The 131,245-nt window shown below is 42.1% G+C and overlaps 8 protein-coding genes across 12 annotated transcripts in view; 3 read left to right on the top strand and 5 right to left on the bottom strand.

Annotated features, from left to right (window-relative positions):
- nrros (negative regulator of reactive oxygen species) overlaps positions 1-4,302 on the bottom strand; it is a 4,827-nt gene extending 525 nt beyond the window's left edge. Inside the window, exons 1-3 of the mRNA XM_085467741.1 lie at positions 4,063-4,302; positions 2,632-2,746; positions 1-1,508 (exon numbers count right to left, since the gene is read on the bottom strand). The exon at positions 1-1,508 is cut by the window's left edge and continues 525 nt beyond it. Coding sequence (XP_085323867.1) covers positions 1-1,508; positions 2,632-2,733 — 1,610 coding nt within the window. The 5' untranslated portion in view covers positions 2,734-2,746; positions 4,063-4,302. The remainder of the gene's footprint in view (positions 1,509-2,631; positions 2,747-4,062) is intronic.
- A 5,475-nt stretch (positions 4,303-9,777) lies between these two features.
- fbxo45 (F-box protein 45) lies at positions 9,778-12,702 on the bottom strand. The gene is made up of 3 exons (XM_085467737.1): positions 11,893-12,702; positions 10,896-11,252; positions 9,778-10,794 (listed from the first exon to the last, which is right to left on the bottom strand). Exons 1-3 carry the CDS (start codon positions 12,217-12,219, stop codon positions 10,609-10,611), a joined length of 870 nt encoding a protein of 289 aa, XP_085323863.1. The 5' UTR covers positions 12,220-12,702; the 3' UTR covers positions 9,778-10,608.
- A 17-nt stretch (positions 12,703-12,719) lies between these two features.
- Positions 12,720-17,879, top strand: fam168b (family with sequence similarity 168 member B). Of its 2 annotated transcripts, none has more exons than XM_085467738.1 (7): positions 12,720-13,094; positions 15,086-15,177; positions 15,282-15,365; positions 15,671-15,813; positions 15,912-16,110; positions 16,194-16,318; positions 16,402-17,879. In XM_085467738.1, the coding sequence occupies exons 2-6, from the start codon at positions 15,108-15,110 to the stop codon at positions 16,304-16,306; spliced, it is 609 nt and encodes a 202-aa protein (XP_085323864.1). In that variant the 5' UTR covers positions 12,720-13,094; positions 15,086-15,107; the 3' UTR covers positions 16,307-16,318; positions 16,402-17,879. The 2 variants fall into 2 exon arrangements, with proteins under 2 accessions (XP_085323864.1, XP_085323865.1); XM_085467739.1 differs by lacking the exon at positions 12,720-13,094 and adding an exon at positions 13,112-13,281.
- A 503-nt stretch (positions 17,880-18,382) lies between these two features.
- Positions 18,383-24,626, top strand: rbbp8 (retinoblastoma binding protein 8). 3 transcript variants are annotated; one of them, XM_085467734.1, is made up of 19 exons: positions 18,383-18,465; positions 18,923-19,049; positions 19,161-19,203; positions 19,300-19,395; positions 19,721-19,812; positions 20,028-20,100; positions 21,436-21,617; positions 21,705-21,788; positions 21,869-21,945; positions 22,064-22,131; positions 22,277-22,526; positions 22,641-22,806; positions 22,922-23,010; positions 23,325-23,442; positions 23,531-23,668; positions 23,779-23,818; positions 23,917-24,004; positions 24,087-24,228; positions 24,382-24,626. In XM_085467734.1, the coding sequence occupies exons 1-19, from the start codon at positions 18,463-18,465 to the stop codon at positions 24,477-24,479; spliced, it is 1,974 nt and encodes a 657-aa protein (XP_085323860.1). In that variant the 5' UTR covers positions 18,383-18,462; the 3' UTR covers positions 24,480-24,626. The 3 variants fall into 3 exon arrangements, with proteins under 3 accessions (XP_085323860.1, XP_085323859.1, XP_085323858.1); XM_085467733.1 differs by having other exon boundaries at positions 22,238-22,526; positions 23,782-23,818; XM_085467732.1 differs by having other exon boundaries at positions 22,238-22,526.
- An 80-nt stretch (positions 24,627-24,706) lies between these two features.
- On the bottom strand, positions 24,707-28,644 carry slc35d4 (solute carrier family 35 member D4). Of its 2 annotated transcripts, none has more exons than XM_085467735.1 (15): positions 28,415-28,644; positions 27,962-28,008; positions 27,697-27,774; positions 27,521-27,602; positions 27,342-27,419; positions 27,218-27,246; positions 27,087-27,138; positions 26,965-27,013; positions 26,714-26,759; positions 26,549-26,584; positions 26,202-26,236; positions 25,712-25,781; positions 25,343-25,436; positions 25,169-25,233; positions 24,707-24,912 (listed from the first exon to the last, which is right to left on the bottom strand). In XM_085467735.1, the coding sequence occupies exons 1-15, from the start codon at positions 28,484-28,486 to the stop codon at positions 24,849-24,851; spliced, it is 897 nt and encodes a 298-aa protein (XP_085323861.1). In that variant the 5' UTR covers positions 28,487-28,644; the 3' UTR covers positions 24,707-24,848. The 2 variants fall into 2 exon arrangements, with proteins under 2 accessions (XP_085323861.1, XP_085323862.1); XM_085467736.1 differs by having other exon boundaries at positions 27,218-27,243.
- Positions 28,645-29,218: 574 nt separating this feature from the next.
- On the top strand, positions 29,219-44,317 carry nsmaf (neutral sphingomyelinase (N-SMase) activation associated factor). The gene is made up of 31 exons (XM_085467729.1): positions 29,219-29,353; positions 31,906-31,992; positions 32,903-32,981; positions 33,268-33,329; positions 33,640-33,676; positions 34,549-34,599; positions 34,963-35,034; positions 35,137-35,184; positions 35,522-35,574; positions 35,748-35,877; positions 35,999-36,070; positions 36,170-36,278; positions 36,924-37,100; positions 37,222-37,301; positions 37,382-37,472; positions 37,874-37,937; positions 39,207-39,258; positions 39,349-39,469; positions 39,557-39,688; positions 39,775-39,817; positions 39,905-40,071; positions 40,494-40,605; positions 40,899-40,957; positions 41,135-41,202; positions 41,297-41,364; positions 41,451-41,574; positions 42,022-42,105; positions 42,316-42,466; positions 42,770-42,872; positions 42,958-43,067; positions 43,623-44,317. The coding sequence occupies exons 1-31, from the start codon at positions 29,316-29,318 to the stop codon at positions 43,715-43,717; spliced, it is 2,739 nt and encodes a 912-aa protein (XP_085323855.1). The 5' UTR covers positions 29,219-29,315; the 3' UTR covers positions 43,718-44,317.
- Positions 44,318-44,477: 160 nt separating this feature from the next.
- Positions 44,478-53,906, bottom strand: cngb3.1 (cyclic nucleotide gated channel subunit beta 3, tandem duplicate 1). The gene is made up of 18 exons (XM_085467731.1): positions 53,714-53,906; positions 53,282-53,426; positions 52,608-52,674; positions 51,035-51,186; positions 50,635-50,934; positions 50,344-50,552; positions 50,212-50,262; positions 49,004-49,090; positions 48,847-48,911; positions 48,651-48,773; positions 47,205-47,346; positions 46,958-47,117; positions 46,383-46,480; positions 46,109-46,192; positions 45,844-45,962; positions 45,456-45,608; positions 45,167-45,299; positions 44,478-45,057 (listed from the first exon to the last, which is right to left on the bottom strand). Exons 1-18 carry the CDS (start codon positions 53,807-53,809, stop codon positions 45,037-45,039), a joined length of 2,205 nt encoding a protein of 734 aa, XP_085323857.1. The 5' UTR covers positions 53,810-53,906; the 3' UTR covers positions 44,478-45,036.
- A 524-nt stretch (positions 53,907-54,430) lies between these two features.
- On the bottom strand, positions 54,431-72,923 carry LOC146701331 (cyclic nucleotide-gated channel beta-3-like). Its single transcript, XM_085467730.1, has 17 exons — positions 72,819-72,923; positions 72,351-72,405; positions 70,703-70,847; positions 63,585-63,745; positions 62,481-62,992; positions 62,352-62,402; positions 62,181-62,267; positions 62,013-62,077; positions 60,678-60,800; positions 58,562-58,703; positions 58,059-58,218; positions 57,801-57,898; positions 57,620-57,703; positions 55,770-55,888; positions 55,510-55,662; positions 54,906-55,056; positions 54,431-54,819 (listed from the first exon to the last, which is right to left on the bottom strand). Exons 1-17 carry the CDS (start codon positions 72,921-72,923, stop codon positions 54,802-54,804), a joined length of 2,229 nt encoding a protein of 742 aa, XP_085323856.1. The 3' UTR covers positions 54,431-54,801.
- Positions 72,924-131,245: the final 58,322 nt, after the last annotated feature.

Below are 131,245 nucleotides of genomic sequence, written 5' to 3'. Positions count from 1 at the left end.
ATGTTTAAAGACTTCAGACTCTGGAAATGGGAGAAGTCAATGTCTTGTATGTGAGTGTTCCCTAAACCTAGATGCTGTAATGTTGTGCTAAGACTTTGTATTGATTGATGGATGGTTACTCCGGGGTTATCGGATAGCTCCAAGTGCGTTAGCGACAACCCCGCAAATGCAGTGTTTGGAATTATTTTAAGGTTGCATCCCTTAAGGTAAAGCTGTCTCAGGGACATAACATTCTTCCAATTCATGCAAGTTGAATTAGTGTGCATACTGATCTCAGCTTCCTCAGAAAGGCAAATGTCAATGTTGTTGTAGCTGAGATCCACCGACCGGATGCTTTGCAGTGAGGAAAATAATCCCATGGGTACCCACTTAAGACCATTCAGGCTCAGGTTAAAGTATGTCAAATTGCCAAGAGTGGTCAGAGTAGCTTTATCCGCTGAGATCTGGCTTAGTTCATTGTTGCTAACATCCAGCTCATACAAGCTACGAGAGAACTGCTCAGATGTTAGATTTAAGGTTCTCAGGCAGTTTGTGTGCATTTGAAGTCTAGACAGGGTGGGCATTTTCTGGATGAATCCTTTAGGGAAATACTCCACAGAGTTCCCTATCAGATCTAAAGTCTCTAGAGAGGATATATCACCGTGAAGGTTTTCGTCCCACAACTGAGCGGTCACATTATTGATGTCCTTGTTAAAGTTGTAGAATTCCACAGTTTTTGTTGAGTTTGGGAACATATCGTTGTCTGCTAAGTGTTCGTAGAATTTAATGGCGTTGTGAGACAAGTAAAGGTACCTTAAATTACTCTGGCTGGGCAGGAAAGGAAAGAAAAGGAGTTTGTTGTCTGATAAATCGAGAGTCTCTAGCTGGAAAGTGTCGTTGAGGTCTTGCCTTGAGATGAACCACTCAATGAAGTTGTGGCTGACATTGAGGACTTCCAGCTGAATCATGTGGAAGTCAGTGAGACAGGGCAGATAGTTAAAGGCCAAGTTGAGTCGCTGTAGCTTTGGACTGCTGTCAAAAGCATTATCAATCTCAAAAATCAAATTCCTTTGTAGGTCAAGTTCTTTAAGCTGGTGCAGATCCCTGAATGAGGCCTCATCCACTCTCAACAAAAGATTCCCAGAAAGATTGAGGTACTCTAGTGACGTGAGATTTTGAAGAAGCAAGGCAGCCATTTCATCTGTAAGCTTATTCTCAGAAAGATCTAGCGCTATAAGACCTGATAGCTTTCTTAATGCAAGGCTGGTTTCTTCGTAGCTGTTATAAAGACTGTTGTTTGCTAGATTGAGGCTTTTTAAAAGTTTTGAGTCTTGAAAAGTGTTCAATTCTATTTTACTCAAATTGTTGCAAGCTAAGCTCAGGGCGGTTAGTGAAGGGTAACTGAGAAGAGAGGCATTCTGTAGTGTTTCAAAGAGGTTGTAGTTGAGCTGAAGCTCTTCGATGTTTTCTGGAAGTCCTTCAGGCACAGATGTGAGCTGACCATTATTGCAGCAAGCCGTTTGTTGTATCTACAGAGGAGGTAAAAAAGCACATGATTTAACACTTGCATACTGGTTGCCACTTTGCAGTGTTTCGGCTTTTTAAAATTCTGGCGGAAGCTGGATTTCTTTCTTGCACAGCAGATACATTTTAAGATCGTCATGAATAATATCCATGTGCACTTAAAAAATTTTATTGTGGGAAGATTACCCTCTTAAATTACTTCTCGTGTGGTTATTTGTAAACTATGCTAGCATGCTAAACTAAGCTAATGAGCATTGCCTGCAGTACATTAGCGTCTTACTGTTAGTGGAAGCATTTTAGCCTTCCTGTGTTTTGGGATTTAACTGAAAGTACTGTTACCCACTGTACAGGCTCACAGAAAAACATGGTGGGCTGTAGTTTCTTATTCTGGTAGGTCATACCACAGCTTACCAAAACTTCATTATTTCCTTGACAGATCACTTTTCCATTAGCATTCTGAGTCACTGGACCACTCTAAAAATACTTTCTGGCGATACGGCTTTAAAAAAAAAAATTGAAGTTTTCAGTTTAAATAACTTATCATTTTTCCCCTCTAGGAGTTTTATTGGTTTTATTGCTTTAGATGTTTCATTTCTAGAATCATTCATATTTATATTAATTTATATGACTGATAAACACTCAACAAGAGAGATTTAATTTCTTTCTCATAATCGACATCCGCTTCCAAAACCCTGCATCAGATATTAATATTCACAAGTTTAGACTTTTTGTGGCTTATTGAAAAGTCATTAAATCATTAATACAGTGTAGGAATGTGCCAATCTGGATGGATTTTGATCTAACTAAAGTTATAAACCACATATACAGCGTGCTTTTAGAAGGTGGGTCCTATTAGGGACTGGATCTTTGGTAATAATACAGAACTTTCCATATTTCAGTATCATTACTTGATGCTTTTCTTGTTTACACATTTATGTTTGAGTGCCTTAGGAATAACTTTTTTTTTTTAGAGATTTTAGCTTTGTAGTGTCTTACCAAAGTCACTTTTTAGTTTTAACTAAGCCAAACATGAAATCGTTTGGCCTTTTCCATGTGATACATTGTGAAATTTCCTCAATATTCCTGAAACTTGCTCGGGAAAAGCTAAATGAAAGAAGAGCGTCTTACCAACTGACATCGACGGTGCTGCGGATGACTCGAGACTGGCGTCAGCGTTCTCCACATGTGCAACAAGCAGAGAAGGATGGGTGTGAGCCTGTGGACTGGCATTTTCTCATCCTTACTGTTGAGAACACAGAAGAAGAAGAAACGCGTGAGCCTGTTTGTGTCACATACTTTTAGATTTTTTCCCCTTTGCTGAAGTGAGCAGGAGCTGGTTGTTCGATATAGGCCTGACAATGAGCTGTGATCTTCCTCTGTTTTAAACTATAGTTATTACTATTTGTATATGGTGAAAAACCTTGTATGAAAAAAATGTGTCTTTATAAACTTTGTCTTAAAATGAATATTTGTGTCTGAAAATGGACGAAAGCAGCTTGACATTAAAATGCTGAAGCAGACAGAAGGTCAGAGAGCAGACGGGGAGTTTACAAATTCAACTTTAATAGCCGAGATTCATTTTCACAATTATTTGAAAAGCTTTGATAGTGTAAAAGTCTATAAGACTATATTTGACTGTCTCAGGTGAGAGTGGAGCTCATCATTTTTTACAATCTACTCATATCTAAATGAAAATTTCTGTAAATAGTAAGTACAGTAATATAATCCTTACAGAGTTTACGTCAACGTCATGTACTCGGTTTCATTTTTATTATATGTGAATAACTCAATTTTTAATTTTTGACTTACAGTCTGTCTCCAGATGTTGGAAGTGATGGCGTATTTTATCCTGAAAACATCTGCTGTGTACATTTTGCAAAAATTTCCCAGATTTCAAATCAGACCACTGCGTGACTCACTGCATGATGAGGCCGTGCGTTTCTTTTTGGCTTGCATGTGTTGTTGGCCTATCCATTATAACGCAAGCATGGCTTCTAAAGAACACAAAGGTTTTCTTGAACATTTTTTATGTTTCTTTATTCGTCTAACCGATTTATTACCATTTTTATTTTGCATCTGCGTAGCTCACATTGAGTAACTGTGCCACCGCTTTCATTATGATTTCTAAACTATGTTCCTGGGGAAGAAGTTAAGCTCATGGAAGAACATATATTTGCAGAATCTTGCTTTCTCTATCTGATGCAGCCTATTTTTTTTTTATTAATAAGACCGTGCACTGTGTTAAAAAGACACGCACACTTACTTTGCGCTTGCATTTATGCGCACTATATGTTTACATTCATCAGGCAACATCTAAATGACTCAAACATGGTCTGAAAGCTGTTATGCTGCGCTCACATTCGTTTGTCAAAGCGGTGCGCTGGTGTATGCACACATAACACTCAGAAAATGGAGCGTATTCAGAAACAGATGATCGTTAAAGTATCTTGCTCAAATGCACCGACTGCAAAATGACCTTAAATTAGGAATTCCTCATTTAGGCGATGCGCTTTGCTTCATGCAGCAGAACACCGTGCAGTACAGAGTTCATTTACTTACACTGGTGGTTAGGTGTGGATTTGCCAAGCCACTGACGGTTGCTCCCCTGACCATATCGCTGGTTGATTCGCTGTTGCAGAGTGCGTTCACATGTGTGTCAAGTTCAGCTGCTCTCCCCTGCACTGACTGAAGCACAGATGCCCCTTCTTTACTATTCACGGAAGTAGGCAGGCAACGGAAACCGAGTCACATGGACAAGCTGCAATCAGGCAGGTTCTCAAGCTCGGGGCCACAGGAAGGCGAGTGCAGGCTCAACAGCTCTTAACCACCACTGCGCAAGTGTTTTCTTTCTCTTCTTTTTTTTTTCTTTTTCTGCTTCACAGCTTCACAGCAGAATAGCGTTATTATTCAGACAACTGATACTGGTAGCACAACTGCTACCACAAAAACCCAATGAGAACACACCCTTCACACCCTCTGCTCGTGCTGATCAGCCAAGCTCTCAAGAGGAAACCACTCAATGCACACACCCTTCCTGCCTTATTTTCGGCCTGTCACTGCAACAGACAAAACACACACACACACACACACACACATATATGTATATGTAAATATATGTGTATATATATATCTACACACACACATAAACGGACATTTAGCGCTCTTTATAAAAACATACCTTCAACAGTTACAGGGATTCTGAGTCAGATAAGGCACAAGGGCTCAGAGCATAACTGCAGAAACTAAGCAATCTACTCTGTTTGGCTTTACTGATTTTATTTTCATTCTCCAGCTAATAAATGTACTAAGGTCGCTTTCAACATTTGTGAAACTCCAGCTGTTAGCTTGTATCTTATTTGTAATGATGAGTGGGTGCAAGAATGGGGAATTAGGAATCAGGAAGTGATGGTGCCTTCTGTGGAGAGTTGATTGGTCAGGCATTCCTTCCTGTTTTCACACAGGACGTCTCACTTCTGACTCTGTTGCAAGGTTGGGTGGCAACAAGATTTTCTGATCCATATGAGTATGTGTGGGTGCTGACTTTGTTGTTTGTTTGACACTCGTAAAATCGAATAAGGTGGCTGCTTATGAACTACGAGAAGCTCCCACAGGGCACCTTTAAAAGTTACATGTGATACATAAAAAAAGAGATTTAAGACTTGTTGTTCTTACTACAGAAACGCCTTTGCAGTTGAGATGAAATCTATTATACATTCACTGGCCATTTCATTAGGTACAGCTTGCTAGTGCTGCGTTGGTGCCTGCAGTGCAGCGTTAATTCTTCATCACACTGTTGCTGCACATCCATGATGTGAATCCCAAAGGTGCTTGGTTGAACTGAGATCTGGTGACTGTGGAAGTCATTTGAGTACATTGTACTCACTGTTATGTTCAAGAAAGCAGTTTGAGATGATTTGACCTTTGTGACGTGGTCACAAAGGTCACATGGTCAGCAGCAATATTCAAAAAGGCTGTGACAGTCAAACCATGCTCAACTGACAGTAAGGGGCCCAAGTTGTCTGATTTTGGGGAACCCGTGTGAATTGTAGCCTCAGTTTTCTGTTCTTAGCTGTGAGGAGTGACACCCAGTGTGGTCTTCTGCTGCTGTAACCTATTTGCTTCAAGGTTAAAGGTGCTGTGCGTTCAGAGATGCTCTTCTGCATACCTTGGTTGTAACAACACCTTCCTATCGGCTTGAAGCAGTGTAGCATCTCTGCAAACTCTATAAACCCTAGAGATTGTTGTGTGGGAAAATCCCAGTTGATAATCAGCCACCAACAACCATACCAGCTTCAAAGTCACTAAAACAGCCTTTGTTCTCCATGGCGATGCTCAGTTGAACTGAGTTGAGCTCAGTGAACTTCGGCAGCTCGTCTTGACCGTGTCCGAATCCCTGCGTGCACCGAGTTGCTGCTGCAATTGACTAATAAGATATCTGCACAGGTGTACCTAATGAAATGGCATGTGTGTTCACCTGTTACCGACGTGACCTACAGTGGCTTTAGGTGCATCTTTACATGTGGCCTTGCTCACGTTCAGTTGTAGCAGCGTGCAGTGTGAGGCAGTGTGTGTCAGTCTAAGCACACTGGGTGAGAGCAGCTCCTGCACTACACTCACACAGTGTTGTGAACACGTGCAGTGCAGTGTGTGAGCACTGGTTTTTTGTCTGTTTCAGCAGCTGAAGCCATTTTAAGACATGGCACACTACTGATATTTGCATTCTATTTTTGAGAGCTGCGAAAGGGTTCTAGCAGCGGTGGTGTAAAAAAAAGTCCCACGAGTGTGTGTGTGGGTGTGAGTGTGTGTGTGTGTGTGTGGGGCAGGGTAGAGGGGGGATGTGGGCAGTTGCTATTTGACGAAACAAACGGGATGGAGACTTAAATGTAAACACTAGAACACTTTCTTAGTTTTTGAGAAAGTTTTTGTTTCTTTTGTTTCTTTGCTTAATTTCTTTAGATATTAAAAACAGCTTCTATAAATATTCACACAATTCCCGTCTTCCTGTTAATGCCTTCAGAGCATACGGCGCATACATCAGCGCACCTCAGTCTTCTGTTTAAGGCTGTAGGTTGTGAGAACAGATACAAGCAGCAACAACAGTTGACGTTACACTAATGTGGGAAACCTCTATCCTCTCGAGAGGCTTTGCTCCACATCATCAGGCTTTCTCTGTGGTGGGACGATATTTGCATTGCATGCAAAAAACCGTCACTGCCCTCTTGTGGAAACATCTCGAGGATCAGCGGCGTTTTCGTGGGCCCTTAAATCTCGGCTCTGTCGAGGTCTCCCACCAGTCAAACATTGCATCGGAGGGATTTAGAAACCTTTGAGAAGGTGTAGATGTTACTCATATTGCTAAGTCATACGTGTAAATGCAACTTTCCTTAAACCAAGGGAAACATGGATTTACATCAAAGTGAGGCACTGGCATCCACCAGGATTTAATTTCTATTGTTGAACTGATTTTAAAGGTTTTCATTCTCACAAAATCATTCCCACTTTAATTTAGTTCAGAAGTCCAACTTTTATTTTGACATTTAAGTTCATTCAAATGTTTATGTTTTTTCACATCTAGTTTCAGTTTGTAGTTTAGTTTTAGTTAACGATGATAACCTTGACTTTTAAGTTTTGGAGATGTTTTAAAGGAAATATTTGACAAATGGAAAGGTGCAGTACAGACACGTCTATGCATTCATTTTAGTGACTGAAATTCCAGTATTTCATTATTATGTTAATGGCTGTACAGTCAATAAGCAGCAACTAAATAAAGATTTAAAAATGAATTAAAAATAAATTATATATAGTCAGTATCCTTTTTCAGATTCCCTATTAGATCGTTATGTGTGGACAAAACCAAGGTTAAGCAGTTATACAGCAGGTTTGATGGTGAACGGGAGGATAGCAGCCCTGGATACAGACAGTGAGACATGCAAAGTAAAAGTATCAAGGATGGAGAAAGTGACTTTGATAGACAGTCCGGCAAACAGACATTCAAGGACAGAACAGAAAGTGGGGAGTATTAGCAGGTACTCTAACAGGCAAGCTGTAAACTGGAGCCACAAATTGGCAGACGCGAAGCAGCCAATCTCTTTGCCTTGGCATTACATAGACAGTCAGTCATTCAATGAATTCTCTCCTTCACTGCTGAGACGCTGTCCAGCACTGAGAGGCTTTTTTTGAAATTCCGATACATAATCTCCAAATCCCAACTTTCCCTTGGATATGTTGCTGTTTGTCTGAGGCCTTTTGCATGTTGAAATTTGAAATGTGCATGTTGTTCACTCACTAGCTAGACAGACAAGACCAAAGTGGTGCCTCAAAGTAAATCAACATGTTTAAGACATTACTCACACACTTCTCTTGAGATCCCACCACAGCATTTCAATCAAGTTGAGGTCTGGACTTTTTATTCTTTTGCTGCCATTCTGGAGTAGATTTGCTGCTGTGCTATAAAACATTGTGTTTTTGTCTCATCTTGTTTCATGTTTGACTCTAGAACACTTTGACCCCTCGAGGTGTTCATGGTTGACACAATGACAGCAATGTGCTCAGGTCCTGTGGGTGCAAAACAAACCCAAATCTTCACTCCTCCACCGCCGTGCTTGACAGTTGGTGTGAGGCGTTTGTGCAGATATGCTGCGTTTGGTTTTCTCCAAATGTGCTGCTGTGGATTAGAGGCAAACCATCTCCACGTTGGTCTTGTCTGTCCAAAGGACATTGTTCCACGGGTCTTGTGGTTTGTTCAGATGCAACGTTGGAAGCCATGCTGCTATGTTCTTTTCAGAGAAGAGACTATTTCCTGGCAAGCCTTCCAAAAAGCCATACATGTTCAGTCTTTTTCTAATTGTACTGTCATGAACTTTAACAGTTAACATGCGAGCTGAGTCCTGTAAAGTCTGAAATCTAACTCTTATGTTTTTTTGCAGTTTCACTGCACATTGCACGGTCTGCTCTTTAGGTGAACTGGCTGACAGGTCAACTCCTGGGAAGATTGGACTACACCTAAATAGTCCAGACATGCAAACCAAAAAAACTTGTTTTTATAGAGCTGCTCATACGTACTGATCACTGATGATCAGCTAAAAGAGTGCATTTGATTAGCGTCACCTAGCTAATACTTACCTCCCCGATTCCTGTAGAAGCAGTTAGGATAGTCCTAGTTTTTCACAGGAATGGATATAGCCATGTGGAGTTTTGTGTCCCCACATGATTTTATGTTTTGTTTTTCTTATTTTGCTAATAATTTATTGCATAACTAAGTCATTAATCCTGGTAAAATGTTTTGTATTTATAATGGTTGATCTTGTATACTGGATATTGTCTTTGCAGCTTGTACCACATACTAATCAATAATACAGTTGTTATGGTAATTACCTGGCTCTTGTTAAAAAAACAGAAGAAGAGCCAAGTTTTTAGATTTGCAACAACACTTTGTGAAATAGTCCAATGGTAATAAAGCAATCAAACTAAATAATTCAAATGTATTGTTGTTTATTGTTAGCAGCTGAGTCTTTCGTATAAAAATCCAAGAAATCTGACAAAAGGATTTCCAGAGCGAACCAGCAGATTTTATTTAAACAGTTACTTTAGCACATTTAATGAAGCCTTGGAAAATTTTACTTTCATCAAAGTATATAGCCCAGCATCACAGTATATTATCATTTCAGTAGCAAAACTGCTCAGGTTTAATGTCTGTGATGCAAAGTAACTGGAACAGGGCACGTGCCAAGTTACTGTGGATGATTGATCTATTTTGTTTTTTTGACGAGTCGCTAGATAGAAACTCAAGTTTGGGTTCATATCTCCATGTGTGGTTGGTTAAAAACAACTTAATAGTACATGAAAGGTTTCCCTTTTCCCATGTTTTGATACCAGGCTTATCTTCTAAACCATGAATGAAAATCCACTTTTTCTTCAAGCAATATTAGTATAGCTTCTTTAAATATATAAGTTATTGTTCTAAAAAGCTGATTCTAAGAGAAATGTTTGTTTTTTAATGGAATAGCCTAGATATGCTAGTCTGTGCATCATAATCATACAGTTCATGGCTGAGCTTGGCAGCATGAGCAAGATCCTCTTGTCCAAGTTCCCTTAAAAAAAAAAAAAGGCCAACAATTATACAGCGCTTTGAGTACTCCGGGAGAGTAGAAAAGCGCTATATAAGAATCAGTCCATTTACCATTACCAGTTGATCAATAGCTGACAGTGTGGTGATGGTCGATCTTTCAGACCACCTGCATTCTCTTCACTTATGCAAACAAACATCAAACCGTCTTTACTGTAGGAGTGGCACCATGTAGACTTTATTTTCAGGCTTTAAAATCACACAGTATCTATAGTACCATAGATAAAACCAGGAAATAAATAAATCGTAATACTACAGTAGCACATTAAAAAGACACATTTCATGTTACAGGTTTAGTTTCCACCGTTACTGAGTAAGTACTTGAAAGGGGGAGATGTTTCAGTGCATACGCAGCACAACAGTGCGCATGCATGGACTGCCACACACGTGCCATGGACGTGGCCCATGTGTCCTTGAGGTTTACCTACGCCAGAATGTTACAATACATCTCACATGTTTCATTTCACTGTAATGCAGTCATTCCACAATGCGTTTGTCCATTAACTCACATGTTAACGACTGTGTCACATGTTAAAAATGTTGCGTTAAAGCATTCGCCACTTGGTTTAGAGTAGCTTAGGCCTCCTTCAAGCAGACAAAATCTCAAGTAAATCTTCAGCACGAGTCCAAAATGCGTGACATTAAATTAAGTTTCCCCTGTAAGGTGAATAATAGAGTTCAGCAGCTAAACTGTAAAAGTGGACTTCTCCACGTAGATACACAAACAGTCCCTGCACATTCCTTTCCCCCTGTTGTTTGTCCAGTTTGGGAAAAAAAAAAACCTTCGCTTTTTTTTGGTGAGTCGAAGTAGATTGCAGATTGTTCTCTGTGTGCTTATGGAAATAAGGTTACTGTGTTTGGAAGAAATGTAACCACTTACCCTCCAAACCTTAAAACACTACAATAGGGAGGGAATCAGCAGTCTGTCTGCACTTGACAGGAACATGTATGATTTCAGGGTGGCACAGGCTGATCTGCATCTAGCCGTCCAGAGGTTTTCCCAGGTACACCATGGTGACTTCAGTGTTGCCGTATACTGCAGACACAGCAGGGAACAGGCAGGTTTTGGGCAGTCCACGGAAAGCCACTCCGAGAAACTCAAAACCTCTCTCAAAGGCTAACGTCTTGTCATCCATGTCTAGAATCACTCGTATTCTCTCCCCGATCTGTGGACAGGCACGGTCACATCAGGAGTTATAATCATGTTTTCACTTGTACTCTTTACACAATTTCCTTTTAAAACGTCATTTCAAATCTCGACTCCTACCTGATATTTAGGTGCATTGTTACACTGGGGGAAATTCCCGTTGACTTCTCCGTTGTGAAGCAGGTTATTGTCGACCAGGTTCCAGCCCCAGCTCTGGTCATCGCTGCCCAAGAGGGCTACGTAGCCCTGGCACTGCATCTGCGCCCGCTTCGTAGCGATACCTATCACTGCCACGGTGCCCAGGGGGCCCTCCCACCAGATTTCCCAGGCATGTCGCCCTTCCGAAAAGCCGATTTTGCCCCGCGCGCCGTCTGTGCTCTGGGCAATAGGGTTGCGGTGCAGAGTGAAGCCGTTCTTCTTCACGTAAACGTTGCGGGAGCAGTCGTGGGAGCTCAAAGCATGCTGAAAGGCCTTGAGCTGCACAGGAAGACAGTTACAGTTAACAAAATCACAGACACTTGCTGGGAAATCTAAATATTTGTAAGGGGAAAAAAGTTCTGTGAAGCATGCATACAGAAGAAGAGACATGCTACTCCACTTTCCATCTCGCAGGACGCTCATTGCACCATTCAGAGGTGCAGAGCTCAAATATTTTTCATAAGAATGTAGGTCGTGTTTCTAAAAACACTTTGGAACAAATGAATGAGCGTCCTTAGATTGACATTGGACACAGACAAGTTGTTCTCATTCAAACCTTACTTTCATGCCATCAACACTCCTATAAACAGTCTCCATACACAGACTGCTTAGAACAAGTTTTGTTCTATTATGCAACAATAGACTGGAGAGTCAATTCAATATGGACTCCAGTGATAAGCCCAATGGCAACAAAACATCTGCTCTACACCTGCTCAGTGTGATCACCAACTGAAAGACAATAATACAACAAGCAGGATTCAGTTTTATGCCCGTTTATGTCTTATATTTCATTGAATACGTTAAAAAGCACTAGATTACGCTGACATTCAGTAATGTTTATGGCTACATTGTCCCTTTGTGTAAAGGCATAATCAAACAGGTAACCCCAGGATAGAGGGATGTGTACTGGTAAACCTACTTTGCCCTTGTAGGTGGGCAGGTTACAAAGGATGTCAGACCGCAGAGCCTCGTCGCTCAGAGTCCGGCTGCAGAGGCTGCGCCACACCTCGCTGTTTTCATCCGCCAGGATATTGTTCCAGTGCCAGCAGACCAGCGAACACCGCATCAGGTCAGTCAGCTCCAGGTAGGAGAAAACATGCTCCAAAACCCTCGCTGGTAGCCTCCCCGCCACCCCTGCGCCTCCTCCGGCTGCAGCCGCATATGGAGAGCCGGTGGAGCTGCAACTGGCTGCCGCTGCTGCGCCCAAGCAGGAGGAGCCTCCTCCCCCACCCGCCGCTCCAGACATTATGCCCCTGCTCTTCACCGACGACGCCAGCTGAGCGAGTAGTTTCACCGTACACCGCAAGACGGTTCCTAATATGAGCTCGGCAGCAACATTTTTAACCTGTGAAAAACCCACACGTAGATCGCGCTAAAACCACAACAGTATACGGACCCGACTCTTCCCACTTCAATGGCTGAATGGAAACGATGCGTCAAGGTCCTCAAAGGGCACGAAGCACTAATTGTCCCGTTGTCACAGAAACGCGAAAATTATTTCGGAAGAAACAGTGGTCAGTTTAAGAAGTAAGCAAAGTCTCCCGAGTCCGGAGACGACGAGATATTAGATAAAGCAACAGTCACGCTCGAGTCAAATAAATTTTACCGCCTGCAAGGACCGCAGAGCCGACATAATGAGTTCAAGGAGGGTTGCTACACAGTACTGTTGCAGTGTTGCGATACTGGACGTTACACCGCTGAAACGTCAAAAGTGTTGTGATTGTGTCGCAAAAAATACGAACCGTATTAAAAGACGATGCAGTTGTTTACCAATAAAAGGCGTTATCTGACCTGTTACGTCATGTTGGTTGGATTTGATAATTATTTTCAGATCGTGTTTGACGGAAAACTAATGATAATAGTTTAAAAAGAACTACTGGTGTTTTCATTGTTTAACATGGGATTTACACGTTGTTGAAAGAAAACAAAACCGGCATCTTATATAAAGTAGACTATATTATTTTATTTTTTAATTTGTATACCACGTGACACCACGGAAGTGACGCGGGGTGCTCAAAAGAGTTAAGCAAAGCATCTGGGAGCAAAACAGCAGTTAGCTTTATTTCATTTTAACCCACAAGACCGGAGAAGGTGACTAACTGACGGTCAAAGCAGCTAACAGTAAGTTGTTGTGGGTTTTTGTTATCGGGACATAAAGATATGCGTGTTATCTGGTAACGGGACAGGCTGCACCGCTTGACACAGCTGTCTGGCTGCCTGCCTCCTGTGCTATGCGGCCTGCTTGACGAGCTGTCCCCCATCTGTCTGCTGTCCGGGGACACTCCGGCGGCTTCGCGCGGTCAGACAGGTGATTAGCGGGTCAGCGTGTAAAGCAACGCTCACCTACGGCGCCAAACAGGCTAGGCTAACTGCAGGTGGTGGAGATCGTGAAGCTTGTGAGCTAAGCTAGCTGATGGTAACAAAGCCCCGCTGCGTTCACCTTTCCAAATTCTTCTACTTCAGGTTGCCATCTTAATTTTTGCAGGCGACGTATCGAACGTCATGTTTTGAAAGGGCACATGTTACTGCCGAGGGTTTGTGCTTGGAAGGCGAAAGCAGCCTTTAAGACTTACCGATGAGCAGCACATATTTAGATTTTAGTCTAAGAAAACATCCAGGAAAAAAAAAAAAAAAACACCAAACAAACAGAAACGCATAGCTTCACACCTCTCTCGCCCCTGTCGTCCGCTGTGTTTGGGTGAAAGAGTATAGTTAAAGTAACACAAATAAAGCCGAATTGCTAAATTATGTTGTTCCTCTCTCTCTCTTTGAAAATTTGAAGTTTTGATTAATTTCAGTTTCCTATAGAGTCAGCCTATCAAATAAACTGGAGTTAAATCTGGATTCAATTGTAGCGTGACTGTGCTTATAGCAACCCGAGTAAGTGTAATTGTGAATTTATATTTACCAGAGTCCATTCACTTTGAATGAGCACCTTGTAACGAGGTGGAAAGGTTTTTTGTGTTTTTGTTTTTCATGCTTAAGTTTTTATTTTAGCTACCGCTAGGTGGAAGCACAGATGCATTAAAATCAACCCAGGGACCGTCATGGGAAGCAAAAGTCATGGTTTCTTCGGGAAATGCGCAAAGAAAGCTGTAAAATGTAATAACAATAGTGATGCATTTTGTTTCAGGCGCCTTTCAAAACACTCAAGGTCACCTTACACACGGTTTAAAGAGATGTTCTGATGCGAGAGGGAGTTAGTGATATGGATATTTGCTGGGAGGGAATTCTAGAGGCCGAGAGCAGAGCCAACTCATGATCCAGACCCCATGGTAGAAGGAAGAGGAGGCGATAGCATCGTGTTAACGTGGAGTAACATCTCTGAGGAATGTTTATAGCACCTTGTTAAATTTAAGGTTTGACCCGAACAACAGAATGGCATCAAAAAATGCAAAATGAAAGGTCTAGCTGAGTGTATTAATTTTCCAAAAATGTCTTTTACAAACTGCTCACGAACATTGTACAATGACTAGTTGCGCTCATGTCTTTCTGCTTTAGACAGTGCTGAGAGCATTAGGAACCATGTTGACACCATTTTTAAAAATAGCGCAAGCACCTTCTCTGCGTTATGTTTATTATCAAACAGAATATATAGTAATGCCAATACAACTGTAATAGGTGCACGTCAGCACACAATGTCAGGAAATGCTTATTAGTCTAGTCTTCGCTTTTTTGTTACCGTGACCTTGCAAGGTCATATCATGCAGACCGCTGTCAGTCAGCTGTGTCGTTGGGTAAAAGTAGTAGTTTGTGCACATGCCATGACATATAAACGTAATGAAATGTGACGAATGGGAAAGCTACAGTAACAGCAGTCTAATAAATGGAGAGTATGTCAAAGTCTAAGCTCTAAAGAAAGCACACCAAACCAGTCGACATGCTTAAGGTTTCTGAAAGCAGAACTGAAGGTTTTGTTTAAACATTCTGAGGAATCTTTTCACAATCACTGTGCTGTTTTTGGAACAACAGGGTCACAATCGACAGCAACAGAAAGCTTCATATTCTCATGTCCATCCTTTCCACAAGAGCTCTGCTGGCACACAGATCAGCAGTTGGTTTCCATGCATGATTGCATCATTCCAACCTGTCTGTGCTTCTCTTATTTACAGCATCTGCAAGTAGACAGCCACAATGAACCCAGTATACAGCCCTGCACCAACAGGGGTCCCCTTTACCAACACTAAGGGTATAGGTTATCCAGGTAACCTGAAGCATAGTGGTTTAAGAAACAAGCATAATTACAAGAAAATATCTCCCAGCATTGAGAATACTATTATATTCTTGTTTTGTTTCTGGTTTTGGCAGCTGGATTTCCTCTAGGATACGCAGCGGCTGCTCCAATGTACACTCCCAACATCTACGCAGGAGCAAACCCAGGCTTCCCTAACGGTGAGAAGAAAGTAACGATGAAATCTGCCCGAGTTTATCTGATAGATCTTGAAACACATCTTCCTGATGCACTTCAAAAGAGTCAAATTGTTCCATCTGACTTCTTGATTTGAATTAATTATAAACATAACGTAATAAAGAATAAAAGTTCCAAAGAGACTCTTAATAACCCTAAAAAGTGTGTGCGCTTCTCTTCTATGAGGGTCCTGTTTTACTGAGCTGCACAGCCAGTGTTTCTTCCAAGCTTCAGCTATTTTGTCCCAGAACAAACGGCCCTAATATGAGCCGTCTTCCTCCCTCTCCAGGCTATGCTCAAAGTGCTCCCTTCAAAGTGTCCTGCTCTCCCAGCACAGGGACCGTCCCACCGTACTCATCCTCCCCAAACCCCTACCCAACTGCTGTGTACCCTGTCAGGAGCACCTACCCCCAACAGAACCCCTATGCACAGGTCAGTCCTTGCTGTATGTGTATATTTTTAATAACACGCTGCCCCTCTTCATCCAGTCTCAGTGCTTGAGCTGTAACGTGTGGTTGTTTGTCCACCAGGCACTAATACCTTCACAACAACAAGGCCCTTACTACACACAGGCTCTGTATGCTCCACCGCCTCATGTCATCCATCACACGACAGTGGTCCAGCCCAATGGGATGCCTGCAGCGATGTATGCCCCGCCTATCCCTCCTCCCCGCAACAACGGTGTCGCCATGGGCATGGTAGCCGGCACCACTATGGCCATGTCAGCTGGTGAGCTGCAGCAGTTTATTGAATCTTATTCAGGATACAAATGTGTTCGATTTGTAGTTTTACCTGTGGCTTTCACTCCTCAGGAACTTTGTTGACAACTCCATCACCAGCGCCCGTCGCTCCCCACCCAGTCACGATGCCCACATATCGGCCTCCTGGCACACCCAGCTACAGCTACGTGCCCCCGCAGTGGTGAAGAGAGAGAAGTGTGAGTATGTTTTAAAAGCATCACAATTTTGGTCAAAGGTGCAGATTAAAGGTTTATGTTTACACCCGGTGTTCTCTCTGCAGGTCCGGAAGATGGTAGATATGCATTCACACTCCAGTGTTTTTCTCTCGTGGTGACGACCTGCCCCGCCCTGGCAGCGTCCGCTACCAATTCTTCTTCTTCCAGCATAATGTGAATCTAAAACCCAACTACATAGAGTCCCATTTGGATAAGCAGGGGGTGACAAATAGGCCCATCCCCACAACCCCTATTAATGGAATAAGGCTGCATTCCATACCCCCACACCCCCACCCCCTCAACGCCAGCACCTCTACAAACCTGCTGCATATCTCACATCAAACTGCAAAGCCTCCATGCAAACTCTATGTGGACTCTCATGCAGGTTTTTATAGCTTAAATTCGTATGTAGTGAAAAAGGAGTTTGGAATAGTTTTTTTCTCTTTAATTTGGGGGATTAAATATGATGTTGAATGCATGTGTATATATAGATTTACAAAGTAATGCTAGCTCAATTCTCCCTGCTGTGACAGATGCAAATTCAATAAAAGGCACAAATCCAAAGGAACTAAGAAGAAAAAAAAAAGAGTAATAATCTGCAATGCTGAATCACCAGTGACTATGTCTTAAATGTGAAAGAAAAAAAACAGACGAGAAACGTTTATTCATGCAAAAACATACCTGCGCCGTCCATCACGGGCCAAACTGTACTATTTTTCACCGCTTTGTGTTTAGGTAAGTGGTTTTTATCGTTTTCTTTCAGTGATGCAGTGTTTGCATAATGTCTTACCATTTTTGTATTGTAGGAACAAAAGATGGGACTTTGAGTTTGTGCCTCTGTGACTGGTGGCCATTCCAACACTTTTACTTTTTCTGGCCTGTTAAACTTTCTTCTTTTTCTTTTAAACAAATGGTGTTTCCGTTTCTTTTTTCCCCCCAAAAGTCTGAAGCTGCTCCTGCTTGGGTGATATATGATGTATTCACTTATTTTAGCCAGAAGTGTTCTTGGTGGGGAACAAGTATAGGAAGTTATTAGAAGTCAATTGCACCCATTTAATAAGAGTGGATGAGCAGGAAGTGTGTGTGTGTGTGTGTGTGTGCATGTGTGTGAAAGCGGGACTCGAACGGAAACCATTCTGAATGGTGCCATACAGTGCAACATGCTTAGAATTTTAGACTTACATGTCACTCTAATGAATTTACTCTTAGGCAGATTTGAAGCACTACATCATTAAATCACCGCTCAACGTGGACATGTTAGGGCACCGTAATGATATTAAACTCCATTTGTGAATAGCACTACTGAATGAAGGCACTAATTCCAAACGGTTTGTAAAAGATATTTGACTTTTTCCGACATCGCTCGCTGTCTTACCTCAAGTCTCCAGGCTAAAAATCCACCAATGTCACTGTTTCAGACATGCTTTTCTATGTTGCCTCGGTCACCTCAGTTAAACATGTTTTGTAAATGTTATTTTTGTGACTTTGGTTGCTGTTTTGTATTCTAAAGAAAGACCAAAAATAAAAACAAATATAAGAATAACCTGTGTTGTGCATGTCTTCTCACTGGGTGTGTTGGGGCAGCCAGAAATGATGACAAAATAAAGAAGAACATGAAACAAAATATATGCTGGACGATTCAAACTGGTTTGAAAGGCAATATTTGGTATGACAATTTTTTTTATGACCACATGACATGCCACATTTTCAGGTAATGGCTCTTTGGGAATTTGTATTTTAAACCTGGAACTCAAAATATAAAGAAACAAGGGCCGACTCAGGACTTTTACACAGTTCTGATTATGATATTGTACTGTAGTCCCCATGGCTCTGTTCTATATTATAGATTTTAGACATTTTATTCTTAAAGCTACTCATTGGTAATTGAGGTCAAGTCAAACAACTTTCTGTAACTTAATTTCATAAAACAATATTTTAAGTATTATCATTATTATTGTTGTTTGGAGAGAAGTAGTAGCATAAACCACTGGCTGCTGTTTAACAGAGGATGGCGTCAAAGCTTTCCTACGTCAATTGGAAAACGAAGAAGAAGATTTCCCAGCTTGCAGTTCGGCGCGCGAATTTGGATTTTGTTATGGTCAAGCCGTAGCCTGTATGGCTCAAACATGGTACTGTACTGTTAAACGTTACTCTAACCATTTTTCTCTTTGACAGAATATCCTAGTTTTTATTCTTTAGACGTGTCGGTGTAAGTCTGAGTCTGTTTGCGGCTGTTTTCTCGTGAGCTCGTGTCATTAAGTCTAAACTTTGCATTTATTTCTTAATTGTAGTCTAAGTGGTTATTGGGAGAACAAGCTAAAAGACAGAGGTGAAGTTTTATTAATGCTTGTTCTGAAAGCCAATAAACAATAAGTAGTAAACACGTGAGTGTTGAGGGGGTGAAAGTTATTATTATTATTATTTAGCTAATTAGCACTAAGTTTATGCGCTCGTCTGCGCGCGCCATGTAGCAATGCTAAAGTAGGCTTACATTGACAAGTGCGAATTAACATTAAGCAATACTAAAATGAGCTGAAAGAATTAATTTATTGTTGTGAGGCAAACACGGTTGATTTGCGTTGGCAGGAAGCGAGCAGAGATACGCTTGTAGATAGTTTTGGAAACGACAGGAGCAGCGGGACAGCCAAATCAGCTGATCGCTTTCAAGACTTGTGGAGGCAACTTGGAGAGTGTCACCAAAATGCACTTCAGGGTAACTGACAGTTTGATCTCACCACGTTCATGCTGGCTTTCATATCTATAATATGAAGTTCAGAAGCTAAATGAAAACACATGTCATCATTGCACTTGTTGCTGTTTCTAGAATTGGAAGCAAAAGTAAGCAAGCTGAAAAAGGAACGTTGCCTGTGAGTATGTTGTGTCATTTTGCGTTTAATGAGAAAGACACTTGAGTCTTAGTAAGTTATGTATGAAGGGTAAAGTGATGTGTTTGTCCTCTACAGAGATGCGCAGAGGCTTGAAGTGTTTTACAGTCGAAACCAGCAGCTCAAGGAGCAAAATAAAAACCTGCAGGATGCCATGGCTCTCCTGGAGGAAAGGTAATTTACCCAAAGATGAATGCACGTGCACTCCACTGTTATTCCCTTTGTAGCAAATGCTTGTTTGTTTGTTTGGAATATATGTGTCTCGTTGAACCTCTGTTAAATTCTAACTATAACTTAGGATGGGAGAGCTGCAGTTTGGCACTGATGTGGGATTTCTAATTAACTGGAGCAACATGATACCAAAGACAAGAATAACCTTTTCTGATTCATTGTATGGGTGCTTCAGATTCCCCCGCAGACTGAAAGTTAACAAGATTTAATGTGTTGCATTAAAACGGTGTGAAACATAAAGATTGCCAGCAGTGCTTTCCCTTTCCAGGCTTCGAGCAGCAGAGTGTGATCGATGCTCCATCTTAGAGGAGAACATGAAAAACGGTCAGCAGCAGAATCTGCGTCTTATCGAGAAACTAAGTGAGTGTTTTCATTTCAGTGTCCAACAGCCATTAATAGCCCTCTCTGATGTGCATACACATATGCAGATGCAATCTTTCACAACAGTAGTATGTTATATAATATGACGAGTAATATACTAGAATAAATGTGAAAAAACCCTAAAAATTCTTTAAGATTCTCAGTTTGTTTAAGAACAGAGAAAAACATGTTCTTTGCAAACCTTTGTTCCTCAGAAAATGAAAGAAACCTGCTGGAGGATGAAAACAATAAGCTGCGAGCTGAGCTGCAAAAACTGAAGAGTTCTCGGTAAGCTGTGTCGCATTAATGTTTTTGTTCACGAGAAAAATATGAGAAATGTTTTAAAAAGTTAAAGCAATAACTTGAAGTACTTTGAAGTTTATCAGTATCTCGCATCATGGAGGAAGTTTGACTCTTTACAGACTTGCTTCAGTTTATTGAGGTCTGGATTTTGACTGGGCCATTGCACAACACCCTGACTCTTCTGTTTTTCAGCCATTCTGTTGAATGTAGATTTGCTGCTTTGATTCAGATCATTGTCTTGTTGCATGAGCCTGTTATTGCCAAGCTTTAACCGTCAGACGGATGACTTGGAATACTTTGGTATATATGGGAGTTCTTGGATGACTCAGACACATCAAATCATCACCACTCCACCACCGTGCTTTGTGGTGATGTATTTGGGTTTTGCCAAACACACCCCTCTGCATTATACGTACACGTCTTCAGTTTGGTCTCGTCTGTTCCAGTAGTCTTGTGGTTTGTTTGTGAGCCTAAGCTTTGCCTTCATGTTCTTTTTAGAGAGAAGCAGCTTTCTCCTGAAAATAAGCCATCCCTGTTCATCGTTTTCTGACTGTGCTGTCATGAACTTTAACATTTACACACTGAGACCTGTAGAGTCTGAGATGTAACCCCTGCTTTCTTATTTTATTGTATCTTTTTACAGTTTCTGAGCATTGCGCAGTCTACTCATCAAGGTGTCTCTTGACATTGATACATCTGTCTCACAGAGACTGTTCTTCATTTGGTTAGATATTGTGAACGGGTTTTTCTTAGCCAATCATCCACTGCGCTCATGTACTTAAGATGTCTTCAGTTGTCTTTCATGTGTTTTGGTGTTGCTGAGCCTGGTTTGTGCATTTATTCTTTTTACAAATGCAAGTTTATTCTACTGCTCCGATAGGTTTATTTTGGTTTTATGGCTTCTTCCGTTTGCGCCCAGATTTTAATTAATTAATTTTTTAACCTCATATTAAAAGTTCCAGTGAAAAGATACTTAATAGATTTTAAATATTTAAAATGGGGGACTGTGTCATGATTCCTGCAAATAGCTGTAAACAGTGCAATACTTTTGTTAAACCTCTTGAATTAAAGCTTCTATAAAAATGTGTATCACCTACATTGGTCAGACATTTCAGGAGTGAACAATACATTATCCCAAGCTGCTACTCAGTATTCTTATTTTTATGTGTTTATAAGCTTTTTGGTGCTAACAGTCCCAGTTTCTTCTGTGGCCCCTTGGGAAAATAAATTTCCCCCCTCAGTAGGCTTGTAGGTTCAGGTTCGGTAAGTTTTAAAGTTTCAGTTTCCAGTGAAGCACTACACGTGTGCTTTTCTTTTCAGGTCTGAATCCAAGGAGGCCTCACCCGCAGAACAGGAAGAGGGCGTTATTCCAGACTCCCCGATCTTGCCCAGCTCACTGCCCGTGGTAAACAGATTGAAGAAACAGAAAAATAACGACCAAATGAAGCGTGTGCGCTATGCAGAGGTGCCTCTACCACAGTCTAACAATTCGCTCTTCAATGGTCAGTCCTCTTTAAAGTAGCTTCCTCTTCGTCACCTGTCTGAAGACACAAACCAGTTTTCTAATCTAAATTCTTTTTTATACAAAGATCCTGAGGGTGCCACAAAGAATCCTGGAAGAGCAGAAGTGCTCGTCCCTAACACCTGTGAAATGGACGCGTCGCAGATCTCAAGTATGACTTCATCCATTATTGGTCTTCCATAGATGCGATCATGAGCGTGTTGCTGTTAACATGTCTGTTTCCATTTTCAGACGATGTGACTGAAGGTGAAGAAGAGGCAGCAATTGCAGAAACTTGTGGCCTTGAACTTATTGAAAAGCAGCAGATGGTGTGTATAAGCAGGATTTGAAACAAATGATGATCTAATAAAAATGTAATGTGATCAGGCTTTAATAAAAACGAATCTTAGGTGTGATCAAACAGATTAGCTCTCTTTCTCACCTTAGAATCTCAGGAAAGCCCCAAGCCAGCAAAGAAGCTTCAGCACTCTCTGGAGGCAGGACGTTCGTTTAAAGTAAGCATTGAGACATCATCTTCTGCTGTGGCAGACACCTCCATGTGGAAAAGAGAAAAAAAAATAACAGTTCGGTGCTACAGTTATACTTGTTTCCCTCTTCAAGGCCTTGCTTCTTGTCCTCTTCATCCACACTGATGCACAGTCCAGACTCAACATCTAAAGGGTCCCCATCTCTTCTCCCACGCATCAAACGGTTTGCAGAAGGCGGCAGTGTTTGCAGGGCAAAACGGGTGAAGGAGGGAAGTCCAGAGGTACAGGAACGCAGTCAACGAGGACTCCAAGAAGACGCGGACAACCAGGAGGAAGGCGAACACCTACAGCGTGAACAGATCAGCCAGACTGCCATATCTGTGAGCAATCCAAGCATCAAGAAGGAGCAACTAGATAGGAAGGCAAGAGAAGGCAGTAACATCATTGTCAAATTTTAACCACGTTTAGTGTCCAGGCTGTTTAATTAAATGTAAGACAGAAATATAGAGTTTCAAGGTGCTTTTTATATCACACAGGTACAGTCAGGACATAATATGAGCACCAGCCAAAAGCCAAGCACTTCTTGTAGCAGTCCTGCTTTCAAGAAGCCAAAAATGAAGGTTAAACTGGATGCAGACGGGAAGAAAAGAACCCCTGTGCAGGATCTGAATGCTTCACAAGGCCAGCGTGAAGCTAAAGATGGTGATTTCTCTTCAGCAAAGTCACTTGAAGGACATGCGGATATTTCTGATTGTTGTACAGTTTGAAATGCTCCTCAATAATATTCAGTTAACTTGAATGTGGCTGTGTGTTCCAGCTGATAGGAAGCACACAGTGGAGCCTACATGGAGCGTCGATCCTGCGCTCGCTCTCTCCATGTACGACAGCGAGTGGAAAGGAGACGAGGTATAGTCACGTGATCTGCTCTGCTGAACAACCTTCACCCTCAGCATGCACTATACTGTAAGCTGGCTCGGGGCCTTTGGGCTTGGCCATATTAGGAATATCCTCTCTTATTAACATCATCCAGACCTGGGAGTAGAAATGCGAGTGCTGAGGTTGATCTGAAGCCTGAGTTTTACTTGTACATATACTGACCTCATTATTTTAAACTGTGTCCCTATTTAATGTGAGCGTTCATCATTTTAACATTATTTAAACTAAATCTATTCATTGCACACGTCGTTGTGAGAGTCTAACACAGGTTTTGTGCGTTCCAGGAAATTGATGAGCGGCAGCATCATGTGGAGATGGCAGATACAGACTGCACCTGGGTCAGTCACAGCTTACTTCAGCGTCAAAGAGAGAAGGACCGAGACAGAGGAGACAGTGTGTTCGGTGAATATACACGGCAACACTTTTTTTCTAAAATATTTAAAATATGCTGATTTAAACTGTTAGTAATCTCAACTGTCCCTACTTCAAGGACTCGGTGAAAAAGCAAATGACAGCTTGGATATGATGTTCGACACAACGGCTTACGGGGAGTACAAATCTTGCAACAGTTCACATCTAGGCCAGAGCCAGCCCTGTGACCGTGATGATGATGAAGAGGAGGCCATTGGTGAGCTTTCAGATTGAAAGAAAATGTGTGCAATCTAGATCAGTATTTTCAGATATCTATTCGTAAGGTAAACCCTGTGTTTTTTTCCCCCCCTAAATTCTCCAAATAAGGAGATCCTCCTGAAGACAGTGCATGCCAGTCTAAAGCACGGTAAGAAACTGATCAACCTTTTCAGGTGTTTATCTGAAGATGATCATGTTTGCTGGTCATTGTCAGTTTTCCATAACCTAGATCTGTCTCTGGATTAGACACCCAGCGTTTGCACATGTAGCAGTCGTTCGCAAAAAGGATGAGAGAAGAAAACTGAAGGGCACTACCTGCAAGGAATGTGAAATTGTAAGTATTCTGAGTACTTGAGTTTAATAAAACTGACACACTGCTTACACTGATCCTATTTTAAATAATTGTTTACCTGCAGTATTACGCCCATCTGCCAGAGGAGGAAAAACAGAAAAAGCTGTCTGCTTGCTCAAGGCATCGTTTCCTGTACGTTCCTCCATGCACACCTGAAAACTTCTGGGAAGTTGGATTCCCATCAACGCAAACATGCATTGAGAGAGGTAATTTAACAGTTATGCACTGTAGATTAAAGCAGTAAGGGCAAAACATTTGAACCCATTTCTCAGCAGGACCATTCTTCATCCTGTCATGCTTTTCAGTGCACGAGAGAGGATTGTACTGTCTTTAATACTAGGATGTGTCCTCTGTTGTAGGTTACATCAAAGAAGAGAAGAATCCTGAGGTGCGCTTACGGAGGAGGCAGCCATTAAATGCTCTATTCTCACCGAAGCGAAACAAGGAGGAGAAATAAAAATGTCCATCTGTAAAAGAACTGATGTTGTGAAGAAGGTTGCCGTTGTTTCCTTTCTCCCCTTCAGTCGTTCTGACTTGTGTTTTGTTTTTTTTTTAATGTTTTTTGTGCGGATAGTTTGGATGAATAAATAATTGTTTCTATGGAGTGTTGGGATTGTCACAGTTCATCTACAAATAAGTAAGTAATAATATGCAGACCTTTAAATTCTGACCCAGTGCAGTGAGGACAGTTTGTACCAAACTTTTATTTGGTCAGGAGATCAGATAATAGACAAAGTTATAAAATGAATGTAGAAAAATAGAATCTGCATCCCCAGTTAATAAAGAAAGTCATTTGAGGTGAACTCGTCTAAAGTGCTGAAATTCGTCACACGTGAGTATCCCTCTCAGAATAGATCAGCAGAGACTCTCCGACGTGACTGACGACCACACTGCAATCAAAAACAGATCAGGGCTTTCATCAAAAATCCAGCGTCACAAGATTAACGTGTATTAAACTGGAAAACAAAAAGCATTAAAAGTTGGACATAAACCTGCAACTTTTTAAAACCACAACTGACAAGAATTCACATACAAACGTTCACAAACATGTTAGAACAAATAAGACGGATGCAGAAATCTGAAGCATGGAAAATGAACATTTGTTTTTGTGCTGAAATGAGCTGGAAACAAAAGTTTGGTACCTACCACAAAAGAGACGAAGCATTAGAGTTCACAGAGAAAATAAATGGAGACAGGAGCATGGCAGTAACCTGACAGGACATAATCCAACAAGTAAATCGCATCAGTTTGACTTTGACGATCAACACGTGTGTGTGCGATGAACTGTGTGTTACATGAGTTTAACATATCTGAAGTCACCTTAGATAAAAAGATCCAGACCCCAAAGTGTTCAAAGGACAGTCCGCTTTTTAATTTGACTGTAGCCAACCGCAGCAAAAAGCCCAGCAGAGCGCTGTGAAGTGAGACACACAACCAGTAAGAAGGCCACAAACCTTCCTCTGTCCTATTAAACCTTTTACAGAACTGGAACAGGAGTCCTTGTACATAAACACACTAAATATGCCGTTATTTAAAACTTTCTAACAAAGATCTACTTATTTTATATCCAAGTATAATTAGAACGGACTCTGAAGGCTTCAGTTTGATATGAACTCAAAGGACGACAGCTTGTTTTCACGGCTAACCAACATCGATGCAATCAATATTAGAGAAAACTGACGTTTTCACCTGGCACAGCAGCCACAGTGAAATGTGTGCGACTGCAGGGACGGGAACTCCAAGGCACCTGTGAGGTCACCTGCACAGGGACAAGAGGCATAAATTTTATATACACACACACACACATATATATGTGAAAATGAGCTGGAGAGTGAGCTGGTAGTAACAGAAAGAGAGGAGGCAGAGCTGGAAGTGGAGGTTGAAGATGTTAAACTAGGACAGCAGAGTTACAGCTCAGGTTGAGCGGTTTGGAGAGAAGAGACAGTGGACAAATTGGACAAAGGAGTTTTTAAAGTGGAGATGCCAGGCAGGAGGAAAAGAGGAAGACCTCAGAGGAGATCCATGGATGTAGTGAAAGAGGACATGCAGGGGGGTGGTGTGACAGAGGTGGAGGGTCTGCTGTGCTGGCTCCTAAAGAAGTAGAAGAGGAGCTGCAAAATGAGCAATAACAGAAGTTTTTGTGAGAATATTTGCAGAATCTATGTGAGGTCAGTCGTACCTGTCGGGTGAGCAGCAACAGCCAGCAGCAGCACGCTGTTGTTCAAAGGGGGGAAGCTGTTATTAGGCACTGATAATATCTAAATCTGCTTAACGTGAAAGGTTAAAGTTTTGAAATGAATCCGACTGAATAACTTAGACATCACTATCCCGTATATTGACCCTTAATTTTAAGACTTATGAATGGCAGTCGAATAAGGAAACGAATAAGCTTTTTTGGATCATGTCTAACGCATCAACACTTGGGTTTATCACAATTGTTTACATGTAGTTTAAGTAAATTAATACTCTCACGTTAGAAGATTGAAGGTTCAGCCTCAGATCAAACAATTTAGACTTGAATCTTACCTGAACAGGTAGTTAATGCACTGCTGCTCAAGATCACTGCAATCAAATCACAAAAGCAGCGTCTTCAGCCTCTGATGTGCAGCAGAGCAAGCTGAAGCTGAGAAACTGCACCGCATGCTAGACTAGGAAGGCGCTCATGTGCGCCCACCAAAGGCTTTCACTCACCTCAGGTTGACGGACTTGTGGTGAACTTGAAAGACTCTATATGCACCTGCAAAGCAGTGTTGTTGTTTCAATTTCTGCTGCTGTTGCAGTCGCTTATTGCCATCAAAAGATTTAAGCCTTAGGGCAAAATCGATCAGCTCAAACACAACATCACCTCAAACCCTCGGCCTTATCAAGGCTCAGACATCTTCATCATCATTCTTCTCACAGTTAAAAGTGTTTTTAAAGTCATATTACGATATTAGACTTACCAACACAGGCGAGATGGCAGACGGCCCACAGGTAACCGCTGTGGTCCACCTGCACGGCAAGGACACATGCTAACTAACTTGATCTACGGCACCGGCAATAAGTGAGCCAGGATTGTTATTACCTGAGGGTCATAAAAGGGAAGGTTGATGGCTGAAAGCAGCATGAGGCATAGGCTGGAAGAGAAGGAGGGACGTTTAATGTGTGAAATGTGTGAATCTCTTTTTAAAAAAATAATAAAAAAAACATCCATACCTGATAAATTTCAGCCACTGTGTCTTCTGCTAAAAAACAAAAAGCAGAGAGAGCACATTAGGAGCAGGAGTGTGAAGCACATGACTGAACAGATCAGTTTACAGCAGGCGGTGAGCGCACTTACCTCTCTGCGCATGACCTTGAAGATCACGTAGCTAAAGGGATGAGAGCAGTTCTGAAGAGTGAAGAAGAAGGGAATGTCCTGCGTGGAGGAGACACACTCATAACAAGATTGTCACAGTAGCAAGAAAAATCAGCACATGAATGCACTGCGATGTTATTTTAAGTGAACTGTGCACTTACTAAACGTGATAATGCCCGGGAACCAGCGTAAATGTTCCCCACAAATAGGAGGGAGCCCGGAAGCCAGGACAGAGCCGCAGATCTGTAATGCAATATTAGAGCACGTGGATCGTGTGGAAATCTCCCACGCGGCAGTATAATATCAAACCCAGCAGAATGCAGTGCGGTGACAGTACCTGGTGATGCGGTTTATTTCCACCCATCCCAGCTTTCCAGACACTAGAAGCAGGATAGCTCCAATAAATGTCTGCCATCTGGAAATGTGCAGTTTGGTCGTGTTAGTGAGAACAAACACGAGGTTATTCAGGTATCACACAACAGGGTGCATAATTAAACTAATGAATAATTCCTTTTACTTCTTTAGATTTATTGAAATGTATTCTACTCAAAGAAGAGTCACTTCACTAGATACATATTCAATATTTATTTTCAGTTACTCACCCTTGAAATAAGGTTGGATAGGTGAAGTTTAACACTGACAGGACAAACTACAAAAAAAGAGAAGACAGTGAGCTCATTTCATATGCAGGCAGTGTGGTATTAATCATTTCCCTAGAGATGCTTCATTACTCCCGCCAAAACCCATTTAAAAGTCTGCCAATTAGGTTTGTACAGCTGTCTCTATAAATCTGTACGGGATACAACACGACTCTAACTATGTGATATAATCGAGTTTTCAATTCGGCATAACTGTGGATCCTATTCACACTTGGTCTTTGTACACTTCCTGCACTTATTTCTACTCCCTGATACCAAGCGCTAATATTACCCTTTACACAGCTGATGTCTGGATGGATTCACATGGGATTACTCAAAGCATCTCCGCGGAATCTCTAAATCAGTAACCTCCTTTTCAAACTAAAGTTTTTGACTCGTATCCTCGCTAGTACCTACCTTGTTCGTGAAATATGACACAACAAAAACAAGGCTAAAAGCGAGGCCGGTGACGTGTCTCCTCCACTGCATGATGGTCTGCAGACACGCTGCAGCTGGGACATGATGAGAAGTACCAACAAAAATAATAAAGCTTTTAATACAGCGGCTCGTTTTTGAAACTGAAGACCTCTCAGGATCGGAAACTTCCCTCACTGTCACCACACATGACGCGTCAAGACGCAGGCACACCGAGATCGTCTATGCGTGGGAAGATGGTTCACTGCGCTGTCTGTGTGTCCCACACACAGCAAGTGTACCACCACATGTACACTGATAAGATACTATTGTTTATTTAGTCTGTCCTTTTGGATTTGGGATAAATTCTATTTTGTGTGTGTCTTACTTTGTCCTTATTTTGCAATCGGTCTGATTGCGGCAGGAAAGACGGTGCATGCTGTATGTTGATTGTTTTGGTTTGAGGGTGTGACCTGGATGATGACAGTCTCTGGTGATGTGCTGTGCTCTTTTTTTTAGCGGTTTTGTGTAATCCACTAATTTAACTTTTAACCAATTTTCAAGTGCATTTGTTTCTTGGTTTTCTGATTAAAAAACAAACAAACATCAAAACTCCCACTATTATAGCAGTGAAAGTTAAATTACTCTGTTTGTGGTTAAAATGACAAAATATTTGTACCGACAAAACAAACATATTCATTTTTATTTATAGGGCACTGATGCAGACGCAGTGTTGGTCCTTGAACGTGCCAGCAGAGTGACGTCTCTCTCCGCTGCTCTGTGCAGACCGCTCACCGTCTGTCTTGGAGTGGGTCACGTGGTTTCCACCAAGTTTCCGTGTTTACAAAGCTCGGGCTGTTGTGGCTTGTCGGTATTCAGTTTCTGAAGAGGATGCTGTGCGGTCATGGCGTTTTTTCTGGCGCAGGAACGAACTAAAGAAAGGTTGGTGTTCTTCCACCTTCTGTTAGCGGGTGGTTATTTCCCTGCGTGGTTTTGTTGGGAGCTGAGCGGCAGCAGCGGGCTGTTTTTCCCCGACTGTGGCCGCGTGTCATTGCAGCGTGAGGCAGGGCTGCTTAGCTAATGAGGCAGAGCTCCACTGTCAGCTGGGGGATGCGGTCTAATTATTGAAGTGGGCTCTGGTCTGCGGTGCAGACCGGTTACTTTTACCCAGAAGGTCCCGTGTCTAGAGGGCAGTACAACAAAATGACGCTTAAGTGAGAGTGTGGAGGATATAAAAGACTGTGACAGAGCTTTAAACTAAAGCAGCTGCTTTTTCCAGCAATTCCAATTCTGAGCCTCCTAATGGAAGCGGCAGACCTTAGCACATGATCTATGCTTCAAACTGACCACCAGAGTGAGCTCTTAAAAGCTTTGGGACCACGCAGGAGATCGTTTCAGTCTAGAGCAGGGCATTGAATTTCCACAGTGCACTTTGATACTCAGCATGCTGGGCAGGAAAAGGATGAGGTCACCTCTGAACAATACAGGATGAACAGTTTCTTCAGCGAGTGTGAAGAAGTGCTTTGTACGCACTGGTGACTCGACTCATTAGAGCCGGTCTGATACTGGAGTTTTGGACCTCAAGCTACCACAGGCCTCTGCTTCTAATGTGTTATGTTCGGTCAGGGAGATGAATACAAACAATTACATCAGTCAGGATCCAATTTCATCAAAAATAAGCTTTCTTCTAACAGTCTGGTTAACATAGAAAGCATTCTTCTGTACTTAAAAGTCAGGTAGGATGTGGCAATTTAAATCATGTTCAGTGACACTAAGGAGACCAAAGTGTGCCAAGGAAATATCCCCCTAAACCAGGGGTGTCGAACTCCAGGCCTCGAGGGCCGGTGTCCTGCAGGTTTTGGATCTCACCCTGGGTCATCACACCTGAATCAAATGATTATTTCATTACCAGTCTCTGGAGAACTTCAAGACATGTTGAGGTCATTTAGGCATTTCAATCAGCTGTGTTGGTTCAAGGACACATCTAAAACCTGCAGGACACCGGCCCTCGAGGCCTGGAGTTCGACACCTGTGCCCTAAACCATTGCACCACCACCAGCAGACTAAACTATTCATACAAGCATTCATCCATGCATGGAGAGTTTGCAGCTCTTGTGTAAATTGTAGCCTCAGTTTCCTGTTCTTAGTTGACAGGAGTGGCACCCAGTGTGGTCTTCTGCTTCAAGGTGTGGCGTGCTGTGTGTTCAGAGATGCTCTTCTGCACACCTTGGTTGTAATGAGCAGTCATTTGCATTATTGTTGCCTTCAGAGCAGTCTGACCATTCTACCCTGACATCAACTAGGCATTATCAGCCAGACAACTGCTGCTCACTGGATAGTTTGTCGCTTTCAGACCATTATCTGCAAACCCTGCAGATGTTTCTAGATTGGGGCAGATGCCAGGAGAGTAAATGAGGTCATTTGGCACCAACAATCATGCAGCACTCAAAGTCACTCTTTTTCTCCCATTGCGATGCTCAGTTTGAACTTGAGCAGATAGTCGTGACCATGTCCTCGTCCACCAAATTGCTGAAATGGGATTTGTTAATTAGACATTTGTGTTAACGAGCAATAAACAGGTGTACCTAACAAAGTGGCCACTGAATTTAAGCAAATCACTTCCTTTTTTAGTGACACATCCTTCTGCCTAATCTGATAACTTTTGCTTTCAACAAGCAGCAGTTCCACATAAAACCTTTCAATACCCTTTGTCGGGTTTGTTAAAGCTGCGTATGTAGAAGACTGTGAGCTGCACCGGACTGTTTCTAGTTCCTGTAGGTCCAATTACCAAGCTGATGTTTTTGAAATGTCTTTATTGGTTTTGTTGTGAAATCTCAGTTGGAATATATATATATATATATATATATATGCGCGCTAAAACATTGCTCTGGCATGAAGTAGCTTCTTAAATATGTCAGCAGTTAACTCCTTTCAATACTTTTAAACATGTTAATGCAAGTTGAGCAAAGGAAGTGCATGCCACGGTTTCTAAATCCACATTACTGCTCACAGTGGTTTAATGTATTGATTGTCAGTGCAGCAGTAAGCAGAAATATTACACACTTAAGCTGCAACATTGCTCACAGCTGAATAATCAACTATGAGGCTCTCTCTCTTTTAGTGGTCACAATTCTAGCCTACAAAGTGACTTTATTTACATTTTCTTAGATTATTTAATGTGTGTAATCCTGACAGAACGCAATCATAACATGATGCATCAGCACTGACCAGAATCTGCAGAAACTTGCTGATTCTAAGATTCTAAATGTTTAAAAAGTGCACCAAAGAAAGTTTTCAGCAGGATGCATCATTGCCTGGAGTCACACTTATGTGTTAAAGAGCCACATTTTCCCCTTTATGTACATTAATAATGTGTTGTTTACTGTTAATTTATTAATACAGTACTTTTTTAAAAAATCTGGTGATTTGACCCCACCAGTCTAACCCCACCATTGCTCTGATGTTTTCTCAAGCAGCTGTTTGCTCCTTTCCAGGTTTTCCCTCTTGCTGCTGGATTTGGAGGAATATTATTTTGAACAGCACACCGCGTACCATGTGACAAGCACTTTAAAAAAGCAGAGGTAAGTTGGATAATTAAAGGCAACGCTTCATCAGCATCTAACACCTTAAATCGCTGCACCATGGAAGTACTTTATAAGCTTGCAGAACAAAAAGCTAAAGAAGTCTCACACTTTGAAATGCTTTTCTGTTTTTATTGGTGCTATCATGTACTCATGTTTGTTTAAAGCTTTTAGGGTTGATCATGGTAGTTGCTCTGCCTTCTGAGGAACAACTGTTCAAACACCATTTAGTTCTGTGATGAAGGCTTGTGTAAACCTTTTTTTTTTGATCAAACATTGTGAACTTTTCAGTGATAATCATGTCCTGTTACCTACCTACTGAAAAAGGAGTGAACAGTAAATACACAAAACACCACCTTTGCTTTCTTTGTCTCATTTTGAAGATTTCTGTCCTTCAGGCCATTTGGACAACATTTGTGCCATGTAGCTGTTTTCATTTGGTTTATATTTGGCAAATATGTGATCGAGCTGTGGGGCTAACGCTGGCTCTAGGCTGGATGTGAGTCAAATTCTGTTGTTTAGGCTAAATGTTTATTGCCATGTGGGACGACTTTACACTGTAGCTCTGCTCTGTAACATTAGCCTTGAGACCCATCAATTCAAAGAAAAAGTAATCTGTTGTTTGAATTCATTTCCAGTTTTGTCCCCCCCCCCCGAAACACGGCCGATTGGGGGGGGAAAACCTGGGAAGGAAAATTGATAGCGGTTGCTAGCCTGTAATTAACATATTTCTCCTAACATTTCAAGATTTTTTTTTTTTTAGTTTTATAAATGTCTATTGACTTTTTTGTGCAAAATATTTACTCTTGTTTGTTTTGCCAGGTTTTTGTGTGTTGTTTTGTTTGTTTGTTTTTTGGGGGGTGGGGCTAGCTATTACTTAACAAGCTAACATCAGCTTTTTTCTTTCCAGAAAAATCAGAGGTTCATTCAAGATTTGTTCCAAATCGATCATATTTGATCCAGAGGAGCTTGCAGAACCAATTATAAAGGTTTGTTTTTATAACATTCTTTAAAAAAACAAAAATAAAACTACAACCAATAAACATTGTGGTAATGCTGCTAGCTAAATTTAAAATTGTGAATTTTAACATTAAAAAATATACATTGGTGTCACAGGCCTGTCTTATCTTTGCTGGGAGATACAGTTACCATTATGTAGGCAGGCTGGATATAATGGAGACAGCCTTGTATTGTACATTGTTTGTTTTTTGTGTACAAAATCTATGAATCATGGATTTTGTAGTTTTTAATCATAACTGCTCACTCTGCTTTCAGATTCCTCTGCGAGATTGCAAGAAGATTGAGTTTGTGGAGGAAGAGAAGAACTCTTTTAACAAGTGAGCACAGTAATATCTTTGGCGTTGCATGTGCAAGTCACATGCTCATCTTTACTCAGTTTGACAAACCGGTTTGTTTACTTGGAGTGCAAATGTAGCCCAGCTGTACTTGAAAAGCAGTTTTGTAAGTAGCATCTGCAAATGATTGGGCTTCATGTGATTTTTTTGAAAAATAAAAACGTGTGCACTACTACTTTGGATGCGGCACATGCTAATGGTGATTATTCTGTTTTATTAATCTTAAAAGTAATTATAGTTTTGATGTCATAATTCTTATTATTTACTATCTGATTTGTGCATGTGCTCACAGACCCGGACCATCAGCCATATCTATTCTCTCCAAGCAGGTGAGTTATGGAGTTATTACTTTTGTAAACATATTGTTCTTCAGAGAGGCACCAGCCCTCGCAGCTTTTTCTCTGTAATATATGGTATTTGATTGTTCAGGTTGATCCTCTTTACTTTCATCCTGTCTTTTTTGTCTAAGGCTACGTTCACACTGCAGGCGAAAGCGCATCAAATCCGTTTTTGTTTGACCCTATGCGACCCATATCCGAACATGGTATGCCAGTGTGAACGGCACAAATCCGATCTGGGTCACTTTCCTATGTGGTTCTGAATCCGATATATATCCGATGTTTTAGAAGCAACTGCTGTTTGAATGGTCATGTCGCGTTAAATCCGTCTTTTACGTCACTGACACAAGACAGACGCCAATTATCAGTGCCGGCGAAGACATCGCGAACGCTTCCTGGCCATCCAGTGTAGATGTTAGTCAAACTGTTGGGAAGACAGCGTGAACATTTTATTTGTACTGTATAATCTGCAGTTTCTGACAGAAATCTGCAACTATCCTTTGAAGCACCGCTCCTCTCTAAAACAGCAATAAGGATAATTATTAGGTTATCTACATTATTATGTAAATATAAAATAACTTCAAGCAAAAATTGGGAAACGTAAAGTCCGAAGTCTTTATATTAAGGGCCGTCATTCAAACAATACTGTTTGCTCTGGGTCTAAACAGAGCCGTTGTGTGTGACGTCTTCTTTTGCGCATGCGGGCCGCTTTGAGCGTTCACACTAGAGCACGTTTGCTGTCATATTTTATTTGTAGTGTGAACAAGCAGACGACAAAAACGGATTTGATCAAAAAATCGGAATTGCGCTTCAAGACCTGCAGTGTGAACGTAGCCTAAGTAAATCCACTCTTTCGTTTTCAGGTGATATACATCAAAGAAAGCAACGTTATTGCGCCTTACAGAAATGAAAGGGTGGGTGAGTCAGCTCAGCATGAGTGTCTTCTGTTGTGTATTCAGAGACTTGTTTGTGCTTAAAATCTGGAATGTCACTGTCTCACAATAACTGCTGCTGGCTTTTTCTTTTATTATGAAAGGGTGAAAATGGAAGGTAAAACTTTCTTACGATGAGTCAGAGCCCAAAGATCACAGCCTCTGGACTCATGTGCATTTGTTGGATCCATTTGAACACTATGCTATATAATGACCAGTGTAAAATTCTGGAATGATTGTCTAAAAACACTGAAGTACATTTTTAGGACAAGATCATAAAACCAGTGTGTCATTTTATTCACAAGAAACTTTCTTTTGTTTTTGAATAAACTTGTCTGATCACAGGAAGAAAAGACGCTGACCTTTCAGTTAGAATTCTGCAGTAAAACAGAGGATGTTGTCCAGACGTTACTTCAGGTATGTCGCTGGTACAAAACAAAATACTGTGGGGGGGAGTTTTGTGTCACGTGCGCGGTGTGAGCTGCTTTCATTCCCTTTAAAATCTGTTAAATTTTGCAGCTCCACAGGGCCTCCTGTCTGGAAAAACTTGGAGACCAGACTGCAATGGTAAGTCGATCATTACTCTCAGTCCACAGTAAGCCTCGAAAGCAATGCCCCACTTCACACACTGACAAAAATCCACATCATAAAATCTAAATAAAGGTCCAATTTGTAGTGGCTTCATGCCACAACAGTGTGGTCCATCTCCCATTTGTAGACCATTCCTCAAAACCCTGAAGATGAGGAAACGATGAAAAACAAATGCAATGAAACAGTGAAAGTCTGTTGCACTTCCTGCATTTGTCCCCTCTTACTCCTTCCTCTTTATGACCTTTAATTAGTTTAAAATTGTAAGTAACCATTGCGTAACCAAAGACCAAACCCACATTTCCTTTATTTCTAGATTGCTGCCAATCTACAATCCCGAATGGCGAGGTCATCGTTTGACAAAAACTGGTATGTAGATGTCAATCAGATGAGTCTTTATATGCTTTTTCCTAACTTTATTTTTAAGCCTCATTGGGTTTGTGTTATGCGTGACTTAAACTTAATATAGTGATTATTAAATAAGGTTTAGATGTACTAGAGCGTGCAGCCAGACAGGACTGTGGTTTTAATGTGCTGTGAAGCTTTCAGAGTGTTGCTGAAAACCCTCACATGGAGTGTGCAGTGGAGATGGTCATGCCTCTGGTGTGCAATCCAGGCCATGTCTGCGTAACAGATAAAAACCTCTACTTCCAGCCTCTCAATGGCTATCCGGTGAGATGACAAAGCAGGCAGTGGGAATGGTGTTGGTGTGGCTGTTTGTTCAGATGCTGAACACCAGTAATGTTTCCCAAACAAATGAATTGTAATTGGTGTGCACGTCCTCTCCCTTCAGGAAAATGTGATTCAGATAAAGCTGCACAACGTCAGGAGAATCTACAAAAGACGGCTTGGTCTTAGACCCCTGGTGAGTCGCAAGTGCTACTAAAGGTAGCTTTAGTATCTTTCTTTACTGCAGTTTATTTGGATGATCTCATGGGTTCATGTGTTCGGTCTCCCTGCTCAGGGTCTGGAGGTATTCTGTTCTGAGAATGACTTCTGTTCAGACATATACCTGAAGTTTTACAGCACGACCGACAGAGATGAAGTCTACTACTACATTGCAACTTTCCTGGGTGAGACGATACAAGCCTATTAATAAATGTCTGATTTATTTTATCACTTCTTTAAAATATATTTTGCTCTAAAAGCCTGAATTTGTGGCCTCTGGGTGCTGTTTTCACACATGTGCTGTACTCCTGAGCTGTTTCTGTCAAGAATACACAACAAATTGCTTTAAAATCTCTTTAGGATCTTTTTCTTCTTTTGTTTTGTGTTCATACCTAAATCCTAAGAAAGATCGAATGTGTACCCATTAGGATACGGATTTGTTGGTGTGCGGGACTCATACATGCACAAAAATGTGACCACACAACATGCAATTAATTTGCACGAATGTCTTTGATACGCTGCACTGAGATGGGGGTGACTCTCAAAGCAGAGCCAATGAGAATGGATAAGGATTTAGAATTGTTAAACTCGTATTAATTCTCGTCCGTATTGTGAACCCAATAAATCTAAACCAAGTGGAGTTTTTCAGAAGTAACGTGTCTGTCTTGGACAATCTTCAATACAGAGCTGCAAGTAAACCTGGTTTCTGTGTGACGCAGAAGCAACATATGTAAAACTGCTGTTGTCTTTATAAAGCAGTGCCGCTGATGCTTCATTCTCGGTGATTAACGGAACCACGTACCTGTGCTGTTTTCGCCTTTCTCGCTTAGAAAACCACGCGATAGAGCACACAGCAGAGAGCTACATGTTGCAGTGGCAGCGTGGTCATCTCAGCAACTACCAGTATCTCCTCCACCTCAACAACCTGGCTGACCGCAGCTGCAACGACCTCTCGCAGTACCCAGTCTTCCCATGGGTCATCGCTGACTACACCAGCCCGCGGTTAGGTGGGTCCGCAGACCTTTGCCGCTTTCTCCTGTCAGAGTGATGGTGGCTGAGATTTTGGGTCTTGCATCTTTGTAAAGATGCTGTAGTTTCTCACTGTCGGTACTTCGCTTTGTTTCTCAGACATGACAAATGCTGCCACATTCAGAGACTTGAGCAAACCTGTGGGAGCCCTGAACAAAGAGCGACTGGACAGGCTCCTGGTGAGACGACTGCCTGATCGTACTGTTTGTTTTTGCTGACAAGTTCCTTATTAACCACAGAGCTCTCCTCTTGTTCACAGGCTCGATACAGAGGCATGCCCGAACCTAGCTTCATGTACGGCAGCCATTACTCATCTCCAGGCTACGTCCTTTTTTACCTGGTCAGAGTTGGTATGTCACACAGTTAACATTACTTATCATCTACAGGACGTGTGGAACCAACAGATGTTATTTTTGTATGTTTTATAACTCTGAGGTTTAGCCTGCTGGTCACCTAGGTGACACAACAGTCAAATATAACACTACAGTTAAAAGCACAGCACAACACTTTCAGTCTTCATCTTGATGATGCTTGTGCGAGTCAAGCAGAAGTTTAAAGATCAGTCAAATGCAAAATTGTCACAGTAACTGTGACTCACATTGTGACTCACGGCCTTCAGAAACTGCACACTGACATTTTGGTGACACATAATTCTGTTCTCCTGATTACATTTGCTAATGCTTTTTGAAGTAACAGTAATGATATAATGATTTCTGATCTTTTAAATTCATTTGCTGTCCTCTAACTGCAGCTCCAGAGCACATGCTGTGTCTCCAGAATGGCCGCTATGACCACGCTGACCGAATGTTCAATAGGTAAATTATTTCCCCCGTTGTTTTAAACGTTATAATGGTAAAGTACAGAAATTTGCCCACTGGCTGATTTCTTTGTCATACTTGCATGTTTTAGATCAGGGTGTCAAACTCCAGGCCTCGAGGGCCGGTGTCCTGCAGGTTTTAGATCTCACCCTGGGTCAACACACCTGAATCAAATGATTAGTTCATTACCAGGCCTTCTGGAGAACGTGTTGAGGAGGTCGTTTAGCCATTTAAATCAGCTGTGTTGGATCAAGGACACAGTTTTAGAGGGGTTTATTTTTGTTTCTTTGTTTGTTTTTTGAAAAATAACATTGTGATTATCTCCAAGACAAAAGCTTAACTCTTTTTGAAAGGTTTGAGTCTCATTACATCTGATCTAAAACTAACACAGCATTTCATAAAGACAACACCGTGGCAACAGTCAGACACGGTGGTGGTACAGTGATTTGCTGTAACCATGACTTCAGCTCTCTACCAGAAACTGAAGGAGAATGTCCAGTCATCAGTTTGTGCTCCGAAGCTCAAGAGCACTTGGGTTATGATCTGAAACACACCAACAAGTCCCCCTCTGAATGGCTCACATTGATCGAGATGCTCAGCGTGACCTTCATGCTCAAAAACCCTCAAATGTGGCTGAATTAAAACAATTCTGCAAAGAAGAGCAAACCGAAGTTCCTCCACAGTGAAAGACTCGTTGCCAGTTGTCACAAAAGCTTGATTGCTGTTCTTGTTGCCAAACGTGGTAACCAGTTATTAGATTTATGGGGCAATTACTTTTTCCTCATTAATAATTATTTATGCATTTCTAAGGGACGATGTACAAAACATTTATTTCATGTGAGAACAACACTGAGAATTACCAGCTGACATTGGTGCAGGTTTACCTACAAGCTACTTTATACTAGCAGGTAAATGTAAACAGAGCTGAGAAGTTAAGCTCATCCTAACTCTGACTAAAATAGTGCTAATCAAAGAAGTTTGACACATAGATGTACATTTATCTGTGCACACTGATCCAGTTTAATCATGTGGGAGGAATGGATCCTGGATAGGTGTCCAGCCTATCACAGGGCAAACAGAGAGAAACAGTCATTCATGCTCACATTTACATGCACTGTTGTACAGGAACAGCATGCAAGCAGAGTTTGCAGTTTGTGAATACTGTGGAAACAAGTTTGAACACGTACAGTGTTTTCTGGTGAAGATGTGAATGTTGTATTTCACACTTTGAAGACGTGTTTGGTGACGTGTTGTGGTTTCTTACAGCATAGGTGAGACGTGGAAAAACTGCTTGGAGGGAGCTACTGACTTCAAGGAGGTAAAGCTATTCGTCTATTATCTGGTGTTGATGCTGTTTCTGTCGAGGAATGTCTTTCTTGACATGTTGCTTTTCCTCGTATGTTTGCAGTTGATCCCAGAGTTTTATGGGACAGACCCCAGCTTCCTGGAAAACAGACTGAGTCTGGATTTGGGCAGACGGCAGAACGGAAGTTTAGTTGGTGATGTCGTTCTTCCGCCGTGGGCCACAGGTGAACTTCCTGTCGACCGGCTGTCTGTGTGTCTCTGTAATATTAGGAGTCACGTGAGGAAGTAAGGGTTGCTGTTTCTTCCTCCAGATTCCAGTGATTTTCTTCAAAAGCACAAAGCCGCCCTGGAGAGTCAGTATGTGTCCGAACACCTTCATGAGTGGATTGACTTGGTGTTTGGCTTCAAGCAGAGGGGCAGTGAAGCTGTGGCGGCTCACAACGGTAACATGACCAACAGCTACTCTCAGTACAAGAGGCGCGAAAACATGCCAACGATTAATATTCATCTCATCGTTTTCCTTTCTAAGTGTTTCACCCACTGACCTATGAGGGCGGGATCGACTGTGACAGGTACAGAAAAGAAAATCCAACGAGAATATTTCCAAATGCTCATCCCGCCTCGTTGGCCTAACGTTTCCCCTCTGTCTGTTTGGCAAGCATTGAGGACACCGATCAGAGAATCGCCATGCTGACACAGATCCTGGAGTTTGGCCAGACGCCCAAACAGCTGTTCACCAGCCCTCACCCTCAGAGGATCACCCCGAGGTTTCAGAACATTACGCGAAGCTCGAGCATTAACTCACCCGACGCTGAGCTATCTCCAGGTAACACCGCACAGCACGGGAAGTGTGTGAGAGCCCTGCAGCTGCAGAGCTTTCTCTTTCATTGTTCAGGCTTAAGTAGCTAATAACACGATGCAACGGCAGCTGTGAGAGCTGAGCAGTGTTTCTAAAGCCCACACAGTTATGTGCTTCACTACTCCTCTCTGGGAGGATGGTGCATGTCTCAGTGAGTGAAGCCAATCAACACAAACTCAAGATTAAAAAGAGTCACAAAACGATGAATTATTAATTTACTCCTGTTTTTTTTTTTTTTTTTTTTTTTTTCTGGTTTTACTGAAGAAAAAAAGTTTCATTTATGCACTTTCAGCTATATTAACTGCATTTTAATGTGTTTTGATATATAAAATGTTTTTCATAACCATAATAAGTTAACATGTAGGCCGGATCCCTGTGTTGTTTTGCAGCCTCTCAGGGCGAGGACTCGTCTTTCGAAGATCTCACCGAGGAGAGCAGGAGGTTGGCCTGGGCAAACATGGAAAGTCTGAAGCCCGTTTCCAGCCACAAGATCCATAAAGAGTGAGTCAGGAGCTGCTCGGTGGGCTGCAGTTACAGCAGAGTACAAATGTAACCACATACAGCAAAAGTGAAAGCCCTGCCTCAAAAATGAGGAAGTGAATTCAAAGAAAGCAGGTAGCAGGCAGCTGCAGGAGCTCCACACCCCTTCAGAAACTTAATACTAGTTTCAGGACTACTTCCTTCAATAACAGACTGCTGTGTTATTCTAAACAAATTCTTCATTTCATGTGTTTTTTTTAATATACGTGTATATTTATGTTTTTTAAGTAACTTTGTTTCTGCTGTATGTGCAGAGCTGTGACAGGCATTGCTGTGTCTCGAGGTGGATCGGCTGTTTTCTCCACATCTAAAGGTTTGGAAAATGTGTAGACTGAGAAGAAATGTAGACGACTCAGATCTACTTGGAAACTCATTTTGTTTTCTCTTTAATTAAAAAGCTGTTGAGCTAAAAGGATTAAGAGAAGGATGAATTACGGTTTGCTCCGTTCTGTCAGTGTTTCACGCTGACCCCTCTCGCTCTTTATTACAGACTCGACACTTAAAATGTTTTCCAAAGAGCTGAAGGAGTTCCAGAGAAGCATGTCGTTCTCTAACATGGTACGCTCGCCCGTTCAGCATCTCCTTCCTCGGATCTCTTCTAGCAATCTGTTCCATTTCTCTGTAAACAGTAAACCGCTCGACTGTTTTTCAGGCCTTGTCATCGTGTTTGATACTGGCGGACAGTAAAACGGTGGTGTGCTCTTCGTGGGACAACAATGTGTACGGACTGTTTATTCATTATATTTAACGTGGTTTTCAGAGAGTTTTGACGGCTTCTCGCTGACCTGCACGCTCCTCTCTCTCAGGTATTTCTACTCCGTCCCGTATGGCAGGCGGCAGGATACGCTGATGGGTCACGATGACGCTGTCAGTAAAATGTGCTGGTTCGAGGACAAACTCTACACAGCATCCTGGGATTCCACTGTTAAGGTAAAGTATTGTCTCTATAACCCTTTTCAGACATGGGACATGTTACAGTGCTGGACTAATGAATTTACTGAAGGGAGAGAGCTATGCAGTATTTGTCATATGGACCAGATTGGACAGTACATCACATGATGAATAACACACGAGGTCCCTTTACTAATAAATAAGGAGGCAACATCGTAGACACATCAGACTCACACAAACGGTAAAATGATATCCTGAAAGCTTTCCCTGGACAGGAATGAGAATACTGTTATTGCATCGTAGCTCGCACTCGTGCTGTGATGACAGCTGAGAGTCCGGCCTGGTCAGGCTGCATGAAGCTAAACCTGGGTGCTCGTTCTGAAAAGAAGCCGGCTTGTTTCAGTGCCAGCAGACTGAGGAAGACTAAGGACTCCATGTCAGAGAGAGGATGAACCTTTAGCGTTGTTTTCTGTGTGACCTTCACAGGTGTGGGAATGCAACTCTGACAGCTTTTCCACTCACAAGAGATCCCAGTTTAATTTGCTGGGTGAGTTGGAACATGATGCTGGGGTGAGTGACAAAACCGCAGCCACAGGTTTCATCAAGATCTTACAAACTTCATGTGGATTTAAATGCATCATAGTAACGCTGTGTGCATGTGTTATTGTTGGAAAGACTCTGACAAATAAAATGTTCATATTTGTCAAACACCGAGACATTTTAGCAGCGTTAAAAACGTACGTAATAAAAACATGTTTGCTCTCTAACATTCAAATTCAGGTGAACACAGTCAGTCTGAACCCAGCTGGGACTTTGCTGGTGTCTGGATGTAAAGATGGGGCCGTCACCATCTGGGACCACAGCAGCCAAAGGACTCTGCAGCAGATCCACTGCCACAGTGGGACCATCCACCAGACGGACTTCAGTCCTGGTTTGTGTGAACGTGGAACTTTGATCACCTAAAATATTAAACATAAAATTCAGATCTGCTCGTGGAAGCGTTGAGTAAATAATTCCCTTAAGCTTAATGTTTGTCTCAGTACAGTTAAAGTGCATGTGGAGAGCACTTCTTCAGCTTTCTTTGAAGCGGCTGTTGGCTGCTTGATTCTTCTGTGTGAATCAAACAACCCTTTACTGCTGAGCAGGAAGAATTTCTGTTGAGAAATTACAACTCCCAGACTCATATGTATTATCCAAAGACATGTGTGTGATTATACCACTTTTGCATTCTCAGATAGCCGACACGTTCTCAGCGTTGGAGCCGACTCCTGCATGAAGGTTATCGACGTCCAGACGGGAATGGTGATCTCCTCTGTGAAAGCTGAAGAGGAGCAGAGGTTTTCCTAGCAATCCAGAACTTTGTATTTCACTTGTTTCTTTGTGCTATGTTCAAAGCATTTAGCAGCATGTTTGTGTGTGCAGGTGTTTCTGCTGGGATGGAAACTGGGTGCTGTGTGGTGGCCAGTCTGGTGACCTCCTCCTGTGGGACCTTCTTACCAACACAGTTACCAAGAGGATCCCTGCACACTCAGGTAGAGCTCATCTTCAGTAATCATTGGGTGGAGTTTTTACCCCCGTTTTCAAACTTCTGCTGCTGCTTTGTTTATTGGCTGTAAAACCAGCAACAAGAAGGAAAGACAATCTGCTACATTTGTGATTTTATTTACTGCCAGTTGAACGAATTGGCAGGAATGAATAGACAAATTTACCAGGAACTTCTGCTAATTCATTGTCCTGAATGACCCTGAATCATAACATAAAGTTGTTAGTAAATAACAGAAAATGGTGGGCCGGATTGGAGCCTTTGCTGGTCGATTCTGGTCCCCGGGCCTTATGTTTGACACCCCTGTCTCTAAAGTATTGGTCAGATTTCTGTGAAACTTGCACAGAATAAAAAACACACAGTTCACTAATTTCCACTAAATCTGTAATATTTGATTCAGAAGATGTCACTGGATGCTAATTTGGCTAATATGTTTGTGCCACTAATGTAGTAAAACCTTAAAATGTACATGCGTTATAATAAATGTATCAATTAATAACAATATAAGCTAAGGAATATTATACATAAATCCATGTACACACAGGTGCTGTCACAGCCATGTGGATGAGTGAGCTGTGCACCACAGTGATCACAGGTGGAGAGGACCGACAGATGATCTTCTGGAAGCTCCAGAGTTAAAGTTCCGTCTCTGTTGGGGAGATAAAGACTCCCAGTGCAATATCCTGGACAACACAGGCCAAGTATCCTGCTGACTGCCTTTGAAAGAGACTCACAAAGGACTTGAGACATGCTGAAAACATACTCTAAATGTGCAGCATCTCAGAGGAGTTGGCTCTGAACTGTTTTTAATCCAAAACCAAGCAACAGGCCACACGCGGTCGTCTTAGTTTTCATTGATGTCTGCATCTTGGGAGAAAATGTCTACTTACAGTTTCGTGCATGAGAGACGGAAGCAGAAGTGTACGTGCCTGATTTTTCACTTCAGTTTTTAGCCTGTTATACATGCATACATACATACATACATACATACATGTGGACTTTGCCTAAATTTATTAACTGTTAAACATCACGTAGCTAATCTCTTCCTAACCTCCCTCCACAGCTCCCTAAAGGATAAAGCAGGTGTAGTTGGTGGATGGATTGTACCTTGTTTTTAAATAAGCAATCATGTTTCAGTAGCTTTATGTGAATTTTAATTTTGCAGTGGATTTACAGTGTCTGTCAGAGCTTTATGGTGCTCAGGTTTTATTAATAAATCATGGTTGCCTCTAAAACGTCTCCTACGGATCATCCTGTATTTTGCAATATTTCCACAACAAAAAAAAGTAAAAGTTTAGTAAATGCTCATGCTTTTGGATTTCATGTCAAGAGGAAAGACAACTTTAATCAATATATCAGAGGTATTTTGGTTATTTACAGTGTCAGTGATGTTTGGACATCCAACAAACACTGGGGCTAAACCCAGACTACCCAGTAACAAACAGAACCATTTCTATATTGATATTTGATACTCTTGGTTACACCTCTTGGTCAAAATTCAAATAGACTACAAGTCCAGCAGCTCAGTTAACAGTTTAAAGGTCACTCAGCCACTAGGTTGTGCTCTTTGCACAGAGAGAATTCCAGTCAGGGATGGAAGAGCTTCGCATCACCCTGAACACCTAATAATGAAACTGAGGATAATTTTTGCCTTTTTCTTTTTTTAATATATAAAGTCGATCATTTGCATGACACAAATTTCAAACAGTTGTCCTCTCCTGTTACAGACGGTTCTGTGTATATTGATGAATCTGCAAAGAGTGTGGGGGAGATTATTAGTGCTTTCCAATCATAGCACTTTGCTGCTTCCAGCAGACGTTTGAACTGAAGAGTATCAGGTCACATAAACCTCTGAATCACAACAGCTCTTCTGGTCGCTGTAGACCGGTTCCATTATGGGTCTTTTGGTAGCAATGGAAAAGTAGAAGACACTCTCAATAACACTCCACATCCACTTCCTATTTCGTCTCTTCCATTTTCTGTGGACAAGAAGACAAAGTGATGACAGGACCCAACATCACAAATACTTTAGCCATCAGTGCTTTTAAACGGCCTACAGCAGAACACGCTTCCCCACATCACGTTTACCTTGAGTTTTTTCATATTTGCAAAAGCTCTGAGTAGCTTGGGCGTTGGTGGCTTTGGTCCAAACAGAGCCAGTCCTTTCTGCTTCTCCTCATTACCTTTAGCAGGTACAGCTCCTTTGGCTTTGACTAGTTTCCTTCACAGTGACAAAAAAAAAACACCACATATTTCTTAAAAGGATGCATATTTAAATTTCATTTAACGTAATGATTTGGATGGAGGTTTGGAGGGTATATGATACTTTTAAATTTGAATGAAAATACGGTTCCTGAAGCACTAATAAGCGGCTCACCTGCCCTTCCTGGCCAGCACCTTCTCAGACTCCGGGTAGTGGACGAGGATATCAAACAGGTCTTTCTTCTCCAGCACAAAAAGGTTAGCGAAGCCGTGAGCTTTTACATTGGCTGTGCGCCTGTTTCCTCCATCTTTAGCAGACTGCAGTAAACTGTGGTTGGATAAGCAGACAAAAAACAATATGGCCTACTACTATGGCCAAAATAAAGCAACACAACCACTGCGCAATGTACACAACTTCACAAAAGCAGCATTAAAGACGTGATAAAAACTGCTAGGATTTTTTTTTTTTTTCTTCTTAGATTATCTCCACCCAAAGTTAACGTGACATCATCGTAACAAAGGTTTCACAGCATCAGCTGTCCTTCCTGATGCTGCAGACTTGCCTGATTTCCCCAAACACGGAGCCGGCCTTCAGCGTCACAAACACAATGCTGTTGTCGGGTCCTCCCACCACCTGCACTGCTCCACTTTTGATGATGTACATCTCTTTACCGATGTCACCCTGCAGAGGACAGATCAGCGCAGTGACACTCAGCTCAGGTCACCTTGTTGCTTCATGATGATCAGCACAGTTCAGAAATATGTTGCTTGCTACTTTGTAGCCGTGTCGTTACCTACAGACATGTATACACATATGTATGCACCAACCTTCTTCACAACAAAGTCTCCGGGTAGATAAATGATTGACTTGAGCCTCAGTAACATGTCCACTAACATCTGCTGGTCACAGCCCTGAAGGACAGAGTGTAGTGAGTACTGACTTTCACTGAATCACAGAAGCTCTGCTTTGCTTTACTCATCTCTGAAAGCAGCCAGCATAACTTCATTACACTTCACTACAGTTCATTATCCGTCCACTCACACGCCCTTTCTCTAATACACTTTCTATGGTACTAGAGCGCTGAAGCTTAAGCAGCCTCACCTGGAACAATGCAATCTTCTGGAATGTGGCAAGGTTGATGTCCACAGCAATGGCAATTCTCATCACCAGAGGCATCTTGTCCAGGAGCTCGGACTCATCTGAGAAGGACAGACAGTGTGATTCCATGTGAGCACATTCCAGATTTTTAGTCTGTGCATTTTTGCGGCTCATTATTAGTCATGCTTGAATCCTTAAGGAATGGCTGAGTCTTTTTCATTACCTCAGCTGTAACGTCAATTCATTTCAGCTGCATTTTGTTATATAGCACCAAATCATAACAGCTGCTGTCTCAAGATGCTTTATATTGTAAGGTAAAAACCTCACAATAATACAGAGAAAATTCTTAACAATCAAACACCCTATGAGCAAGCCCTTGGTGACAGTGGGAAGTAAAAGCTTCCTTTTAACAGGAAGAAATCTCCAGCAGAACCAGGATCAGTGGCCACGACTCGTTTTCTTTTGTTTGTTTGTTTTTATATAGAAATGTATTTGTGTGGATGAATATTCCCTGTTCCCCATTTAAACTCATCAGCTTCTTCCGGTGAGGACACAACTGAGAGGTATACATTTCTCACCCAGCATTCCCTGAGCTGCCCAGGTGTAGTTGTACCAGGTGCGGACTCTGTTCTGGACTAGCTTGGGGATCGTATAGGTGTTCATGTAGGAAACACATCCGTCCATTGACGCCCGGAAGTATGTCTGAGCTGCTGTAGCTGCTCCTATGACATCTCTCATCTGAAAGAAAGGCAGAAATGTAAAGTGTCACAGAGAAGTCATAGATATTAACAGGTGGAATATTAACATTGAAGAATATCCTCCTACCTGTCCGATCAAACTCGAAAACACAAAGACACCAATAAAGAAGTTAGCCATCTGAAAGGAAATCTCAAAGGTGGTTACAGGTTCCGGTAAACCCCCGATGTTGATCAGACTGCGAACTGCAAAGTAGTAGCAACGCAGGTACCTGCGCAGGGACAGGAGTGAGAAGACAGGAGTTATCCACAGCTACAGACGGCATGTCGTAAATCTTTTAGTTTACTGGGATCAACAGGAGCATGGTACGCCTTTATGCTGTGTAAAGCTCTAACATGGTCCTAAGAGACAGGCCAAGAACTTTAACCCTTTCATGCATGAATTATAACAACTTCAATCAGGATTGTTTTCACAAGTATTTTTATTCATCTTTAGGTATGAAAAAAAGATTTTTGAACTTCATTTTTTTTAAACATGTAGTTTTTTACGTGTCCACTAAGGTGGACAACTGGCTGACCAGTGGGTGGCAGAGTATGTAGTGACACATCAGTGTCCAATGTTTATGTGCAAGTATACCATCAACACTGACACCAATACAAGAAAACAGCCTTTGAATAGCTGTGTCCACTGTAGTGACCACTATGCATGAAAGGGTTAAAGAACGGCGTTACCACAGATGAACATAAAATATAAACATTTTTAAATACAGGAGTATTAAAACAGAACAATACGAGTTCTTTAAACTGAATTCAAAAGTGAGCGATGTCAGTCAGGACTCTGTGTAAGTCAGCCGACGTCACTCAGTGAACAAAAAGTCAAGAGCAAGTCACTCTGTCAGCATCAGTATGGTTAAACGTCCTCAGGAGCGCCGCATTTGATTTGCATAACGCTGAAAATAATTATTAATATCAGAGAGTTTAATCAATCTGCAGTTAATTAATGGACATTATTTAGATTTGTAGCTCCCAGCTAAGATGAATGCCAAAACACAATTCTTAATTAATATTTAAAAAAAGGATAAAGCAGAGCTGGTCTTTGTTCAGGAGGTACTCTTACAAAAATCACGGAGCATGCTGTGCACGTTAGGATACAACAGAGGGCGCTGCTGATCTCCCCAAGCACACGCAGCACGGTAAATAATCATCTTCATCTGCATACTGCATACCAGCAAGCAAAAAACATGTGCATATGTGTCATTAAATAATGAAATAGATTTGGTTTTGGAAACACCAAGTTATAATATTCTTGGTAATGATGAAACTTTTGTTTCACCGTGTCACAACATCGCTACATAGACACAGCTTGACTTGGCCTTGTTAAGCTTTCCTTTAAATAGAGAACCCCTGCTTTCTGCTTTTTGTTGTTTGAGATTATTTATACACATCTCTCTCTGAGTTTTAAATTGTTTCATTAAAAGGAAAAATGAAATATTTTCTTTTGAAATGACATGTTTCAGTTCCACGGTGAACTCCAGAGTACAGTGTAGAACTTTAGGTCCCAAACTGGTGTACATACGCTGTGCCATTCCCGTCATACACCCATGTAGTTGTGGCAAGACCCTGGTGCACTGAGGCGACGTAGTAAGCACAGGCGTTGAGGTGAAGCATGAAGAGCAGGTAGCCTGTGGTGCGGGCAACTCTGTGTCAGAAAGACAGAAATGGTGACGCTAAAGCTACAAAACAGTGACACCATGCGATTCATGAGCAGTCACCTCCAGATGTAAGCTTTGGCCATGACACTCTCAAGTCGATCACTGAACTCAAAGAAGGAACCAATCTAAAACACACAGGGGGAAAAGTAAAGGAACTTATCAGAAAATGTAATGGAAAAAAAGTACAATAAAAAGAAGTTAGCATCCTCCTGCCTACCCTGATGAAGCGGTTCAGTCGGTAAAACGAGGAGAATTCAAAGTACAGGCAGAGCAGGTCGAAGGGGAGGATGCTGATTATATCAGTCTACACGGAACAGAATACAAACATTTGTTAAACTTTGGATTTTGCTGCAAAGCTCACAGATATGAAAGAAGAATAAAAACTGGTTCAGTAAAAATATAAATATAACAATGCAAACTTCTAACTGCAAAAATGTGGATAAAAAACAAATGCAGTGTCACCATCTATCCATCTATCCAAATCTATATATTTAATGTTGTACCACTTTATAATACGGTCTGCAAAAAAGAGAGAGTAGAGAAAACAATGAAATAACTAAATTGTAAGTAAGTGTAAGTACTGGTGAGTCATTTTAAGAAAGTTTTGCATGACTTCAGGTATTTTACTGGAAAGGAGACATAAAATATTCTGTAAGTTATTTTTATGTATTATGTAATTTCTTAGTAATATTGCACAAAAACAAACAACATTTCCCATTCTTACATTGCAAGAGCACTTTACAGTCTTTATCACACATATATTAGTAAGATAAAAGGACACGTGAAAAACAGAACATCGATCGTGCACAGCAACATAATGAATATTGAATAAAGATGTAAAAAGGTAAGATTAATCCACTCTATAATACGACCCACGCCCCAAAAACTACAGCGTTTGTATGATGTAGAAAAAACGTTTTCTGAAAACTTACCATGAAATTGGACACAACTTAAAACTGCTTATGCAGTACTTATATTTACTTAAACTACAATCATTTCTTTATTTCCTGCAAACACTTTAGTTTTAACTTTCTTGTTCTAGTGTGCCTACCTGTCAATATTTGTAGGTACATTTAATTACAACGTAATACCAAATAATACATCTTTAGTCGCCTTTAGTGTTATAAAGTGTTTAATTTAATTCAAACCATTTAATAAATAGGATTTTATTTATTTATTTCTAATATATGCTCATTTCATGCCAGTGCCAGTGCTTGCTGTTTTGGACATTAAGGCACTCATTTATGGAGTCTTGGATTTGGAATATGTGTAGTTTGGCTTTATCTTGCTGAAATAAGCAAGTACCACAATTCCTGACATTATGTTAATTGTGTTATTTTTCAGTTGTTGAACAAAACTGTACTTAACTGGAGTACTTAAGTAAATGTATTTAGTTACTTTACACCACTGGACACATGTTCTCACCTTAAATTGATGTGATTTTCGATAATGTAGCTTAGTCAAAGCTCTGTCTTTCTGCAAGCAACAGAAGTGCGAAAGTCAATTAGACTATTAAAATGTTATCAGGTACATGTGACTGAGTGGTTTGTGACTTACAATGATGTCTCCAGCTTTGACAAACTGAAGGCGAGGCTGCCAAACAATGATGTCTATTATATTTACAATGTCGCTAAGAATGTCGAGGAATATCCAGTAGCGGTTGGCAGTTTCACTGTGGTAAGGGAAAGCCAGCCTAGCGGAGCAAAACCAGACGTTGTAATTGTACGCCAATGCCACGAAGCTCAACCAGGAAATGTACCGACGATCTGGAGAGAGAATGACAGAAATGTCTGTCAAGTATTTAAAGGCAAATACAAAAAATTCATTGAGCTTAGGTGTGATGCTTACCTGTGAAAGGATCAATGGTGGTCCCCAAGATGACATCCATTTTTTCCTCCACTGGATGGAAGAGGACGTCAAAGCAGGAGCAGCTGATTTGTGGGAGGATCCTTTCTTTCTTCTTGGCCTCCTCTGCCAGTCTCTCCTCCTCGGCTTTCTTCTCGGCCTCCAACCTTTTCTCCTCATCTTTTTTCTTCTTCTCTTCTGCCTTTTTGGCCGCTTCCTCCGCCTTCTTCTTTTCTGCTTCTTCCTTGGCTATGCGCTCCTCTTCCTTCAGTCGGATGTAGTCATCCTTTCTCAGAATAGGTGCTAAAAGGCAAAAAAAGAAGCATACGATGACTTAAGACATTAGTTTGCATGTTGTTGTTTTTCTCTCTAAGCATGCTGGCTTGTTTTTGACCACACTTACTGACAGGTGGTGTGACTTCTGGAGATGTGGCGTAAGGGTCTATGGCCTTCTCTTTGAGTATCTCTGTGCGTTCTTTTAACTTCTTGGCTAAAAATCGGATGGTGTCGTCTGTGTAGCGGGAGTAGACAACAGGTGGAGGAGGCGCTTCTTCACTAAAAACAGATAAATTAGAATAAAACACGCAACTCATAGCTTTAGGTAGACACCGGGAGAGACGACAGCAGCGCTGCTTTTCCACTTGTTAAACAGGCATTTGTTACATTTCTATGACATTAATATATTTCCTCAACATTCCCTTAAAATTCTATTGAAGCAACTCCAGCTTGCATGAGAACACAGGCAGATCAATCTCAGTCACAAATACCACTATAAGCTCCTAATCTTCTTTCCTCCTTTATGTGTCACATGCTGCAAGTCACAGTGTTATCACATCTTGAAAAGTAAGTGTTGAAGGTCTCCAGAGACCTCTCTCATTGGGGAGGGGGTGGGGACTTTGTGGAGTCATCAGTCCTTACTGTTAGATACCTGTTAGATATACCTGTAACTATTCTTGTCCTCAAGCGGCTCAGAGTTCATGAAAACAGCAGAGCTAAAGGAGAGCCAAGTTATTCTTAGTACAGTTAACGTGTCCTGGTGCAGTGCCCGTACAGGGACAGCGTAAACTGGGTTGTTCTACAGATGCCCCTAAATGCCTCAAATGTAGGCAACTGGTTGCTGTGAATACTAACAGACACGCACATGATGTTAGAGGGTGTTTGGAGAATGAAACCAGCTTTAAAACACTCAGGATGTGTTTGATTTACTTTCATCTGTAATTCAGGGGGTTTAACAAAAGTATTACACTAACTGTTTAGGAGTTGCAGCAAATTTTTTCTATAGTCTCCCATTTTCAGATGCTTAGAAGTAATCAGTTAACCATAATTTTAAAATAGTTTTGTTTCTAAGACTGGTCTGGATGTCGTCAAATACCTTGTTTTTGCCCTTGAGTTGCTTTTAGGGCAGCTGTTGCTTGTTTGTGTCTCTCTCTGTATTCAGGTTTGTATTTAAGAACTGAAAAGCATGCTTGGGTTGAGATCAGGGGACTCACTTGGGAGTTGAAGAATAGCTCATTTCTTTACCTTGAGAAGCTCTTGGGTGTCTTTTGCAGTGTGCTGTGGGTCATCATCCATTTGTGCAGAGAGTATAGCTCTGAACACTTCATCCTGCTACTTCTATCAGCAGCCTCATCGCAAATAAACACTAGCAGCCCAGTTCCACTGCTAGCCGTACATGAGTTGCTTCTTTCTTTCTCCATACTTTTCACTTCCTATCATTCTGGTTCAGCTACCAAATACAAGCTCAACACTTAATTAATTAACTCCAGATATTTGATCTGCTCAATTTGTCACGAAATAATGGAGCTGAGCTCATCTGGCCATGAAACTGCTTGCCAGTCAATTGTCCAATTACATTTGTGATTCTAATGATGGAGGGTTATGTATAAAAATGGCTGTAATTACAAAACTAATAACGTAATAATTGCTAATGCCCTTAAATAAGCCGAAAAAGGAGTATAAGCATGATGAATTCTTACCCTTCAATGTCCTCTGGATTGGCAGGAGCAGCAGTGGGAGCGGGAGCAGCAGGTGCCTGCGCAGGAGCTGGAAGAAAAATATAACATCATTCTTTAGCTTTTCATTTCTATGACTGTTACAGAACCCCCACTGAAAACCTTCAGATTCTATACTGTAGAAAGATATTTAAAAAACAATTCAAGTGCAAAGTTCAACAACCAGAGCAGCATCATGCACCGCATGCTTATTTGACATTCAGCCCTCTATTCTTACATATCCCGAGGGATGCTGTTCGTATTTTAAACCACTGGTACACGAGGAAAAGATCACCACAGCATGAAGGAAGGCTGTTTCTTATTGCTTACTTTAGTACAGCAGTGGGAACCTAAACTTTCCCAAGACAGTGCTCACTGTTTGTGATACAGGATCAGCCAGATGACACCAATCCCTTTGTCTGTGATTCACAGAGAAACAGGGAGCAGATGGACAGTCTAACAATCCACTAAAAGACACATTTAGTGAATCTACAGCAAGGCCAGAGAGTGTGACATATAACAGAGCGAACCAACACCTCTCACATCTGTGGACGATGGTACATACTGACCAAAAAACATTCCCTTCAAACCACTTGACCATCACCCTAATAACAATGTAACTGAATGTGGAACTCAGCTCAGATAAACACGCATCTCACCTGTTTTTGGCTCTTCTTCTTTCTTCTCCTCCTTTTTCTTTTCCTCCTCTTTCTTTTCCTCCTCTTTCTTTTCTTCTTCTTTCTTTTCCTCCTCTTTCGTGGGCTGATCTTCTTTTTCTTCTTTCTTTTCTGGCGGCGTTTCTTGCTGTAAATTTAAAACACAGGCAGAGGGAAGAGAACAAATAGCAGTGATTAGCCTGCCAGTGTAGTATCAACCTGAGCCTATGTTTTGAAGAACCAGTGACAGCTCCTGTCCATATTAGTGTCAAGCTGCCTCAGAGGCTTTCACCTCCTGTTGTGTATTTTAATACAACTCAGTCTGACAAGCTTGGAGAAGCCAATGAACCTGATTAATGTTTAATTTGAATGGTGTGTCCACTGGATGAACACAGTGTTTGTCAAATTAAAATAAAGGGAGATTTAAGCTCTTACCGTAGCCGGTGGAGCCGGGGCAGAAGGCGGAGCGGCAGCAGCCTGGGCAGGACGAGGCTCAGGAGCCCCGATCAGCTTCTTTAACCTGCTGAACATGGCCAGACAGAAAAGAGTCTGACCTTTCCACTGCTTCTTCTGCAAACTTCTTTTTTTTAGATGTTAGGTCTTTGAAAGAGTACCTGAACTGCTTGTTGTGGAGTCTTTACCTCAAACCTGAACAGCAGACTGAAGCAAATAAAATTCTAGGAATCAGTAAGTCCCTCTAGGCACTCCCCTTTCTCCAGGAGCCAACAGCAGCTCAACGAGCTGAGCCGACAATCACTGCCAGCAGAAATAATGGGTCTCCTGGAGTTGTGAGCACAGCCCAGAAAGAAGACTTTTACCAAAAAGCACCAGTGCTATTTTTTTAATATGTTAGCGAATTTATATAAAAACCTATACCTGATCAACGTAAGCTGGAGGAGACGGCAGGTAAAAAGAGTATAATCAGTTTCTGAATATCCTGTATCATGGATAACATTAAATTCACTGCAGTAACCATCGGTGCTACGATGAAAGTAGCTGGTGTAATGCTTGGTTTATTTTAAGTCTGTGGGGCTCACAAAAACAGAGGCAGCTGAATTAATCGGCCCTCGTACTGTCACTGGCAGGTGAGGATTAGCCTGGATGTGACCTCCTGCTCTCACAAACACAAGGCTAACAGAGAAATACACTTAATGCAGTTCAAACATATTTATTTATTAAAAATCAGTCAAATAATATAAACTGTCAACATTATTGTCACCATGCTTCTTACTGACTGATAATCTCAGGCAGGCTTCCACGCCTACAGTGGGAAAAATGACCGATTATACTGTATAAAAACCATATGAACGAAGTACATACATAGCAGTGTCCACTAGGGGCAGTAGTTGTGTACACATGGTCTTGGCTTGTTGTTATTATTAAATTAGACAGAATGACACACAGAGCAGTAAAACTATCATCTGAAAGGTGCTTTCAACAGAAATGAGTTCATTTCCATGAGAGATACATTTTCTTCACTCCAAAAAAGGGGTTATTAAAAAAAAAACTTTCCATGCTCCTTATTAGTTGGTACTGGAAGTCTGGGGAAAAAATAAAAGACAAGCACAATGACTTTCATGTAATAATCACTTGGGGTGCATTTATTAGGACAGAACGGTGTAGTTACCTTCATTTTGTCGATAAACGTTTTGTTAATGTTCCCGCCCAAAGCGCGCAGCAGTTTGGGTGTGGGGGGTTTGGGTCCGAACAGCGCCAGTCCTTTTTTCTTATCTTCTTCAACTTTAGCTGCTGCTGGACCTTTGGCCTTTATTAGTTTCCTACAGAGGTACAGAGGTTTGTTTACTACAGCAGCATTTATTATTATCATGTGGAAACTTCATATCTCAGGGATTACATGTGTACTTATGCGTCACACTGACAGGAAGGGGAAGCTCACTGTTCAAAGGTGTCCCAGCCTGATGAACATCACCAACAGCCCTTTTTCTGATGTCCACATAACACTTTTCTTTTCGCTTTGTTTGTAATCGTGCTGTTTTAAAGATCAGGCCTTGAAAATAAAAATAGGTCCACCCACTAACATGTGATTGTTTTCCTTGTGTGTAAAACTACCTGACTGGAATTTTATCTTAAAAATCGCTGCCATTTATACATGTTCACATACTTCCCCCCTCACAGATAGTGTATCATTGGTTTCCAGTAAATAAACCACCAAGTACAGAAGTTATTTCGTGAAATCAGCAGCAAATATTGAGTCAAATCCTTTGACTCACCTGCCCTTTCTGGCCAACACTTTCTGCGACTCCGGGTAATGAACCAAAATATCAAACAGGTCTTTCTTCTCCAGGACAAAGAGGTTGGCGAAGCCGTATGCTTTGACATTAGCTGTGCGCCTGTTCCCTCCATCTTTGGAGGACTGCAAGAGACTAAGAAACAGAAAGAGAAAACATTTCACTGTTCACTGATTGTGATTAATTGCCTCTGATGTTGATTAATTATCAGTATATATTTGTGCGCGTGTATCTGAACTCACCTGATTTCCCCAAAAACACAACCAGCTTTTAGTGTCACAAACACAATGCTGTTGTCAGGTCCTCCCACCACCTGCACCGCTCCACCTTTGATGATGTACATCTCTTTACCGATGTCACCCTACAAATAATTTACACAAATAAATTACTGAAGGGATGTTTTATGTGTATGTGCTTATAAAGGGCATTTTAGCTTTAAAAGAAGCCTGTGGTGGCCTTTTATATACACAGAACTTCTGAGATTAAAGTCATAAATTCAGACCTACAAGAACTCGGACATTCTTTGATATTAAAGTTGTAAATTTTGGAGGAAAAAAAAAGTATTAACCTAATAAAAAATCACTGTCATGGGCTGTTTCCTTTGATCCTGCATTTTGAGTTTCATTCCTTTTTGTATTATGATGTTCTTGTTTGTGCAGTTTAGGCTTCATCCAGTTCTGCTGATATTGAGCTCTGTTTCCCTATCCGGTTGTTCAGTGATGACGCGACGAATCCTACTTCCGGGCCTAAAGTAGTCTGCGTTTAATATGGCTTTTGTGTTGTTAACATGTTTAATGTTATGTATTTTCTTCTATTTAATCTCAAAAAGCTCCTAAAACAGTCAGTGATCACTGTTGACCTCCCTCGGCTTTTATTACCGCTAATCATTTATTTAAGCTCAGTTTTTAAAACCTTAGGATGTAACTACAGCCCAGCCCATGCAGCAGTATATGAATGACTAACCTCGTATTGTGGCTGCATTATCTCAGTTGTTCTCCTGGCTGAAGTTTGGTCCTTTTACAGCATCCTGCCATGCGATTACATTTGTTCCTGACCACCGAAAACACTCATGTTAACTTTTATCGAGTGGAAAAAAAGTTAGCTTGTTCATATTATGCTAACATAGCTGTGTCGCTAGCGGTCACGTAGCACATCATTATATACCAGCTAGCCAAACTTCAGTGACCCTACAAACGTCACTGCTGTTTAGTTTTCTGTCTTCATTTATGTTGGAAGTGATAACAGAGCTGTACGTTTTAATTTGTTTCCAAAACCCGCAGTCAGGACATGCTATATTGTATTTAGATAGAAGCTAGCGAGCTAACTTCCTGCTAACTTCTAACTCCGTTAAATGTCATAAATGTCCGTTTTCATGGATGCCTGGATGTTAAACTCAATTGTTACACCTGGTAGAGCAGAACGCTGATCATTTTATTAAAGATGAAAGACTTTAGACAGTTTTTCAACTCTCAGTAATGTCATAGTGATCGTTTGATATGTGGACCTGCAGCGGAGTTTAGACCCAGACACGGCTAGTGACGTCAGACTGAACAACCGGATAGTTTTGCTCCAAGTGTCTGCATTTGGGTCATCCTACTGTCACCACGCGGTCAGACCCTGACAATGAACTATTTTATAAGATTATAAAGTCATTTTTCCAAATTTAAAAGTAAAATATGCAACGCTGTCTGAGGTTTTATCATAATTATGAATTTTAGAGAAACTTGGATATTTTTGACGTTCAAGTGGTAAAAAAATAAGTTAGCTAAAAATGTACTCGACAATGGAGGATATGCAGTTGTAACTAATGTAAAAATCTGTCATCACAATGAAATAAGTGTGTTTTCCTCTGCCTCTTTACAGTCTGTATGCTTGTCATCATATGGTGAATCAGGGCTAAAATGAGTATCTCCTTATTGCCAAGTTTGATTACACAACATCAGTTTATCCTCCCCAGCACATTTTTACTTTTTTGTATTTAATGTCCCTCAATTGTTGGCATAAAATGATGATAAACTTTTAAAAAATTAAGTAATTTGTTGTGTTTCATTCACATTTGAAGTTGACGATGATTGTGTAAGACTTAACACACCTTCTTCACAACAAAGTCTCCGGGCAGATAAATGATCGACTTGAGCCTCAGCAACATGTCCACTAACATCTGCTGGTCACAGCCCTGTGGAAACATATGAAGATATTTAACTGACCAACCATCTCCCAGTCTCCCAGTTACTGTCTGGGCTATATATTTATTTTTTCTAATGAGTGTGCACCTTGAAAAGATCAATCTTCTGGAAGGTCGCCAGGTTGATGTCCACAGCAATGGCTGTTCTCATCACTAGAGGCATCTTGTCCAGCAGCTCGGACTCATCTGAAAACACGGAGATGAAGAATTATTATTTAATTCAGTGTTAAAACTTTCTGCACCTGGCACAATAGTAGGACTGACGTCTGATTTGTGTCCTATAATTAAAGCGTTTCTCACACACTCTTAAAGACTGAAATGAAGATTTTATCCAGTGACTACTGACCCAGCATGCCCTGAGCGTCCCAGGTGTAGGTGTACCAGGTGCGGACTCGGTTCTGTATCAAAGACGGGATGTGATTGGTCACCATGTACTCCACAGTGTTGTCCATGGAAGAACGGAAGTAAGTCTGTCCTGCTGTCGCTGCACCAATGACATCTCTCATCTGAGACATTATGATGATAAGAAGAAAACCTTTGTTTAAACTAAATAAATACTCCTCTCACTTAGACAGTAGAATGAATGTGCTTTTGTTGTTTTTGACAGTCAAGACATCACAGGGAACCAGTGAAATACTATAGACAGAGTAACGGATACTGGAGTATTGCAGGTTTATTCATCTATCTACATAAACAGGACAAGTGGGGGAGAATAAGAGACAATCGTTTACTACTACTAGTACTACTTGCAGTTAATGATGCTAAAAGGATGCTAATCAGGACTCCAGATGAAGTAAGGATGCTGGGGGCTGTGACTCATGCTATGGGGCAGAGTGTCCTCTGTATTACCTGTCCAATCAAACTGGAGAACACAAAGACGCCCAAGAAAAAATTAGTCATCTGAAAGGTAATCTCAAAGACGGTTTCGGGTTCATTAAGACCCCCGATGTTGATCAGACTGCGGACAGCAAAGTAGTAACAACGCAGGTACCTGTGGAGAGTTTTGGGGGGGGGAGGGGGGGGGGGGGTGTCAGAGAGGGGTGTCATAAACTGTATTGGATGTTTTGGGGTCGTGTGGGGGAAAATGGAGTTTGTTTCTTTGTTTTGCATAAAATGGCAGTGGTGGGTTCTGGGCACGTTTGAGCGATTTCCTTGATGTCTTGCTGAAATTGCTTTAGCTTCCTAAAGAGAAAAAAATATTAAAAGAAAAGAGAAAGTAAAATAACAAAAATGCTACGAGAAAGAAGCTACCTGGCCAAGCATGGTGGACATAAAGAATGCCCCGAAAAGGTAGTTGGTCATCTGAAAGATCAGCCCGAATGTGGTGTCAGGAGTTGGTAACTCGGCGATCAGTAGCAGGGACTTCTCGGCATAGAAGAAGCAGCTGAGGTAACTGCAGCCACAGCATCAGCAGCAAACATGGGACATATGAAAGATTTTGACTGGATGCTTTGTGAGCTGGAACTCATAACTCTGTGCGATAAACCAGAGACTTTTTTTTAGGTAATTTTGTTTCTCTGCTATAACCTTTTGTTATGCATTGCTAACATTATCCCCCTATGTGCTCATTTTCTACCTTTCTGTATCATGTTGGTGAGTGAACATGTTTAATATGGTCATTTGTGAGTACAGATGTTCCCCTAGCCACTGTTTTCAAACCATCAGCCAATCATTAGAAAGTTGCACAGAGGGAGGGAAGAAAAAACAGTTTGTTGTAACTGTGACTCGTGCACAGTGTTGGGGAGTAACAGAATACATGTACCGCCGTTACGTATTTAAAATACAAAATATGAGTAACTGTATTCCATTACAGTTACCGTTTAAAAAGGTGGTATTCAGAATACAGTTACTTTGCTGAAATAAAGGGATTACACGGCGGTATTTTCCTGTTTGATATGTTCGCCTATGCTCTCTCTATTTTGGGTTTCCCTGCCGGTGGAAACCCAAACAAAACACGCATTAAGAGGCTCAAATGCCTGTGTCTCAATCTCGCGTCTCATAATGATGTGAAGAAATATTTAAAAAAATGATTTAATATGAAGGCAATAGGCAGAATGCTACAGGCATAGCCCTAAAGAATGTAGCCTGATGGGCAGTGCAGTCCGTGCTGCAGGGAGAATGGACTGCCATACCCGTTATGTGTCTGTGAGCGAGGGAGGGAGAAAAAGGAAAAGTACAAGATGTCATCGAGCAGAAACGGGAGCTGGAAGCATGTAAATATAATAATAACCACTGCAGCCAAGAAGAGAGCCTGGCGAGCCCAGTTGTAAGTAAGCTATTAAGACTCGACTGTACACTGTGTTCGTGTTTTCCTCCGAAACAATAAATTCGGTTGGAGCAGCCTTTCAACGCCTCTCTCTGTCTCTCGCTAGCAACGTTGACCCAGACAACAAAGTAAAGCCAGTTTTCAACTACGAGCACAACACGAACCCAACGTATTAGCCAGAGGTCCCTTTATGGTTTTACGCCTTTACGGTTCAGAGCCGCGGACCTGTTTTATATACGCGGAATAGTTTTCTATACGAGATCGCTGCAAAAAGCGCAGTTACCTAATGTCCACCCTCCCTGTTACTCATTTTATATTTAGATTTAAAAATCTAGTTGGTATTGGTATGGCGAGTAACCTTCAGTAATAGTAATAAATCACACAGCAATAGTACATTCATGTAGTTGTAAAAAAGCATGATAATATATTAAGTAATCCAAAGTATTCAGAATACGTTACTCTCATTGAGTAATGTAACGGAATACGTTACAAAAACATTTTGGGGCATGTATTCTGTAATCTGTAGTGGAATACATTTTAAAAGTAACCTTCCCAACACTGCTCGTGCAAAAGCTGCTCTAGCAGAGTCTCAGAATACAGTATGAGCATGCTAGGTCCACATCAAGAGTTGGCAGAAAAAAAGATGAGAAAATCCCTCCAACTCAAACACAAGTGGCTGTATAGAAGTGCTGTACTTACGCGCTGCCTACGCCGGAGTAGACCCATTTAGTTTTACCAATGCCCTGATATTCTGAGGCCACGTAGTAGAAGCAGGCATTAAGGTGGAGCACGAAGAGCAGATAACCAATTGTGCGAATCACTCTAAGAGGGGTAATAAAGAGAGTTATTGATATGGCCACATTTTGACATTTTTGCTATCTCAGTTAATTGCATTGTATACTGGATGGATCAGTGGGTGGATGGATGGACGGATCGGTGGATGGACGGATGGGTTGGTGGATGGATGGATGGATGGATGGACGGACGGATCGGTGGATGGATAGATGGGTTGGTGGATGGATGGATGGATGGATCGGTGGATGGATGAATGGATGGATGGATCAGTGGGTGGATGGATGGATGGATGGATGGACGGATCGGTGGATGGATGGATGGGTTGGTGGATGGATGGATGGATGGATGGATCGGTGGGTGGATGGATGATGGATGGATCGGTGGATGGATGGATCAGTGGGTGGATGGACGGATGGGTTGGTGGATGGATGGATGGATGGATGGATGGGTTGGTGGATGGATGGATGGATGGGTTGGTGGATGGATGGATGGATCGGTGGATGGATGAATGGATGGACGGATCGGTGGATGGATGGGTTGGTGGATGGATGGATGGATGGATCGGTGGGTGGATGGATGGATCGGTGGATGGATGAATGGATGGACGGATCGGTGGATGGATGGGTTGGTGGATGGATGGATGGATCGGTGGGTGGATGGATGATGGATGGATCGGTGGGTGGATGGACGGATGGGTTGGTGGATGGATGGATGGAGGGATGGATGGGTTGGTGGATGGATGGATGGATGGATCGGTGGATGGATGGATGGATCGGTGGATGGATGAATGGATGGACGGATCGGTGGATGGATGGGTTGGTGGATGGATGGATGGATGGATCGGTGGGTGGATGGATGATGGATGGATCGGTGGGTGGATGGACGGATGGGTTGGTGGATGGATGGATGGAGGGATGGGTTGGTGGATGGATGGATGGATGGGTTGGTGGGTGGATGGATGGATCGGTGGATGGATGGATGGATGGATGGATGGATCGGTGGATGAATGGACGGATGGGTTGGTGGATGGATGGATGGATGGATGGGTGGATGGATGGATGGATCGGTGGGTGGGTGGATGGATGGATGGATGGATCGGTGGGTGGATGGATGGGTTGGTGGATGGATGGATGGGTTGGTGGGTGGATGGATGGGTTGGTGGGTGGGTGGATGGATCGGTGGGTGGATGGATGATGGATGGATTGGTGGGTGGATGGATGCATGGATGGATGGTCTTACCTCCAGATGTAAGCCTTGGCCATGATGCTCTCTAGACGATCACTGAACTCAAAAAATGTGTCCATCTTGAAAACAGGTGAGGAAATGTGAGCCAGATGAGAGCCAAAGTACATTTAATAGGCGTTGTTTATTGTCTCATTCATCTAAACATTATTTAAGTAGATTTACCTTCAGTAGACGATTGACTCTGAAGGCAGATTTGAATCCAAATTGGATGTACAACAAGTCAAATGGAAAGACTGACACCACGTCTGCCTGTGAAAGAGACAGACAGCTGTAAGGTCGCTGACTCTAATTAAGTACATAACTTCAAAGCTCAAGGGATTTAAGTGATCATACCAGGAATCTCTCTGAATCTCTGTAGTGCTTCTTTGTCATCACTCTGTCTTTCTGCAAGGGAATAAAAGTGACTTTGTCATTCAGGCCAGTGTTTTTCTCTGTCAGCAGTCAGGATCATTTCCCACTTACAATGATGTCTCCTCCTTTGACGAACTGTTTGCGGGGTTGGGAGATGACAGAGTCCACCAGGTAGATGATGTCAGCCAACACATCCAGGGTGAACCAGTAAGGGATGGAGATCTCAGTGTGGTAGGGGAAGCACAGGCGGGCCGTGATGAACCACGTGTTGTAGTTAAAGGCCACAGTCACCAAGCTTAGCCATGCAATGTAGCGACGGTCCGTGAAAGGGTCTATGGTTTGCCCAAACACAGAGTCCATCAGGTCCTCGAGTGGCTTCAACACAGTGTCCACCACTGACCACATTGCCTCGGATATCCTGGTTCTTATACTCTTCTTCTCCTCCTGCTGTTTGGCCTCTGCTGCCTTTTGTTCTGCTTTCTTTTGCTCATCCTCCTTTTTCTTCTTCTCCTGCTCCTCTTTTTTCTTCTTGTCTGCCTCCTCCTTCTTTATCCGTGCCTCCTCTGCCTGTTGTCTCCTTTCCTCTATGACTCTGTTGTAGTCGTCTTTGCGTAGCAGTGGCGCTGAAAGGATAAAGGGGCTGAGTGAGCAACAGTTAAATATTAAGAATTAGTTTCCTTACTGCCCCATGAAAACAATAACATTTTTTTTTTTTGATTTTATTGATTAGCATTCAAATTCAAATCTCAGTGAAAACAGTGAAAATAGAACAAAAATCTACCATAAAGAAAGAAAGCATGAGACAAGGCTAATCAAAAGGTATTGGCTGAAGCATTTGCTTATTACGCCAACCCTTTTCACAAAATATCTTTTTGTATGCAGCTCCTGTACATAGGGCTTGAAGAAAATAATAAAACAAAGCAAAAACCAAACAAACAAACAAACAACAACAAAAAAAAAAAAACCCAAAGAAAAAAAAACTTTCCACCTTAGATAAGTAACTACATCAAAGCAAAAGAATCAAGAGGTTATTTTTTTCTCCTTTTTGCTCTTTTCATTCTTGATTTATATATTTTTCTAATACTCTATTTTTAAACATGTTTTTAAACAAGGAAAATGAACTACACCACAGATATTAGAAATATTAGATACATCCACAGATATTAGAAATATTAGAAAATCTGCAGCACTGAATGGTTTTGTGTTGGCACTCACTGACAGGAGGGGTTATCTCAGGGGATGAAGCATACTGATCAGTCACTTTCTCCTTGAAGAGCTGCTTTCTTTCTCTCATCTTCATGATTATGGCTCTGAGGTGCTCATCTGAGTACTTGTTGATGACTATGGGGGGAGGTGGAGGGGGGACTCCCTCCTCTCTGAGGAAGCAAAATAAGAAAGTTGCGCTGTTATTGGCAGTGAGTGAGTTTCTGATGTAGCGAGGATAGAAAAATCATAAAAACTCCTAAAAATTCCTGATGTGAATGAGGAATTTCAACCAATTAAAAAAAAGGAACAAATCAGGAAAAGTTGTGTAATAATCAGAGACTCCACTCGGCATTAATGATTCAACACCTGTTCTACTCCAGCATTTAAAGTTGCCTAGAGGTAAGATTTTACTCTGAAAAATCTGGAACTTTACTTTAACATGCATTAAGAGGTTTTCTGGTCATGTAGCAGTCACATTGTACTGACACACAACACAAAACTATCCACAACACTACACACTACTACACAAGACAACCAGAGATGTAATCCGATTACTTTTTTCAAGTAACAAGTAAAGTAAGGGATTACTATTGCAAAAAAGGTAATTAGATTACTGTTACTTTCCTGTGAGCATGCTGCGTTATTGCGTTACTAAAACCGTGATTTTTTTTTTGCAAGAGTGTCTCATGACAATGACGTAAGTGAGTGCGACGTTTGTGGCAACAGCTGTGTGCAGATCAACAATGGATAATAGCTGTATCCCAAAACGTCGGCTGCATCCTTCGGAGGACCCGGCTTTCGCAGTCTACGTGGGCCGGGTCCTCCGAAGACCGAGAAGGCTGGAAGTGCGAGGCTGTGAAATAGGACGGTCTAGCCTTCAGATTTTCGTCTTTGTCGGTGGAGTTTAACAAACTCGGCCGTCTGCTCCTTGCTATCTAAAATATAACAGGACACTGGCGTAAATTCTCGACTGTCTCACACTTCTTTTTATGACGTTTATTCAGCAGTGTGAAAATCCCGGAGGAACCCACCTGATGGATTAATAAAGTTTTATTTAATCTAATAATCTAATAACTTTGATCTCAGCCAAACCGATTTACTCCGGAACAAATAAAACACAGAAAAAAGGCAAACAATTACATTTTTAAGTTATCCGAGTGACTTACATATTATGTTTAACCCGAGTAGCGAAAGAGCGGGGGTCTGAAAACGATGAAGCCGGGAGTCCGCTGCTCTCACCGGCTCGACCGGCGCACTTTTGCAAATATGCGATGTCTTGATAAACCAAGCAGATATTTGAAATGTACACAGCTACTTTCTCGCCTGAAAATATGTTAAAAGTTTATTTTGTGACCCAGAAAGATTAATAAGAGTAATTTTAAAACTTAGTAGTGGCTTAGTAGTAGTGTTGGAAACTGAAATTGGCTGGGCCGTGCTATGAATTCTGGGATATGGTGGGCCACGAAGGACACACCCGACCCTGTCACTACTCGATCCGTACTGGAAATCCGATCGGTACCCCGCATGCGCATGAAGCGCCTTGAGGCGACTTTTGTTGTGATTTGGCGCTATATAAATAAAATTGAATTGAATTGAATTGAATTGAAAAGGTGTCTACTTCCGGTCGAAGCGTTTTACGATAGTTACGGGTCAGAGTATCTGTTAAGATGTTAGGAATAATAAGTATCTCTTAAAATGTTTCCAGTAATGAAGCATTTCAGTACAATGTAGACAAAAACGGAAAATAAAAAGATAGTTACGGATCAGGACTCCCCGATCCTTACTACGCATGTGCAAAGTCGGACCATACAAATCGGGTCTACCTGATCCGTACCGCGCATGTGCAGGGGTTTTCTTCTTCTTCTGTTCGTATGATGGCAGTTTACTCCCCAGTGTAAGAGGATACTGCCACCTGCTGACTGAGCGAATGAACCCTATTGTAAACTGATTTAACGTCATTACAAACGTGTGTTAAATTTGATTTAGTGATAGTTGAGTGTGTTTATGCTTGTCTGTGTGGAGAGGATTGATTGGAATAGCGATGATGATGTCTGCTATCATTGTCAATTGTTAGTAAGCAGTTCATCTGGCTGATGAATCTACATGTGACATATTACAAAGTCTGTATTATTAACTCTGTAATTAGGCGCTATTCTTCTTATTTTACGGCGCTTAACAGATACTCTGACCCGTAAAATGCTATCATAAAATGCTTCGACCGGAAGTAGACACCTTTTGCGCATGCGGGGTACCGATCGGGTTTCCAGTACGGATCGGGTGGTGACAGAGAGTACAGGGAGTGCAGAATTATTAGGCAAATGAGTATTTTGTCCACATCATCCTCTTCATGCATGTTGTCTTACTCCAAGCTGTATAGGCTCGAAAGCCTACTACCAATTAAGCATATTAGGTGATGTGCATCTCTGTAATGAGAAGGGGTGTGGTCTAATGACATCAACACCCTATATCAGGTGTGCATAATTATTAGGCAACTTCCTTTCCTTTGGCAAAATGGGTCAAAAGAAGGACTTGACAGGCTCAGAAAAGTCAAAAATAGTGAGATATCTTGCAGAGGGATGCAGCAGTCTCAAAATTGCAAAGCTTCTGAAGCGTGATCATCGAACAATCAAGCGTTTCATTCAAAATAGTCAACAGCGTCGCAAGAAGCGTGTGGAAAAACCAAGGCGCAAAATAACTGCCCATGAACTGAGAAAAGTCAAGCGTACAGCTGCCAAGATGCCACTTGCCACCAGTTTGGCCATATTTCAGAGCTGCAACATCACTGGAGTGCCCAAAAGCACAAGGTGTGCAATACTCAGAGACATGGCCAAGGTAAGAAAGGCTGAAAGACGACCACCACTGAACAAGACACACAAGCTGAAACGTCAAGACTGGGCCAAGAAATATCTCAAGACTGGTTTTTCTAAGGTTTTATGGACTGATGCAATGAGAGTGAGTCTTGATGGGCCAGATGGATGGGCCCGTGGCTGGATTGGTAAAGGGCAGAGAGCTCCAGTCCGACTCAGACGCCAGCAAGGTGGAGGTGGAGTACTGGTTTGGGCTGGTATCATCAAAGATGAGCTTGTGGGGCCTTTTCGGGTTGAGGATGGAGTCAAGCTCAACTCCCAGTCCTACTGCCAGTTTCTGGAAGACACCTTCTTCAAGCAGTGGTACAGGAAGAAGTCTGCATCCTTCAAGAAAAACATGATTTTCATGCAGGACAATGCTCCATCACACGCGGCCAAGTACTCCACAGCGTGGCTGGCAAGAAAGGGTATAAAAGAAGAAAAACTAATGACATGGCCTCCTTGTTCACCTGATCTGAACCCCATTGAGAACCTGTGGTCCATCATCAAATGTGAGATTTACAAGGAGGGAAAACAGTACACCTCTCTGAACAGTGTCTGGGAGGCTGTGGTTGCTGCTGCACGCAATGTTGATGGTGAACAGATCAAAACACTGACAGGATCCATGGATGGCAGGCTTTTGAGTGTCCTTGCAAAGAAAGGTGGCTATATTGGTCGCTGATTTGTTTTTGTTTTGTTTTTGAATGTCAGAAATGTATATTTGTGAATGTGGAGATGTTATATTGGTTTCACTGGTAAAAATAAATAATTGAAATGGGTATACATTTGTTTTTTGTTAAGTTGCCTAATAATTATGCACAGTAATAGTCACCTGCACACACAGATATGCCCCTAAAATAGCTAAAACTAAAAACAAACTAAAAACTACTTCCAAAAACATTCAACTTTGATATTAATGAGTTTTTTGGGTTCATTGAGAACATGGTTGTTGTTCAATAATAAAATTATTCCTCACAAATACAATTTGCCTAATAATTCTGCACTCCCTGTAATATGACCGTGCAGCGTTTAAAGCGTGTAAGTACTGACCTTACTTTGAGTTTGATTCTGTAAAAAGTGACAAAAACATTAGGGTCTGCTGTTCACTGCGTGGGAAGAAAACTTCTTTTTACAGTGAAAAAAACCCTAAACTTCCGAGCAAGCGCCGAGTACACTGCCACAGGAATGTGAAATTCACAGAGAAACTGCTGGATCCTTCCACTGACATGACGGCTGCGGCACACCTGCACCAGAGCAAACCTCCGCCTGCCCCACTCCTGCTAAACAGGTGAAAATAGAGCAACAGGGCCGCTGAGTTTTTGATTTTATTTATTTTCTGCTGTGTTTTACTTGCATCTATTTGAAAGAGTGAGTGTAAACATAAAAACCTATTTTATTTTATGTGCTGGAATGTGCAGAAAATAGGTTTAAATGTTAAACAATTTTTTTCCAGTCAGAGAATGTTGCATATACTTTAATTTTTGGTTGATGCATAAAGTTAAAAGATTAAAACTAATAAAACAAGTTTTAAAAAGAGACTTTTTCATTTGATTACATTTTATATAATGGATGATGCAGAAAAAGTAGAATTGGGCTGAAAGATCTATTGCTTTATTACCTATTCAGGTCATAAATCATGTTTTTAAAAAGTAACTAAGTAACTAATTACTTTCATAAATAAGTAATTAGTAAAGTAACGGGATTACTTTTGGGGGGAAGTAATCAGTAATTAGTTACTGATTACTTTTTCAAGTAACTTGACCAACACTGAAGACAACACATTAACTACACGCTCTCTCTCTCTTTTTCTGCTGTCTTTCTTTCTCTCTCTCTCTTGCTGTCACTCCTAAAACTTCACCCTCTTCCTAAACAAATATAATTTTTTGATTGGTCAGCATGGTACATTTTTCCACCAACACGAACGGGCTGTTTTTTGTTTAGTTTTTTAATTTTTTGGTCATAAGCAGAGAGTGCTTGCTAGCGCTGTCCTTAGACGTTAACGTGACGAAACTATCCAGGAAAAAACGCAGTGTATATATTGTTTATCAGGATTCTGGTTTTACGTGGCCTATCTGCACAATTTAAAAACTGGTATATATCACCCTGTTGCTTTGTCATCTTTAAGTGGTCACGTGATTAACTTACCACAACTACTTTATTCTTCCTCAGTCAAACAGCAGCACTCATGCGATTGTTTTGCCCCCCTGAGCTCCAGGTGTTGTGCCAAAAAGTGATTGCCGTCCGCGAGAGCGCTCGCAGCTGCTTAAAGCTGTAGCGCCCAGATTACTTACGTAGACAGCTACTTCCGTGCAACTGATATAAGGTGCAGTAAGCTGAACACAGCTTCAACTGTCTGTTTGTTGAAAAATAGTAACGCATCCGCGCCGCATTTTCTTGTTAGTAATAATAATGGATTGGATTTATATAGCGCTTTTCAAGGCACCCAAAGCGCTTTACAATACCACTATTCATTCACTCTCACATTCACACACTGGTGGAGGCAGCTACGGTTGTAGCCACAGCTGCCCTGGGGCAGACTGACAGAAGCGAGGCTGCCATATCGCGCCATCGGCCCCTCTGGCCAACACCAGTAGGCGGTAGGGTAAAGTGTCTTGCCCAAGGACACAACGACCAGGACAGAGAGCCCGGGGATCAAACCGGCAACCTTCCGGTTACAGATATGCTTCCCAACCCCCTGAGCCACGGTCGCCCCTTAAAGTAGTAACAGTAACTGCGTTGTAACGATAGGAATAGTAATTAGTTAGATTACTCGTTACTGAAAAAAGTAACGCCGTTACTTGTAACTCCGTTATTGCCACCACTGATAAAGTATAATACACATTTAAGGTATATAAATGTAGAAATATTTGATTCAGTGCATTGCGACCATCCTCAGTGTTTATTTCAGTTTACAATCGTTCCCTTTTCATTCAGGACCCAGCTCAGTACCTGTGATTTGAAACGCTAAAAAGAGTGAATCACAGAGAGAAATAACTTGTGACATAAGAAGGATCACATTACACGGATAAATGCAATCAGCCAAGTGGTGCTCACTGCAGAGCCAAATGGATGGAGTCCAGCTTCACCTGTTTGTGGTTAAGGTTAGGGCACTTTGGATCAGGGAGGACAGATCTAGAGGTCAGGCCAGATGGAGGTCAGAATGATGGATGCTCTCCCTCTAGTGGATAAAATTCTGTAGTGCCTTTGACAGAACAATACACCATGTTTAAACTGACACATCCAACATGCTGAGATCAGGCCCTGCAGTCAAATTAAAGTCAGTACATTTTCACACTTAATTGTCAGGTTGTTTTTCCATCGTTTCTTTCATTGTTTTCAGTGTGTAAATGGTACACTGTGCTGGGTTGGAGTACCGCCCCTGGTTTGTGGAAACTAAATGAAAGAAAGTTAAAGAAAGTGAGCCAACGCCGTGGTGACACCGGTTCTGGTAGGAAGCCTTTGCAGACTTAATCAACCCTAAAGGCGATGCAGCATTTCATCTCACTAATATGCCTCATAAAAGAAGAAGGACACATACTTGGGCGGTTTATATATGAGAAGGACACAGAGTAAACCACACACACTTCAGGTTTTGTGTAGCACTGGCAGTAAAAACTCCCAGTCTAGCTCTTCTGTAGAGTACCTCAGGATCCCCTCTGAGCTCTGACACTATTTATTCCACACATTACTTAAGCTGCTGGCACACACACACACACACGCACGCTACCTGTCCTCCACCTGGAGCCTCTGGCTCTTGCCACCATTGTTGTGTCATATATATCATATCCTCGTTGAAATCCAACCTGTGCTTAGAACTACGAGGATCAGCCGTTGCTGCCTCTACCTGTCGCCTTCATAGTGTTTATTGAGGGACCAGAAGCAGCTCTGGTGAGCTCCTTAAAACCTAAAGAACTGAAAATCTTTTAATCCACTTTCAGGCCATCCCTCTTTTAATATGCATGTTGCTCCAGCAGGTAAAGATCTCACATGCTGCGCTTATCTCCCCGGGCACCCTCCCTCCCTCTCCGCCCTCTTGCCAGGGAATCTGATTAATTAGCGTCCTTGGGGTGATTACTTTGATATAGGTTTGTGGTGTCACTTGGCAGGTGTGTGTTTGCAGTGAGCTAAAGTGGAGTTTGGAGGCTGGGCTGATATTCTGAGGATAAACACACTGTAACTAATCTCTGTAAACACTTTTGACTGTCGGTGCACCCGCTTTCAAATGAAATGTACCTGGAAAAAATTAGGTAGAAGAAACAACACTGCAAGCGCATGTCTTACCCCTCAGCTCCAGCTTGATCGGGGTTTGGTGGAGGAGCTGGAGCCGCGGCTGGAGCTGGGGCAGGAGCTGGTGCCGAAGCTGGTGCCGGGGCCGCTGATGGTGCTGGTTCAGGGGCTGGGGGTGGTGCCGGTGATGGAGCTGATTCTAAGAAAGGGGAAAAAAATCCTACGTTTATTTTGGCTTTTCAAGATTGTTAGAAATGGTCCTCACCTCCTGGAAGAAGAATAAAAAAATGTTTGATCTTACCTAATTATTTATTTTGCATCGTTTGTTTTCCTGTAAAGCATTTCTTTTAGACATCTTTATAAAAATATTACACATTTAGAAATATAACCGTAACAATACATTAGATTAAGTTTTATATTTATAATGGTTTCTGTTTTCCCATTTATTTCTTTTAATTGCTAATTTCCTCATCATTGTATTATGTGTTTTCCTTATAGTCCCTTTAGTCTTATAACTGCATGTCATCCATCTGTGAAGCAACTACGAACTGTAAATGTGTTCATCCTTTTTTTGGCATCTTTGCTGCACTGGTTATGTGAAACCATTTTTATTTAGTTCATCATCTATTAAAGATTCCTGTAACATCTGTAAAAGAGAGAGACAAGACGCTGAATATGACATTTGAGGGGTTGATTATTCGCTGGCCGTGTTTCTGTCCGGCTTTCAGACACATTAGGCAACCGTGGGATCAGCAGAATGAAGTAACAGAACCTGGATGGATGATGGAGACAAACCTGATGTTATTCACTCCGGCTCCAAAAGGCCATTCAAACTTTCAGCAACACAATCAACAAATCAGTGAAATTCCATTTCTTGTCGAGCTCAGCAGTCGAGGAAACTCAACTAAAATGGAAACGGTCAGCAGGCGCGAGAGAAGTCGTCCAAGGCTGAACGTTTCATATTGGACATTTGTCCAAAGGCTTTCTCTTATTTTGGTCCCTTTTTGTCACTCGTTTGACTGTTTGCGCTTTATAACTATGACTATAACTATTATAACTACAGCTTTATACAAATAACAAGAATAAACAGAATAATACACGAGGCTGACTGAAGTGTGGAGGTGTTTCAGTAACACTGTGTTTCACTGCAGTATCTAATTAGCAAATACATTTGTAAAGAAGCTTATTATACAGTAAAACGTTACATACTTATTTCCCTTGTAATGGCATAAACAAGTGTTGTATTTATGTGGATGGATATTGATTGATTGATTGATTGATTGGTAATTTATTTCAACATGTGAACAATATACAAGTACATTTAGAAAAGAAATGAGAGAAAAAAAATATACTATACAAATTACATACAAAAAAAAATTGGTGGATTTAGATGTGGGTGTTTGGCCTATTACGTTGATTTGTCAGTTGCATTTGTATTAGTATGTCTTTTTAAAAAAATGATGATGCATATGTTTCTATTTGCTCGATGACCTGTGCAGGGACAACAAACTGTCATGTTAGATGAATAGTTTTTGTACACAGTCCCTGACAAATAAAGAGGCAAACCAAAATGAAGCGAAATTTAAAATAATCCATATTTTCTCATGTTCCCAACATATTAACAGTCAGTCTTGTTTTAATTTCACAGGATGGGACAAAAAAAAGGAACTGGGTAAACTTTTCAGCCGTTAGAATGACTCACCCTGTGGTTTGTCCACTTTCTTGTCTTCATTCTCCTTCTCAGCTGGCTTCTCCTCCTACACGACAAATCAACATTTTTTTTCTTCACAAAATCTGACGCCTGGCTCCATTTGTCAAACAGTGGCCATTAAGAGTGACGCTTTAATTTCAGTGGCAGTTTTAAAGAATGGTGAATTCAGCGTTTGACAAATGACTGCCTCCCCTGATGGACACTTTTAAAAACAGGCTGCGTTCATGATGAAACAAATTTCAAAGTGCCCGTTTGGGTAATGAGTGATTTCAATGAGGTAGTGAAACAATTTTATTTGGGGTTTTTTTCTGTTTTGCTGCCAGGGTACAGAGCAGCTGGTTGAATGATAGAGGCAGACGAGACGCCACTGCTCATGTCTGTAACCAGTCAAAAATCTGGTTGACAATAACGATTTATTATAGTTAGTCTAATAACTGAATATACAGGCGGAACACATACCTTGGCTGGAGGTGGAGGTGGAGCTGGGTCAGGGGCTTTGCTAGTAGTCCCAGAGCCCTCTGGCACCTGCGGGCTGCTAAAGAGATCCTTCAACTTTGCAAACATGTCTAACGACCTACGAGTGCATCAGCCGTCCTGCCTGCTGCTTGTATGAGGGGAGTGTGGCGGGAGGCAAGGATCAAAACGATCCCTCAACTAGCCTGATCCCCTTCACTCCGCCTACCTTTTCTTCTCCACCTGTTTTAATTCAGCGTGTCCTCATAACCAAATTGACCCTAATTGCATTACTGTATTTAGCAGGACTAATACTCTTGCACTGAGCATAGCCCCCACCATCAGCAGTGACATGTCAGCCCATCCCTCAATTGGCTTAGGGGTGACCACTAAAGCAGGGAGGGCTGCTTAGCATGCGTGCGAATGTCTGTGGAGCACACTGTCATTCTTCTTATTGTAAGTGACACACTCTCGAGTCATGATACACTTTAAAAAACTGCCATTCCCGTTGAATGTATCATTGTAAAAGGATGGAAGACAGTGATCAAACAAAGTCCACATAGTGGGTTTGAATGACCCAACTAGATATACACCAGCTCACTGAGAGGTCAAAGTGACTCTGTCCTTGTGTCCTTTCACTGAGTTAAAATGTGGTCATGAGTGCGTCATGCCCGCTGCTCTCATTTATCACTGTAGTACTTTGCTGTCTGAAGCAGGGCAGGAGGGAATCAAACAGGCTGATCTGCTTCTCATACAACCAACTCCAGTCTTGCTGCGGTCTCAGTGCAGGTAATCAGCTCATGTCCATGGCCAGTTTGGAGATGGCTTACGTGTGGACCTGGGAAACATTTTTAGAGCTAAAAACAAAACTAAAAGTTGTTGAGAGCTTCTCTGGGCTAAGTGTGTGTTTAATTTAGTCTGGGAGTTGTTGTTTAGTGTGCAGTCGGGAGTGCAAGGCACAGCTCTCGCATCATCAGCACTTTTACTAATCTCTCTAAACAGATACCTGCAGATGGCCAACGGCAGCAGCACTGCAGCTTGCATGTTGGCTGCAGGGTCAAACTATTCATAGCATTCAGCAAAACGAAGCAGTGATCGTGATGCTGTTGTCTTCACTCTGGCTATGAGGAATTCATTCATATTCTTTCACAGCTAAACTTTCAACATGATGAGAGGTCCACTGTTTAACAGCTTACGTCAGTCACAGCAAGACTGAAAAGACACTTCAAAGTAAAAACAGAAAATGATTGTAAGTGTATGATGGCGCTGGTTTGTAACTGTGCCACTCTGAAGTCTTTTTCTTTCACATTTAGAGCTAAATGTTACAGATAACCATAATTATAATGGTTCATACTTCAGAGCTACAGTGCTGTGAAAAAGTATTTTTCTTTCCCCTTCCTGATTTCTTAGGTTTTTTTGTGGATATTTTTCACACATGTTCCAGATCATCAAACTTTAATATTAGACAAAGAGGGAAAAGCCACCCAAACCTACCTGTCATTGTGTGAAAAAGCAACTTCCTCTCTTTTTAAATTAAACATTAACTGTGATTATTCACATTTTTTGGAAAGCTGAGTTTTGTTTCAATAGCACTCTGAGTTGGTGAATTAGCAAATCACTTAAACAGAACCTGTCAGACAAAGTAAAGAAGGCTAAAAGATCTCTAAATGTAGCGCACCACACCACGATCTAAAGAAACAGCTGAGTCACCGATATCTATCAGTCTGGAAAGGATTACAGAGCCAATTCCAAGGCATTAGGACTCATGACCCACAGTGAGAACCATTATCTACTGAGGAAGGTTTGAGTCCCGTTACATCTGGAGTAATTCTGCCAGAGGTTTCTTCCTGTTAAAAGGGAGTTTTTCCTTCCCATTGTCACCAAAGTGCTTGCTCATAGGTCATGTGATTGTTGGGTTTTTTCCTCTGTATGTATTATTGTAATATAAATTGAGGCAACTGTTGTTGTGATTTGATGCTGTAGAAATAAAATTGAATTGAAAAAAAGAATTAAAGCTGAAATAGACGCACTTCCTCACCTGGCCTACAGGTGGCAGTACTATGAGACCTAAAACATTAAATCCACTGCAAATGTCTTGTACAGTCATACTAACTGAGTCGTTCCATTATATTTTTGTTGCAGTAATGAGAATCTGCCTCAGCTATAACCAGAATTCCTCTGGTTCAGCAGCCACCAGCCTGATTTAAGAGAGCAAACCTATCTTTAACTTTAACCCAAACATAAAGTCTCTGTGTTATTCGAGGCCATGCTAAAGACATGTGTTTAGGCTTCTTGTAACTTCCTGATGGGATGCAAGAAGGATAAACTCAGAGGCGTGAACTTCTTAACATTTCTATTTCCACATACTCAATTTTTAAAAAAGATTTCCTCCACATTTTATGTGAAGACATCATGCAAAATGTCCAATTTAGTTTTATCTCACAAAAATACTCAGTCCAGATCTGAAACTATATTTTATTCCAAAGTTAATCGCATTGAAGTTGGGCCAAGGCTGACCTCTGGTAAATTTTCATGCAAATCAGTCCATAACTTTTTGAGTAATCCGCCAAACCAATTACCTTCCTAATAGGGACCTGCTCATCGGAACACTGGGGCCATCCTAAATGCATTAAGCTGATTTCATAGTCACTGTGGCACCTTTTTGGAACCTGCAGAAATATGGTTATTTTCACCCACAGATCTCACTTTATTGTCATTGTCATTTTCTTTCATGCTTTCCTGTTTTCATTTAGCCCTTATCACAATGAAACATACACACTCTCAGTTGTCATTAAGAGTAGAATTGCAGCACTATCACCCACTCAGCTCATATTATGCTTTTCTATGCCTGTTGTCACGCTGAGGAATGACCCACAAAATGCCAGCGTGATGCAGATGGTGGCTTGACTCAGTCACGGGCTTTGTGCAATGTATCTCTGAGCGGTCTGAAGGACCATCGACTTCGTTTGAGGTACACGAGAGGATTTGGAGTTCAGGAAGGTGTAGATGACTTTTTCATGCCCTCTACTGTCCATTTATACAGGGAGATGGGTATTGGTATCTGCTCCTTTTCCATTAAACCAAGAGAGTTGGGCCTTTAGCCCTTAACATTGTATTTTTTTTTAATTCAAGGGCATTATCCTTAAAACACAGTAAAATACAACAAAAAAAGGGAGGGAGGCTAGTTCAGAGAATAATCACTGTGAGAAATGCCATCATGATTACTCCTTTATCAATGCCATAAAATCTGTTTGGCTACTACGTGAGGGGCCTCCATTCAGTAGGAGACAATAAGGCAACAATTTGTTCCAGCGAACGAAGCTGTTTAAAAGACTGCTTCAAGTTAATGAAAAAAAACTTATTCCACTGTCTAAAGTAGTAGAGATGTTGTGTTACTGATTTACCTGATGACATGGGAAATTAATAGAAATACACAGAGAGAGGGTGCGGAATACTTATACGTACATACAGCAGAGGCAACCAAGTAGATTTATTTTATTCATTTAAATATTTCAAATGTGTTTTCCTTAAAAATTAAATGCATTGTGATATAAGCAATCAATGGCAAATGGCCTGTATTTATATAGCGCTTTACTAGTCCCTAAGGACCCCAAAGTGCTTTACATACCCAGTCATCCACCCATTCACACACTGGTGATGGCAAGCTACATTGTAGCCACAGCCGCCCTGGGGCGCACTGACAGAGGCGAGGCTGCCGGACACTGGCGCCACCGGGCCCTCTGACCACCACCAGTAGGCAACGGGTGAAGTGTCTCGCCCAAGGACACAACAACCGAGACTGTCGAAGCCGGGGCTCAAACCGGCAACCTTCCGATTACAAGGCGAACTCCCAACTCTTGAGCCACGATCGCCTCAATGCCTCAAATCACCAAAAAAGTCATTAGGTACAGCAGTGCTGGGGTGGAGGAATATTGTTGAACATATATAAATTTAGTTTGCCCACATGCACTTTGCTATATAAAGATGTAGCTAACATTGACTAGCTGGGACCACACCCTTATTTTAGGTTTGACAGCATTTCTTGAAGGGGGTGTCATACATAGACAGAACCGGAAGGGATGTGTATGGAGGTGTGGTCCCGCTCCCTGCATTCAACAACTACCTTGTTTTAGTTGTGGTAGCAACCTGGGTTATGTGCCACTTCAGCATCTTCGATGTACTATTGCTGTGTGATTTATTACTATTAATGAAGGCTGCATTACAACCTGCTAGCTGCAAATAATCACGTGCAGTTCTGAAAGCAGATAGAATGAAAACATATTACTGATAAAGAAATAGTTTTCTATGCCAAACCACTGCAAAAATTGCAGCCTTACCTAATGTCCAGCCTACTGTGACTCATTTTATATTAAGATTTAAAAATCTAGTTGGTATTGCTTTCAGAACTGCACATGATTATTTGCAGCTAGCAGGTTGTTAATGCTGTCCATCAAGTCTAACAGTCTGCGGTCTATTAACTAATCTCAGCTAACGCCAGCTAACAATGTTAGCTCAGTGGCGAGTAGCCTTCAGTAATTATAATAGTATTCAGAATACCTTACTCACATTGAGTAACCTAACAGAATATGTTACAAACCAGATTTTGGGCCATGTATTCTGTAATCTGTAGTGGAATACACTGGTAATACAAAAAATGTACACATATTTACATATGGTCTTCAGAATTTTTTGGCAGCAGTGTACTAGACACTGATGAGGACATAGTGGAGGAGTGGAACTTCACCATCACTGACTTTGGTAGCTTGAACTTCTTCAGCTGCCGCAGGAAGTAGGTCCTTGTTCATATTTTTCAGGAAATGTAAGGACTACACAGTGTCCACTGGAGAGTTATGCAGGAAGACGAGGTCCTGTGAGGTTTTGTATGTCCTGTTCACAATCAGCTCCGAGCTGTGCTTGATTGGAGATGGGACAGCACAAAGCTGTCAAGCTTTCAGTTATTTCCATAACTACAGAGGTCAATGAGATGCGTCTGTAGCCATTAAGGCTTGTGAGCCTTGTTTTTGTGGAAACAGGAATATTGTTAGAGGCCTTGAAGCAGGCTGTCAAATGACATGTCTCCAGTGATGTGTTGCAGATGTCAGTGAATTGTGGAGACAGTTGATCAGCACAGTTGCTTCAAGGTGGATGGAAACGCCAAATCTGGTCCACGTGCTTTGACAGGGTTTATCTCGGTCTCAAGTATGGAGAGAGGTGTGGGGGGGATAACAGCTCTGTTCCACCGCTTGTCGAAGCAATAGTAGAAGCTGTTCAGGCCGTTGGCTAGGTGTGAATTGTAGGTGAGGTGAGGGGCTTTAGGCTTGTACTTCGTTAAGTGAGTATCAGTAGTCAGCATGACCTGCTAATGAAGCCACTCAACTAACGTAATATGCTAATGTTCTCTAATGTGTGCCTTTCTCTTGGTTTTATATATACTTCTCTTGTTTGCCACTGATTCCTGCTCTCTACTATTTATATTTTATTCTTGCACCATGTCATTGTACATGTACAATGACAGTAATTCTATTCTATTCTATTCTATTCTGCATCTTTGTTTTCCAAAGTGCCCACATGTCGACCATAGGTGTATTTGGACTCTCAGGATCTAATGCATGATTAAACTCCCCCCAAACCCAGTTTTGGTAGTGGATGTTGCAGGAGTCACTGCTAGGTAAGCTAACTGTCTGTGTTTAGCTAGCATTCACTAATGCCAAATACTACCATTGCTAGGATTTCAACAGCCCAGAAGTCTCTTATTTTGGAAGGCTCAGCCAGTTTGATGGCTGTTAAAATAAATACTGAGAAATAAATACATTATTAAAACGATAAATAGAAATATCTAACTTGCCATTTGCCCTTTAAGTGCCTTGAGGTGACTGCTGTCGTGATTTAGTAAATAAGTATATACAGTGTTGGGGAGTAACGGAATAAATGTACCGCCATTACATATTTAAAATACAAAATATGAGTAACTGTAATCCATTACAGTAACTGTAATCCAACTGTAATCAATGCCTCTGTCAGTGCGCCCCAGGGTGGCTGTGGCTACAATGTAGCTTACCATCACCATTAAGTAATCCAAAGTATTCAATATATGTTACTCTCATTGAGTAACGTTACGGAATACGGTACAAAACATTTTGGGGCATATATTCTGTAATCTGTAGTGGAATACATTTTAAAAGTAACCTTCCCAACACTGAGTATATAAATAAAATTTAATTGAATTTTCAGACAGACGCAGTCATTAGCTGGAAACTGGTTTCTTTAGTACAGTTGACGGCCTCTGTCACCATCTTGATAAATCTGCTCTTTAACGTCATCTAGTGACTCTGTCCACACTCCAAAATGCTTCCTCCTCATCCAACCTTAGCCTCCTTACCTTAGCTGTGAGCTTGTCATTGTTATAACTCAGCGTGGTGGGAGATAGTGTGCAGCTGTCCTCACAAGAGCCGATGGCGTCACAGCATCTGTATACTCATCCAAACTTCCCAGTCAGTGCAGTCCAGACACGCCTGCAGATTCTCCATAGCCTCATTAGTCCACCACCTAATGTATCACTACAGGTTGAGAAAGTTTTAATTTCTACCTGTATGTAGGGTTCAAATTGGGGGTGTTTTGGTGTATATACTCATAGTGGGTAGTTTTCCTGTTTTGCTTTGACAAAGTTTGACTTTCTTTGTCTCTTTATTCACTGCACAACGCTTTTGGAAAATGAATGCTGCATCAGCACATATTACCGTAAATCCCAGACTACAGAGCGCACCTGATTAAAAGCCACATGCTCTAATTTTAGAAAGAAAATCAATTTTGTACTTGTACAGGCTGCACCGGATTTTAAGCCGTATGCGTTTCACTTGTAATATGAGATATTTACACAGAAACATTACACATGAGGATTTTTAACGTTTAATTTAATTCGTACGGTAACATAAACATGGTAACATAAACATACAAAAATACATACTGCAAATGCTTTTTTTCTTCGAACAGCGCCTGTAACACGGCTACCTTTAAGTATACGTACGTATCAGTAACACACAAATTACGTTGCTTATGGTTTTTTTACGGAACAGTGCACAAACAACATTACAACAGCTCTTAACAACCGGTAAAAATATATACCGTATATATACTACTTATCAATTTTATTGGCCTACTGTTACCAGGCAAAACGTTTTTGGCCGCATGAAAAAAATATGCATTAGCCGCATGTCTGTATAAGCTGCAGTGTTCACAGTGTGGGAAAAAAGTAGCAGCTTATGACCCGATGCAGTCTTTAGGTCTTCACAGTGCACATATACTTTTGCACAGTATGACACACCGTCTCTGTAGTGAGTGCACACGCTTTGTATAATATATTGTTGAATTTACAAGCAGGAAAGTGGTTTTAATTCCACTGTAATAAGTGCTTTTTGAGCATTCCTCTGCCGCCTGTACTATGCAATCTGCCTGGGAGTGGAGGGTTTAATCGCCTGCATCTAAATTATATGTCGGTGTTTAGCGTACCTTGGGAGTAGTACAAAATTTATCTTTAAATATCTAGTTACTGAGTGTTGGTGCTTTATAAGCTATCAGTCCTGAATATGCTCTCCTGCCTTTCTGTCTGCTACCAAATGGGGGCAGAGCAACACTTTGTATCTCCTCTTGCCTCCTCTCTCCAACAGATGATGAAAAAATTTTCATTAGAATTAGCCAGATGCTGTTGAGAATTACTCCAAGCTCCAAGAGAAAAAAAAGATAGACACCAGCATGACTTATGAGCATTTTAAAGACAGCAACATCTGGTGCCACTACAGAACTTGCCCCAAGAAAATAAAGAGTCACTAATTTACTGTCAAATCCCAAATCCCAAGGAAATAATAATTAACATCTGATTCTTATAGATGAAGTATTTTGGGGGGCAATGAGTAACTTTAATATTAAAATGAATTTATACACTTCACAGGAAAAATGTATCATTCTTCATTAACATTAAGAAACCTTTTTAATATGTTGACGTTCTTTGAGTACAGTTTCTTCTTCTTATTTGTTACCAAAGCTTAGAAGTGGAAAACATAACACATATGAGTCTTTAAGACCTTCTGTAAAACAGGCACAGTGATGCCATCGTTGGATTTTATTCAGTAATTTGTTTATTATAAAGAATTGGAGTTGAAATAAACCTTTCTTGGGCTTTTCTCGGGGAAGTGAGTGTTTGTGTTCTGAGTGCACATCCTCCTGAGTGACCATGACAAGCCTCCGTGCAGGATATTGGTATGTGTTTCCAGGTGTACAGCAGTGAGCCACAGAGCACTGAAGTGTGTCATTGAGAGGGCCTGTGGGGCTTAATGCCCAGCCGCTCGGTGTGCACATTAATCTGAATGAAGGCACAAAGTGACAGGCCTGAGATTTTAGACTGCCCATTAAAGCTTACAGTCACATGTTTCTCACTGTCACAACCGTGGGGCTGGACCAGCAGCTCAGGTGCATTCAGTGGTTGTCCAGCAAACACAGGGAGCTGTGTGGATGGTTGCTTATTAAACAACGATGTGCTAACACCATTTCACATCAGTCTCTAACATCTCGTGCCTCGATATGTGTTTGCATTGTTGTATTTGGATTCTCCCAACACCCACATGCTCTGGAGTTAATCAAGAGTGGCATCTTCAGTCAAAGACTGATTGCACAAAAATGTCTGAGCTCCTCAGGTCTTTTATCAATATCCAGCAATGACAGCGTGATAATTGATATTTATGGATCAAGAGCTTCAATAAAAGTATTTGTTTTGTGTATCTGGCTGATTACACACTCAAAGTGCTTTGAGAGGTCAGGTAGAGTAGAAACCAGTCCATTTACAATTAGAGTTAGATTATGGTGCTTGAATTGGTTGTAAGCTGGACAGTTTTAGAATAAGGAAAAGATGCAAAGGATAAGAGAATAAGAGGAGGGGAGGAAAGGGAGGAAGTAAACAAGGGGAAGTAAAGGAAAGAACAGAAAGGGAGAGACGAAGGATTGGCAGCAGTGTTGGTCAAGTTACTTGAAAAAAGTAATCAGTAACTAATGACTGATTACTTCCCCCAAAAAGTAATCCCATTACTTTACTGATGACTTATTTTCAAAAGTAATTAATTACTTAGTTACTTTGTTACTTTTTAAAAACACGATTTACAACCTCAATAGGTGATAAAGCGATAGATCTTTCAGCCCAATTCTTCATTTTCTGCATAATCCATCATACAAAATGTAATCAAATGGAAAAGTCTCTTTTTAAAACTTGTTTTATTAGTTTTAATCTTTTAACTTTATGCATCAAGCAAAAATGTAATTATATGCAACATTCTCTGACTTGAATAAATTAGTTTAACATTAAAACCTATTTTCTGCACATTCCAGCACATAAAATAAAATATTTTTTGTGTTTACACTCACTCTTTCAAATAGATGCAAGTAAAACACAGCAGAAAATAAATAAAGTCAAAGACTAGCGGTCCTGTTGCTCTATTTTCACCTGTAAAGCAGGAGTAGGGTAGGCGGAGGTTTATCCTGGTGCAGGTGTGCAGCAGCGAAGGATTGCTTGGAAGTTTAGGGTTTTTTTCGCTGTAAAAAGAAGTTTTCTTCCCACGCACAACGCTAATGGACGCTAATGTTTTTGTCACTTTTTATGGAATCAAACTTAAAGTAAAGTCAGTACTTCCACGCTTTAAACGCTGCACGCTCATACTCTCTCCTCACTCGATATATGATCCACTGTTGATCTGCACACAGCTGTTGTCACGAATGGCGCACTCGCTTACGTCACTGTCATGAGACATTCTCGCAAAAAAATCACGGTTTTAGTAACGCAGTAACGCAGCGTTCCTACGGGAAAGTAACGGTAATCTAATTACCGTTTTTGCAATAGTAATCCCTTACTTTACTCGTAACTTGAAAAAGTAGTCGGATTACAGTAACGCGTTACTGCCCATCTCTGATTGGCAGAATGGAGAGAGTGAAGGAAAACAAAGAGGAAAGGATGGGAAGGAAGGAAGGAAGGAAGAAAACAAGATAGATTTGCATCAGAAAGATGAATGGAAGAAAGATGGTGAGTGGAACAGAACAGAGCGGTCTGAGAAATGACAAGTGGATGCTCTCCCTTTGACACCGTGATCATTTCTCATGAATGTTGACAGCCCCATATCTTTTTTTCCTCTTTTTTTACATCACTGTCTCACACACCCCTTGGCACCAATCAAATCTTACATGACAAGGCTGTCAGTCAGCGTTAAGCTACAGGTCTCCTCACCATAACACTCTGAGCCTGACAAAGGTCAACTGTTGCTGAAAAGTATTACTCCCTGGGTCAACACTTTCTGAATTAGTTACAGTGACAGTGACACATACAGCCAGATGAAGCTCTGATGTTTCTTGTCAGTGTGGACATTATAGCGGCAAACGACTCGAGGATTAGTTGAACTACATCCTAAATGTCCGCACTACCGAATCAATAAATGAGTGAATTAAAGGACAGCAAAAAAGAAGAAGGAAGAAAAGTTGACATTTCAGATGCCAGTTAGAGTCTTACCATTCTTATATTTAAAAACTGTAACATGCTAAAGGCCACAGCTTCCTGGAGTTTTCTTGTCACCATGAGGTTTCCAAGACGCCAGCAGAGACTCCAGGAAGCCACGGTGCCCCTGTTTGCCAAGAAACCGTTACAGTCCATATATCTTCCAGTAAAAAACAATTATGTGTGTTTTCCTCTCTGTGTTAGCTCACTATGTTAAAGTTTTCTTCTTTGTCTTAGGACTCAGTGACACCATAAATGGTGCGAAGGCAAACTCATGCACAAGTATATAATATTAAATCTTGACTTGACTTACAAGGATAAGGGTCAAAAATTCAGCTCCCACTTTAAAATTGTACAGACGAGGTGATGCGTCATATACAGCTGAGTTTCCTGATCTGCATTTTGAAGTTTATCATTGGTATATTGGGTGCAGGTCACTTTTTGGAGCCAGTAGTGGTCCTGTTTGCATGACAACACTAAGTAAGCTGTAGTCAAAAATCTCCTTGTAAATGCTTTGATTGCTTTGGAAAGTTGGTGTGGAAAAAAACACCTGCTCACTAAACAGGACTGAAACTGTGAAATGTGCAACACAAACTGGTTTGCACTGCACAAGTTCCACTACCACTCGGTGAGTACATTTCGAATGTTTACAGACGTATTCCCTACAAACTACCAGTGACCAATCAGCCAATCACATGGAGTTTTTTGTTGCGGCACCGCTTTGTCAACGATTTCACCCAATGACAGCCAGTGCCAGGTGACTGCAGGGATCTCAAAGCTGTCCCTAGGTCTGTGTGACTGAGGCCTAACAGAATAAAAAATAGAAACACATACAGTACTTCTTTGATGGTCTGTGCCACATGTCAAACATTTTTTGGATAATTCCATCAAAAATGACCCAAATGAAACCAACAGTGCCCACACAGTCAAGAGATGCAGTTAGTGAATTGAATTAGTGGAGATGAAGCATACAGCGCCCCTGTGTTAGCACCAGTAATGCATACGCACATGTATGAGTAGTTCATTATTTTTTTTGAGTAATGATCCCAACACTGGGTGGCGCGCATGTCAATCAAAGCCACCTCCTCTCCTCTCTTTTTAAGCCTTAACAGATGAGTCTTAACAAATGATGGTTGGATGAGTTATTAAAAAGGGTCCCGATGAAGACAGAAAATAATAACAAAACATCAAAGCTGGTTTTTGGACCAGGTTGTAAAAAAGGAAGTGACAGTTTAACACAGAAATACACTTTTCAGCCTTGGATGTTGTGACTTGGTTTCCATCCATTTTATTCTCTGTAAGTTTAACAGCACCACTCTGACCGTGTTTTATCTGGCATCTAATCACACAAACGCAAACACGGGCATGCACATGTGAGAACAAGCAGAGGAAGGTGAAGGTTAATTAAAGGCGTGTCTCCCGTCTTGTCTTATGCCACCCTCCACAGATGGAGACACTGATTATATCCTCCCTTTCCTCTCTGAGCACCAGGCTGCATTTTGGCCTCCAGCTGCCTCCCTGCAGAGCACCACTTCCTCTGGATAAGAGTTATAGAACCAACTATCTTCATATCTAGGCTACAAATACCAGCTGTAATCTGTGCACGTGTGTGTATACAAGTGTGCTATTTGTGAGCAATGTAGGACAGTCTGCATAGGCCTGGAATACTGGAAATGATAAGTAATGTAACAGTAATATCCTAAAATAGCAAATACAAGCTGACCTCAGCTGAATATGTCGTATGTTTACAGCAAAAAAACAAACCTTGTACTTAAAAGTGACAAGAAGGCTTTACTTTTGGAACCCTGTGGATGTCATACAGACATGTATGTCAGCAAAAGTGTTTTTATTTTACTGAATTTTCATTCATTATCTTTTATTTATTTATTTTTGTCAGGAAAACTACATTAAATGAACTGGATATGAAACTGGAAATGAAATCAATCTGTGTAGATTTGTGTACATACCTTACATGTAATTTAATATATTTCTTCAAGGTTTCTTAAAGTTTTCTTTAAGCCCCTCCCACCCCGGACTTACTGTATGGTAGCTGGGATAAGCTCCAGCTTCCCCACAACCCCGATGAAGCGGAAGAGGATGGATGAATGGGATTTGATTGACTCCCCTCAAGTGGCCGTTTAAGGAACTGCAGTGTTTGACACTCGCATTGGAGGCTGGAGGTCGGCAGACGGCAACAGCAAAATTATGAAGGAGAGAAAGACTGAAACGTTAGTGTTGTCCTTTAAACTTAGTAATCTGTCAGTTTCATTTCTCAGACTGATCTAATTTTGCTTGTTTGTAATGCTCCTCTCAAACGAAACCCTAGTCGAACAATTAAATCAACGCCTTTTGGGAATTTCTGAAGATGTAGTTTGGGGTAGTGTAGGTGGTTTTATTGTTGCTGTTTATTGTCTCATGATAACTGCCAGATGTACTTTTTTTGTCTGTTTATTTCAAATGAAACAAAAGCTGTAAACACATCCCTTCCTGTGAGCGATGGTCTGTCATAAAAACCAACTATGGTTAGTAACAAATGCGAAAGCTTACATGGGTGTTGTACAGCAGCAGAGAGCAGCACACATCTACCCACTTCTGGGAAGACTGGGGCATTGTGTTAACACAAACCTGAACACAAGCTTGAGACCAGCAAAATGCCAAAACCTCTGCTTATAAAGCTGTTAAAGGTAAAGGGTTTCCCTGCAACACCCTTAGTCAAAGCTTCCTCTTCCCCTCACTCTTGGGACAAATCAGATCTTCTTCCACTGTCCGTCCTCCACCCTACGCCCACACTTTGGCTCCTACTTAGCCCACAGCACCACAGAGGATCATTTCAAACTCTGTTTTCTGAGCAAAGATGAGACAAAGACTGCCTGTGTCTTTGAGGAATACTTACCGACAGAATTTAATGAAAATAGATAAATGAATAAATAAAAGATTTAAACATAGAAGACTAATTTCTAAGGATTTTAGGACACTTATTACCTCGACGTGTGTGCATACTGTGTATTATGAACACTATGAACAAGCACATTTTGTGTACCCACTTTTCCTGGAGCCCAGAAATCGTGCAGCTGGACATTCTTATAACACTACCACATATCACATTTATATACACCCACAGGCAATTTAAAGTCTCCATTTGACCTTACCCCCATGCCTGTGGAGTGCAGAATAATACTGGAGGAAAACCACACAGGCATAGAAACGTATGCTGACCAAAAATCTGAATATAATTTTAATGGATTTTATGATTTCAAATAAGCAAGTCTGCAGAATTTTTGGATCAATGTGTTTCATGCAAGGCAGAGAGGGAATTTGGAGATAATGTGGCCCAAATTGATCACTTGACTTTTACAGCAGACCTGCTGAAAGGCATTTAAGATGTGTGTATATGTGTGTGTGTCTGTGAGTGTGTGTGCACATGCAGTACTGCTGACCTTATATCACTTCCAAGTACAATGCAGTTTTTTTTCCACCTATGCCTGCTGCCTCACCAGATTTTTACTTTCAGAGAGGCATGGAGTCCAAATAGTGGCATGTACACACACACACACACACACACACACACACACACACACACACACACACACACACACACACACACACACACACACACACACACACTCACACTCTCTCTCTCTCTCTTTTTCCTGTTCCCGTGAGAGCCTGACTGTGTGCCAGACAGGAATTGCATACATTGTCCCTCCCCACCGTCCTCCTGCTGGGACGCAGCACCTGCCCCTCCACCTCAGCCATGTCGGGCGATGCGTCTTTTCTGGGACAGGATGGGACGGGTGTCCAGCCGCAGTGCTTATGGGTAAATGCCAGGGGACAAAAGCCTTGGTGTGTGAGCTCAGCGGAACTCACGGCTTGTTTTCTGAAGGAAGACAGGACTCCATCTGCTTTGTCTGCGCTTTCACACAGTTTCCCTTCTGATTCTGTCTATTTATGTTTCTTTATGAATCAGCTCTCTCTTTCTTCCCACACTCTCTTTTTTCCCTCTGTTTCATTTGGTCTTTCAGTCTAATATCAGGGTAGTAGATGGACAGGCTACTTGGAGAAATGTCATTGTTTCTTCCTCTGCTGTCTTTTCTTTGGTTACTACCTTGGCCAAGCTCAATGTGTCTGAGTAACCTTCAAAAGCTGTAAATCAGTTTTACCACTATTTTCACTCATGAGTTCACAAATACCAACTCCTTCAAATGCACAAGGACAGTCCATTCACTGTGTTCAAGGTCTTGTTAAGGAACATAAATAAAAAGAAATCTCAGAAAATGCTCGACAAATTAATCTTCATTTATAAGTGTAGCAGTGCAAGAACTCGATGGAGCCTATCCCAGAAGATTTTGGGATCCATTCTGGATAACAGAGCCACTCACATTCAGATATACGGCCAGTGTAGAGTCATAAATTAACCTAACATGCACAACACTGGAGTGTTTGAAAAGGTAAGTCATTTGCTGGGCATGTTTCTCCATTTGTCTCTCGGTAGCCATGGTGGTGAAAACAAGTGAGCACCAGCCGTTGTAAATATCGAGACAGATTATCGTGACTACAGGCTCTGGACACAAACGTGCCACTGCAACATTAGAAACTGTGGCCCATGATGCTATGAGACGTGTTACGGAAAGGTTTACATATTCATCAAACTCAGAAAGTCTAATGTTGATCTCAGTAAATGGAAAGAAATGCCTCCTTCCCTTTACAGATATTAGCAAATATAGTTTTTAAAAGTGACGCAATGTTCAGCAGGAAAGCAGAAAAAATCTTTCATCAAAGCCGACTGTTTACTGTAGCTTTTGGGCTGTGTTAAATATTGATATGACGTGTCACAGCTGGTGAAATGATGCTTAGTGGACAGAGAGTTTTATTGTGGCCAGCTGGTCATGGACATAGGTGGGAGGTAACAAAGTACAAATACTTTGTTACTGTACTCTTTGGAATCTCAGGTTGCTGTAGTAAATGGTAGAAATGTGTCAGCACCACTGGTGTGTGAAATTACAGAAAAAGTAGCAATGCTCTAGTGAAAAAACAGGAACTTTTCTGTCATTTCATTATTTATCTATCACTTAGTTACTTTGGTGTAGTATGACCCACTACACCAAATCTACATCAGATCTTCCAAAGCCATCCAGTGGGCCGGACTGGAGTCTCAGGTGGGTTGATTCTGGCCCCGGGGGCTTATGTTTGACACAGTGACCTGATACATTGACGTTGCTCTGGTGATCTTTAGAAAAGTTTTTAATCAAGTAAAACTGCTAGACTCCTTGTTTTGATTCAGTGCCATAAGTGACAGACTGATCATGTATCTGAAAATCCAGAATCTGTTAGGAAAATGTTTAATCGAGTTCATGATCAAGCACCTTTTCCTCCACCTGACAAGTCAGGTGCTGGTGCAGCCAACTCCCTCTGTAGCCTGGTTCAGTAATGCTACCACTGCAGTTCTCCTGTCAACCGGTCCTCATGGTGTTACCATGCAGGACTGCATCACCATCACAGCTGCTTAGAGCTCAGTCTTTGCCCCAACCATCAGTATACCGTTCTCAGACACATGAAATTTAACATATGTGACATATGATGTAACTGCCTAATTTTTTTTTTTTAAAAAGCAACATACTTTGAAACATGTATAAAAAACAATAATGAAAAATAACAGTAATCCAATCCATCCTAATGGCACAGTGATGCATTAACATTTATCTTCAGTGTCTTGGTTTACTGCAGCAAGATGCATTTGCTGGATAGCTTAAGCTCACAAATAAATGTCAGAAAATGTCATAGCATCCCATCAAATACCTGAAATATTTCTTTCGCTGCTACAACTAGAGAAAAATGTCTACTTCCCATGTCAGAATAGGAATATTATGCTCTCTGTTACTCTGGTCTGATCATCACGACTGATGTGACCTCACTGATGCTGATGCCTCACCAAAGGGACCGTGGAGAGGCTAACGGAGAGGACAGAGAAGTGAGCAGCTCAGCCTCGACTCTGTTGCCTGGATGCTGCTGCTGAGTGTCACAACAATCTGAATGAGTGAAGACCTGTTGCATGGTTAAGAGAGGAAACAAAGGAAATGTCTGTGTGCTGAACACTGTAAATACTGACAGGGAAGACAAGCATGGTCACATATGTTCTCATGCACACACACACACACACACACACACACACACACACACACACACACACACACACACACACACACACACACACACACTTACCAAAACTATTCTCCTGCTGTTCTCCCTGCTAAGCCGACAGCTCTGCTCTTCTTAAAGTCGCCTATTATCATTATCCATCTATTGACCTCAACACCATTATCCGAAGATCTTAACTCCTCCTATATGTTCCATCATTACTAGAAAGTAATGGCAAGTGGTCTGACCAAGAGCAAATGGGGGATTTACGCAGCGCTGGGGATCCATATTGGAGAGATGCAAGCTCAGGGAAAACTGCAGGAGCTCAAGCAACAAGGTATTTATTAGCAGCCATAGAGACGAGCGCAATCAATAGGCACCATCATGTTAGAGTGGAAATGGAAATTTGATAGCAAGCCTGCTCTGGCTTTGTGTCTGTGTTTGTCTACTAAACTAGGAGCTGTGATCAATATGCAGCAAGTCCTGAAGCATCAGACAGTGACTCATGTCCTAACAGCTCATTGACTGTGCCAGCGTAACCCGATGGCTGCAGCGCTGTCCTGTGAACAGGCAGGAGCTGTGTCCGAGCCTCAGATATGAAATATCGGAACAGATAGTTTTATAGTATTATGGCTCGGGATATTAGTTTTTGTAACACCTGTCATTCCTCAAATTGTTAGTCTGTTGTTGTCTAAGAATTTGCTCTGAATTCTCCAATCGTGTTTAACTGGGTCGGGGTGTGGTGACCGTGAAGGCCATAGCGATGTTGTTTACATCATTTTCACACTCATCAGACCATTCAGTGACTCCCATGAGGACAGAAATATTTCATCGGGGGATAAAGGCAATGATTCAACACAATTCTGTATTGATTTGCAGTGACCCTGCCCTATAACAGGATTAGCAGACATAAACTATACAAGCAGCAAAATGACCCAAGAGCAGATACATCTGCTCACAGTGGAGGTTCAGATCTGGAGCGTTCTCTCAGTGTATGCCACACATGTGCTTGTCCGCTTGTCAGGAACATAGGGATCTAGGGAAGGACGACTCAAGTGAGCATCTAACTTTAATTCCACATCACTGCAGACCAGCGCGACTGAACTCTCAAATGTGCACTTGTCTTTCCTGTCTCCCAGCCTGTTCTTGCCGACACTGTTGGTTTACAACATTTTCAGTCACCTGAAGAAGTGTTGGTCATTAGCTTTTTTTCTAGACTTCACACTCATGCACAGATGCGTTTCAGTCATTAAATATGGGCTGTCGTCCAAAATATCTGACACTATGATGACACTTTGGTCACTGTTCTTCGTGAAGCTGTTCATCCAACAGTGAACCCACCTTTCTGTTTGTTGTTTTTTCTTCTTGTAATCTTGGTATAAAATCAGAATCACGTAGAGTCTGCTCAGCACTGTACATACCACTGAGCATGACTGGATGTTAACTGCTGAACTGTACCACCTTGTGTACATTTGTGCAAGCATTCGTGTAATGCTGCACGATGAACACCCAAACAGTGCATAGCTGAAAAGTCTGGCAAACCCTTGAACACCCTCTGATTATGGCTGACCTCCTGCTGACTGGCAACTTTATTCTGGCTGCATTGAATCTATAGAAAAAAAGAGCTGTCATTGGTCATTCCTCCAAAATCTCTGCACATGTGAGTACTGCGTTCATAGATGGTGGGAAAGAGCACATTTTCCAGCGGACCACACAGGCAGAACTGATTGCACGAGGCTTGACTGATGCACTGGACTAAAGGGGTCTGAATGAAAACAATCAAGTATGCATCACCACTGACAGCAGGGCGAGTACAGTGAAAGCCACTTCACTTAACAGCTGGTCTTATAGCTGAGTGCAAGCGGTGGCCAAAACACTGTAGCGACTGGTGAGTAGCTTTGGCTTTCAGTAGCTTTAAAGTCATCCACTGACAGATACTTGGGCTGGATTAGTTACAATAAAAACACAATTTTCACACACGGTTACACAATGAAGACACATTAAATTATTTTTAAGTGTCATTTTCAATGGACTGTAGAGAATGAAAATAAAAAGATTTTGTAAAGCTTGCGTGTCTTAACTGCGACGATTGAACAAACCATCTTCCTTTATTGGCTTATTTCTTTTTAATTTTTTAGTGCGGCACTGAACGGTGGAAGCGTGGGTCTGCTGGCATCTGTGACAGTGATGGCAGCTTTTATTAACACTGGTTTAAAAAAAAAGAAAAAAAGACAGAGACCTGATGGCACCTCAGGAACAACCGTATTTCCCCAAATGCCAGCTTGTTACAGAGTGACCAGCAACATCGGGCTCATCCCAAAAGAAGTGGCAAGAGTGCTGGAAGAACAAAAGACTATTTGTCAAGACATGGCTTTGGACAGAAACACAGACATGTGGTGCCAGCGTTGAAGCACACCGATGTCCCAGAGTCTAAGCGTGAATTATTAGGCCGTAGTTTGTAGATTCTGGTATACCTTGATGAAAAATATGCAGACAAAGTCATTGATGACATGAGTGACATTGTTACCAGAGTCAAATCAAGAATGACGGCTCAGCACATCAAGCCAGACAAGATAAAAACTATTAAAACAAGAGCATTGTCTGAAGTGATAGATGACTTCCAAGGCCAGGCGAGAGCTTCAGGTACAGAAGAAGGTGCTGTTGATGAAATACAACTACCATTTGTGTAGTGAGAAAGAAAAGGAAATATTTGTGTAGTGAGAGATTTCGCCTTTCAAGGAGGAGGCTGAGGAGAGGAGCATCTCTGCTTAAACTTAAACATAAGCCTACAGGTCAAGTCAATACTATATTGTTCCATTTTTTTGTTTAGCATAAGGTTGTAGTTGGGATGTATTTTTAACTATGTACTCACACATATATAATAGTAACTGTTACCTTTAGTAAGAGTAAATGTACTGAACTGTTACTTTGCTTTAAGATTTCAGTTCAATTTAGTTTTACTTATGAAATCACAAAGGTCACATCAAGGTGCTTTATGTTGTAAGATTAAGAACCTAAAATAATATAGAGAAATCCCAACAATCAGAAGGCCACCTATGGGTAAGCACTGGGTGAAAGTGGGAAGGAAAAGCTCCTTTTCAACAGGAAGAAACCTCCATCAGAAGCACCTTTGGGCAGGTGTGGCCATCTGTTAGAGGTGAGGGGAAGGAGACACCGGCTCTTACTTCATTTTATCCCATCCCTTGCCATCATAGCTGTATATCTTTTTTAAATGGACAAGTAAAGAGTCGAGAGTAAACTTTGCAGAGGTTTGTGTATCAGCATAGTAACCAAAAAAAAACCACACAGTAAGCTAACTTGTCTGTAATACGATGTTCTCACAACCTTCATGTTTAATGCTTTAGTATTTGAGTGAGATCAGCGAATGAGAATTGGTAATTGTTTAATGTCTGTTGTCTGACTCCAGCTTAAAATCACAAGGATAAAATGACTATGCTGCAAAGCTAGCAATCTATCTATTAGCTAAGGCCAGCAGCTGCGCACCGTGACAGATGCGTACCTGACAAAACAACATGCATCTGTCCCACCCCCTAACACCACCACCAACAACGATCAATCCAGTGGTTTGAAAAGAAAATTTCAATTTCTAGCCAGAATTTCCTACAGCCAGATTTTACTGTGTACAGCGAAATCAGCCGTATGGTCCTCTCTGCTCATTTCATGCTATGCGATTTCTTTTCACCAGTATCATTGCATTTCCAGATCTCGTCTTTCCTTTGCCTCTTTGCGGCGATCACTTTTTTATTATCGTTATTTTTTTCTCCCGAAACCAGACACCTACATGACAAAGGGGTATGTTGAAGTATTTTATAGAGATTGTAAACACCCAAAGATGTGAGGCCAGAACTCTGGGTGGGACTGATGTCCTGTCTCATGAGCAAATGATTTAACCATCCTTCTCTCTGCTGAACCGCAGCCTTGCAAAGAAGGGATGTTACATGAATCAAACCAAGGAAATGAAGTGTTTTCATAATTCACCGTATATCAAGACACTGTTGAACAGATGATGTTTTCGCACCCGGCATGATAGTCACAAACACAGCTGTCCTTGCTAGGCTCAGATGTAGTAGAAACATGGTTTAAATGTAGCAGTATATGCATTGGAGAGGATGTGTTTAGGAGCTGTGCCAGCTCAGGAGATGGAACAGATAGCTGTAAAAGTCTCTGCCAGCACTTTGCTTGCCACAGGAATGATGAAGTGTAAAACACTGGGAGGCAGAGCGTCACTCTCCAATATGAGACAGGTGCTTGGAAGCAGCTTTGTAGCACCGAGGCACATCCAACGATAAAATAATCCTGCAGTCGTACAGTGCTGGAAATACAATTTCCCTCCAGATTACTTTCCCCCCATTATTTTTACCCTCTTGCTTCATTTTATACCCATCCCTTTTTAAAATTTCAATTTGTCTGACACACTGCTGGGAAAAGGAAAAGAAGCAGGACATAAATATAACCCAAGCGCTCATCGTGCTGTGGAAACGTCAACACCGAGGAAAGAGTGGACAGACATGAGCTGCTGAAGGAAGAAAGGAGGGAAGTTCCCCTCTCATCTGGTTCTGGCAGAGGAGGAATGAGTCATCCTCAGGAGCGCCGCAACACTAAATGACTTTTCCTTTCCATCCCACTCTGAGGGTCAGCTGAGGTAGAGCGTCTTTCAGAACTAGTCAGGTGCATGGAAATCCTACACAGTATATATACTGCCAGGCAAGAAATGCTGTTTTATTTCACTTTTCTGGGCTAGGCAGTGATTACAGTACCGAGTAAAAAAGCCCAAGGATCATTCATTACCAGCGCATGAACTCCTCACCCTTGCAATTGCCCATGGAGTGCATCCAGTTTGGTGGTGAAACATGACAGACTGAAAGTTCCCGAGGGCACGGAAAATTACAGATCAACTCAGTCACCTAAGAAAAGAGAGAAATTGGGTAAGGAAATTTTTTTTAGGACAAGTAAAATAAGATTCAGCACAGTCACCATCACCTGGAGTCGCAACCCAAAGCGAGTGCTGCACATTTTTTCTTATTTTAATATGTGGCACACACAGATCATGTATGTTCAGTAGGAATACATAAGCTTTGGCTTGGAGGACAAGCGGGAAATCTTATAATCTCGTTCACAGCCATGGCTAGTAAAGTCCATCTTTCCTATAATAATAAATCATATGAATGTAGAAACATCCCCGTGTACAAGATAATGCTGCAGTTTTAAAGCAAGATGACTGTTCAACAGTGTTAAAAGCTAGCACATCACAAATTAACATCTGTGCCAAAAAAAAAGTAGTAACAGAACATTAATGCCATAATGCAGTTAATACATTTTGCACTATACTTCTAGTTTCTGAAATTTGTAGTTCTGAATGGCCACTTTGTGCTGAACCCTAAAGCAAATCAGTTTTCATAGGCTCTATATGTTTATGGCTTGGAAGATAAAACAGTTTTAGCCAGCTTAGCTAGCTAAGGTAAGTAACTAATTCTCTTCTCGTGTGTGGAGTTGATTTGTTTATTTTCTTTTTTTGTTGGTTTAAATTGTATTAAGACTTTAGGCATTACATTTAAAATATGCATTAAGACAGGCATCTTTATAAGCTAGCTGTCTGCTAGGCTTGAGCTAGCAACAAAGTACAAACAATACTGCATCTGTATTGTTTGTACTTTCTGGAGCACTTTTAATGCTAAATCTGACAAATGATGTGGATTATTGTGCAGTTCATTTTATTTTTACAGACCATGTAAGACGTTTGTGCTCAAGATTTTCTGATAAGCGAAATTCAAGCACTGTTATATTTATATGGCAGCAGTAATCAGCACTACGCTGCTCTTCCAAATATAATCCTTTCTGGTGCCAAAAAAAGGTGAAAGCCAAAAACTCGAGGCTTCAACAAGGTATATCATAAACTAATGGTGGCATCATGGCTGCTACCTGAATATTTATTATGCAATCTATGCGTACTGCCCAAGCAACACCAGAAAAACAAAAACTGCACAACACAAGCAGCTATGGAGGCATCGGTTTTTTGTGTCCACTGTTCAGAGGTGAGAGGGATTGTTCAGATATAATGATTAATGGTAATATTTTCACCAACAATAGGTTTGGAGAGCATATTGGCATCAATAAAATATGAGTAACTGATGGCAAAACATTTTTAACAATGATCCGTTGCTTGTTGTTTGATTGAAAAAGAAAAACTGAAAAGTATATTTTATTAAATTTGAAAAGGCAGCTGAACCTGGTCTTTTTCTTGGCTGAAAATTTCACCTGGCTCTTTCCACTATCAAATCCAGATCTTCCCGTTTGGAGACTGTGTCACGGACGAGAATGCGGTGGACTCAAGAGCAGACTCAATTTGCTTAGAACTGTGTATAATTTATTGAAAAGAACAAAACGTGAACGGAACTGGGTTTAACAAAAACCATACGCAGAAAACTAAAGGAAATCCATGGGCGGAGAAACCGGCGTAGAGCACGGGGAGACTTCTAACGGGAACTTCTGTAAACACGGGGGAGAAATGTTACTGAATGGGAAACAAACGAGTAAGGGACAAAGGTACGGAGTGCCAGTGAATAGTCTTGGGCTTACTTGGCGACCCTAGTCATTTAACGGGGAAAAGGCTGCCAGGGGTGTATTCCAAAGAGGGTCAACAGTGGAGAGTCCGGTCCAGATTTCGAAGAGATGGAGAATACAGACTGAAGGGCAGGCTGAGGAGAAGTGGAGTATATAATCCTCGGGTTCCGAGCAGATGGGAGGACAGGATGGAGACCAAAAACAGCACTACTGGTGAGTGCGATGGGTGGAGAATCTGAAGAATACAGGAAACAAAAACATATTAACCCAAGGTCCAGATATACAGAGTCAGAGCTCAGAGGAGGCCGAGTTTACCACAGATGGTAGCAGGACGAACTGGCGAGGAGTGGCAGGCCGTGCTGGCTTAAAAACCCTCTAGGTGGAGCCCCGGAGATTGACAACAGGTGATGAGCTGGCCAACTCCACTCCCAGGGACAAATGACAGGAACCTGGACCACGCCCAACCAGACACTCCCACAGCATATGACAGTACCTCCCCCTCAAGGGCCGCCACCCGGCGACCCCCCAGACCGGGCCCTGCGAGGGGAGGAACGAAACGCAGCGATCAGAGACGGGTCCAGAACGAGCGACCGGGGAACCCAAGAACGCTCCTCAGGCCCATACCCCTCCCAGTCCACCAGGTACTGGACACCACGACCACGGCGGCGCACGTCAACGATCCGCCGGACCGAATAGGCCGGATGACCGTCCACGAGCCGGGTGGGAGGCGGGGGAACAGGCGGTGGACACAGAGGACTGCCACGGACCGGCTTGACCTGAGAGACGTGAAACGTCGGATGGACACGCCAGGAAGCCGGGAGCCTGAGACGGACCGCCGAGGGGCCGACGACAGCAGTGATCTCATAGGGGCCAACATAGCGGGGAGCCAACTTTCGAGAAAGCGACCGCAAGGGAATGTCCTTAGCACAAAGCCACACCCGTTGTCCAGGCCGATACGCCGGAGCGACAGAGCGGCGACGATCCGCATAATCCCGTTGCCGGTCGACAGTTGCAAGGAGAGCCCGCCGGACCCTCCGCCACACCCGCCGGCAGCGTTGAAGGTGATGCTGGACCGAAGGAACAGCCAAATCCGCCCCATCCTCTGGGAACAACGGTGGCTGATATCCCAGCGAGGCCTCAAAGGGCGACAAACCCGTCGCCGAGGACGTGAGAGAATTATGGGCATACTCCACCCAAGGCAACTGAGACGACCAGGCCGCCGGGTTCAGTGACGAGACGCAGCGAAGAGCGGATTCCAACTCCTGGTTCAAACGCTCAGTCTGGCCATTGGTCTGCGGATGGAAACCAGAACTCAAGTTGACCTTGGCACCCAGGGCCGTACAGAAGGCCTTCCACACTCGGGAGACAAACTGAGGCCCCCTGTCAGACACAATCTCCGAGGGTATGCCATGAAGACGGAACACATGGTCTGTAAGGAGCTGGGTGGTCTCTGCAGCCGTCGGCAGCTTGTCCAGGGCCACGAAGTGAGCCGCCTTGGAAAACCGATCAACTATGGACAGAACCACCGTCTTCCCCGAAGAGGCTGGGAGGCCGGTAACAAAATCCAAGGCGATATGAGACCAAGGCCTATGCGGGGTACTCAGCGGTCGGAGTAAGCCAGACGGGGGCCGATTAGAGGTCTTGTTACGGGCACAAACGGAACAGGCAGCTACATAAGCCTTCACATCCTTGTCCATAGAACGCCACCAGAAATACCTCTTCAACAAAGCCGTGGTCCTACTCACTCCCGGATGGCAAGTAAACCGGGCTGTATGGATCCAATGGATAACAGCCGACCGGGCGGCAGAGGGCACAAAACGCCGACCGGGCGGGCCGGTTCCCGGATCAACGTCGTCCCGTAGTCCTTGGCGTATAGCCTCCTCCACATCCCAGGTGAGGGAGCCAATCCTGCAGGTGGAAGGGAGAATGAGCTCCGGGTCCCGGGAGTCCGAGTCCGAGGAGTACTGGCGAGACAGAGCATCGGGTTTAAGATTCCTGGAACCAGGGCGATAGGAAATATCAAAGTTAAATCGAGCAAAGAAAAGGGACCACCGAGCCTGGCGGGAGTTCAGTCTTTTAGCCGTTCTGAGATAAGTCAGATTCTTGTGATCTGTCCAGATGATAAATGGATGTTCCGACCCCTCCAGCCAGTGGCGCCACTCCTCCAAAGCCAACTTAATGGCCAGGAGCTCCCTATCCCCAACGTCATAGTTCTGTTCGGCAGGAGAAAGGCGTCGAGAAAAATAGGCGCAGGGCTGGAGCTTGCCACGAGGACCAGAACGCTGAGACAGCACAGCCCCCACCCCCACACTTGAAGCATCAACCTCCACCACAAACTGCCTACTCGTGTCAGGATGGACTAAAACAGGAGCCGAAGTGAAAAGTCGCTTGAGTGTGGCAAAGGCCGAGTGAGCCTCGGGGGACCAAACGAAGGGGACCCGGGAGGAAGTAAGGCGAGTGAGAGGCGCAGCCACCCGACTGTAGTCCCTGACAAAACGCCTGTAGAAATTTGCGAAGCCAAGGAACTGCTGCAGCTGTCTACGCGAACCAGGAACGGGCCACTCCACCACTGCCTTAACTTTTACAGGGTCCGTCTTCACCTGCCCTTCCGCCAGTAAGTAGCCCAGAAACGAGATAGACGAGACATGAAAGTCACACTTCTCGGCCTTCACATAAAGGCGGTTCTCCAACAGTCGCTGCAGCACACTCCGGACATGCACCCGATGTTCCTCAAGGGACTGAGAAAAAATCAGAATGTCGTCCAGATAAACAAACACAAAAACATTCAAAAAATCCCGGAGCACGTCATTCACCAGTGCCTGGAAGACTGCAGGGGCATTGGTGAGGCCAAACGGCATCACCAGGTATTCAAAATGCCCCAGAGGAGTGTTAAAAGCAGTCTTCCACTCGTCACCCTCCCTTATGCGGACAAGGTGGTATGCATTCCTCAAGTCCAACTTAGAGAAGACAGTGGCCCCGTGGAGGGGTTCGAAAGCTGAACTGATCAAAGGCAGGGGATACCTGTTCCTAATCGTGATCACATTAAGGCCCCTATAATCAATGCACGGCCGGAGCGACGCATCCTTTTTAGAAACAAAAAAGAAACCAGCGGCCACCGGTGAAGAAGAAGGACGAATGAGACCGGCCGCCAGCGAATCCCGGACGTACGTCTCCATAGTCCCCCTCTCCGAACGGGACAGGTTATAGAGACGGCTGGAGGGCAGAGGGGCACCGGGGAGGAGATCAATAGCACAATCATAGGGCCGATGAGGAGGCAGCGACAGAGCCCTGTCTTTACTGAACACTTCTTGTAGATCATGATATTCAGGAGGGACAGAGGAAAGGTCAGGGGGGGGAGACAACCACTGGAGGAGAAACAAAAGCCCCCGAGGGCAGAGCTGACTTTAAACAGTTGGAGAGACAAAACAAACTCCAACTCGCTACTTTCTTCCCTGCCCAGTCAATGTGCGGATTGTGCTTCTGCAACCACGGAAAACCAAGGATCACTGGCACGTCAAGGGAAGAGGTGGCAAAGAGAGTTATGTCTTCCTGATGATTACCTGACGTGACTAACTTGACAGGCGCGGTCCGGTGAGTGATCATCGCGAACACCTCATTATTCAGAGCGGCGGCCGGGATCGGAGGCTCGAGCGGAATGAGGGGCAAATCGAACGATTTAGCCACCGCAGCATCTATCAAATTCTGCTCCGACCCGGAGTCAACGAGAGCACGGAGAGAATGAGCCTTAGTACCGGACATCAACGAAACCGAAAGCAAAAAACGGGGTTTATCACTCTTAAAAACACTGCCCACCCGTAACCCCGGACTTACCGGCGGGCCACGCCTTTTGGCTGGACTGGGCAAACAGCGATGCGATGGCCGCTTCCCCCGCAGTAGAAGCACTCTCCGGCTCGGAAACGCCGCTCCCGCTCCTCAGGAGTGAGCCGAGCGCGGCCAATCTGCATAGGCTCAGGGGAAGGAGATCGAGAACGGACGGATGATGTCACCGGAAGCGACGGGGGTAACGCCGAAACGGCCGCGGGTCGAAACAGAGACGGAGAGGGTTTGGACCGCCTCTCAGCGTCTCTCTCCCTCAGTCGACTATCGATCCTGAGAGCAAGAGAGGCAAGCGCTTCAAACGTGGCCGGCTCGTCGTGCACAGCCAGCTGATCCTTCAGTTGTTCGGAAAGGGATGCTAGGAAAATACCCCGCAGCGCAGCATCCGGCCAACCCGCTTCAACAGCAGCGGTGCGGAACTCGATCGCATATTCCGCAACGCTGCGTTTTCCCTGGCGGAGTCCCAACAGCCTCTTAGCTGCAGTACCCTCAGAGATCGGGTGAGCGAACGTAGCCTTGAATTCCTTGAGGAAGTCCTCATAGGAACACGAGGCAATAGGATGAGAAAACAAAAACGCCTCAGCCCACGCAAGCGCCTTACCCCTAAGCAACCCAACAAAATGGGAAATCTTGGCAGCCTCATTAGGAAACGCGTGCGGCGTGCGATTGACGAACAACGACCACTGAAACAGGAACCCCCCACACAGCCCCAGCTCTCCATAAAAAGGCTCCGGTGGAGGAGAAGAGATGCCCCGATAAGCCGATTCAGGACGCGCAACGGCGGGTGCAGGCAACGGTCCCGGCTGACTAGGAAAAACGGGTGGATTAGGCTCCCTGATTTCTGACAACCGGGTAAGTAACTCCTCCTGTTTTTCACTGATAGCATTACACTGGTCCATTAAGGACGTCAAAGTCTGTTCATGCCGTCCTAACACCGCGCCCTGTTTGTTAATGGCGGCGCGAATTGGGTCCGCTGAGTCCATTAGTGGCCAGTTCGTTCTGTCACGGACGAGAATGCGGTGGACTCAAGAGCAGACTCAATTTGCTTAGAACTGTGTATAATTTATTGAAAAGAACAAAACGTGAACGGAACTGGGTTTAACAAAAACCATACGCAGAAAACTAAAGGAAATCCATGGGCGGAGAAACCGGCGTAGAGCACGGGGAGACTTCTAACGGGAACTTCTGTAAACACAGGGGAGAAATGTTACTGAATGGGAAACAAACGAGTAAGGGACAAAGGTACGGAGTGCCAGTGAATAGTCTTGGGCTTACTTGGCGACCCTAGTCATTTAACGGGGAAAAGGCTGCCAGGGGTGTATTCCAAAGAGGGTCATCAGTGGAGAGTCCGGTCCAGATTTCGAAGAGATGGAGAATACAGACTGAAGGGCAGGCTGAGGAGAAGTGGAGTATATAATCCTCGGGTTCCGAGCAGATGGGAGGACAGGATGGAGACCAAAAACAGCACTACTGGTGAGTGCGATGGGTGGAGAATCTGAAGAATACAGGAAACAAAAACATATTAACCCAAGGTCCAGATATACAGAGTCAGAGCTCAGAGGAGGCCGAGTTTACCACAGATGGTAGCAGGACGAACTGGCGAGGAGTGGCAGGCCGTGCTGGCTTAAAAACCCTCTAGGTGGAGCCCCGGAGATTGACAACAGGTGATGAGCTGGCCAACTCCACTCCCAGGGACAAATGACAGGAACCTGGACCACGCCCAACCAGACACTCCCACAGCATATGACAGACTGATGTTGATGATGTTCCGTCTGAAAGTTGGAGAAAGGCTTATTCCACTTTTGAACACTTACCAGGGCCAAGTTGGACACAGACGTTTAACACAGGCCAACCTTTACACCTCTTCCAAAACGTTAGCCTAGGTTTAAAGACTTTAATATTTATCATAAGTACCAATCCTAAAGAAATGTTTTCCATATTTCTTTTATACCTAATATGCTATGATAATCACTACATATAAATAATTAAATAAATAAAAATGCACATTTAGTGTTTTATATTGTCTCCTAGCTGTTCTATGTTAAGATTTGGTTTTGGATTTTATTTAGATTTCTAGGCATGGACACAAGTACCAATTTCTCTGTTATATTATTTTATATTATCAATTGTTTTCTGTGTTATCTCCCTTTACAAACACAAAAGAGACACCTACCTGAAAGACACTTTTATTAAAGAGGGCTTAGATTTTTTCTGCTTTTATCATCTTATATAGGGGAAGATGTTATTGCCAATAATAAAATAAAATATACTCTGACTGTTAGGTAATATAATAGACTTGATCGAGCTCATATTGGACTCACAAAAAAAACCCCCACCCTCATCATGTGCTTCTTTCTCCCTTTCTCTCCGATCTCTCGCTGGCACTCAGATTGGCTGCTGCAGAGCCCCATTTCAGCTGAAATATTATCACTTTAATCTCTGTGGTGGATATTTTTTCTGTCGAGACAACTCTTTCTGGCAGAGATGGGACGTAACCTCACATCCCACTGCCAGGTCTCTCTTTCAGTTTAAAGACAGCTGCTCCTGCTGCTGGGAAATCCCCATGAGAAAACAATTCTTCTAAACACCCATTCTTTGCTCATTTACTTCTTTTTTGTCCTGGTTGTTTTCATCCCCAGATTTTCCATTTCACTCAGATGCTAACGGTCGGAGTAGTGAGGGCATTAATCAAACCCAGTGTTCCAGTGGCTGGGTGTTGGGACCTGTTCCAGCCTGGGTGATGATGGTGGACACTGAGCCTTCTGGCTCACAGTGATTGGGCCTTGCTGGTGCTGCTGGTGTTTGGCTGAGTCCTCAAGAAAAACACGACTGCTCAAGTGTGGGAAGGTTTGAGGTATCTGTTAAAGTTCTTTCTTTTGCCCCTTTTTTATGGACTATTTTTCAATTTGTCTCTGTCTTGGCTTCACCATCCAGGTCCCGCCTACAGTAAAAGACTACATCAGGCTGAAATAAGACTCATCCTTTAAGGACGGTGGAGGACATTCACCCTCCTCTTGAGACATTTTCCCCTCTCTCCTCCTCACTATGCATTATCTAGTGACAGAGGCATCCCAGGCCCTGCTCCCTTCGCTGTGATGGATAGTCCTCAGTGCTCCACAGTGGCCACAGTGATTGGCTAGTCCCGATACAACTCTAAATGGCTTCAGTAGGAATCTCATTGCCCCACAATTCCCTAAAGACACAACCATTCTGTGGCTGCCTCTGCAATCCCCTTCTGCTGGCTGAAAATTGAAATTTAACCAGCGTGCCTTCTTCCTTGGGACTGACCTTTCACCCTTTCAAGCTCTTTTCCTCTTGACGAAAAAGTGCAGCAAAGGAAGGACAAAGGTGCAACGAAAACATGTAATCAGTCAGCACCTGAGGATGTTATCACTGAGAGAAGGTGATACGTTATTTTAGAATTAAGTTCAGTACCTTACTTTTGTTTTTTTTAGCCATCATCCCCGTCCTTCCACTGTCTCATCAGTGGAGCTGTTTGGTCCCTAACTTTCAGATAGAACGGTCTTATCAATGGTGCCTCATCCCAGTGATTTATGTCACTGGCCAACTTTGCTTTAGCTGCTATTTTCTGCTGCCACATCCACTAGAGGAAGAGAAAAAAGAAGGGTATTTGGTGGCCAGCTATAAAGAGTCAGAGTCCAGACTGAGGCTGTGTGATAACAGCAGTTACAGTTTTCTGAGAGCCAAAGGTGAGTGGCTCTTTCGGATCACTGACAGCAGGTATCTTTTCAAACTAACTAATCTGATCCATGCCTCAACACCCAGATTGTTGGTTGTGAAAATGCGTGATGAGAGAATGCTGTAGCAGCAGACTGTGCAGAGGTGGAATCAACATCACTGCAATTATTAATGATGACAGAGTGATGACGAAGGACTGTAATCTTTACAAACAGTGAGGCCACCAACACACAGCCAGAACTCCAGAGAATTTGATTATCCCCAATTATACGGCAAGCTTTTTATCCGTGGAGCCTTAGAAAGATGTGTCCCTACAGCTCGAGCTCTTTCATGAGAATTATGTAGCTTTGTTTTGAGTTGCTTCTCTGACTTTGATGACAACGAGGGAGCTATTCAGTTTCCTTTCTCTTTGCATTTGTCTTTTACACGAATGGATCTCATCGCTTTTCAAGAGAAATGGTTTTGATTTGTACACCACACATGCATTTATCAGAGATGGTTCAAAAGCTGCACTGATAATCATTGTGATGCAGGGTTTTTCACTGACTGTGACTGCAGATCCACAGAGGTATTATCTTCTTAAGTCGCAAGGGAGTGACTTAAAGGGTATACACACCCAGTCAACCAGGGTCTTATATGGCTATTGCTACTTTGATTCTCTCATGTTGTACTAATATATAATCTAAAGATGTTGTTTAGAGGTCAATTTAGGCAAAAAATAATATAAATTCTTATATGGAGAACTAGCAGAGAAAGAATTTAAAAAAGAGATTAATCGGAGAGCTGATTAATCTCCTGGTTGTCAAGACAATAGCCTAGTGTCTACAGTTAGATGCCAACTTAGCATTAGCTAACGAGGGACTGAAAGAAAGAGTTGGCCTCAAAGTTTTACCGCTAAAACAAATCAGGCATGGTCAACAAACCCAAATAAAAAATTCAGAAAAGTAGTTTTAACAAGCCAACAAGCACAATTACTAGACTAACTGGTACATAGCCAGAGCTAACTGGCTACATAGTGTCAGAGTGTGGCTATAGTGCTAATGGGGGAGTCCAAATTCATAGGCTGCATATTCCTGAGGTTGCATTTGTAGACCAATTACGTTACAGTGACCCCACGAAGGCTGTCCAAATTCATAGAGTCCTCCGAATGCAGCCGACAAATGCGTCCTGTTTTTCCCCAGATTTGAAGGATGGGTCGGGTGTATCCTTCGTGGCCCACCATATCCCAGAATTCAAAGGGCGGCCCAGCCAGTTCCAGTTTCTAACAATGGCGGCAGCTACTTAATTTAATATTACTTATTACTTTTTCTGGGTCACAAAGTAAACTTTCAAGATATTTTCAGGCAAGAATGTGGCTGTGTAAACTTCAAATATCTGAATAAATCACTTTGGCTGAGATTAAAGTTACAGTTTTCTCACAGCTGAATAAACGTCAAACAGAAAACTGATTAAACAGAAGTTTGAGTTGATCGAGAATTTACGAATTTACAGTGTCCTGTTATATGTTACATAGCAAGGAGCAGACGGCCGAGTTTATTAAACTCCACTGAGACAGCTGGTGATGCAAAACTGAAGGCTAGACCGTCCAATTTCACAGCCGCTCACTTCCGGTCTACCCGACCTTCAGAGGACCCGGCCCACGGAGACCGCGAAGGCCGGGTCCTCAGGAGGATGCAGCCTATGAATTTAGAAACCCCTAGAATGTGTGTCTGTTTTATTATATTTTCGGTTTAGTTAACAGGGGCGGTGCATGTTAAGCCACATCAGTATAAAAATATACTCACTGGCGATTTTGTTAGGTAAGTTAATATAAACATCTAATTAATAAATCACATTTCAGCAATTTAGACATGTAGACAAGACTGTTTGCTGAAGTTTAAATCAAGCATCACAGCGGAAGGAGAAAGGTGATTTAAGTGACTTTGAAGTTGGCATGGTTATTAGTGCCAGACAGAGTGAGGTCTGAGGATTTCAGAAACTGCTGATCTACTGGGATTTCCCCCCACGGCCATCTCCAGGGTTTACAGAGAATAGTCTGAAATAGAGGAAAAGAAATCCAGTGAGCAGCAGCTCTCTAGGTGAAAATTACTTGTTGATGCCAGAGGTCAAAAGAGAATGGCCAGACTGCTTTGAACTGATAGAAAAGCAGCTCGTTACCACTCGTTACAATCAGTGTATGCAGAAGCGCATTTCCTTGTTGAACCTTAAAGCAGATGGGCTACAGGAGCAGAGGACCACACCGACTGAGCCTCCTTTAAGCTAAGAACAAAAAACTGAAGCTACAGTTCACACGGTGCTCGCCAAAATGAGACAACAAAAGAAAAAGCATTAGGTTGTCTGATGAGTCTTGAATTCTGCTGCAACATTCGGATGGTGGGGTCAGAATTTTCCTTAAACAGTATGAGAGCATGGTGTGTAGTGTGTGGGGGATATCTCTAAAATTAGTATCCTGTTTCAGAGCGATGCTGAAAAACTTGTTCATGTATTTATTACTTCCAGCCTTTATATTCCTTGTAACCGTAGCTCCATGTACACACAGCAGACTTGTACTGGTGAACCCTGAATGTGACTTGAAAAGACAGAGATGGAAATTGCAACACTGTCACTGCACATGGCTTATTTTTGGTTGTGTTCTTGTTCTTAAGCAGTCATGTCCCATTACATCAGCCAAACACTGGTTTATCAGCTTTGTTGAAAGCTCCTGGCCTGTAGGCAGTGGACGGACTTATGTGTCCATTTTCCCATCAACTAAAACAGACTGTCAAAGGCAGGGAGTGCAAGATGAAGAGAAATGACAGCAAGAAAGTTGATAGACTAGTCCATCCACTGTGTCAGCATTTGCTAGTGTATCGATCTTTCGCTCTATATTGTTTCTTTACAGCCGTGTTTCTCTTGAGTGGAAAAGTCGGGAGTACAGCATCAACAGAAGCTCCACAGCACCGAGCTGCTGCTGCATATAGCCGACTCCTCCATTGGCACAGGGGGCTGTCAGTCTGTTTGTCTGTTCTATTACTCTCTCTTTCCAACCCCTGACACACACACACAACACCATCCACTCCACAAATTAATCTGCCACCCTGCCTACACAACTGTCCCTTTTCTGACTGTTCAGCTCTGTGTGTCTGTGCATGTGTTTGTGTGAGTGTGTGTCTCTACGTGCATGTGCGTGTCACAGAGCTACAAATTCTCGACACTGCAGAAAATGTTTCTTTTTTCTGTTCCCTAGGAATAATTCAAGTCGTTCCTGTACTCATGAAGATAAACTTTCCCCCAGTTAATTACAAATGTATGGAAGGATTAGCGGGAGCGGTTACTATTATCATTTATGATTAGTGTCACCATGTGTTGCATGAAAATAGCAGTTCAAGCCTGAATTAATTAAAGATGTTTGTTTACTGTGAAAGCAGGATAAAGACCCAGCACTCCTCACGGCCTAACCTTGGGGCTTTAAGAAATACATAGCTTTGCTATTTTAGAGCTTTATTTCTTCGCTAAGCTGTGGAGCACTTACTTGAAGTATTTTCAAAAACACATATTGAGCTAGAAGAGGTCACTAGCGTTGTTTTGCTATAGAAAGACAACCTTGCTTTCAAGTATGAGTAAGAAAAACCCCTAAAACTGACTCTCTGGGTTTAAATTGTAAGTTGTAATTAAATGTTTAAAAGACAGAAATCTGGAGGTTAATTACTTTAGTGTAGTATGAATGGCAATTAGTAGGAAAACTGCAAAAGCTTGTATTACATCCAGGCTGTGTGGTTATTGGATGTGACCAGGTGCCTCAGCACCATCTCTGTATTCGCAACTGCTTGATGTACAAACTAAACAACATCTATGTAAACTCACACTTCTGCAATATTTACTGGTGCTGTGTCTAACTCCATAAAGCAAAAGAACTTATACAGGAAGAGTTGCAGTCTGCAAGCAAGCAGCTGAGAGTGGAAGTGGGTCTAATTTGCATGTTCACAGTTCCGCGCATACTAAATAAGCCAGTGTAGTTTGGCTTATTGAGTTCTGATCATACTCTTATTTAATAAGAGGTTTGTTTGAATGGGACACTACATTATTAATGCAGAAAGTTCATCTAAAATTTTACTGTTAGGTCCATGGTTTTTGGATAATTGCAACCAAGGTGTGTTTAACTGCAGACTTTCAGTTAATTTAAGGTATTCCATGTTCCATATTCCAAGTATCACATTAACTGTTTAGCATTTTTATACATGGTCATCACCAAATGCTGTTTCCTCCCTCAAGAAGTACTGCTAAACCTTTACTGCAGCTTGTTTGTGGGTCTCTCTGCCTTCAGTTTGCTCTACTGGACTGAGATTAAGTGACCGACTTGGCTGTTGAAGAATATTCCACTTTTTTGCTGTGAGAAACTCTTGGGTAGCTTTTGCACTTTGCTTTGGGTCATTATCCATTTTCACTGAAGCTCTGTGTGATCACGTCTGCAGTGTTGGGCTGAATCCGAGCAGAGAGCATAGCCTAGTACACTTCACAATTCTGCCTGCCGCTTCTATCAGCAGTCTCATCATCAATAAACACAGGAGACTACGATGGCTGCACTAACAGCAATAGGTGCCTATGTCATAATACTGTCGTCACTCTGACAGATGATCACGAGCTGTTTCTGTACTTCTCTATACTTTGCCCCTCCAGTCAATCTGGTCTTGCTTCAGTGGAAGCAGAGGTTTACACTGTTGTAACCCCCTGTAAGATAAGATAAGATAAGATAAGATAGAACTTTATTAATCCCTCGGGTGGGTTCCTCCGGGAAATTCGACTTCCAAAAAGCACAGCAACGACCGAAGTTACAGTTACAGAATTGTTATATATATATATATACACACACACACACACACACACACACACACATATAAATACAGAGACAAATATAAATAAAATATACAAAGGGGATAAATAGAATAAATAGGAATAAAAAATAAAAATACAAGTGAATTGCACATTTCAAGTATTGAGTCTATTGCACTGTTGACTATTTACAAAAGTATTGCACAAAAGGTATTGCACAGTGAGGTGAAGAGGCACTACAGCTTAGTTGTTCCCCCCTCCTTTGTCCTCCTGTTTCCTGTTTCCCCTCCCTCTCCCCTCCAGAGAGGAGTTAAACAGTCTGATGGCGTGTGGGACAAAGGAGTATTGTATTGCCTGTATTGCCATTCAGGAAGAGAAGTCTTGATTGTAGACTTTGATAATGATGCTCCTATCTCCTTGAGACTGTTCTTGACTTGATTAGATGTTGTGAGGTTGTTTTTGTTAGCCAAGGAAAGGATTTTGTGATCTTCATTTCTCTTCTCTGGTCTTTCAGGCCTAGTGGTGTTGCTGAGCTGGCCAGTCCATTCATTCTTTTCAGGAATGTACTGGATTGTTGATTTGGCAACTCCTGATTTGCTCCTTCGACGAACCAACATATTGTTAGACCTCAATGTACCAATGAACAGCTAACAGTTTCTATTTCAACGCTTGGAATCGACTCCAAATCTCTGATCTGTTTAACTTTTCATGTGGTTAGCAACCTTGCCTGGCAACGTAGCTGCTTGTCTAACTCTGAAAATAGCTTTAATTGCTAAATAGTTGCAGCAATATTTTGATCTAACTCGATGTCTGCATCAAAAATAGATAATAGATTTGAGGTGGTGGTGTTAGAGCAGAGGGATAATTGCTTCCATTAACAAATTAAAATAATCACCTATTGATGAAGCTAGCTTAAAATAATAATTTTAATTTGTTGTTGTGAGTCTGTTGACTCTTGAGCACTGCTGTATATCCTCCCTGAAGTTGCAAACAAGACTCTTGACTCTATGGCTTATTAAAAACATCTTTAGATTGAAGGTTATTGGAAGATGAATGGTAAATAATTCTGTCCACAGTCAGGGTGTCATGACAGCTCTCAGTCTCCAGATGCACGTAGGAGGTCTACTTTATAGGTCAAGTCTGCAATACAGAGCCAAGCCCTCTTTCTAACACATTACTAGTAAAGTATCACAAGGCTTGTGATGCCTGTAACAGCCTGAGAGGAAGCACATTTAATTATCTGCAGGTCGAGGGTGAAGACCAAAGACAACAGCAGTAAAAGGTTTGGAAGGAAACAAGGTCAGTAAATGAAGATTGAGGATCCCAGATCTAATTAGTGAGGAGTCTTTCTACAGTTCAAGGAGCGTGACGGGCATTTATTTTGTGTACTTTGTTGACTTTACATATTCTTTTTAAATTTTTACAGTAATATGCAAAACTCTTGAGCCATACTTCATTGTTGTGTATTTTATTTCCAAGCTGCCAGACTTTCTTGTATTTTTAAAATAATCTTGAGTAATAGTCATCCAGGCTTTTTGAAGGTCTATCACTGTTTTTCTTTGTACATTAGCTGCTTTTTCAATTATTAACAGTCCAGCCCATGTTCCTGCCCAGTTTATTTTCTTTAGCCAAGTGGGAAATCTGAAAAGCCCAAAAAAGTATCTGAAAGTTGTGTCCATAAAAAATTAGGAAAAAAATCCAGCAAAGACCTCACGCAGGACCATATAGATACATCTGGGCTTTCTCTTTCTCTTTCGCTCTAGCCTCATCTTAGTGGAAGAGTTTCAGGAAGGCATTCTTAATAAGCCTGGAGAACTATTCCTGAAGACTACTTAAAGACATAACAAGAAAGCTTCCTAAGAGAGTTCAGACTGTGATGAAGAATAAAGGTGGTCATATCAAAAGCTGACTTTTAAACTTGTTAGAATTGTAGCAACTCTGTGTCTGTCTTATATACTATACTGTTCACCATACAGGTAAGGTTACATTAGCCCTGTGCTTCCAGGTACACACTCCTGGTTAAGTCATGCTTAATCAACTTTGTTCAGATCAGTATGAAAGCAAGAATAAATATCCATGGCATACATTACATTTCCACCATGTGGTCACAAAACAACTCATGTGTTTCATCTTTCAGAAGAAAGGAAAATCTTTACAATAAATATGGTTTAAATAGATTCAAACAGCACTGCTCAGCATAATTCCATTTACATTGGCTGCAATGTGACAAACTGACAGACTGAGCTCATCCTATTCATATGAGGTGCAATAACCATAAACTAATTATTACCTTATGCTTACAAAAGCAATAGCGCCATGAGAGGAAATCAAATGCAGATAACACAGGCTGCTGATTCCCTGTTGGCATCACTGGGACTAGATGTGCAAGCACTGATTTAGCATAGACGCTCTTTGAGCTCATATAGCCCTGAACCTTTGAAACAAGCTGGAAGCTATGAGACAGAGCTCAGCGAAAACCATGCATGACTTGGTAAGAGAGGACAGAGGTCCTCAGTGTTGGAGGATTCATTATCGGCGGACCATGCATGCTTGCCTTTAAATCCTGCTTTACCATATTGAATATAAACTGCCATATTAAATCTGTGTTCAAACAGATAATGAGGCTGAATAAAGTGTTCCTGTTCTTCCTCCACTGATGCTAAGGGCTTCATTAAAGGAAAAAAAGTCAAGCTCATGGCATATAATTTGAGCAAAGTCAACGACTGATGTAATTGATTGTAATCTGGCAATGCACCAGGCAAGCTGAGGGCATACTCTTGCTGGATGACACCCTTCATGTTAATCCCTTCAACCTGCCCCATCTGACATGAGGTGAGAGGGCTAACAGAGAGGGAGACAACCATTCACACCTATTGCTCAAATACCCAGAGAAAACCCACACAGACATGGGGAGAAGAAGCAAACTCCCCGGACTGCATTTGAACCCAGGACCTTTTTAATGAGGTGATGGTACTAACCACGTCTCCACTGATCAGCACAGTTTATCAAAGGGATAAGATAGGAAATATAATTGGGAAGTGACTGTAGTGCAGCAGCCAATAACACTGAAAATACAAAAAAGTGAAAAGTGAAGACCTCCATGAATCAACATCTAATATGATATGAGGAGGTTAAATGTAAAATGAATGCGGTAAGAGGTGGGGAGGATTTTCTGTGTCCTTGTGGCAGTGGAACTTGAATATGTTGGAGAAAGTATTCAGCTGCGTGGCCAGTAAGAGGTTCAGAGGCTGGATCTATTAACAATCCACATCATAGACAAATTCCCTTGGTAAGTAATAAGCATGCATTCCAACAGCTAACAGGTCAAACCAATATTCAACCCATAGAAATGCTCCATTCTTAAAAACATGCCTGAGATACACCAGTTTTCAGTCAAAACTACTGAAATTCTTCCACATTTCTTCTTACTGCTCAGATTAACATCTCTGCCCACCCAAAAAGTCCTGAACTTAGATATAATCACGCTGTGGTCCAGCTGGCTCGGGAATGCCTTGAAGTTCTCTTAAAGAATCCGGAGGTGGTGGCAAGAGATGGAAGTCTGGTTTGTTAGGACTGCTGAAACCATGACCAGGACATGGTTAAGTAGCAGAAAGTGGACGAATAGATTTCAAAAATACTTTTGTGTTTGGTTAGATTTAGGCACCAGAAGTACCAAGGTTATGCTTTGGGTTAAAATCTCTGTGTTGTTAACGACTTGTTAGAAGTTTGATGCAAAGAGCTTTTAACCCAAGTTTAATCTTTGAACAGGCAGAAGTGAAACTGTGAGCATGTGAGAGCATCACACTAGGGACAAATATGGTGCATTTATCTTGTTGGCTTGCATCAGTGCCAAATTGATATTAACTGATGTTTTTGAACTGTGCCAAGGAGGTTATGTTTTAGTGCATGCATCTGTGCATGTGTGCCACTCAGTCTGTAAACACAATAACTCAGTGATTCTGATCAGACTTTGAGGTCAAGGTCAACTTCATGATTTATTGGTCGAAAACTGACAAAAAGCCTCATAACTTAGAAACTACGATTCTTACAAGTGTGCTGTGTATTGTCAATGAATAGAAAGTGCTGCATAAAGATTTTAAATATCATGTGACATCTGACCTCTGACCTGTACTTTATGGACAGTAGATTGATCTGAAGGTCAAAGTGATAATGATGCTATATTAGAGCTATTTAAGACTATGATTCTTACTGCCATTGTTTGTATTGTAGTTGTATTGGACTGTTACACACACATTGCACTACAAACCTCTTAAAGGAAGATCAAAGTAAAGAAAATATATACAAAATACAAAATTCGTTTCAAGTTTTAACATATGATGCTACAATTCTGGTTCAGCTATCTGCATGTGTGATGCTGCTCTTTGGCGCATCGTGAATATGTTTTTCAACTGGACAGATTTCTGTAATTAGACAGCGAGCCCCACCCGTATGAGTGGATGCAAAAGGCGTACACAAAAACATCTGCGCCTGTCGCTCTGAGACGTGTGCACATAAACACACAGAATCGACGGTCTCCCGGCAGGCCTGCATTGTGAACGTTTCTATGATTGATGTCTCTGACCTATTCTGCAAGCAGGCAGCAACCTGATTACCCCATCATCATCACTGCTGTATCTTGTGGCACAACTCAAACACACACACACGCACACAGAAAAAAAAGAAAATAACAGCAGGTTCTTGTGACTTTTACCAGTAAAGTTCAAACTTGCAGGTTGCAATATGATCAAATTGAATTCAATCATGTGACCTCAGAAAACGTCCTCCAGCACAGGATGTGTTGCTTTCGCAGAAATCCCTGAGAGCAGTTTGGTGTAGTGGAGGGAAAGCAGGTTCTTGGCAGAGCGTGGGGCATGTCACCCATTTTCTTTTTGATTACTACACATGTCTTTATTGTCTGCACAGAAACCATGAACACTGCTTTTCTCTTTGTGTCTTTGTCCTTATGATGTCAGTGTACTTCACAGTTGGCTGATCTCAGGGTTACATCTGCTATGATTGTATTCCTTGCATTATCTTCAACTAAAAGTTTGATTTTATACCATTTGACCAATTAACAACTCCTATGCATACAGTCATTGGGCATCATATGCATAGCAATGTTCTTACCCTGCACATACAAGCAGTGCAAACACAAAGTTACCATCTGAACTCATCTGAGAAGTCAGAAATTATTCAAGCATGACACCCAACCAATAAAACTAATTTTTCTGTTTACAAAAATTGGCATCTTAATAAAAAACAATTATGTGCTGTTTAATTAAATACAATTTTCCTGCTTTATAAAAAAATAGTAAACATTGTATGTTTACTATGTTTAAAATGTATTATCATTAAAATTTAAACAGCTTGTGCACACTGGTGGATTTACTATTACAGAAATATATAAATCATTTTGGTAATTCATAATTTAAACCAGCTGTGGCATGAACCTTATATTGGGTGGTGGTCTAATTTTGTTAAGCACTGTAAATTCACCCCTTCCTCATCACCTCTGATCCTCTTTAAAATAACTGTGTTTTTTGTAGTAAATATCGATATCAATCCCTAAGAAACAAAGACCACCATTGTGGAGAAGACCACAGTCCCAAACCTGAGGGTTCAAAGTGTCTTTTGTCCCGTCTCCCTCCCCTCACCCTGGTTCTGTCAGGCGTTTCTGTGTGCACTGTCAAACATTGTTAAAGTATGGCAGCTGATTATGGCGACTCTTTTATAAATCGTTTTCTTTAACTTTTATAAAAACAATTTCTAACCTCAGGATATTAATTTGATTTTATGTCTCTTATTTAAGCATGTTGTTGCCTTAAAGTTGCCATAAAGAGACAGTTACAGAGCTGGTCAGCCTTTCATTAATGCAGGTAACAGTGAGACAGGCTGGCATGTTGACAGCTACAAGTCTTTTAGAATCAGAATCAGAATCAGAATCAGAATCAGAATGGGTTTATTGCCAGATGTTGAGGTTTACAACATTAGGAAATTGCTGCGGTGCTTCAGTGCAGACAATAAGAATTAAAGTGCTATGTAGAAAGAAAGATATGTGCATGAGATATACATGAGATATATACATGAGAATAAGAATTATGAGTGCTACGTAGAAAGATATATACATGAGTGCAGGTGGTGATCAGTGCCAGACATGAAATGATGCAGTGACACAGCGTAGGGTCATGTGTGAGTGGCGGGGACAGTCATGTGGTTATTGTTCATGTGTCCAACAGCAGAGGGGAAGAAACTGTTCTTGTGGCGAGAGGTTCTGGTGCGAATGGACCGGAGCCTCCTGCCTGAGGGGAGCAGGTCAAACAGACTGTGTCCAGGGTGAGAAGGGTCAGCTGAGATCCGGGCTGCACGCCGCAGTGTCCTGGAGGTGTACAGGTCCTGCAGAGATGGGAGTCTGCAGCCAATCACCTTCTCAGCAGAGCGCACAACACGCTGCAGTCTCTGTTTGTCCCTGATAGTGGCTCCAGCGTACCACACGGTGATGGAGGAGGTGAGGATGGACTCGATGATTGCAGTGTAGAATTGCATCATCGTCCGTGTTGGCAGGTTGAATTTCTTCAGCTGCCTCAGGAAGTACATCCTCTGCTGGGCTTTCTTGATGACGGAGGTGATGGTGGGCTCCCACTTCAGGTCCTGGGTGATGGTGGTACCCAGGAAGCGGAATGAGTCCACAGAGGTGATGGGGGTGTCAGTCAGGATGATGGGGGGGAGTGGGGCTGTGTGCTTCCTGAAGTCCACAATAATCTCCACTGTCTTCTGGGCATTCAGCACCAGGTTGTTGTGGCTGCACCAAGACACCAGACGTTCAACCTCCCTCCTGTAGGCAGACTCATCCCCGTCCGAGATGAGTCCAATGACGGTGGTGTCATCTGCGAACTTGATTAGCTTGACAGACTGGTGGGTGGAGGTGCAGCAGTTGGTGTACAGGGAGAAGAGCAGAGGAGAAAGAACACAGCCCTGAGGGGAGCCGGTGCTGATGGTCCGGGAGTCCGAGACATTCTTTCCCAGCCTCACGTGCTGCTTCCTGTCCGTCAGGAAGTCAGTGATCCACCGGCAGATGGGATCAGGCACATTCATCTGGGAAAGCTTGCCTCGGAGATGGTCTGGAAGGATGGTGTTGAAGGCAGAGCTGAAGTCCACAAACAGGATCCTGGCGTAGGTTCCTGGGGAGTCCAGATGCTGCAGGATGAAGTGTAGGGCCATGTTGATGGCGTCATCTACAGACCTGTTGGCTCTATATGCAAACTGCAGGGGGTCCAGGAGGGGGGCCGTGAGGGTCTTGAGATGGGAGAGAACTAGGCGCTCAAATGACTTCATGACCACAGATGTCAGAGCCACGGGTCTGTAGTCATTTAGTCCAGTGATCCTAGGTTTCTTGGGGACAGGGATTATGGTAGAGGACTTGAAGCAGGCAGGCACATGACATGCCTGCAGTGAGGAGTTGAAGATTACCATTTTTCTTTTCTTTTTTCATAACTACTGTCCAGTCAAAATGAGCTTTGATGTTATTGCTTTAGACAGCCCCATTTCCTGTCACCAATCCCTATCATCCTGAAGAAACAACCCACCCCGCCATCCCGCCCCCCCCCATACAATCACCATCTATTATTCATTCAATTCACCAAAGCCATTTGAATACATCAAGCAAGCAGGCAGTTTTGTCTGTGTCTATCAAATTTAGCTGCAGGAACGCAGGAGGAAAACAAACGGGGAGAATCTGCCTGCCCATTCACGCCTGGACAATAATTAGACATGGATGTTTGAGTGCACACAGTAATCCATATGTATGGAAATTCACTCAAGCATTTACGTATGGCAGGTTATACCAACCTGAATCCCTGAATCACACTTACTATAAAATGAACTGAACTTGAGAGCTGTCAGATTGCTTAAAAGCACTCCCGTCTGCCTTAGCTTCTTTTAATTATTCAGTCTCTATCCATCCACCCATTTACAATTCACTCGCTGCACTCCACAACTCCTCTGCTCCTTAGCTGAAGAGCTCGTTCCCCATGTAGACTCTGGCAAATTAAACCCCCTGGAACGTGATGAAAGCGCGAGGAAAGACGATGTGGACAGAAAACGAGATGAAGATACAGGAGGGGAAAGACAGAGAGAGCAAAGGGGGGAGGAAAGGGAGAAATTGAGAGGATGGGTGGGCAGGAAGTAGGAGAGGAATGACAAGACATGAGAGAGGCCACCACAGGGAATTCTGCTACTTTAAAAAAACTGTCAGCCACTTAGCCTCTGAAACAAGTTGTCACTGCTGAAGCAGCATCAACTAGCTTCTTATAAGACTGGAAATTTCTTCTGATTTGCTTTTGTAGTGCTTGCTTTACATTCTACTTAAAGTTAAATAAAACAGAGGCCAGCAGCAGATACTGTAACTTTAGATCCAAGCTTGTTGAGTACTTGTAGTGGGGACCAGACAGAACCTGATGGACCCTCTATTTTTTATGCCCAAGCTGGGGTGCGTGAAGACCCTTGAACTAGAAATGGCAGGGGTCTCGTCTTTTCTCTCTTCTTTTCCCTCTCGCCCCACAAAAGGCTGCAACAGGTAGCAGCTTCACTTGAGCCTGGTTCTGCCAGAGGTGTCTCACTCTTAAAAGGGAGTTCTTCCTCCCCACCAAGTGTTTGCTTACAGGGGATCATTTTGTTGTTAGGGTTCTCCCTCTGATACTGTATGCTCTGTACCTTCTAATATAAAGAGCCTTGAGATTGGTGTAAAAATTTAACTGGACAAATGCATAGCCTATAATCTGTTCTTTAGATCTGGCATCGTCAAAGCCACACCATTAAATATATAAAAATGAGATGTGATAGCAGCTATAGCAGAGCATGAATGTAGGTAGGAATGGGGTGGGATTTGGGGTTCTTAATAACAGTCATTTACAATGGAAACTGAAGCTTTCCCTGAACAGGATTGTTTTGTGTTCACACTGGTATAAATGAAATGACTGAATGCGCAGCAATGATCAGGCTGGGAAGGTTACTCTTCCATTGGGGAGTCTTTGTTCTAACCTACAATTAACGTTGTTGATTAAATTATAGGCTATATGGAAACCACTGCGCTAAATCAGCAACACATAGCCTGTAATTAATAAGAGCGACATGATCCATTGGTCAGAGTTAGCAGCTCCTATTTAGTTTTAAAAAATATATATATATCATTGTAGACAAATATCCATCTGTCTTCTTCTGCTTGTCCAATTTAGAGCTGCTGCCTATCCCGGCTGTCATAGGGTGGCAGCTGGGATACACCCTTGACAGTTCCACAATCTATTACAGGGCTAATGCAGAGAGACGGATGAGCATTCACACTTACATTCACACCTATTGTCAATTTAGCATCACCTATTAACCTAATGTGGATGTGTTTGCACTGTGGGAGGAAGCTGGAGTACCCATGCAGACATGAAGAGAACATGCAAACTCCACAGTAACCAGTGAGCGGAGTCATTACTCATAGCTACTTTGGTATTAAGCAGTCAGCAGCACACATAAATGTGATCATTTTGAACCAGTGCAGGGTCTTGGTGAACAATCTGGAGTTAAAATCCACACAGTGTGATCTCAGTTCCACACAAAGTTGTTTGACCACCCCAACCTTCACATTCTGGTTATAGGTCCACATCTTAATTCATGACATGACAGCTTTCTTCCAGAGATAAAAATCATTATCGTTCTTCCTTTTTAGACGAATAGCTTCCACATGGGGGTGAAAATAAAGTGTCCTGCTGAGACATGCTGAAAGTCAGCTGAAAATGAAAATACTTCTATTAGATTGACCGAAGACATTGTTGGAAACCAGGTTTGATTTATGAATCAATTTGTCATCATCACAGAGTGTCAAAGCAGAGCCGACAACGCTCACTGGATTTTCATTTGTCATCTCGGGACTGTCTCTGCTTTGATATGAGCCATTCTCTCTTTCTCACATTCCCAAAATTGCTTTCTGTTTGTCAGAGCTGATAATCACTTGTATATTGTAGCCGCTTAATGATTAGAAACATGTCTTACGTAAGAACCAATCTGAGGGGAAAAAAACAAACTGTGTCTAAAGGTTAAAATGTCAATAGGTTGCAATCAGAGAATAATGGTTGAATAAGTTAGGATAGAATACCAGTACTGGTTATATTATGCAGAGAGGACAGGACAAATGTTTAAAAGCCAGGACAAACAGAGATGTGCAATACCACAATTTCTTTCCTGTTTTTATATTTTCAGGCAGAGACTCTGGCGTAATTATTCTTCTCTGAGATAAGCCTCTTGCATGGCTTTTATCTCGGTGAAAGCAGGTGCATTAATTGTCCAGAGGAGGATAACAAAAGCTGAATAGAAACTGCACTGAAATCATACTTGAAATGATTGATGGCGTTTCAGTGATGGGTATACCATAAAAAACCCCCTGAGTGCTGACATTCAGCTAGAACATTATGACTCACTCTCCGCTTGTCTTCCTGATTCTTGACAGTATTTGCCGCACTTTGGATTTCATGATTTGGATTTTCTGCCTTACAAAAAAAAAGTTAGGTGAAAGAAATAAACTGGATTGAGCCGTCCCACACTGCCCAAACCAGCAAGTCGTTATCTGCTTGCTGACAGTGTTTCTGACAGTGTTTAAATCATTGCCATTGCATGACTTTATCAGCCTCTCACATATTTAAGGAAGAACTTTACAACGTTGCTTCATTTCATTGAGGTTTGCAATACCTTAGTACAGAGGAATTAATGGTAGACTCAATAACCAGTGTCCAGGTCTTGTAGTTGCAAAACTAACTGATTTACCATTCTGTCTTTTTTTTGCCGAACAAGGTGTTGTGCCAAACTTCTCCACTTTAGTCTTATTTGCTCAGATATGTTCCAAAAAGGTCTGTTCACCTAACCTATGTTAAGATATTCGTTGCAGAGGGAAGATGCTTTCTTCTGGCAGTCCATCCCAACTACCCACACACTTCATCAGTTGTTCCCTTATTTCACATTTCCACATGTTACAGATGTTACATTACATTCATTTTCACCTCAAAATGGCAAAGTGAAAATAGTTCCCTTTAAATTCACGCAAATGCATTAAAAACAAAAAGCAAATATATGACGTGCACATAAGTATTCACAGCCGTTGCCATGACACTAAACTTGGGTGCATCCTGTTTCCACTGTGAGATGTTTCTACAACTTGGCGTGCGTCTGCCAGTGGGCCACCATCTCCATCCCTCTTTCACCTGAGTGTGCCACAGTATTGAGCATTGTTTTTTTCTTCTTAAATTTTTAGTGAATTTGCAGGAGTTTAAAGCCCATTTTTTCACTTTGTCTTTATGGTGCTATTATATGTAGTATTTTGAGGTAAGAAATTAATTTACTGTTTTGGACTGAGACTGTAACATGAAAAATGTAGACGTGAATACTTTCCAGATGCCTTTTTTCTAACTATACTGCTGTGAACTTCAACATGTCTGTTTGTAGCTCTTTGTTATTTGACATTTCTCTGAGTATCGCACGGTCTGACCTTTGGGTGAATTTTCTGGGAAGTTCTCTTCTGGGAAGATTGTGTTCATTGTGTTAACGCACACTTGAATGCTCCAAACCAGCAAAACACTGAAAGCTCTGCTTTTGTAGCGGAGCTCAGACTTGCTGACGATCAGTTAATCAAGTGTATTTGATTTGCAGCACCTGGCTGCTTCTCTCGCTGTTACTTACCGCTATGGAAACGGTAACGCTGTACTTAGTTTTTCACAGCTGCACAGAGTTTTCACTTGAGCGTATTTTCCTGCTTTGTGTTGATTTTTTTTTATGTATCAAATTCCATTGAAAATCTGAATATAAAGGACAAAAACAAAAATCAGCATTTAAAGGTTACGCAGTGAGTGTGTCACATTGTTACGGCCCACGTAATGTAACATGCTTTGTTATGCTACTCTTCCCACTCCCAAGAGGGGAACAGCAGCAGACAACAATTCAAGATATTGAGCAGCAGTTTATTTGCGTCAGAGATGAGTCATGCCCAAAACAACAAACAAAAGCCTCCAAAGAACCCTATTCTCCCCAACAAGGCAAACAAATGACAATATGTGTTTGTCTCTAACCTAGATGTTCAAAAACAGATAAGAGTTTCTCATTCCTAATAATCTGAAATTAATTGCCCAGCATAATCAATATATCTCATTTACCATTTACAAATAACTTTTTCAAGTAGCTCACGGCAAACTGCACAGGTAGCACAATCTCAACTCTCAAACTCGTAACTATTTTCAGTCATGCCACATACATAAAACTCTTTCTGGATGCAGAAGCGGCGAGGAGACGGTGAATGTCAGCTGGACGTTTTTAAGTGGCTGCTGATCCAAAGACAGCAACTTCATTAAATTCGCCAGTGACTGGAATCAGCCTGTCTCATTTCATCAAACAAACACGCACATGCACTCAGTTGAGGAGAAGGAAACATAAATATAAACCGATATCATATATATCAGGGATCATGATAACGTCCCTCCACCCCAAAAATCAAGCATTTTGCCCATTTACAAATGTTTGATTCAAGAACATAAAGCCACGATGTTCTCCAAGTCTTTGTTTAAAGGATTTCGGTTATAAAATGTTGAAGCAACAAAGACCTGCACATGAGCGTTGTGGTCAGAGAACACGATGGTTGGGATACTTCTGGACCCATGATGCACTTCCAAGTGCTGTAATGCATTAGTTTGTCTTTGTTGGGCCTTCCAGGGTCTGGTTGACTGGTAGCCCTTTAATGTGTTTACCACCCTGCCATATGTAAATCAACTGTGTTGCTTACTCACACTGAGAGTCTGTACACTTAAGGGAAGTTTGACTCGGGACCCTCCCACTTTGCTGTCACCAGTAGTTATTTCTCTTTTTCTAACTTTCTATGGTTTCTGGTTGCCACATGACAGGAAAACACTTCCTGTCTGAATGGTAGAGGTGGGGATATCAATCAAAATATCAGTAGTATGGATACCAAAGATACCGTTATCGACTCAATACTAGCATGATAGGATGGATACTTTGTTTCTGTCCTCTAAGTTGAGTATTGAATTATGTTTTTGGAGAAGAAGAATATAGCTCAAACATGCTCTTTGAAAAATGTTTGAACCTTTTCATTATTTATATGTAGCCTGTAGCACATTTCACAGAAGTTGACCCAAAGTCCTGTAGAGACTGGCACACTTACATTCCACGTCTCCAAAAAACTCCGTTTCAAAATACATGAAAAGCTGAAGGGTGTGTTTTGTTTTGTTAACTAATTACTGTGGAAAGTAAAAATCAAAGTGATTTAGTGTTCATTAAAATGTGTTCAGAATTTAAAAATTGATGATGATTCATCTCATAAATCATGCAACACTACTCTCCCCTACTTAAGCTGCGTTTACAGGTTAAAACTATTGGTATCAGTATTAAAATACTGTGTGTTTGTGTGTTTACTTGATATCAGCTGGATACCAAAATTTGCATTATCACACAGCACCATGGACACCTCAGACCTGTTTCTGAATGATGCTGTAATGTCACTGATGTGTTCCAAACTCTTCAAAAGTAAGAGCGGATGATCTATGCCGTGTTCGTCCTGCTTCAGCAGATCAACCAGCCCCCAGAACACCTCTAGTTTGGCTATATGAGTGCTCATGACTGAGATCACAGCAACGTGTGTTTTTGGGAGGTGATGATTACATTTACCACAAAAATATGCAAGTATCTTTCCATAGATCTCTTGATTGGACTCTACAACCCTCTCTCTCTCTCTCTCTCTCTCACACACACACACACACACACACACACACACACACACACACACACACACACACACACACACCAAATTAAGCTATCTCTGTCTTAATCATTTCCTCTCATTTGTATGCAACAATCCACGCTCTTGATTCTGTCAGGAAAAGATAACAGTGTGAGTGAAGTGTGTGTGTAATTGTGTGTTATGTCATTTCTCACCTCTTGGACTGCTAGAGTTTCCCCTCAGGCACAAAGTGAACCCTTCCTTGTGCTTCAGATTTTACAAGCACACTGATCTGGATGTTCTTTTGTTATATCTGTGTGTATTAATCTGTGTGAATGTGTGCATCTGCGTGTGAGACACACACTCATCGTAACTCCAAAATCAAAATCATAGTTTAGTGTTTTTATTTATGAGGCTTGCAGAAGCAGTCATCTGTCTACAGTCAAAATAAGGAGTTATAAAGTGAATTCAAACCTTTTTTTTGAAGCCAGCTGTGATTTTTTACGTTTAAAAAGAACAATATAAAGGAATGAGTTTAATGATGATGATCAGGCTGAGAGGTCAAACACACCATGACTTAAGGAAACACCAGCAAAGAGAAATTGAAATGCTTTATGGAGACAGTTATTTTGCTATGAGTATCTACATACCTTAGGCTTACCAACAAAGCTGTGAAAAGACACACATTTCTGCTTTTCTATACTTAAAAACAATAAATAACCTTTAGAAGTGGTGACAAATAACTGCCACTGGCATTCAGCAGAAATCTCCAGCTGAGTTGGACACACTCCAGCTCCACTGTTTTTAGACTGCAGCTGGTGCCGGTAGCCTTTGCTCTGCTCTCCAGGAGCTCCTCTCAGGATTGAAGGCCCAATCCAACCAGTCTACAGGAGGTGGGATACTAGTTCACGTGTTGCAGAGCAGAACGAGGAAGACCCAATGATTGATTAGACTGCCGGCGATCGTTGCCAGCAGCAGTCGAAGACACTGAAGCTGGAGTCCATCTGCAGAGCAAGACTGAAGAAACACTAAAGAAGAAAAAGGAAAAAAGAAAAAGAAAAAGAGAGCTGTCTAAAGAGAGAGAGTAAAAAAAAGGTCGATCATGGTCAAGTTGAAGCTGCAAAACCATATCCAGGCAGCAGCTTGATGTACTTACTGTACGGCCACGGCTTTTTATTTAGTAGCTTAAAATCCATAGCTCTGGTCAATGGCTGTAGCTGCAAAAGGGCAAAATTGACCCTGTAGTGGATAGAAAAATCAAAATGACTGGAGAAGACCATAGCTGACTTCCAAGTCGATTCCTAGTCAACAATATAGCTCATTTTCAGAATGCTCAAAGGAAAACCAGGAAAACCTTACACAATCTACTGAATACTGACAAAATGTAATACTTCTGGGATTGTGAAATCTGAAGATTTCCAAGCCAAAACAACAGAAAGCACTGTGTCAGTCACCAGCTCTTCCAAATGGATAATGAGCCCAAAACTGCATCCAAAAGCACAAAAAACACAGTCGAGAAGAGAACACTGGACTTTTCTGACTCATTTGAGTGTTGAAATTAATACAACTGAACATCTGTGAGAAGAGCTTAAATTCCAGCTGGGTGGAAAGGCTCCCATCAAATCTGAGGCTAATAGAGCTGAAGAAGAGACAAGCCACCCATTGAAAGCGTGGGTACTTCTGTAAGAGCTACAGAAAAATGACATGTACATCTACACAATAGTAATAAATTTGCCATTTTTACGTCATTTCAAATAAGTTACACTGAAAATCAAAAGCAGCGTTCTGTTGAATATAGAACAGATGATGCTGGTGCCAGTTATGTTTTGGCAGTTTTGACTTAACTTTGAGAGAAAATTGTCTATTTTGTGTGTGTGTGTGTAAAGCAGTGTAAAACTAATTTCGGCCACATTTGCATTTTGCACGGTGTTTTCCGTTTACAACAGCAGCAAAGCCGAATCAGCTGGAACTCATTTCCTGTCATACCAGCCATTAGCAATCAAGCAGCGGCACAGGATTGTCTTAATGAAGTATTGATGCTTTATGAGAGGTTTCACACAGGAATCAGAGAGCTTTTGTTACTGAGAGGCTTCAGTCAGCGGGCTCAAGTCCACGGTGACAGCAGGTAGAAAGCTACAGTATGAGCTCATCTACAGAGCTTTATAATGAGCACACACACACACACACACACACACACACACACACACACACACACAGTAGTTTGGAACACAGCTCTTGTTTTTATAACTCTGGATGACATCACTGGATGTTCAGGCTTGACTGTCTGTGATGCTACAGCTGCAGGACACACACACACACACACACACACACACACACACACACACACACACACACACACACACACACACAGAAACAAGCCTTGCAGGCCCTTTGACTCGTCTGGCCTGATTCAGACAAAGGCTTTGCTTTCCCACGCTTCCAAACTAGAGCAGACGTCCCTGGAGTAAAATGCAGTGGGATATTTTGACACCGGACACTCTATTGGAATATTTTGTCTCATATCTAGATCAATCGCGTTAATCCATCAGTGTCTTTTTGGTTTCTTTTTGGTTTTTATTCACCGAACCCGCACACACCTGTATACACAGCACACACCTGGAGCGCCACACGCATTGTTTGATTTGGATTCGCTGGATTTCTCCACCTCAAACGGAGGCTCAAACCAGGTCCGCTGTACGCACGGATATTTTTAATCTGTCCATCCTGGCGGCTTACACGTAAAGAGCGGCGATCCAGTCAGAGATCTAATTGTGTTGCCAGGCCTCCTGCCTTAATCCTCTGAGCGCCGAGTCCAGGCTCGAGCTCGCCGTCCCGTTGCAGCGTTTCTAAATTGAACGGGACAGCTCAGCATTATGGCATCAATCTGAAGGATTGCAGGTGTTGAAGCCTAAATTCCCCGACATTTTATGGGCCTTTCTGCATCCGTCCCACTGAGCTATCAGTGGTTTACAGCAGTGTGTGCTGACGTTACGTGATACATCCTCTGGGAATGAATTAACTTCCTCTTAAAACCTATGCGTTGTTGGCATCTGGCATCAGCCTGAGTCTCAGCTGTCTTTTTCCTCCCTCCATCTTTTTCCACTGTTGCTGTATGTGCCAGGGCTCCACACTGCCTTATGGACTGATTACAGCTCTAGCCTCAGTACTGTCAATGAAAGACTCAAACAGGGTAATAACTGCCTATTACTGGGCTTTTGGAGAAGATAGTTTGCCATTTATTAGCCCTCCTCTTCCTCATAACTAGACAATCAATGAGTTGGACGAAAGTTTATTTATTTATTTGGTGTTGATCTTAAAAAGATATCTGTACATTTACGCACAAGGCTGACAGAGTGTCACAGAGACAGCCAGCAGAGAATTGTACACATGCAGCACACTTAGACAGCAATCGCCTCAGCTGCCACTACAAACCAGCGAAAACATTGGTGTTAGCTTCACCCCATCAGCCTGGTGTCAATCACAGATGCCAGTTTCAGGGCTCCAGAGCACATGCAAGCTTGCAATTTTCACTACACTGTCATGATATTTTGTCTGGACTGGTGAGACATGAAATCTGCATGGATAACTCGATCTAATTACACAAAAACGCATCTGCACTTTATAACATACAGTATTTCCTAATTATACCAAAGAAGGACTTAACTCTCACCCTTGTCACTGAGTCTAAAGAGCCCTTGTTGGGCCTTTCCTACTGGGGCTTCTCCTTGCCTTGTTGGAGTGGAGACAGAGAAGACAAAATTGGAACGTTTGGAACATGGAGACAAAGCTTCGTGCACAAATTCAGTAACATCTTTTTTTTCAGGAAAATGCACCAAACTAATGTTGTCCCTGTTATTATTGTTTCATTCAGACCACCACTCAGTTTTTAGCAAACTGAGTCCTGGGTACAGTGCATGAAAATGAGGCCAACAAGTCCCACGAACGATGCAGACATATTTCAAATTTATGGAAATATTACTATTAGAACAGAGGAGACATACATAAGAAAAAGGCAGGTGTATTAAACTCTCGCTCGCACACATGGTTTAACACTGGCAGGTTGCCTCACGCCTGCAGCCTGAAGGTAGCAGATGTCTCGAGGACACGGTTTACAAACTCGATTCTCGCTGCTATAATACCATCAGGTAACCAAGTGTTCATTTCCTGAGCAGTGTGTTTCTCCATATTGTCTTTCACGTTCGAGTCGACCACAACGTTCAAACTTTTCACAGCATTGCTTAAAGCTCTTTTATGTAATTCAGCAGGACTAGAAAATAACTCTCGAGTTTCACAAGCCACAGTGGAAGGATTGGTTGGAACCATGCGCTCAGACACATGGAAGAGATTTGCTTAGTGTTGCGAGAAGATCATTTCAAACTTAAGCTCACTGTGAATGAACGATAATAGTTACATATATTAGCATATACAGAATTAACAAGAGCTGGATCTGTGCTGCTTGTGATGGTGGATGACCCAATCTAACAGAGACAACCATCGTCTTTCACCTGTTTTTAATTTGAAATTCACATATTACATCCCTGTATTAAAAAGTTTAGCTTATATCGTTTGCATGGGAGCTCAAAGATCCACGATTACCCTTTATTGTCGATAAGGTGGAAATGACAGAATTTAATACAAAATCAACACTAAAGTCTGTGTTTTAGCTCTGTTGATTCATTTGAGCTGAATTTGACCAGAATGGCTGTTGACTGACCTTAGTCTGTCTTAGCCCTGTGCAGGGCACAGCCTTTCTTTGTGCTTTACTCACACTGCTTTCCAGGTAAAGGTGCTCTGGGTTTGCCCTGGTCTCCACTTGCTGGCAGTGTCTCCTGTTCCAGTTTTCAGCCAACACATGTAAAATATTCACCTGTATTTAAGGACAGGTGTTGGGTGTAATCGCATCTTTCAGTAACACAGTAATGTAACTTGTCGCCATACTAAATATAGTAATTACATGACAGTTATGGTTATGTTGTTGCTTGCGTTAAAGAGGTTCTTCAGTTATCTCTGGGCAGATCTTCAACTTGTGTGCATGAGGAGGAAAATGGTAGAGCAGGCTACAGCTTTTCAGGAGTGGAGATACGGACATTAGTTTTATTTTTATTACACAAAAGGATGAGAGCACGACGGGAAAGTGGAAACTGCGTTCAATACAGAAATAACTGTGTTATGCTGCTAGCACAACTTTAGCTCTTTGCAACCACCATAAGCATGCTAATGCTAAGCTAACCAAGACTGCAGAGTGATGTTTAAACTCAGAGAATGAAGGTAAGCTCCCCTTTTCGTTCTCTCTGGATTTACAAGTAAGAAGCTAATTCCAGCCACAACAACCAGTTACCTGCTCTTAACTCTGCCTGGACTCATCTGAATCCATCATGTGACGTGGATGTTAGATTTGCTAAAGCTTTGCTCACAGCACAGCTTTCACACAAACCACACTCACAGGAGCACATTCACCCTGCAGGTCAGGCTTCCTGTTTGTGACACCCCGGGCCACGAAGAGATAAGTTTAGAAAAACACCCATCCGAGAGCTGCTAGAGGCTTCACTGTAAATGAGCACGACTTTTAACTGTCACTGCAGCACATATCGCTCCTCAGAGTCTCTACTTTCTTGCCTTCTTTTTGCTTTTGTGTCGCTGAGATTTATCCAAGTGATCTATGTTGTTGTGATGCTTTCTGTTGAGGGAGTTAGCGGAAGTCAAGAAATAAAGATTTAAACCGCTGTACACTCTTTTGTTATGTTACTGTCCCTCTAAAGAACAAAAAGAAACAAAACACAAAGAAGTAAGGGATTAAATTCCAAAAAAACACTACTTTTCTGAAAGTCACTCCTTGGTTTGTTGACACTGCACTCAGTCATCCCATCACCACTAGAATTCCTCCATTATGTCAGTAGACATATCAGCTGCACCACAAAGACATCAGGCCCTGATGAAATTCCCTTCTGTTTGTTCCACAACTGACACCAAACTGATTATGTGCACAGCAGATGCCCTGTTTTTGCCTACAGTGGCTAACGTTTTTTCTTCTTCTAGTGCTCTGGTGGCAGATCGCAACAGACGATGGAATCTGCGTCTCAGGCTCATTAGTTCGTACAGGATGTGGAGTGCAAACACAGAAACAGGACAGAGCAGATGGGTGACTGCAATGGAAAAGGGATTCAGCTGAAGGGACACCAGTGCCAAACGCTATTATAAGGACAGGTGCAGAATGTGTGTTAAGTCATGCAAGAAACAAAATGTAGTGTTATAGCTGCATTATAGAAAACTGTATTGTAAGGTGATGCATGTGTCAGCTTAAACAAAAGGGGAAAGCTGCAAGAGTAGCATTGGTCCCAAATTACTGCTGTGTGACAGAGTCATCCTGTTGGCATCTGAAGTTGGATATGAACACTGGTGAGAAGTACGTCCCAGTGGGGAGGAAGCAGATAATGGAAAGTTTAGCATGAAATACACACTATTACCAACAATGAGCAGCGACTGTGCACTAAAGGAGTCTTTCATTTCAGTTCATCTGTCAGCACTGTTTTTCATGGTGCCCGCAATAAAAATTAAACTCCGGTCATGGGAATTGTTTCATACGGCATGAAATCACGGAGTAACCACGCATTACTCAATGCTGCCTTTGCTTTAATAGGGAGCCACACAGCTCCAGCAGATTCCTCCATTTCTTACAGCGATGTTGGGATGTGACACAGAAATATATTACAGTGTGTGTGATTCAAATGGATGCAAATGTAAGAGGAAAAAGAACAAACAGGGGATTAGGAGGAGCAGGCAGCGCTAAACAAGTGACTATTTAGCCTAAACGTAAACACTGAGGCAGTGTTTGTGTCACTGATGCTGTGTATCTGAGACTGACTGCCAGCAGACATCTTTAAATTTACATTTTTGGGTGGTTAGCTGATGCTTCTGTGCAGAGTGGCTAATGTAATAAACAGCAAAAAGACTCAGATGTATAATTAAAAGGGGTTTTCCACCACATAGATTTCAGTTAATACTTTTTGCAGGACCTCATGTTCAGAATATCTGGACAGAGCATTTCATCAGTGATGAAATAAACTACAGTGATTTATAGACAACAGCAGAGAGCTAAACGGGTAGTATGGTGACACAGTAGTTAGCTCTGTTGCCTCATAGCAAGCGGTTCAAATGGGTTCAAATCCACCATCTGACCAGGACCTTTCTGTGAGAGGTTTGCATGTTTTCTCCATGTCTGTGCAGCTTCCTCCCATTCAGACATGTAGTTAGTGGAGTTAGGTTAATTTAAGTGTTTCTTAATTGCCGATTGGTAGTCTGTCTTTCTGTGTTAGCCCTGTGACATACTGGTACCCCACCTCTTGCCCTATGGCAGTTGGGATAGGCTCTCACCCTGATCCTCGAGGATGGATGGTGTAAGGAGATACTTTCAATTGCTCCCTTGTCACAAGGAGTCACCAGCAGGTAGCTCTGCATGTTTGATTTGACACAGCTTTATGCCAGTTGCCCCAAAGGCGACTTGTGCCATCAGCTTGAATTTAACCAGCAGCCTCTGGCTTTGCTAAGCCAATTTTCTAAATACTAGACAGAAATATCAGGTCATATAATTAATTACCTAGCTGTTAGATGCAGGGTACATCCTCCTGGACTGTCTCAGGGCTGACCCTGGACAGAATCTAGCTCCTAATGCTGAATTGGAAAAACAGAAAAGGATGGATAATTAATTACATGAATATAATCTGGAACCAGCTAAGCAACTATTTTTTTTTATATTATTTTATTACTACTGAGTGAAAGGTATACATTAAAGGTGATTTAAATGAAGTTAAAACCTAAAAAAAAGTAACAAATTATTTAAAATACAAAAATCTTACAGGGGCATCATGCTTGCCAAAGAGTTTCCTGTCAGGTGACCTGAACCTTAACCTGTGTCCACAGGCATGTGTGCTAAAGCTCACTGTAGAGTACTTCCTATCAAAACTCCACGCTGTGCATTTTTAATAGATTTAGGCCAGAAGCATTCACTAAATCTGTGGAAGTGGAAAAGGAGTGTCATATTAAAAAAGCACAGCTGACCCTGGTTGAAGATAACACTCACTGTGATATTTAGCATTTAAGGATCTCTGCGAGTTAAACATGCAAATCTGAGGTTGTTTATATATTATTGGGATCAATAATTGGGATCACTCATTTTGTTTCACTTCCTTTGATGTGCTACATAGATAGTTTGCTGAAAATTGCCCAACATACTTTGCTAGAGCTTGTGGATTAACTTCTATCTATCAGAACCGATGGCACTAATGACATATGTGTCCAATTACAGTTTAAAGACAAGCTAATTGCAGCAACAGTAAGGCTAGCATGTATCAGGACTGAAATGTGTGGCAGAGAATAATCAACAAAGACATTAAAAAATTAGTGCTGTCAGCGTTAATCTTGTTAAAATGCTATAACCGCATTAACACTGCAAATCTCGATTAGCGAGTTAGCGCGGATCGCCCTGTGCGTAGGGCTGCACAGTGTCAATGCGTTAGCGCTGTTAGCTCGTTAACGCCGAGCAAGGGGCGATCTGCGGATTTTAACGAGATTAACGCTGACAGCACTAAAAAAAGTGCACGAATTTTCCATCTGTCTATCAGTTCTCTTCCACTTATCCATGTCAGGGTTGCGGGAGGGCTGGAGCCTATCCCAGCTGTCTTAGGGTGAGAGGCAGGTTACACCCTGGACAGGTTGCCAGTCTAGCACAGGTCTGACACATAGAGACAGACAAGATTTCAAACTAACTCCACTAACTGCATGTCTTTGGACTGTGGGAGGAAGTGGGGGTACCTGGGGAGACAGCGTGTAAACATGAGGAGCATGTGCCTGATGGTGGAATTGAACTCAAGACCTTCGTGCTGTGAAGCAATGCTGCCCTAAAAAGCAAGCAGTCATTTTCTGCTGTTCACCACAGGTCCACCACTCTAGAACTCATAAATGGACTTTAACAAACCAGAGTCATTCTAAGACAGTGACTAAAATAGAAATTCTTACAGTAATTAGAGGGTCGCAGATGCCAACAGACTTAATAAACTGATCCGTAAGGCCAGCAATGTTGTGGGGATGGAGCTG

This window comes from Copadichromis virginalis, linkage group LG9 (assembly GCF_057382275.1).
Source record: "Copadichromis virginalis isolate Kocher_CV1m ecotype Utaka linkage group LG9, C_Virginalis_male_GT1.1, whole genome shotgun sequence".
In the NCBI taxonomy this organism is placed as follows: domain Eukaryota; kingdom Metazoa; phylum Chordata; class Actinopteri; order Cichliformes; family Cichlidae; genus Copadichromis; species Copadichromis virginalis.
This window is presented reverse-complemented; position numbering and strand designations above follow the sequence as displayed.

What these genes read in the sequence shown, in the direction of transcription:
- slc35d4 (XM_085467735.1), bottom strand. Translation starts at nt 28,486, where the DNA reads ATGCAGTGGAGGAGACACGTCACCGGCCTCGCTTTTAGCCTTGTTTTT. An exon ending in CACAAGTCCGTCAACCTGAG is followed by an intron (nt 26,585 to 26,713) that starts GTGAGTGAAAGC and finishes ATTTGATTGCAG; the next exon opens with TGATCTTGAGCAGCAGTGCA. An exon ending in CACTGTGGCTGCTGTGCCAG is followed by an intron (nt 25,437 to 25,711) that starts GTGAAAACGTCA and finishes CTCACTTCACAG; the next exon opens with CGCTCTGCTGGGCTTTTTGC.
- rbbp8 (XM_085467732.1), top strand. An exon ending in CAGAGGAGACAGTGTGTTCG is followed by an intron (nt 23,443 to 23,530) that starts GTGAATATACAC and finishes CCCTACTTCAAG; the next exon opens with GACTCGGTGAAAAAGCAAAT. An exon ending in GCATGCCAGTCTAAAGCACG is followed by an intron (nt 23,819 to 23,916) that starts GTAAGAAACTGA and finishes TCTCTGGATTAG; the next exon opens with ACACCCAGCGTTTGCACATG.
- fbxo45 (XM_085467737.1), bottom strand. Translation starts at nt 12,219, where the DNA reads ATGTCTGGAGCGGCGGGTGGGGGAGGAGGCTCCTCCTGCTTGGGCGCA. An exon ending in TGCCCACCTACAAGGGCAAA is followed by an intron (nt 11,253 to 11,892) that starts GTAGGTTTACCA and finishes CTTCCTGTGCAG; the next exon opens with CTCAAGGCCTTTCAGCATGC. An exon ending in ACAATGCACCTAAATATCAG is followed by an intron (nt 10,795 to 10,895) that starts GTAGGAGTCGAG and finishes GCCTGTCCACAG; the next exon opens with ATCGGGGAGAGAATACGAGT.
- LOC146701331 (XM_085467730.1), bottom strand. Translation starts at nt 72,923, where the DNA reads ATGTTTGCAAAGTTGAAGGATCTCTTTAGCAGCCCGCAGGTGCCAGAG. An exon ending in TCAAAGGAGGAGACATCATT is followed by an intron (nt 62,403 to 62,480) that starts GTAAGTGGGAAA and finishes ATTCCCTTGCAG; the next exon opens with AAAGACAGAGTGATGACAAA. An exon ending in TCTCCAGTTTGATTGGACAG is followed by an intron (nt 58,219 to 58,561) that starts GTAATACAGAGG and finishes ATAATGTCTCAG; the next exon opens with ATGAGAGATGTCATTGGTGC.
- fam168b (XM_085467738.1), top strand. Translation starts at nt 15,108, where the DNA reads ATGAACCCAGTATACAGCCCTGCACCAACAGGGGTCCCCTTTACCAAC. An exon ending in TAAGGGTATAGGTTATCCAG is followed by an intron (nt 15,178 to 15,281) that starts GTAACCTGAAGC and finishes TGGTTTTGGCAG; the next exon opens with CTGGATTTCCTCTAGGATAC. An exon ending in AACAGAACCCCTATGCACAG is followed by an intron (nt 15,814 to 15,911) that starts GTCAGTCCTTGC and finishes TTTGTCCACCAG; the next exon opens with GCACTAATACCTTCACAACA.
- cngb3.1 (XM_085467731.1), bottom strand. Translation starts at nt 53,809, where the DNA reads ATGTTCAGCAGGTTAAAGAAGCTGATCGGGGCTCCTGAGCCTCGTCCT. An exon ending in GAAAATCACATCAATTTAAG is followed by an intron (nt 49,091 to 50,211) that starts GTGAGAACATGT and finishes TGTTCCGTGTAG; the next exon opens with ACTGATATAATCAGCATCCT. An exon ending in GGCAGCTCAGGGAATGCTGG is followed by an intron (nt 46,481 to 46,957) that starts GTGAGAAATGTA and finishes TGTCCTTCTCAG; the next exon opens with ATGAGTCCGAGCTCCTGGAC.
- nsmaf (XM_085467729.1), top strand. Translation starts at nt 29,316, where the DNA reads ATGGCGTTTTTTCTGGCGCAGGAACGAACTAAAGAAAG. An exon ending in GAGAAGAACTCTTTTAACAA is followed by an intron (nt 33,330 to 33,639) that starts GTGAGCACAGTA and finishes ATGTGCTCACAG; the next exon opens with ACCCGGACCATCAGCCATAT. An exon ending in TTGGAGACCAGACTGCAATG is followed by an intron (nt 35,185 to 35,521) that starts GTAAGTCGATCA and finishes CTTTATTTCTAG; the next exon opens with ATTGCTGCCAATCTACAATC.